This window comes from Talpa occidentalis, unplaced genomic scaffold (assembly GCF_014898055.3).
Source record: "Talpa occidentalis isolate TD23 unplaced genomic scaffold, MPIMG_talOcc4v2.1 talOcc4.11, whole genome shotgun sequence".
Taxonomy (NCBI): Eukaryota; Metazoa; Chordata; class Mammalia; order Eulipotyphla; family Talpidae; genus Talpa; species Talpa occidentalis.
Genome location: NW_023601104.1, coordinates 10,208,121 through 10,328,654, shown reverse-complemented (window position 1 = coordinate 10,328,654; position 120,534 = coordinate 10,208,121). Strand labels below are relative to the sequence as shown.

Here is a 120,534-nt window from a genome sequence, read left to right as displayed (position 1 = left end):
AGGACGCAACTGAGCCGAGGGCATGCCATACTGAGGGGGTGCCGGAGTGAAGATGCCAGAGACTTTTAGCATAGTGGGAGAATGGAGCTGCCACTGATGATATGGATTCGGAAGTGAGAGATTGTGAGGGATAAGAGGAAGCCAGAGTATAACAGGGTGGTCCCCAAGAAAAGTGGAGGTTTCAGGTTCCCCGCCCCACGGAAGAAAGGTGGAGCTGAGCAAGGAGAAGCTGCAGAGGAGACTGGGGAAGGAACTAAAAAAGATGGGGAGCCAGAAGACCTGGAGGCACATGGAGCAGAGACCTATAAAGAACGTGCACTTGCCTCTTGGTCTTGGACGGGGTGAGAGAGACATGGGGGAGACCCGTGGGGAGGTGACAATGGCAGCTTTTATCTTGATTTTGCTCTTTCTGCTCCACTTGTGCTGAGCCCTTCCCAGGGATCTCCACTAGGAAGTGCCTTAGACTTGTGGCAGGCTGTTGGGGTTCAGTGGCCCTGCTTTGGGCCAACCCTGTTTGGCTGGGCATTTACCACAAGGGATGGGTCACTTGGGGTGCCTGATTTGGAAACTTTAGTCTTTCCCTTTTCTGTATTGCACACTAATTGTATTAAAGTTCCATTCCATTAAAGGTCTTACGTACTAGAGCGTGTTTTGTCTTGATAAGGCAGATGGCAGAACCTATTCAGAGTGGGCAGGTCTGGGGGTCCTGGGGTGCCCCTTACCCCGCCCTATAACAAGTGGACTCTGGGACAGTCCCCCAATCCTAACAACAGGAGAGCACACAGGATGAGTGAGGGCAGGGACAGGCAGCCTGGTGGCCTTCCAGCTTCTCAGAGCAGGCTCCCCATATCCAGGCTGTGCAACAACACTGAGCTTTCACTCAACTCTTCTTGCTTCCACGAGCACTGAAGGTGGATTTCTGGTGGTGGAAATCTTGTTTTCCCCTCTTAAATAAACACCCCTCCTTTATACTGAGAGGACAAAAACAAGCTTTGGAATTTTGATAATTTGACCACACAGGCTCACTTCTGAGTGCTCCTGAGTGAGCAGCCACAGTGAGGGACTAGCCACTTGCTCTCAGGGAGGGGTGTTGTTGGGCAAATTATCCCTGTCTCTACCCCAGTGTAAAGTGTAAGATACCAACCATGCCACGGGAATCCTGATGGCTGTGCTATAGAATAGACATCAGCAGCCTCACTGGAGAAGCACCTGTCCAGATTTCCTTACCAAAATGCAGAAGAGGGCTGGGTAGTCACACTCTGCCTCCGAGAACCCCCACGGCCTTAAAACCACTTCACCTTGCACACTGTCAACACTAGGGCTTCTGGGACAAACCAGAGGTCTAGACAGTCACAAACCACTGACCCCCCTGGTGTGGCCTTCATCAGCTAGGAGTGCCAGTTGCTAGACATTGAGGCCCTGAAACAGTCTCTGCGGGCCAGGTCTTTACTAAGAGCATGGCCCACGGGGATGAGATTGCGGCATCTTCTCCATGCACCTGCTTGGGACCAGTTCCCAGGTCACCGGTCAGGCAAGGGCAAGCCAAGGATTTCACACAGCCCAAGCAGGTGGCCACAGAGACGACAAGAAGTCAACCCCAAGTTTCCCTTCCCTTTGTGTCCTCTTCTTCTGCGTCCCCCCTACTTTCCTGACCTCTTTGCTCACTCACCTTAGTGAGCTTCTGCGCTGCAAGGTTTAAGGACTCTTTGCCCACACTTAAAAAGATGACAGGACACAGAAAATGATCCTTTTCTAAATCAATACAATTTCTCAAATTTATTTTTTTTCTTAAAGAAGTATTTCTAATCTCTGTCAAAAGGGAGGTGAGGAAAGGTCCCCCCTCCCTTGTAAACACTGAAATACAGATCTCAGAAACCAGGGTTGACACACACAAAAAGTGCATTTTACAAAATATCAACTAAAATATATTTTACATGAATTATGTTTCCATTGAAATTCTACCGGCTGCATTTTCAGATTCGAAAAAATATTTCCACATCTAAGAGATTTCAAAAGCGTTTAAGTTCTGGGCAGCCTACCCTGCCTCCTGGACAGTGGGGCCTTGATCTCTCCTGCTGGGTGAGGCTGGGCTCCTTGGCAGCAAGGGTCTGGCACCTGGGGATGAGCAGGCACCAAGGCTGGCCATCGAGAGCCCCCACTGCCACTCTGCCACCTCTCTCGCTGCCCCGCCCTCCTGAAGGATGCTTCCTCCCCACAGATTATCAATACAAGAGGGCCCGAAGTCCCTTCCCTTGGGTTTGAGATTGGGCTTCCCACCTATGAATTCACCTCTGAAACGTCCAGGTTTCCTCCAAGCACAAAGACCAATCAGGAGCAGCCACCTTCTCAGGGACAGGGCTAGTGGGGGTTGCTCGTAGTACCCTCAGGATTCACTTCCCCCTCCCTCTCTAGCCCCTGCAGGTCCTCACCCAGCGCTACTTCCTCAGCCTGCTGGGTTTGTCTGCCCCCTCCCTAGGGGAGGAGGACCCAGTGAAGCCCTCCTAGCTCCTGCCCTCAGGGGTTTGCCCTGTGCAAGTGCTCAGGAGCAGGTTCCCAGAGCCAGGCCCAAGCCGTACTGTGCTCCTCTCCCCCTCCCCACCATGTTCCTCTTTGGTACAAATAGGAAATAACTAGCTGCTCCAGCCCCTCACAGAGAGCCCCAGGGCCAGGGTGTAGTCCTGGCGAGGACAGGGGGTTGAGCCTCCTAATCTATTCTGGGGAGTAGCATGAGGTGAGAACAGGGACCCCTGGGCAACAAGAACAAACTGAAAATGCAGGTCCTTAGCTCCTAGAGTGAGTGGCTGCAGCTCAGCAGGTCTGTGGACGGATACAGTGTTGACAGTGTTGATTCTCGCTGGGATGTAAATTAGTGCAATCTACAAAAGACTAGGCTAAGGGGTGGCAGGGCCAGGGGAGCCACAGCACTCCTTTGGTTTGATTTCAGGTGGGTGTGGCTTGAAGAATCATGTGTGAAGTTCTGCAAGAGGTTTCCTAGAACCTCCAAGTATAAGGCAAGAGGAAAAGTTTTCAATAAATCAGGTAGCAATTTTCCTTGCCCCCTGCACCCCACCCCCTCCCGGCTCCCTTCTGCCCTCCCAGACATGACAAACCCCGTGCTGATCAGCTGACTTCTGGGAAGCCAGACCTGTTGGGTGGCCCTCACCAGGAGGTGGACAGGAAGTTGACTCCCACAAGTGGGCCACACCCATGACTGTGAGGGCCGGGTAACTTGTCCCAGCACCAGGGGGTACTACAGGGGCAAAGAGGAAAGCCAGGGGGAAGCCCCCGAGTCCAGGAAGAGTCAATGCTCTGGAAGCCAGATTCTGAATCTTTATGCCTCAAGGAATGAGCTCTGAGCTGTGCTAGAATCTGGGAGAGTCTGGTCCTGGGCTGATGGGGAAGCAGCGGGTCACAGTGGGTGAGGTAAAGCTGGCTCCCACTCCCCCTTGAAGGGCCCAGGGGAGGTTAAAGAAGGGCCCATTGGGTCTGGTTCCTGAAGGACCCCCACGTCCCCTCCAGGGTCCTACGCCCTCAGGCTTGGCCCAGACTCAGGGAAGACTGCTTCTCCAGGAGTCTCTGCCCAGGAGATCATAGAGTGGTCCCCTGGGCCAAGTTGAGGGCTCTGATGCTATTCTTATACCCTGGCCTCCCCTTCCCTCCCTTGGGGCCCACAGGAGTCCCCTGCCCATCCCCCCCCAGAGAACCACAGGCCAAGCAACTCAGGCCCCTGTGGCCCCTTAACCAAGTGCTGTGCTTCAAGCAGTGCCTCCTGCCCTGAGCCCTACTTGCCCACGGGCAGTCCCAGAGTGGGTGTAAGGAGGCTACTGGGGGTTCTTGAGGATGCGGCCATGGCGGAAGTCATAGACATGGCGGCAAAGAAACACCAGCTCAGGGTCCGTGTCTTCGGGCACCGTGCGGTGTGGCGGAGTGGAGTAGTCTGCAGAGGGGGGCACCAGTGCTGTCTTTCTGCTGGGGAGGCCCTCACCTCGGCGCTTGGCCATGGCACAGAATCTGCAGCGACACACCATTTGATATCTTTACCACAGCGTCCTTTGTGGGAAGACCAGTCCCCCCGCCCCCCACCCAGCCCAGAGAGCTGGGGCATCTCCTGTGGTCCCTGCAAAGGCTGGTGCTGCCTCTATCCCTCTCCTGGGAGGATACCCCCAACGCCAGCTGCCAGCCCATCTTCTCTGGGGTCTCTCCCTCCCCACCACCTGGCAGTTCTCCTTGATCTTATCTCAGAGTAGCATCACCCCCAACTCTGCTCCAACCACTCTGCCTCAGAGGGGCAACAAGTTTTCCTCTTCTAATAAACTGAGCTGGTGAAAGCAGCAGGCAGTGAGGAAGAAAAGTTCTGGGAGGTCAGGTCCAAAGACTGACACCCCTTTGGGGAATCACAGGCAGCCTCCAAACACCAGTGGGCAGTCTAAGGGCCGAGGCTAGTCGGCATATGGGGTGCCACCCACCTGCAGTACTCGGCAAAGGTCAGCACATAGCACTTCTCCTCGATGCAGGCCACGCTGTTCTGGTCCTGATGTTTTGATGCAAAGACTTCATTCTGCAAAGGCTCAAGGGGAGAGAGGAGGTGGTTGGTTGCCAGAGCTGGAAGCACCTAACTCCGGGAGCAGGGCAGACATTCAGCCCTCCTGACTAAACTCCAACTAGGACCCAGAGAGTCAGGAGGCTGCCCTGGAATTTCAGCCTAACTGCGCCTCACCTAGCACCCCAAGGCATTCTTTCCAGATCCCATCCTACTAGGAGTAGCCAGGGACCTGCTGCAGTCTCTATCACCAGCCTCCCGGCCCCCACCCCAGCCCAGCCCAGGGGAGGAGAGGGGAATTGGTCCCTACCTTCCTGGTGAGATGAAAAGTCCCACCACAGGAAACATGAGCTGGGGCTCAGTGAGGGACCACACCCCCACGGATGAGCTCTCTGAGCACACCATTTAGAGTGCGAGGGGGGTTGGAGTCTATCCCCCCCTTCCCTCCTCTGCTGCAGACAGTATCAAAGGGGCCTAGCAGTGCCAGTAAGACACACCTGCTTGCTCCCATCCTGTCATCCCCTGCCACGGAGGGCTTCTCTTTCTGCCCACCCTTTATGACAAAGGTTACCGTTGCCTTTGAGACAGCAACTAAGGAAGTTTTGGGGAAAGGGGTCCAAACCTGGGCCCTCCTCAGGTTCTCTAGCACCCAAAGTAACATGTCCAGGGACTGGACTGCCCATGGCTGCCCCTAGACATCATGTCCTCCGAGGCACCGCCTCGCCCCCTGCCACCCTGCCCTTCCCAACCTATCAAGCAGGCAGCTCACCTCGTGCATGCTGGGACTGCGGCCTCCCTGCAAGTGCTCTGGTCTGTAATACCACAGAAGGCTCATCATCAGCTCTCCTAGGAGGACAAGAGAAGCAACCATGGCTTGAGCTGGCAACCCCAGAGTTACTTAGAGAGACATGCGGGCTTCTACCTGCCCTTGGGGGCTCATCCAACTTGGATGCCTGGGCCAATCCTGCAGGTTTTGGCCGCCCACATCCACTGCCGAGGCCAAGCTGGCATTCAAGTGGCCGGGAATAGTGGTAGGCATGGACGGGAGTGGGGGAGTCACTGACAGGTGAGATATGGGGACAGGTGCTCAGGCCCTGCTGGCCGGGAAGATTAACGAGCTGATCCAACCCAATCATGAGGTCATCTTCCAGCCTCGGCAGCAGACAGCCTGGCTGAGTGAGAGGCAGACTGTGCAAGAACAAGGGGAAACAGGTGCCAGGTCAACCTCCAGGCAGGGGTACCTGATTCAGGGTTCTCCCAGAGGGCAGAGATCTTGGCCACATAGGGTGTGGATGTCTTTCGTGGGCCTGACTTGAGGAGGACAGTATCCCGGACTCGGATTGTCTCTCCATGTCGCTCCACCGCCTGGTAGCTCTTTCGGATGGCTGGTTCCGGTTCATCCTGAGCAACAAACCAAGGGCACAAACAGGCTGTGGGTCCACACTCAGAGCGAGGAGGGAGCGAGTGAATGACATCCTCCTACACTTGGTTCAAGGCAATCAAACCACTAAACTGTGAAAATGTTTTGCATGCGCGACCCTCTCCCCAAGCCTGACTTTCAGGGGTAGGAGAAAGGATGAAGGATGGGAATGGGACAGGAGAGTGGTCTGAAGCTTCTGGGGCTGTGCTCTGATCACCCCACCCCCAACTGCAGTCTCCCAAGTCCCACTCTCCCCGTCTTGCACTGGGTAGGTCTTCAAGCATCTTAACAGGACAGTCTGGGCTTGACCCTTGAATCACCCGCTGTAAGTGCTGCAGCACTGGGCAAATTACTAATCTATTGCTAGGCTTAAATTTCTTCATCTGTGAAATGAGGACAATGACAGGAACACGGGGTCCATACCCCTAGGTTTCCGTGAGGATCCAAGGGGCTAATATGCAAAAGTGCTTAGGTCAGTTCTGGCATCAAAGAAATGCTCAATGCACGTTAGCCAACAATTTTTTCCATCATCCAGATGTTCTTGCATCATTCATTTTCTCTGCCTCTCCCGAATGCCTACCTATACTTATCCGAATGCCTCCGTGCAAGTTCTCCACGTCAGAACCCAGGTTAGACGGCACAGCGTGAGCGGGGATGAGAGGTGAAGACACTGACAGGCTTTCCTGACAGAGAGGCCACCACCAGCTGTGCCTGCGCATCGCCTGACCCCCCCAGCGCTGGGTGTAGGAGCAGCAGGGCGGGGGAGCAGGCTGAGCAGGCGCGATCTAGCCCTGGGGCACAGGTGAGCCGGAACCTTGTCAACCTTGTCACCTCTCGGAGTAGTGTAGCGAGAGCCAGAGGCTCCTGGGACCCGCTCCACTGCAAGCCCCCTGTCCCTACCACTGGGCTGCCTTCTCCCCATCAGCTGAGAGCCACACTCACCAAAACATAGACGGCCTTCTCACAGGCGGCCCCAACGGGCACCCAGCCATTAGTGCGGCGGCGGCGGCGGCGGCGTGGGCGCGGGCGCTGGACACGCGGCTGCTTGGGGTGGCTGGGCCTGCGGGCAGCCTTGCTCCTCACAGTGTGCCTACAGCTGGAGCCCGTGCGCAGACCTGACTTGGAGCCACTGGGAGGCTTGGCACTCTGCGGGCAAGCGCGGGCTACAGTCTGGGGCTCCGAGGTGGGTGTCTGAAGATGGGGCACGGGCTCTGCAGCAGGTGGCACGCTGGGTACAGGGCATCCCAGCAGAGGGTGGGCAGGTGAGGCTGGGTGGCCAGCTTCCGGGAGAGGAAATTCCAGCTGGCCCAGGGACCTGCAGCCTTCTGGGAAAAGGAGAGAGGGGGAGTCGGGGCAGTTAAGGACAAGCAACGACACCCTGACCCCTCTGCTTTCAGAGCCCATTCCTGTCTTGAGTTTCAAGTGTGACCCCAAAGGCCAGTGAGGTGGCTGGCAGGGGTCAGGGGGACTGAAACTGGACCGTCAGAGTGACTGGCCCAGGGTGTTCCTCGACCTTGGAGAATGGCCCACAGACACATCCGTCTCCCCTTCCAGCCCGAAGGAGAGGGAACGGGAGCGGCTTCTCTAGCTGACTTAACTTTCTCTAAGGCCAATGTAGAGCGTGGGAGCAGGGGCTCTGGAGTCTGACAACCCTGGATATGAATCCCATACCTGTCACTCACTAGCTGTGTGGCCTCAAGCAAGTCACTTCGCCCCTCAGTGCTTTGCAACAGTAGTAGCTGCGAATGTCATCTAGCATGTCCTAGCTGCTCTTGCTAATGGATTGATTCATCTCACCCTTGCAATAACCCTGTTAGATACCATGACAGAGAGATACCACGACAATCAGGAAACAAGCACAGCAGTCACTGGCTTGTCCCAGTCACGTGGCTAAGGAAGTGGAGGGCATTTCACTCCAGGCAGTCTGACTCCGAAGTCTGTGCTCAATTGCAAGCCATGTGGCCTCTCGGATGCGAAGCACGCCGAACAGTGGCTGGCACAAGGCGCTCACTGGCATCCCAGGACAGGCGGGTGAGAGCCTGGGTCCCATGGGTTAGATGTCTAGACCGGAAGAGCGGCACAAGTGAAGGGAAGTCCAAGAAACTCGTTCGCATTTCTTGGAGCTCCAACTCAAGCCCAAACCTGAACCAACCAGTCTGGCGAGAGTCAGCTGGTCTATAAAGCTGTTTTATAGACTTTTGACAAGAAGGGGCATGGGGGAAAGGCGCGCACCCTGGAAAGGCCTGGCCCCTCACTTCAGCGGCAGGGCAAACTTCTGACCATGACGGTTCTGGTCACTGTATTTCCACCCAGGAGCCATAAAGGGAGCCTGGGAGGACTGTGAGGACACTCCTGAGGTCCCTGGGTCTTGCCAGGAAGGCAGACACCGAAGTCATGAGCTCTGGTATCACCCTGTTCACGCCAGCGAATGCCGCCTTCCTGTTCTCAAAGTGAGCCCACCTCACCCACACCCAGCAAGGTGATCCTAAATCTGGGTCCTACTTCTCTCTCAAGGCTCGTACGGCTAGGACAGAGCTGCCCCACTGTAGCTGGCACTACCTGTCTGGCCTGGTACCTACCACTCTTCCTATGAATGCTGAATTTGGCCAGTATGCAGATGGCCTGCGCTCAGAAAAAGCATGAAATGTAGCCTTCCTCAAGGAGGACAGAAGGCACATGGGACTAATTTAGCAAAAACCCTAATTCCACTATCTACCTTACTGAGGGCACTCCCTAATCCCCTCCACCCCCCACCCCCCAATGCCACCTAACTGCTAGGCCAAGACAGTTGGGACAGAGTAGCGAGGCTAAGAGCTAAACAAAGGCCTCTTTCCTGGGAATATTCCTAGGCTTGGGGCACAAAACTAGGGGAGTCTTCCCATCTCAAAGCTCCCCACATTCCATGCAGTTAGTTTGACCCCAACATGCCCCTGCCCCAAACTCTCCCAGGACATGATAGCTCAGAGATTCCCAGTGACATCCTACCCTGAGGAGGGCTTACCTGCTGCAAAAGGCATTTTGTAGGAGCAGCCACCACAGGTAGTGCCAATGTGGGTGAGAGACGAGGGTAACATTTCACAGATGCTGTAGCCATTCACTCCTGGGTCTTCACTGGCGAGGTAGCGAGAACCCCAGGGAAGGTGCTGAAAAGGGGTGCCTGCAGGCACTGAGCTCGGGGCCAAGAGGAGCCCCTCATTAGGTGCAGCCACTGGAGACAGTTTGCCCTCAGGGAGCATGGGACAGGGGGAGTAGCCCCCACACTGCAGCCCCTCTTGGCTGCAGTACAGGTAGAAGTTGCCTAGTGCCGTGAGCTCAGGCCGCCTACACAGGCCACTGTAGTCAGCATGGTTGCCGGTCATCGGCAGGGGGGACAGCTGGGGTGTGGGGAAAGAGGGCTGATGCAGTTCCTGTTTGGGGGCAGGTGACTCCTCGCCTGGGCGTCCAGGCTCTGGCTTGAGGGCTGCCTGCCCACCCATCAGCAGAGGCAGGTGGGGGCGCAGCCCCAAGGGGCTCTCCAGAGCCTTGCTCAGGGGCTGGTAAGGTGGCTGAACAGATGGCCCACGAGGAGTAGCCGATGGCCATGGATCCTCAGGGCGCCCTGGCCAGCCGGGTGTGCCTGCAACCTCCCCAGGGTCGGCTCCCTGCCGAGCCTTGGGATAGTTCTTGCCATTGACCTTGGCCCACTTTGGCCTTGGGGCCTTTGGGGCCGATGGCTCAGTGGAACGCCCCTCTGCTTCTGGGTGGGTACGAGGGGGCCGCAGGGGCATCTCCCGCTCCTGGCTCAGCTTTAGGAAGGCAGCTGCATTCAGGCTAGCCAGTCTCTTGGGAGCTGGGTCGCCATCTCGGCGGGCACCTTCATCTGGTGCTGGCTCTGGGGACAGGTCCCGACTTCCTTCTCCAAGGTCTCCAGGTCGAGGTCGCTTCTTAGAGGTGGGCCAGCCGGCAGCGGCCCGGTCCCGGCTGCGGTGAGGGTCCCCCCCTCGACTGCGGCGAGTGCCCACCAGGCTGCTGGTATCCTCCCGCTCCAGCAGCAGGTTGTTAAGGGCCTCAGCATTGAGGGAGGCCAGGCGCCGCTTTCGAGGCTGGGCAAGACCAGTGTCCTCACTGGATGGGGCAGGGCTGGGGGGCTTGGGCAAGTCAGGTGGCAGCTCATCAGCCTCATCTGCACTCCGTGGACCGGCCACATTCTCCAGGCGTGTCAGCAGCACTTTGCAGGCTTTGGGCTTCTCAGGAACCAACGGACGCTTACGTAGCGGGTAGTTCTTGCGGCGGCCTGTGAGATGGCCGGGGCTCTCGGGCACGCCTGGTTCCATCCCCTCTGCCCCCTGCTCCATATTGCTGTCTTCCATTTGCAGGGGCTCCCTTCGGCCTGTGGGGCCCGAACTCAGCATGGGCAGGGACTTCCTCCGAGTGTGTGTCATGGAGTACCTCCTCCTGCAGGACAGAATGCTGGCAATGAGAGGCGCCTGGCCTGTCCCGCCTGCTTCCTGCCCCGACTGCAGCCCATCCAACCCCACCTGCAGTAACTCTGGCCCACCCCCACCCCATCTCCGCCTGGATTTTCACAGGACCCCTCTTTCAGAGCAAACAGGTCCAGTGGGGCAGGCTACCAGCAGCTGTGCAGGGACTACCCCCCAACCCCCCCCCTCCATTTAGCCTAGGGTGTCTTTGAACTAAGTCCTTAGAGAACCTACAGAGCAAAGCAAGACTCCAGGGTCCAGAGACAGACGAGCTGGGGGCAAAGCTCTATTCTCTACCTGTTCTCCCACTTGCTACTCAGTGCAGGAGAGAAGGAGGCTCTGAAGACACAGCGCCAGGATGAGAACTTGGGTGGTGGGAGCCCATGTATGAAGCGCTACTGACCACCTCCCCAACCTTGGTGCACCTGAGGTTGGCCACAGGAGGATAAGGAAAGACAGTGAGAAGCTAAGACACCTGTCTGCTGGTCTGCGGAGGAGGTAAAGCTGAGCCTGTGAGGACATCTCATTTGGCATGTAGGTAGGACGGTCATAACCTGCTGCCAGAAAGAACGCCTAAAGGGAAGGCCTGGTTTTGAGGAGCCCACGTTTAGGGAAAGTCTCCACCAGCACTAGGAGCCAGACACTAGTGGTTCAGACTGCAGGGACAGGTTGGCCCGCACAGTGCCAGCCCCGAGGAAGGGAGGTAGGAAACCCAGGGGCCACACAGCGACCCGCGATACAGCTTGAAACCCTTACTGACCACGAGCGCGCTCTGATGACCGCACCTCAGGGGAGAAACTCTATATTGTCAAAATATTAACACAGATGTAAAATGGTACTTCATTAATAAAAACAAAATAAAACTAACCATCACCAAGCACAGCAATTTGGTAAAAGAACGTATCAAAGAAGAGAAATAACTCGGGACAGACGGCTCAGGTCTCCCTCCTGGTAAGCCCCTCGGAGGCAGGAGCAGGATGGTGTGGGGGCGGGGAAGTCACAGGAACCCCAGAGCCCCAGACATAAAATAGCCACAGTAGGTATTATTCCCTAACTGTTTGGCAAACACTCCCCTCCCTTGCAATATACACCTGGGGGCATCCTGGACCCCTTTCGGAAAGCAAGAGGCCAGAGCTGGCGGCGCAGTGGAAGCTGGCTGGGCTGAAGCGATGAACAACTGCGGGGGAGCGGTGGTCAGAGATTACTGAGCTGTCGACTCCCCGCCTACTCCCCAACCCAAGGCAAGGGTCTGCCAAGTAAGGTGCCAGACAAGGCTCTGCCTTCCCCGGGCACCCTGTGACCCCCTCCCCACCCATCAGCCCCAGCCCTTTCAGTTTAATTTCCCGACTGCTATTGTTATTCACACTCACTGTACCAAAGGAGCTGGGAGCAATCCCCGCTGGGCCGGATTTAACCCTGAAAGTCCCAAATCTCAGGACTCCCAGGGCTTCCTAAATCCTTTCCAGCGAGAGGCTGAGGCCTTGGGTGAGTGGCTGGGGTCAGTGGGACTTTCTCTCTTAAAACACACTGCACTATTTGAGAAAGAAGACCGAGGAAACCAGCTGCGGCCAGCACAGACGGCCCTCATTCCCTGGAAAGGACTTGGAGCACTGGGAAAAGAAGGCAATGTGCCAGGTGTTACTTGGGCCATGTGTGGGGGACCTGCCACTGCTCCGAGACCAGGCCCCAGGCAAGACAGTCACAGAGGCAAATTCATTCATTCCAGATGCACATACAAGAGAGCTCCGAAAAAATCCCAGGCATCTGCTAGGCTCCCTAAAACTCTTTCCTGCTTCTAATCAGGGTGACCACCCATTCCTGTTTGCACTGCAAGCTTGTTAGAAATGCCTCCTTTCACTCTCAAAAGCATCCTGTGCTTACAATCCATTCTCTGAAAATGCAGGGAAGGCGAAGGCAGTAACCAGGAGACACGTCTGTATTTCCTAGGAAAACTCAGACCCAGCCGTCCTCCACCCCCAGAAGGCCTGGAGAGGAGGGTAAGTGAACAGACCACACGGCTGAGCAGGGGCCAAAGCCCCTCAACAGGCCCCATGTTACCAGAGAATCAGGCCTGGGAATGGCTGGGGGCCAAAGCTGAGGTCACCTGGGCTTGTGGCCTCTGAGGATATGGACACCAGAACAAGGAAGAGGCAGATGGGAAAGAGAAAGAGAAAGAGAGTACAAGAAGGCAAGGAGGTGCTTTCAGACAGGACACGTGAAAGAGCTCTGAGCTCTTAAGAGGACGAATGACTGGCCCGCCCTCCCCCCCACCCCCTCCCTCTGTTGGTGGTGGACTAGCTGAATGGGTGGGTCATCCAGGACTCTGGAACACTTGCTCCCCATTCAGTCTTCCCCTTTGAACATGCAAATGTTCCCAAGCAGGGAAAGGTTGGAAGGAGAGGCTTTCGCTTTCAGAAGCCTGTCTGTCCCTAGAACCTGGGAATGTGTTCCCCCTAGAGCAGCTCATTCTTTCACCTTCCATTCAGTCCCAGGGGACACCACTGTCCTCAGGACTGGGGACTGAGAATCCTGGGAAGACTAAATCATAGGGTGCGAGTCACATTTCCAAATCAAGCCTAAGTGCCTCCTGCTGGCCTCCCTTGAACCTGCCAGGTCCCCTATCACCTGCTGAAAACACCCAAGGCCAGCAAAAGCACATTGCAAAACAACTCGCTTTCATGTGGTGGTTAAAGCGGCAACGTCACTCATTCACCGTCCGGAGAGCTCAAAGCTGGAGTCGCTTACTCCTCTGAGGCACCTCGATGCGTGCGAGGAAAGCAAGAGTGAGTCATGCTTTGAAGGCGACTTGGAAGAACCTTGGAGGCAGCTTTCATGGGGGGTGGGGCTCAGTAGAGGGGGCTCCCAGACTGTCAAGACCTCTCGAATCAGCAGGAAGTGACCCAGCTTGTGGTTCCCATTCCAGCTCTTCCAATCTGTCTTCTATCCTGCCTCCCCTGCCTCCCTGCCTCCCTAATGCCCTCACTAACATACCAGTTCAACCAGTAACTTCCTGCCACCGCCAACAGACCTGATGCCTGGTTCCAGCACTCCCCGCCTCCTCCTTGGGAAGCCTTGTCCTCCCAGGCATAGGGAGTCCAGGCCCCTTTGGGAGATGGTTCCTAGGAGGGACTCCCCAGGGCGCACTACTGCTTGCCCAATCCATGTCAAGCAAGCTCTCGCTGAAGAAAAGCAGCCTGACTGCGCCCAGCTCTGAAGAGCAAGAGGCAGCTATCACGAGTGACAGTGACAGCATCAGTCGTCCTCCCAGTCAAAGACCCAGCGAACTGCAGGTTGAATCCAAAGTCACCAGCGCCCAGTAAGTTCCCACTTAATGTCATTAACTGGCTCTTGGAAATTGGCTTTAAGCGAAAGGATAGGGCATGTAACAAGAGCTGGTCCTGGAAAAACGTGGTTTCCTTCAGTATCAGTAAGGACATTTTTTTATATTAAAAAAACACGCAACGAAACCATGCTATTCCAAGGACCTGCTGCACTCTAGCAAACAGGCCATCTCAGCCCCAGCTGAAGTGTGTGTGTGGGGGGGGGATCTGAGCCTCAGTGCTGCCCCAAGCCTGTGCGAGGCTGGGAGAAGGGAGGGGTGTTTGCTCTCAAGCTGCTGCATCAGCACCATGCATCACCCCCCACCAGCGCAGGGGGGCATACCTAAGATGTAGGTGCAAGAGGAGGAGGCCTGCAGGAGTGCGGTTACGGGCATCACCAAGGGGGAAACCACGGTGGAGTCTAGATCTCTTCGGAAAGCAGAGGCTGCCCTGAGGCAGCCAGAGTACTCAGCCTTGGCTACAGCTCTCCCGGCTAGCTGCACGCCCCCACTGCCATCCTTAGGGATTCAAGCCAGGGCTCTGCCCCACAGCCCTTCCTGAAACCTCTCTTCCCCACTGTACTTAAAATCTTGCTTTTCAGGCCTTTTATTTTATTCTCAGTGGTAGGAGTACTCAGGAGGGCGTTTGGTAAGGGCACCGGAGGTCACCAGGGCTAGGGCCAGGAAGAGGCTTGACACAAGCCACCTCCCTCCAATTACACCTTAAACCAGACAATTGGTACTGGTTTAAGCACTGCCCTCCTCTGTAATCTCTCTTGGAATAACCTCCTCCCTCCTCCAAAGGAGTAACACCTTTTCAGAGCACCAAGTTTCCTGAATCTTCCATCAGAGAAGAAAAGCAGCAAGAGCACAAAGGTCGCCTTCTGTTCACCTAAATTTACTTGCTGTTTCTTCATGGAAAAACAGAGGTGAAGCACCAGAAATTCCTATGATAAGGACATGACTGGTATCTCTTGGAGCCTCAAGAGGTGGTAGAGCAGAGAGTACCAAAGCTCTGAGCCAGGCAGACCTGGATTCAAATGCCAGCTCTGCTCCTTCTGAGCGTTTGCTTCATTTTTCTGAACTTCAGATTCTTCATCTAAAACAGATGTCTCAGAACCTCACTTAAGAGTGATGGTGAGGACACTCGTCGCTGTGCGGGAGCCAGCAGAGTGGGCATCCAGCAGGTCAACCTCCTTGCGTCGCTCCCAGACCCACACAGGGCAGCCGGCCTTTGGCCTGGCCTATGCCTTGCCTTGCAGCAGGACCCTGGAGCTGCTGGGACACTGGCTCCGCTGTGAGAAATCTGCAAGCCCAGCCTGCACCTGAACTCTGCTCTGCTACTAGTCCACGGAGAGCACTCAAGTGTCAACCCCAGGGAGAGATGGCAAGCTGCTCCTTTCCCGTGCAGGACCCAGAGTGGGGTGAATTGTGGGGATTCAGTTTACAACACAGAGAGGGGAGGGGCGGAAACCGTATCCCAACAGACTGTGAACAACAGCTCCACACTCCGAGAAACACTCCACCTTGAAAGGTGAGGTCCTTGACTGCTAAAGGCCCAGGGGAGGGGATCAGAAGGCACTCAGGGGAGGGGGTCAGAGGGCATGCGTTCGGCCTGTTCCTGCCATCTGACTGCTGTTTCAGTGTGGGAACCCACAGAGCAGAAGTCTCAGCTCTGGTGCCCAAGCCCCGGGGTGCTGGCCCTAAAGAGAGAGCAGTGGGCTCAGCTGTCACCAGTTCCAGTTGCCGTGTGCTCTCCATTCACTCTGCAGTCAGGCTGAGATCCTCCAACACGTGGGCAGACAGCACTGTGCCCTGCCCATCCAAAGGGAGCTTGTTTTATAGACTGTCCTTGGGTCTGGAGGCCACCTGAGGCACTGGGCCCAATCCCCGAGAGACACCAGGTTCTTTATGGCCCGGGAACCATCTGCTCCCCACATTTTAAGCTGGGGCTCCATACCCAGGAACCCAGAGAAGCAGGCATGTGTCCTTCTCTCAGGTTGGGAGGAGAGTCTACACCTCAGATGTAGAGATTGATACATATACACAAATGCCTGAAAAAAGGGCAGTATAGCAGAGTACTGTATTTTAGTCACACCGTGCTCTGCTCCAAGAAACTCTTGGAAAGACGTATTAGAAAGTGACCGTGGGCCTCCCCGGTGGCGCAGCGGTTGAGCGCTGGGTTGCGAAGCTGCCCGCAGCCTCTGCAGCGCCGGTTCGATCCCCGGCTGCTCCCCGGCCACCGGAGGAGGGTCCCACATGGCGCGCAGACCTCTCCTGCCGCCCGCTGCTCCCCTCAGCAGTGTACTTCGGTCCTTCTGCCTGCTCTGCTCCCCGCTCTGGCTCTGGTGAATTCTCTCACCCTCCCGCGCTTCTGACTGTGCCCAGTGCTTATATAAATAAATAAATAAATCTTTAAAAAAAAAAAAAAAAAAAGTGACCGTGTGCCATCAAAACTAGTCTTTACAGATTCTCTTTAAAGGTACATGTCCTGGGCCTCCCTGGTGGCGTGAGGGGTTAAGGCTCAGCACTGTGAAGCTATCTGCAGCACAAGTTGGATCCCATGCCAGGGAGCTGACCCACATGACCAGCAGACCTCTCCTATCTCGCCCGCTGCTCCCCTCAGCAGTGTATTTCAGTAGATCTGCCTGTTCTGCTCCCCACTCTGTCTCTGGTGAATCCTCTCACCCACCACATCTCTGGCCTGCACCCCAGCTCTTGTATGCATAAAAAAAAAAAATCTTTAAAAAAAAGTAAAGGGCGGGCCTCCCTGGTGGCACAGCTGTTGAGCCCTGGGTTGCGAAGCTCTGCAGTGCTGGTTCGATCCCTTGCTGCCGGGCGAGGGTCCCACATGGCGCGCAAACCTCTCCTGCCGCCCGCTGCTCCCCTCAGCAGTGTACTTCGTCACTCTGCTTGTTTGGCTCCCCACTCTGGCTCTGGTGAATTCTCTCACCCTCCCACGCTTCTGACTGTACCCAGTGCTTATATAAATAAATAAATAAATCTTAAAAAAAAGTAAAGGGCCTCCCTGGTGGCACAAGGGGTTAAGACACAACCTATGAAGGGATCCACAGCCACTGAAGCACGAGTTCGATCCCCAGGTAGGGAGTAACGCACATGGCGCAGCAGACCTCTCCTTACTAGCCCGCTGCTCCCCTCAGCGGTGTATTTCAGTCAGTCTCAGTCTACCTGTTCTGTTCCCCACTCTGTGGTGAATCCTCTCACCACACCACCACCACCACCACCCCCACTTCTGGCCTGTACTGCGACTCTTGTATGCATAAATAAATAAATAAATCTTTTAAAAAAAATAAAGGTGCATGTCCCTAACTTTAGGTGATCTGCTTTCATCCAGCCTCTTCCTAGCACACAATTCCTCCGTATACGAGGTGACACACATATTCAGGTGTTAGTCCAACTAAGAGCATTCATGCTCACTCCTAGTCTCACGGCACTTCCTGGGACCTTTGCTGGTTCCTTGCCACAGCTCAACACAGTGAAGGCGAGACCCACATGTGGCTGGAAGCCACTTCTGGCCACTGCTAATCCTAAGTGGGCATGGTCAATGACTTGAACTTCTCTGAGCTTTGGTTTCTTGTCTACACAGCAAGGTCGTTATAAGGATCAAGTTAAATAAGAACGTGTGTCAAGTGCCTAGCAGAGTGCCTACTGTACAACAAGTGCTTCATACAAGGCCCTTCTTAACCCCAATACAGCAAGTAAGTGCTGGGGGGTGGGGAAGTACGAGAAAGCCTAAGAAACTGAAGCTTAGGACAGGACAGTGTGACAAGGGCTGGGATGGAGCGCTCAGAGCTGGTCAGTGGAGAGAGCTCTGGCTCCAAGGCAGCTTCGCAAGGGGCACATCTAAGTCGGGTCTTCAGACACTGATAAAGGGCCCACTAAAGGCTGCCAGGTAGTGGACAGCACTTTGAGAAATTTGTTTCATAAATATGGAGGCAGGGAGCGGTAACAGACAAAAGCTGAAATGTTGAGGCAAGAAACCAATCCAACTTCTCCCAGACTCAGCCTACTGGCTCCCTGTGGGGTTCCTACAGGCCGAGGGACAAGGGAGCGCTGTCCTATGGCTCCCTCACACACTCCCACCTGAATTCCACCATGCCTTGGCTAGGACAAGAGGTGAATCTATTCCTGAAGCAAGACCCACTTGCTCTGAGCTGTTAACAGTGTGTGAGAAATAAAACATGAAAAGGGACTGGGCACCCCAAAGCTGAGCAAGAGACCCTCAAGAAGCAGCAGGAGAAAACCTTGTGCTACCAATACACAATTCTTCAAGAACATGACAACAATCTACCAGCCTGCTCTGGGCACCTGTCCAGGAACGGCAAAGGATATGGGTTGGTTCAACCACCAGGACACTCCAGGAACCAACAACTTAGATTTCTAAGATGGCTTGCCAAGACTGGAGGTGCTATCTTGTCCTACATAGAAGAAACTGGCCAGCCCAGCCAAGATGGGAGCTCTGACCTCAGCCTCCCCAGCAGAGTGCTAACCTTCCAAATGAGTCAGTCACGAAGAACAAGACCCAAGATCAGGCCTTCCCAACACTTAACCAGAAGGAGCAGAACCACAAGGCAGATCCTACTGGAGTCACGGGCACCCACACCCAATTCACACCAAACTCATTAATAAAGCAATTAGAGCCATTCCCGTTAGGGGCAAGCTCTGTGGGGTGAGGCAGGCGCTCTCTTCCTTACTACTAAATCCCACCCATGGGGCTTACTAAGAGCCCTGTGGCTCTTAGATCTGAATGAACAGAGATCTGGCTGTCCATCTGCTCCACCCTATATAACATTTCTACCCTCAACTAATGGGCACTTGGAGCCCAGGATAAGAAACTTCCCCACCTCCAGGAGTCCACCATGCCTCCACAATTTAATTCACAGTTCAAAAGAGTTACTTCAGAAAATGTCTCACGTTTACAAAGCATAACCCTCTTTCATTACCATCCTCTTTCTTTTCTCTCTCCACTAGCCCAGCTATCTCAGGAAAATGTTCTTTTCATTCCATTTCTTTTTTTTTTTTTTTAAAAAAGATTTATTTATTCGTGCATACAAGAACTGGGGTACAGGCCAGATGTGCAGGAGGGTGACAGGATTCACCAGCAACAGAGCAGGAAAGAGAACAGGCAGACTGACGAAATACACTGCTGAGGGGAGCAGCGGGCGAGACAGGAGAGGTCTGCTCGCCATGTGGGTATCTCGCCGGCTGGCCTTCGCACTGCAGAGGCTGCGGACAGTGTCACAGCACCGTGCTCAACTGCCTGCGCCACCAGGGGAAGCCCCTCATTCCACTTCTTACCCCAATTAAGTGAGCAACTGTGGGAAGAGAGGCACTCTGGTATTAAGACAAAGAACGTCACAGATACTAAGATGAACTCAGTTGCAAAGAACCAGAGTTAGCATTATCTGTCCCCAAATCCCCTAAGTGTGCAGGGTAGGGAATTCCTGATTCCTGTGGAGGCTTCTAGTCTAACAGGATGGGCGAATGTTTGTCAAGTACTCACTATGTGCTCAGCACCACCCTAAGCACATCATACTATCTCATTCAGCCTCACAACCACCCTGGGAGGTAGCTGCAATCATCTCTTCCTAACAGGGAGAAAACAGAGGTAAAAGAAGTTGCCCACGCTCCCCTGCTTGTGAAGGCAGAGGCAGGGTATCTCAGGGTTTGGCCCGAAGTCCGCACTAGGACACAGGCTGCTGAGTCCACAACCAACATTCCAGAACAACTTGCACACTGGATTTTGGTTTTCTGTGTTAATTGTTGGCATGAACCAATGATTTGTTTCTCCTGATTTTTTTTTACCACCAAGGAATTGAAGATGTCCAATTAAAAGACATCTGTGGGCTGCCCAGGGAAAATAAACATAATTTTACAAATTGTTTCTACAGCAAAGTCTCTTCAGAGTTTCCAATAAACTCTTACATGCACTTTTGAAACAAACCCATTTTATATCCTAGAGAGAGGCAAGGGCTTCAAAGACTTATTGCCTCGACATTTCAGTCAATCCAGAAAAGGAGTCTGTGCCACATTTCTTGCCTCAGATGCAATCTCCTTTCTCTAGCCTGGACCTCAGTGGAGACGGAAATGTGGTCATCACACTCCAAGCAACCATCTTTCTATGCAAGGACACATTAACTGCTCCTTGGCTGCCTCTCTTTGGGCTGAATAAATCCAAGTCCTTTCAATTTTCTCTGAAGATCATATCTTAGAGTCATCTCATCAATTTTATAATTCTTTTCTACATTCTGTCCAAACTGTGAGCCCCTCCAAGCAGGAGGCAGAGGAGTCCTCACTACTGAGGAGGGTCCGCCAACGCTGACTATAGTGGACATGTGACTCCATCTTCCCTACTGACATACTTGTCAGCGTGTCTGAGCATCAGGGGTACCCTGACACTTGCCTATGACTTATACAAAGACCCTCTAAAAACTAGTAACTCTCCTCTAAACCACCTGGCCAGATGAGAATGGAATTAACAAACTGAATGATCCCCAAACCAACTAGGCATGTAGCCACAGTTGGAAAAGGGCCTAAGTGTGGGCCACCCCTCTCCTCTGCAGGCAGGAAATGGAAAGAGCTGCCTCTAGGGAGGCTGGGGGACACACAAAGGCACTGGAGAAGGAACTGAGCACCACTCCAGGTGAGATCCTGGGATCACGACAGGAGAGACACATCGGGTCCACTTCCCTTAACAGAGGGTGGGGGTCAAAGTGCCTTGCCCGCCAGACCCACGGGAAAAGAAACTGACAGGAGAAAAAAGCTGTAGACCCCCAACTGCTGCCTGGCATTGAACTGGTTAACAAAGTCATTTGTCATTTTTTCACTTAGGTAACCTGGTCATCCTGCCTCAGAAATACGTTCCCCTTTTCAAATCTCCAGAGAGGCTGAAAGATAAGCCCATTCTTTTATTCCTGGTAGATCAGGCCTGCAGAGGATCTCAAGGACAATGTTATTTTTTATTTTATTTTAATTTTTTGTGGGACGCTGAGTCGGGTGAATACCCAATCATCTCTGCAGGTGTTTTCCACAGGGAAAAATAGAATCTGGATGAAAATTCTTCCAGGACACAACACAAAATCCTCGATGTGCCTCTGCCCTGAAGCCTGCCCACCAAACCCACAGCTCCCCGGCCCAGTACCTAGGCCGTGTCTCCTCAGGCAGGACACGGATCCCTCCCTGCCCCTCACCCCACCCCAGGGCCCCGTTGGTGCTCAGCAGCTCTGCAAAGCTGGCTCAGTGGAGCCCAGGGCACTTGTGGGGCCATTTGGCCCCCAAAGCAGGCTAACTGCAGCCTCTCACTGCTGCAGCTCCTCCTCCTCCCTGTTAGCCGGTTTACTGCTCATTAGTGGCGCTATCAGGAGGTGGGCAGGGGAAACATAAAGAAGCTGAAATTCAAACCAGTTCATTTTACTCCAGTTAGGTGCCTCCATAAAACCAGGGAGGATTTCATCATCCAGGACCTCCCTGTGCCCTGTCCTGGGAAGTTCGAAGCAGCCCAAAGGGCGAGGAGCTTCAGAAATCTTAGGATCCCAGGCGTCAGGAGCATATACTTGTAATCGCTATGAGCATTTGCATATTCAGTCTTTTCAGGGATAACAGGCACTTCTAGACTTGAGCTGGCCAGTTAAGTCAAGGCCGGGGATCAGCCCCCAGCATCGAAGTACACTTTCCTTGTCCCTCCAAAGTCCCCAACACAATGGCAAGTTCACAAAGGAAGTGAGTCTTGCCAGACTATGCTAGCAAATTCCCATAAATACTTGGGCTGGGGTAGTACTGCTTATGTAAAATGCTTCCCCATTGAGAGATGCCGCTTTATTTACATTCTTCACAACCCATTCATAAAAAGGAGGCCCTTTAATGTTGGGGCTGTTCGTATAATGCTCCATAAACCCAGCAGCTTCGGCTGGCAGCCTTAGTTCAACACAGACTACTTCTCAACTCCAGGGACTTTTTTCCTTAAGTTTTTTTTCCCCCTCTTTAATGACTCACCTTGCGACAGGGCGCTGAGGCCAGATGTTGTCAGAGCAAGGCCAAGAGGAGTAAGAATAGATAAAATGAAAACACACCAGTCCTCCTGAGTGCTGGGGCAGGGAGTTGGGGACGGGAGAAAAGAAAGAAATTGAAAATCCCCACAGAACTCCAATGTGAAATATGCATGTTGGAGGTGGCATTCCTTCGAGATTTACTGAAACTTCCTTTATGGATGTCAAATGCTCCCCCAACTTATATCTCTAGCTACCACAGAAGGTGTGGAAGGTTTTTTTTTTTAACCTCAAAGGAAAAGATAGAACAGGGATTTTCTTGGTTTTTAATTTGTAATGCAGATAAATTTAAAAACAGGAAATTTCTCTGCTTCTATACAGAAGTGTTCCATGGGCTGTTGTATCTAAGAGGGGCACAATTTTGCTCACGGTGATGAAACTCAGGGAACCCTACAACCAGAGGAAGAACTGTGTTCTAGGCCACACAGCAACAACTGCCTGAGCAGCTGAGGCCAGAGCCAGGAGATGCATTCTGAGATGGTTTGTCTCCTGCTACACTGGAAGCAAGGAGAGAAGTAGTAGGGATTTTTTTTTTTTTAATTGACAGGGGAGCGGTCTGCATTACCATGGCAACTGTGAGGGGTGGCCTTCCAGCTTGGAAGGGAAATGTTGGTCCATTAATCATCAAACTGGGGCACAAAAGGGAGGTTTGGGGGGAAAGGGGATGGAAGCAGAATTTAGTTTTTCCCTGTCTACATTCAAACAGTCACCAGTACCCTTTGCCCGCTTCCCCCACGGGCCAGGACTGATGGCAAACAAGAGCGGAAGTTCCCAAGAGAGCGGGGACCACCACTGTTCTTTCCGGATGGGTCCAGTGTGAGGGATACCCCTCAGACACATCTCCTCCAACACTAGTGCCAAAAGTCCCATCCACAGGCCAGACCCAGGAGTTTTTTTCCTTTTCTGTTCCCAGAACTGTATTTTCTCCTTCATTCACACCCAGGATCGGGAAGAGATAAAACATATGGATTCATTTAGCATGGACAACAAGGAGAATTGCATAAGAGCAGCAAAGCCGGGTGGGGAGAATGGCTTGGTAGGGTAGGAGGAAAACAGGATTAACAACCCTTTTCCAGTTCATGTCTATATGGTATCAGGTGAGCAGCCCACAGGACAGTCTCTTCACTGGCCAGAACGTAAGCGGCGACAGCTAAATTTCATGTGTGCCCCATACTAAAGCACCCCCCAAAGGCCCTATCTACATGCCTCTGACAGAAAACGTCAGAAACCACCAAGGAACACATACTGAGCTTTTCTGGGGAAGCAGAAGGGAAGGTGGCCCCTAGTCCCATTCAGTTAAGCAGCCAAGCTGCATCTACCCATTCTACAAAAGACGATGTAAACGGCGCGGCAACAAAAATCCTGGAATATTCACCCACACACAGGCTTGACACTCATACTGTCCCTGTCCTTAGGAAACTTCCAACCTACAAAACCATTCACAAAGGCACCATTTTATAAAATCCAGGGTCACAATCTCCGAGAAAAGCAAAGGCGGCCTGAGTGACAGGGAGAGGAAGGGTGAACAGGGTGGAGCAAGGAGAGGGGACGGCAAGGGCCTCTGCACTGGGATGCCTGGGACGCCTGGGGAAAGCAGCAGGAGCAAAGATGCAGCAAGATGGGTGCGCATCGCACAGCTAAGGGGAGACCCTTGGGAGACACTGTCCAGAGTGGGACTGTAGGAAAAGGGGAGCCATTGCAAGCTTGTGGACAGGAGAGTGAGAGAGTGAAGGAGTGTTTTAGGAAGAAGGACCTGGGGGACAGACTGGATCAGAAGGGCCAGGGAAAGCAAGGGGGTATGGGAGATTGTGACAGCAACACAGACCTGAGGTGGAGACAGAAGGGCAAGAAGAGGGGGCCCGAAAGAGAAAGGGACAGCCTCTCCTCTGGGTAAACTTTCCAGAGCGAGTCCTCCCAACCACTTGCTCTGACCAAAATGAGTCTCCTGGCAGGTAAGAGCCTGACAGAGAAAAACCTTGCTTTAGTAATTCCCTTTAACAGTCTAGTAGCCAGACCAGGTCATCTCCTCACTGCCACCAACAGAAACCACACGTTGCACACCGCGCGAGAAGGAACTAAGTAATTGTGAGCCTTCATCATTCTCTAGATCTTACACATACAATTAAATTCTCTCAGAACAAACTTGAGTCTCCTGCAGGAGGTAATACCTCTCTTTCCCACCAGCCTCCAGTCCACCCAGGTTGGGGTCTAGATCTTCCTGGGGAGTGGGACAGGAGTGATGGTGACTTTACTCCACACCCACACCAAGCAAAGGCTGGCAGACAGCATTCCCTGAGGTGGAACTAGAACCCAGATTTTCAGCAAAGGTCCACATTCTAAACAGCCCGAGGCTCCTGTCTTTGTGGTCCCAACTCCGCCAAGCACGAGGACACACAGGAGCGCGGGATGGGATTTTACAAATGGCAGAACAGCACCCACCACGGAGCTGGTGACCGGTGGGGTCAGAGGCACTTACAGCTTAAGCCTATGGTTTCCAGCTGACCTCCACCTGGTCAAGGACAGCGGTGTCCCCAAAGACACGTGGTTTCTCTAGAGTCCTTTCCTCCTTTTTTCAGAAGACATAAGGGTGCTGAGAAAACTCTTGGGAGGCACAAAGGAAAAGGACTGGAACCCTTTTTAATCATTAAATTCCTGCCTAGATTTATAAACTCGGCTTCTCCTCGCCCAGGTGGGGAGCCTCTTTGGCGAAAGAGAAACGCTGAAGGCACGGCTGGAGTACACTGGGGGGCTATCTCCCAGCCCCCGAGCCGACTCGTCCTCTGCACCCTAAGTCTGTCGATGGGCCACGAGGAGCTGCCCCAGGTGGGACTGAACCTGTGCCTGTGGGGAGACCGTCCCTCATTCCCGGCAGGCTCTGGAGCGGCTCACCTGACTGCAGCCTCGGGGAGTCCTGCAACCCGGCCGCCACCCGCCGGGCCCACCCCGCGCGCGCACACCCCACCTCTCCCCTCAGCTTTGGCGGGGTCGACTCCACTCTTCCCAGAAGCGCCAGGCGGTCGGCGGCGGCGGGAGCCCGAGCCCGAGCCGCAGCTCCTCCCGGCGGGCGCCCCGGCCCCCGCAGTCCCCGGGGCAGAGTCCGGCCCCGCCGCCCGCCCCTCAGGGTGGGTGGCTCGGACCCGCTCCCCTCCCCGACGCCACCACCTGCGCCCGCTCCGGCGCCGCCTTTGTCCGGCGCTTCGCCGCCGAGCGGGCCCCTCGGGCCCGACCTCCCCGGCCCCGGCCCCGGCGGAGAGGCGGCGCGCGCCGGGCAGGGCAGGGCCAGGCCGGGCCGCGAGCTCGGGGTCCCGCTGTCACTTGGAGGCGGTCTGACAACTTCGATCCCCCCGCCCCACCTCGGACTCGGCCGCCGCTCCGCACGGTCCCCGCCGGGCCTCCCGCGGCCCACACGCGCGTCGCGACCCGGTTCCCTTCCGTCCTCGGCGCCTCCCTTCCTCCCAGCCGGCCGCGCCGGGTCTGCAGCACCCCGGGCCCGGCGGCCCCCCCGCCCCCACCCGGCGAGAGCCGCGCGGCCCGGCGCGGGCGGCGCCCCCGCCCCGGCGCGATCCCGCAGCGCGCCCCGGGCCGCGGCCCCAGCCGCGGGGACCGCGTGGGGGAGGGGGCGCGGGGGGGCGGGGGCCTCGCCGCCCGCGCGCTCGGGGGCGAGCCGGCTCCGCCGCGGCGAGCCAGCGGCCGGCGTCCTCCCGCCCCCCGCGGCCGGGACGCCCGCACCGCCGCCCGCCGGCCGCGCTCCCGCCCCCGGCCGCCTCCCACCCCGCCCCCGGCCTGCGGGCGCGCGGCCCCCGGGGGCTGTCACCTCGAGGCGCGCCGCGCGCTCCGATGGCGGGACCGCGGCGCCGGCCCCGGGGGAGGCGCGGGCGGCGGGCGCCGCACCTGCTCCGCGCCGCCCGTCGGTCCGTCCCTCCCGGGCTGGCGGGGGCGGCGGCGCTGCGCTCCGCGGGGCGCGCTGACGGGCGGCCGGCGCTCGCCCCGCGCCCGCCGCCGCCGCCCGCCCGCCCCCGGCCCCGCCGCGACCCCGGCTCCAGCTCACCGGGACGGCGGCGCGGACGGCGCGGCTCCGGGCGCCCGCAGGCCCCGGCCGGGCTGGAATCCGGCGGCTGGAACCCCCGGGGGCGCTCAATTCCCGGGCTCCACGCTGCTGCGTCAGCGCCTCCTCCTGGGGGCCGGGGCCGGGCGGGCGGAGCGGGGGCCGCGGCCGGGCGGGGCCGTCGGGGGGGCGGGCGCGCCGGGCCGGGGCGGGCGGGCGGGCGGCGGGGCCGGACGGGCGGGGCAGCGGCCGGACGGGCGGGCGGCGGGGGCCGGGCTCCGGGATCCGCTACGCCGCTCGCGGTTCCCCCACAAACTCCCCGAGAGCGGCGCCGCCGCCGCCCTCCTTCCTGCTTCCTCGTCCCCAGCCAATCCGCGGCGCGCCCCTCGGCCGGCTCCGCCAATCAGGCGCCCCGCCCCGCGCCGCCCCAGCCAGCCAATCCGGCCCGCGGCTCCCCCTCCCGGCCTGTGGCCAATCAGAGCCGCGGGTCGCTCGTCCCAACGCAGGGGGCAGCACGAGGCGGCCGGGGGAGGCGGCGCGGGAGGGGTGGGTCTGGGGGGAGGGGTGCGGTGCGGAGGGTGGCGGCGGGGGGGGGTGGGGTGGGGGGGGGTGGGGGGGGTGGGGGGGTTCTGTGCCGGCCACTTGGGTTTGCTCTCCGTCTCCAGAACCTGAGCCCGTATCCCTTGGTGACCCGACCCTGGTGCCCCGATCCCCCAGCTGCTACCGCCCCCCCCAGAAATCTTATCTCATCCCCGCCCTGGCCGTCACCCCTCAACATCCCTCTGCCCCCTTCCCCCCCGCGCCCACTGGAGACGATCGAGCTGAGAAACACCCCGCCCTTGCCGGAGACTGTTGCCCCCAGGGCAAACCTTCGGGAAGATCAGTGGAAAATCCAGCGAGGACAACCCCCCTTTCCTGCAGAAAGGGCCCCAGACTCCGGCGAAAGGGCCCCGACTGCTAAGAAGCCCCTCCCGCCCTTGCCTCATCTCTCCGACTTCCCTGCCTGCCACGTCTCCTTTCCTTTCAAGCAAGGTCGGTCCTGGCTCGGTAACCCCTCACCCGCATCTCTTTTTTTCTCTTTCTCCCCTGCACCTACCGTCCCCCGCTCCAGGTCCCAGTCCACCCTCCTCAGGAGCGCAGTGGGGCGCCCTCGTCCATTTCCAGCTGACAGCAGCGCCTGGCTTGTGAGTCCTTGACACCCACACACCCTCTCCCACCACCGCGGGGAACATCCAGCTCTCCGGGGGAGGGGCGGAGAGCCCGGCAGCCCGGGCTGGACTCCTTCCTCGGCGTCCCCAAGCCAGGACGGGGCCAGGCGTGGACACTCACCTGGCTTCCGCCGAGTCACGGCAGGCTGTGGCTCGTGTCGGTCTCACACCCGCAGTCGGGCCTCTCCAAGCTCGAGCACGCTCGCTCGCGGGGTCAGCCGGGTGGGTGGCCACAGCTGGGTGAGGGCAAACGGAGGTGTGGGAGGTCCACGTGAGGTGCGCCAAGGGGCTGTGTCTTGGGCACCTTGGAGGACCGAGCCGGCACCGGGCTTCGCTTCAGCAAGCACTGACTGTGCACATAGTAGGTTCTTGAGAAATGCTGAGGCCGCTCCAGCACAAAGCCTCATTCCCAATTCAGGCGGCGGAAGGGGGCTTTTAGGAGGTGAAAGGAGCAGCAGCAGAGGGTAGTGTCCAGTCACCGGAGAGCAGGGAGCAGCCCAGAGAGGGCTGGGTGGAGAGAAGCTTCAGGCTGAGAGAAGCACCCAGTGCTGGGGCTACCTAGGTGGGAGGGAAAAGTCAAGCTTGGAATGTGGTTGAGGAACTCCTGCACTACACTGGCCGCCTAGCCTTTCCTAGACCTGGTGTCTCAAGCCCTCACGCCGGCAGCCTTTACGACAACCAAGGCTGCTAGTCCTTATGGCTGGGAAATACGACCAAAAAAAAAAAAAAAAAAACCACCACCGAAAAACCAAAACCCCACAAGTTCCCCCCATCTGCTTCTAGAGCTGTCAAGGGGCCCAGATGATCTTAGCTGTGCTGGGTGACACGTTGAAAGGAGGAGGCCATCCAGCAGAGGAAGCGTAGTGTGGAAGCTAAGAGCCAAGACTGGCACAGAAATTTCTCAAAGGACCAAGCTGTCCTAGGACAACTGTCGATACTTCTCCCATCTCTCACCCTTAGGGAAAGCAAAGTTCCCAAACCTATGAGAGTAGAACACTAAAGGAATTCTCTTTCTGAACTTGCCAGAACAAAGATTCCTAGCAGCCTAGCAGCCCTCCTCCCCCACCACCAGGCCAGCCCTACCCCCACCTCACAAAATCCCCCCTTCCCTGTCCCAGTCTGTTCTATGGGCTGATGTCCCCTACCCCTCATTAGAAGCTCTTGGTAGAGGGTAACAGCAGCAGTGGCCGCTCGACCTGAGCCACGCCATCATGGTAGCCAGAAGCCATGGCGGAAGAGGGTAACAGCAGCAGTGGCCGCTCGACCTGAGCCATGCCATCATGGTAGCCAGAAGCCATAGCGGAAGAGGGCACGGGCTCCTGTCCGCAGCCCAGCCCGCACTGGCCTTGGCTTCATGCCCACTAATGGGCAGGGATTGAGGCCAAAGGGTCAGAAGACAAATGTACCTAGTCACAGGGAAGGAGACCCAAGTGGCAGGAAGCCCACACTTGGCCTAGGAAGTGGTTGCAGGGTGACAGAGGACTGGACTTTTCCCCAGCATCCAGGCCTGAAGATCCAGTGGCCCAGGGATGGGGTGAAAAGAGGTGTCTTTATCTGGGGCCCTGGTGGAGACTGCAGAGCCGGCAGGGTGGTCATGAAAACTCATTCCAGCCTACCCAGCCTGCCCAGCCTGCCAGGTAGCTGGAGGAATTCTGCCCTCAGAGCCTCCCCCATGTAGGTGGCTGTCTCCCTTGGCCCAGGAGGCTCTAATGGAGTGGACTGCTGTCTGATGGGAGACATGACTTGCAAAAGGCACATGGTGTTCCTTCTCTGCCGGCCCACTATCTGCCCCTGTTGCCCATCCCTTTGTTAAAGCTAGTCAGCAAGCCAGCAAAAGAAGAGGTCAGAGACTGGACACCCCGCCTCTTCCCCAAGGGACCCTTGAGCTTGTGCTCTCCACCCCAGAGAACAACGACTGGGTTGGGGTGAGGGGGTCCTTCTTCCTTCCAAGTCCAGAGTCCTTCCACACCTGGAGTGGGCTCCACCTCTTCCTCCTTCTCTCTACTCTTCTAACCTTTCCTGAGGGAAAACTGCCCCCGCCATACCCCACCGAGGCAGCCCTGCAGATGCCTGGGGTCCATCACCCTTCCTCATGCAGTCACACCCAGCAGCCCGGCGGTCCCCCACTGAAAAGCATTTGCTGCTGGATCTGGAAAGAGGAATGGATCCATTATGTGTCCAGGGCGACCCCCCACCTCCCCCCCTGCCATTCCCCCACCCCTCGCCTCCAGGCAGCGGGCTCTCTCTGCCCTGCTGCCTCCAGACCCATCAGGAAGGGTTAACTGCCTCAGAACAGGAAAGCCAGAGAGGGAGATGCATAGAGAAAAACAGCCAGGGCTGAGAGAAAACACGCCGCCCACCCCTCCCCCACCAAGTGCAACCAGACTGACAGCCGGGACAGACTGGCTGCTCCGTCATCTCCCGTCCAGCAGCCAGGCACCTCCCCCACCGCCCGCAGCAGGCCCTGCAGACCTCCTGCCCTCTGCTCCAGACACCTGGCACCGGGCAGGGTACCCCGGCGGGGTAGCACGGACCTTACAGTAGTGGCAGTAGCCACTTCCCCCTTCCTCCATTCCGCGCCCGGTCCCATCTTTCCGGGCAGCGGGGCAGCTGCTCCCTGCCCACTGGAGTGGCTGAACTCTGGGTCCCAGGGACACCCCGTGAGACACCTGGCCCCTCAGCCCCTCTGGACTCACTTAGGGGCATAGCTCCCGGGGGAGGGACACCGGTTAAGTCTGGCTGCAGCACGTGCCCCCCTCCACTACCTTATCAAGCAGGGTGGGGGGGGTAGTAAAGATGGACTTTTATAGTCCTTTTATCTGACCCACTCCCTCTTAAAGGGATCGGAACCCCCTCCTTAAAGGGATCTCCAGAAATTATTTGCCCCCAGGCAAATCCAAGTGCAAAAGCCAGTTTGGTGTTTACCTGCTGGGGCCCCTCTCCCTCAGGATAGGGGAGGCAGAAGAGCGCTCTCCAAGGCTCTGAGCTGGTGGGGCCAGGTCCCCTCCTGCCACCAAGGGTCAGCTGTCCAGTGCCCAGCACAGACGGGACCTCTCCTTCCTCTCCTGGCACCCGCTGCCCCAGCCTGGGGGGAGGTCAAGGTGAGGTGGGGGCCTGTGTGGATCCAGTCTCTGCCTAAGAAGGAACAAGGGGGGCTAAGTGCACTCAGACTTTGGGGAACACATGTCCCTGGTGCTGTGTCCAAAACCCCCATCTGTCCAGTGCTAGCCTCCAGATTGCTGGCCACGGAAAGTCTAGTCTTTGCAGGCTGCCTCTCCCCGAAGAGCTGTTCTGCATTCTCCTTCCCTCGCTCCCCAGCCCTCAGCCAACCCTCTTTCGGGTCCCGGGTCTTTCCCCGGCGGTGCCCTCTCTGCCCCTATCCAAGTCGCCTCCGCCGTCGCCCCCCAAACCGCAGACTACATCCCATTTCAGGATCTCGCCCGCCCTAGACGGCGTGTCCCTGGGGTGCGGCGCACACCCCTGCGCCCCCTCCCCGCCGAGAGGGTGGGGGAGGGGCGCGCCTCGGTTCCCCGGCGCCCAGCAGAGCCGCATCCTCCCGCCCCAGGGACTCCGCACCTAGTCCCGCCCGGCCCGAGCCGCGGGTTCGAGGGAGGGCGGCGCGAGGGGGAGGGGTCGAGGGTGCGGGCCGGGAAGGACGGAGTCGGAAGCGAGCACTCCCCGGAGCTCCCCCCCGCCCCTCCTCCTCCGCCCGCGGAGGGTCCTGGCCGCCGAGGGAGGGCTCCCCGGGCGCTGGGGAACTCGCTCGCCCCCCGCCGCCCCCCGCCGCGCCCTGGAGGGGAGGCGCCCCCAAGGACTGGCGCTCGGAGTCCTCTGCCCCCGCCCCCCCTCCGGCAGCTGCTGCAGCCTCCGGCTGAGGTCAGGCTCCACCTCCTTTCTCCGGAGGGAGAGCGCTGAGGGTTGTTTGTTGTTGGGGTGTGAGAGGGAGAAGGTTCGAGATCACCTGGCCGGGTGGGCGCGGGCGACGCGAGCCGGCGCGCGAGCGGGTGGGCCGGGGCGGGCGGGAGGCGCCGCGGAGGGCGCGGGGCTCCCCGCCCCCCCACACACCGCCACCCCGGACGAGCAGCCCCCGCGCGGGGGGCTCGCGTGCTGCCCCCGCCGGCCGGCGCCCCTCGCGGCCGCCACCCCTCGCGAGGGGCCGGGTTGCCCCAGACAAAGGGCCGGCCGTGGGGCGACCACGAGGACCGCGACTCCTCCTGCTCTCAAGAAGCTTCCAGTCGGGGGCTGGCGTGCGCGGGGAGCGAAGGAGCAGAAAAACAGTGTGAAAATACAACTTCTTGACCGCAGCCGTAATGGCTGCTGAGAAAGCAGAGGGTAGGGAGCCCGCTCTGCCCCCGGGGTGGGGCTGGGGCAAAGCGCCAGAATGTTCTGAGAAGGGGTTAAGCCATGAGCGGTTTAGGAAGGAGCAGACCTTCGCGCACACCCGCCCTCGGAAGGGGGACAGCTGAGGACGCCCCAGGCGGAGGGACCGACTTCAAAACCGCAAAGCTGTGGAATAGTTAGGAGGTGAGGCGGGAGGTGAGGCTGCAGAGATTGCCCCAGCCACCCAGGCTTTGAAAGCCCTGTCAAGTTGCTTTACCCCAAAGGTGTGTGTATGGGGGTGGGGGGTCGCTGGAGGATTTAAGGGGAGGAAGGTCCTGGTCACGTCTGTGTGTGGCAGTCCTAGGGAGGTGAATTGGAGGCGCATTGGGGTGTGACTCCTGCCCAAGGGGTGTTGCGTCTTGGTTTTCACCCAGCACTGACTGGCTTCCCTGAGGGACGTTTGACTTTGGTTTTCTGTGCGCCCTCCCAGGTGGGGATTGTGCAGAAAGGGTCTCTCCTTGGGGAAGAGTCCTCTCCGCGCAGCTCCAGTGGCCAAACGGGCTCTGCCTTCTATCTCTCAGATGGGAAGGGCCCAATGCCTGCATCGCCCTCTTCACCCCTTCTGGGCAGTCCTGCCCTTCCAGAATCAGTGCTGTTTCCTAGAACAGAGACAAAGGGGGGCACACATGGGACCAGCTTTGCCTTCCAAGTCCTCTTTCCGCGAGTGACTTGGGACTGGAATTCTCAGAGAGTGGATGTTGTTAACAAGAAAGAAAGAAACATAGGCAGACGTCCCTCACTGGGACCTGGAGCAGGCATCAGACTCAATGCTTGGTTTTCGGAAGCTGGTTTCCATTTTCACCCCCAGCCTCCACAGGTAGGCACCATTACTGTTGCCATTCACAGGTTAGGAAACCAAGGCTTAAGAGCCCTCCCTTAATGCCTGTCCCAAGTCACACACATGAGACAAACCTCAGCCTGCCTGACTCTTCAGAGTGAGGGGTGGGGCCCCTGCCTTGGTCAGCCGGTAGCACACTTTCTAAGTGCCCAGAGAGCCTGCTTTCCTGCCCGCCCATTCCTGCTGCGACCATGACTGGGAGTGCCAGATTGAACAGGACAGGGAGTGAGGATGTCAGAGAAGCCACATCCTATAGTCCTGCCCTTTCCAGCATACTTTTTCTGCAATATCTGGAACTTACTCTCCAGGGCATTTTTTGGGGTCTCCAGCAAAAGTTATACCCATTCATATTTGTCCCTGGAGCTCCCTGGACTCTCCTTCCAGAATACTCATCCTCAGACTCTCAAACCTGAATTTCTGGAAAGGTCTCCTAAAAGTCAGGTCCACCTTGCTCCCTGATGCCCTGAATTCCCAGGGGCTGCAGTTTCCTGCTATGCCTTCTGACCATCGCCTGTTTTGCCTGGGTCACTGGGATGAGACAATACACCCCTGGAGGGCAGGAGTGTGACTTCAGCACCCTCTTTATGGTTTCCTGTGTATCTAGAACATCCTTGGACCCAAGGAAGGACTGCATTCTGGGTCCCTCAGAACCTGGCTCCAGGAAACAGCTCTCTGCCTCTCTCCTTCCGCAGACCCACTCAGGCCCCAAACTGGCAACCTTTGAGCAGAATTCAGCAGGCCTCCAAGTTCTCCCTAAGTTCTTGCTTCACAGGACTTTCAAAAAGAGGAAATTAGGAGCCCATGCTGAGATTTTTTGAGATACAAAATAAAAATCCAGTTATCCTCAGGGTCTTGATGCATTTGGGTACAGTTGGTACAGAAGCCCAGATAGATGTCAGGTTTTGAATTGCTTGTTATATACAACTAAATTATAATACAGTCCTGGTTTTGCTTAAGCTAAAAAAAAAAAAATCAAATTTCTAATTTATCTTGAAAAATCAGGTCTGGCTGCCTTTGGCCCACATTTCCACTCTCAACAATTGACTGGTGCCAAGTTGCAAATGCCGTCTTTATGGGGCAGGCATGATGCACTCTACCATTGTCCCATGCCTTCTTCAGGCATTTATAGATCTGCTTGACCCCCGAAGGTTTTCAGTTTGTGATCCCTGCATTCTGGCCACAGAGGCACAGATGCATGTCATGGAACTGGCCTTTGGAGTGTCCACCCCCCTTGCACCTCTTTGGAGAGGCTCACTACAGCCTCACAGCCTGGGTGCTAACAGCAGCAGTCACTGGCTCAGGTGCAGATGTTTTCCCAGCACCCTTCAAGACCCAGGACCAGCAGGAGATGAAAGAGGCGTGAAACATGGCCCAGGGTCTGTGGGTTCCCCTAGGTGACTGCTCCCAAGAAAGTGGCATAATGCCCGGCAAACAGTAGCTACCTAGTCATGTTTGATGAGCTGAATAGTAAATGATTGGCAAGTAGCAACTGAATAAATAAACTAGTGAAGGGTGGCCTGTTTCAAGAAGCATGAAATATCTGTGCTGATATGGGGATGGGTTGCTTGGGATCTCAGCTTCTTCAGGCTCACTGCCATCATCACACTTGCCTGTTCAGAGGCGGGGGTCCTTTGTAGCAGGAGTATGTTAAGGGGGACCCTTCCTCTGAGGAACCCTGGAGGCTGTAAACTGGAAGTCAAGGGGTGCACCGTCCTAATTCCTCAAATCCAGACCTGCAGACACCTGGGGTGATGAAGAAACCTAAATGAGCAATGCCTTGAGAGCCTCCCAGACCAGCTGTCTTAAGGCATTTGTGGCACTCAACACACATTTCTTTATTTAATCCTATAAAATACTAAATTTACAAATGACTAAAGACATGTGGACCTGGAGAGCCTACGTAACTGCTAAGATTGCACCCACATGGGGTGGCCCCAAACCTTTGCTTTTTTAAATATGGCCCTTAGCATAAAGGTTAAGCAGAGGTCCAACCCCGTGCAGGTCTAAAATCCTTACTCTTTCTACACTTCACACAGGGTAGTGATTAAAAATGCAAACCCTGAAGCCAGGTTTCCTAAACAGGAGTCCTGGCTCTGCATCTTCTTGAAACAAGCAAAATGCTTAGAACAGTGCCTGACCCAAAGCAATTGCCCCCAAAGCATTAGTAATTATGAACCTACTTCATCACGCGCCTGTCCTGCCATGCCTGCAGCCAGCCCTCTTTCTGTGTTGGAATCCAGTCCTGCAACCCCTCTTTGTACCCCTGTCTCCCATCTGGAGCCCCCATTATGTAGTGCTCCCCAGCTGCAGCAGGTCCCACTCTGGCCCTAAGCTGCCTGCCTCCCTTTGCTTGACCAAGAGGAGGGGCCAGAGTCCTTCCCCTTGTATTCCACCCTCAGCACCAAGACTGTTGCCCTGGCCGCAGCCATCTTCCTCTGTATTTGAAAAGATTTTTGGTGGCCTCCCTAATTATATCCCTTGACATGAGGTGGCTTCACCTCCTTCAGGCTTCCAGCCACAGCTCATGAGCTCTTTTATCTGTCTTCTGAAAACAAGAGTTGTGGCCCTTTTGCCATCTCCCCTCAACCTCAATGAACCCACGGAGAGAGCAGGAGCAGCCTCTCCTAGCAGAGACACCCCCCGAAAGGTCCCCAACCACATCACCACACGTCCCCGGATCTGTTCTGGCATCCATGAGAGCTGGGAGGTGATGCAGAGAGCATTGTCCTAACCTTGGAAAGCTTCCACTCCACCCGGCAGAGAACACACCCTCTGAAACTGCAGGACCCAGCCAAGAGTGTATGAGCCAAGCCAGCCCAGATCCCACAATAAATAACAGGGCAGGTGACACCAAGACTCAGACACAAAACCTAATATCCCCCCGTACCTCCCCATTTGTGATTATTATTCTATTTTTAAAAATCTTACAAAGGGATATGTTCAAATCAAGCTTGGTTCTATAGGCAACTCTTCTTTATTGAAATGCATGTTTCCATTTATTTCCCCCTGAATGTGTGTTGTAACGATAGGAAACATAGCTGGAGAGATTCCACGAGCTAAGCTCTGTGCTAAATTTTCTGTACTTCCAACCTTCAAGTAGTCTAATGAGATCGGCAGTTATTTCCATTTTACTGTTGAGGCACAGAGAGGTTCTGTAACTCGCCCAGAGTCGAACAGCTGAGAAGTAGTGGAGCTGGGGTTCACATCCCTGCCGGGTCACCTCATTGTTCCTCCTTCCCTTCTTCCTGAATGAGCGCCCTCCAACAATTCTCTAGTCTGCTGTTGTCTGTGAACAACTCATTTGGATTTTACACATGAAGCTGCTGTGACAGGCATTCATCTCTTAGATTGGGGGCAAAATGTTGCGAGCGTATTGTCATATTTCTTTATAAGAACAATATTCCTTTTGCAAAACCTCACGGAAAGCACGCTTTCCCTGCCCTCTGCACTCATTTTGACACTGAAATAACAATGTGGTCTTTCAGGAACATCAGCTACACTGCAACCAACTTCCAACTGCAGGCAAACCCAGTGTGCTCTCCCAATGTTTCGATTTGGGGGTAAAGGCACCACCTCCCACCCAGTTTTGAAAGCTGCGAGTCATCCTTGGCACCTCCCCCTCCACAGCCACCACCCATAGCTAATCCCACACCGCCGTCTACTGCCACTTACCTCCACTCCTGGCACCTCCTCCCCACACGGGCAACCGCAGCCCCAGCTTTCCGACCGCTCTGCCCCACCCCATCCCTCCAGCCTGTTCTTCAGGCAGCAGCCAGAGGGATCTTTCCAAAACAGATCGCATCCTATCCACCTCCTGCTCCAACCCTGCTGGCTCCAGCTGGCAGTCAGGATAAAGAATCAAGTCTGGAACTGACCACTGAGGTTGCCCCAACGAGGAGGCTTCCAGACCCCTCTCCCCTCCCCCAATCACACTCCTGAGCCGCCAGGCTCGCTCCCTCCCTCCCAAACCGGGCAGGGCTAGCCTCTGGTCCTAGGTAAGGTGGGTCTCCCGCTTAGGCTGGGTTGGAACCAAGTCTTCCATAGCGCCTATTGTTTTCCACTGCCTGGCAGGCAACCTGCCCAAGGTAAGTCCTCAGGAACAATTGCTGAATGATGCATGAATGAATGAATGAGTGGCAGAGGAATCTAGCCTTTGCCTGTGCCACGGCAGCTTTGTGGTCTCACTGCTTTGCCAGGTGGTCATGAAGCTGGACTTTCATGTTAGTTCAGAAAACTTCCTGTAGCCACACTTTGCGCCAGATCCCGCCTGCGCCTGCTGCTCCTCGACCCCCTCCCCTCCGCCCAGTTGGCCTGTTTTTAGGAGTAATCAGCCTCGGAATCCAACGTTTGTGGGTTCTGTGATATTTTTCCTATAAAATTTACTGACTTGATTCATTCAGGGACTGCATTATAACAATTCTAGTTATAAAGTTCAATAGGGCAAACTCTTTGAAATCTGGAGACATAGAAGTTCTGGCTTTGGCAGCCAAGAAGTTAGACCTGGTCCCAGAACCCTGATCTTTTAGTTGTTATTAAATAGATTGGAGATTTTAGTACAAGACAAACTTTTAGGATTTCCCCTGCCCACCTCTACCTCCCCCACTCCCCCCTGCAAGGCTGCCCTTGATGCTTCAGTTAAATCTGATTTTATTAAGATTAGCTTGGGTGGCAGGCAGCAGGAAGAGAGGTGGTCTCCTCCCGCAGCCTCCATTCCACCCCCCCACACCCACCAGGTATTCATTATGCAAGTATTTATTGGCTGGGCACCTCCATTAAACCAGGTTTAAAGCTGGGAATACAGCAGCAAAAAAAGGGACTTGTTAGGGTGAGCAGTACTCACGCTGGGTCCTAAAGAATGGATAACATTAGAATTGAGTGGGGGGATGGAAATGACCTGCTTTTGGTCTATCTCCCCAGCTGAATTGTAAACTCCTTTGCCCCTATAATTGTTACTTTCCTTTGAATCCCCAGACTCTGGCACACAGTGACTAGTCACTAATGTTGACTGTTCTTAGCTGGGGGTTGGTGCATGGGGGGGTAGGTTACTCATGTGGACCAATCCTGTGCCTGCTGCAGGGTAGGAGGCTGGACAAGCAGGTCCATCCACTGACTGGGGACTGAGTGTCTAGTCCTGGGGAGCCCTTGAAAACTCAGGTGCAGATCCATGAAGTCAAGGAGGCAGCAGGGAAATAAGGTGGGTGACTGCTCCTAGTCAGAGGGATAGACTTGGGGGAAGGAGAAAGAGAGGGTGGCACGAAGGGGCCCTCGGAACCTACAAGAAGGACCACTGGGAACTCCCAGCCTTGGGGCAGAAAGTTTTAGGGGTGCAGAGCATGGGATAGGGAAGGGTACCCTTTAGTGAGGGAGGTGTCTCTGAGCCAACACCCAGTCGCCTGGAAACCCTGGCCTGTCTTTGGAGAGGGCTAGCAACCTCAGCATGGATCATCTTATCATCTATTGAGGACAGACTCCACACTCTGATGCACCCCCAGGACTCTTGTCCCACCCCCACAGCCTCTCTCCAGGGCTCTTGTGAAGACATGAGGCTCTAGGCCCCTTGCAGGCATGGGTGAGTCAACAGAAAAGTGATGGGGCCTGATGTATGGCAGTGTTCCCAACACCTGCACATCCCGCACAAGGGGGTGGAGACCAGGAGGCCCTCGTCCTTTCCCCAGAGGACTTCACCTTCCTTGACTCTGGAGCCAGGCAACCTTCCAGGGATGGGGGTTCCCCAAGGGAGATGGAGGTGCTAAAGGCCAACCTGCTTTCCACCTTCCACCCACCACCCTTCTCAGCTTTGAAGAATGGCAGGGTGTACCCTGCCCAGGGGCACCTGGGAGGTGGAGGCAGGGAGAGAACAGCGAGAGGTGCTGGCACATGCTGAGTATGAATATCTTGAGACCAATCATTGCCAGCTCTGGACTGTGGAAGCAGCTTCAGTATTGGGGAGTGGATCCTGGCTCTCCCAGGCAACTGTGGTCATATAAATTCACATACCTCCAGCCTTAATTAGCAGCCTTATAGGGCCCAGCCCTACCCCTCACTATGGGCCAACAGCTGGAATCTGGGAAAAAAAGAGGGACCAGACAGGCTGCAGGCAATTATAGAGGACCTCGTCTCACCTCCTGAGTATTTCCTCATTTCAGATTCCCCCTTACTGTATTTTAAATCTTAATTCATCTTATAATAAATTTAATTAAACAATTTTACTTTAACAACTCAAGGGATCGACTGCATACCCAGCCCTGCATCAGACAGAGTTCAAGTATGGACTAAGAGACTTTGCCACCCAGTTCCTATACAAAGAACAAGCATTTGGGTACCCCAACCCCTGCTTTGGAGAGTCTTCCTCTCCCGAGCCAAAGCAGAGGCACCAGGGATACTCCCAGGCAGGCCAGGCAGGTGCCCTAGGCCAGGCTTATCTCCCTCAGGCAGCTGTGGGCTCCCCTCTTTGCTGCTACTCGTGGGGTGTATGACATGCTATCTGTGTGCGGTTGTGTACATCTGTGTGTGTGCACACCCGTCGGTGTTTGCCCTCAGACAGGCACAAGGGCACAGGTGTGTTTGGCTGGAGACATGTCTATTTCTGTGGCTTGGGCATAACCCTAGTCTCCTCCCTTCCCTCTGCTGCTGGCAGGGACAGCCCTCTCTACTTTCACTGAGCTGCTGTCCTCTGAGATCCCTGGGCTGGGAATATCATTCCTCTCTTCAAGAAAACTCCATGTACCCATCTACCCTTTGTCTCTCAATCTTCCAGGGCAAAACAGTGTGGGGCTGCCAGGCAGAGTAAGTGGAAATCTAATTGTCCCTCGCTGAGGCTACTGTGCGCTAACTCAGTGCTGTCTCCCCAGGTCTTGGCCCAGAGCGTGGCTTTTAGTTTGTCTACAAGGTTTGTGGGACCTTGGCAGGGGAGCAATGATGCGCTCTCTTTTGCTAGCTGAGCCCCCCCCCTTCCCCCAAGCTGAAAATAAACTCAAGAATTAGCCCTGGGCTGGCATGTCATCTCTGCCTCGGGTCATATGTGATGGCATAGTTCTAAAAAAAAAAAAAAAAATAGAGGTACACAACCACTTTGGGGAAAAAAAGTTGGGAATTACCTACTAAAGTTAACCGGGCATATACCCTACAACACAGAAAATGCGCTCCCGGGAAAGCACCTGGAGAAACTTGTATACATATACCAGATGATGCTTTCAGAGTGTTTTAGAGGAATCCCAAACCGTAAACAACCCAAATGTCCATCAGCTAGAATGGATAATTCAACGGTAGTATCTTCACACAGTGGAATACAAGAAATCTGACCAAATTACACCTCTACTCACTCACAAGAACAAATCTTTAAAAATGAAACAGCAATGAGCCAAAGGAGCAAGACATAGAAGACTATAGCAAGGGGGGAAACAGGAGGATGGGTGGGGGGGGGAGCACAACGGACTACAGGGGGGAGGCCTATGGTGACCACACCTGGGTGGGGGAATCCTATACTGTCAAGACACTAGCAAGGATGTAAAATAATGGCACTTCAATGACAATTAGAAAAATATATACTTAATATAAGCCCGAGTGTAGAAAGCTTTAAAATAGGCAATCTATTTTTTTTTTTTTAGGATTTATCCATCAATGTATGCAAGAGCTGGGGTACAGGCCAGAGGTGTAGGGTGGGGTGAGAGGATTCACCAGACACAGAGTGGGAAACAGAACAGGCAGACTGACTGAAGTGCACTGCTGAGGGGAGCAGTGGGCAAGGCAGGCTGCTGTGCCATGTGGGTTGTTCCCTGGCTGGGGTCAAACTCGTGCTGCAGTGGCTGTGAACAGCTTCATAGGTTGCGTCTTAATCCCTTGCGCCACCAGGGAGGCCCTAAAATAGGCAATCTAAACAGCACTGTTTAGGCTATACACAGAGGTACAGAACCATAAAGAAAAGGGAGGGAGGGGGTAGTTGGTAGGAAATTGGGGATAGTGATTCTTCTGGGGAGGAGGCGTCGGGGAGGGGTGCCCAGGCTTCTAAGTTAATGAGAATATTCTCTTCATGAACTTGGGTGCTGGGTGCAGAGGAGTTGGTTTTATTACTATTTTTTATACTGCATGAATGCATGTTACATACTCTTTTGCATATATTACACATTTTATACAAGAAAAAAAAGGGTGGAGTGTGCCCCAACTCTGCCCCTTATCTCCCATTCAGTCCCTATCCTTGTCTTCAGCTGGCAGAGGGCGGTCATTTCTGTATCTGAGTGGGTCTGAGAAATATGGGGGGTGAGGGCCTCCCCTCTGCAGCTGGGCCCTGGCTGTGCAGGGTGAGAAGGCCGGGGAAAGCATGCCCCTGTTGTTTCTGCCAACTCTGGGGATTAGGCTGGGTTTCTGGCCCACCTGTTGTTTCACTCATTCAGCAGGAACTTAGCCGATGAATGCGCTGAATGCGCACTGTGAGCACTGGGGGGTGGGGTGGGGTTGGTTATTCAGATAAGTGAGAAATGCTCTTTGACCTCAAAGATCTTATGTTATACTCAGAGGTGATCACATGCACAAATAACTGTAGTACCAGCAAAAAATGTGAGCTATGTGTCACATGACCACCCATCTACTCTTTCAAGTAGTATTTGTTGAGCACCTATTATGTGCCAGGAACTGTGCTGCCCAGTGAGCCTATGCATGGCAGTTAAATCACAGCCCTGGACCCTCAAGTTCTTAATCTAACACAGAGGAAACAGACACAAGGGAGATAAACACAAGGTGTGGCAAGCCAATCCATGTAGCTATGTCCAGGGAGAAGCAAAAAGGGCTGCCACTCAGAATGAGTGAAATGGGGACAGAGTAGGGAAACAGAGAAAGGAAGTCTGGGGCAAAGGCATAACAGCGCCCTGACTACTCTTTGTAAGCAGAGCACACGACTCAGCTGGGATGGGTAGAGGAGAGTTCAAGGGGAAGCAGAGGCAGATCAATGTCATATTCGCCTTGCAAAACCTTAGCTCTTATAGGTGCTGGGAGCCACTGGAATTTTAGCTGGGGATTTGACAATTCAGCCTGGTTCTATGTAGAGAAAGGGTTGAGGATTGGAAGAAGGGTGACAAGTTGTCAGGTTGTCCTGGATCCAAGATGTAATGAACAGATACCAGTCTGGGTGGTGGATGAGAGGCCAGTTTTAGGAACAGCGCCCTGCTAGAGTGACCAGGTGGAGCATGCAGGGAGAAACGGGCTCACACCTGGGGTTAGTGTGTTTCTGGAGAACAGGTTCTAAGATGCATTTAAGTGTGGGCAGAGGCAGGGCACAGCCAGGAATGTGGTCTGGGCTCTCTACCCTCTGCTCCAAGGAATCCCAGATGCTGGTCTACCAACTGGATTGGTCTGAGGAAGTGAGAAAAATATGGGCATGTAGTGAGCTCCTAAGTCAAGTGTATGCACTTTAAAGAACTATCCTTCAGCCAAATCAGTAAGTAAGCATATCATTTAGAAGCATGAAGTGAATTACCAAGAAATCTTAGTTTCAAAAGCGGTTTTGTCCGGGATTGGGGAGGGACAGGGGAAGTTTGTCGTTGTTTTTTTTTTTTAATAAGCCTTATATATTTCAAAAACCCTGAGCATAAAACATACAAAATTGAAAAATTACTTGGCCTTTGTTCTGAATTTGTTGTGTTTTTTATTTTTTTAAAGATGTGTTTATTTATGCACGCAAGAGCTGGGGCACAGGCCAGAGGTGTGTGTGTGTGTGTGTGTGCGGGGGTGAGACGACTCACCAGCGACAGAGTGGGGAGCAGAACAGGCAGATTGACTGAAATACACTGCTGAGGGGAGCAGCAGTTGAGACAGAAGAGGTCTGCTGTGTCATGTGGGTTGCTCCCTGGCCAGGGATCGAACTCGTGCCGCAGTGACTGCGCACAGCTTCATCTTAACTGGTTGTGCCACCAGCGAGGCCCTGTCCTATTTTTAAAAAAAATGTTAAAAGTGGTGCCTTGGGGCCTCCCTGGTGGCGCAAGGGGTAAGATGCAACCTATGAAGCTGTCTGCAGCCACTGCAGCATAAGTTCGATCCCCGGCCAGGGAGCTACCCCCATGGCACAGCAGACCTCTCCGGACTCGCTGCTGCTCCCCTCAGCAGTGTGTTTCAGTCAGTCTGCCTGTTCTGTTCCCTGCTCTGTCTCTGGTGGATCCTCCCACACCCCCCCCCCACGCCTCTGGCCTGTACCCCAATTTTTGTATACATAAATAAATCTTTAAAAAAAAAAAACGGGTGCCTTGTATGACACGACGCAAGGGAGAAGACAGTGAGAGGATATCCAGCTTCCCACCGCCCCTGGCCGGACCTCATTTGGCAAAGAAAACGTTGCGCTCTGCGCCTCCTGCAATCAGAGACCCCGGGCGCCACCAGCCCCGACCGAGCGGAGGCACGAGCCTCGGGTTCTGCGCGCCTGCGAAGCCGCGGGAGGCCGGCAGGGGTCAGGCGCGCTCCACTCAGGGCCCGCGGAGCCGCTCCCGAGCCGCGTCCCGCCAGCCGCAGCAGCGCCGGGCTGCGCTCCGCCGCGTTCGCCGCTTAGAGAAGGGGGAGGGGAGGGGCAGGGCGAGGACCCGGGACGCGGGATCGCGGTGCTCGGCCGCTAGAGCCCTGGATCCCGACTCCGTGGGGTGGGGCATGGCCTGAGCGCCCGCCCCTGCATCAAAGAGGGCGTCCTCTCCGGCCCCCCCAGAGCTGACCCCAGTCCAGGCTCCACCCGGCGTCAGGGCGTGGCTGGCTCCCGGGCCATTGGGTCCGGCACCGAGGAGACTCACCTTACCAGTCCTCGGGAAGGAGCCCGGCAGCAGGCTTGGGTTCCAGCACCCGCTGTCGCGAAGATCAAGGCTAGTAAGTCAGAATGAGACTTGAAAGGGCTACACAGATAAGGGATTGTCATACTCGATTCTGTGGGTTTAGAATTAGGACTGCGGCCTCTGGGCAAGTGCCCCCCAGACCCTAGATCAGTTGCTCTAAAAGGTTGCCAGTGCTACAGAAATACCCTTGGAGATGTGATTAGGTCTGGGGCAAATCCAGGAAACTGAATTTTTTTAAAAAGTTGTCAGATTCTTGGCCCTCCCCGGTGGCGCAGCGGTTGAGCGCTGGGTTGCAAAGCTGCCCGCAGCCTCTGCGGCGCCGGTTCGATCCCCGGCTGCTCCCCGGCCACCGGAGGAGGGTCCCGCATGGCGCGCAGACGTCTCCTGCCGCCTGCTGCTCCCCTCAGCAGTGTACTTCGGTCCTTCTGCCTGCTCTGCTCCCCGCTCTGGCTCTGGCTCATTCTCTCACCCTCCAGCGCTTCTGACTGTACCCAGTGCATGTATAAACAAACAAACAAACAAACAAATAAACAAAACATGCCTCTATTAAAAAAAAAAAAAAGTTGTCAGATTCTGGGCCTCCCTGGTGAAGGTTAAGGTGCAACCTATGAAGCTATCCACAGCCACTGCAGCAGGAGTTCAATCCTCAGCCAGGCAGCTACCCACATGGCGCAGCAGACCTCTCCTGATTCCCCCTGCTCCCCTCAGCAGCGTACTTCGGTCAATCTGCCTGTTCTGCTACCCCCTCTGTCTCTGGTGAATCCTCTCACCCCCCACACCTCTGGCCTGTACCCCAGTTCTTGAATGAATAAATTTTTAAAAAATCTTAAAAAAAAAAAAAGTCAGATTCTAACAGGGATGTGTCCAAACCACACCTGGAGAACCATCCCCTTAACTTCCTTATTGCTTATCCTGGGGGATGGCAACCGACAACAAGAATGGGATGGTTGTCAAGTTTCAGGCTGATGAGGTGCCCACCTAAAATTGGAATGGACTCAGAGGCAGAGCCAGGGTGTTGTGCTGGCGGCTGATGTTGTAGTTACACAGTGCAATATAAATTCCCACAACAACCCAAGTAAAAGTGTTCCTCTGCTCTTCCATTCACAACTCAGGCTACCCCCCCTCTTTTTTTAAATATTTATTTATTTATACAAGAACTGGGGTGCAGTCTAGATGCATGGGAGGGTGAGAGGATTCACCAGACAGAACAGGCAGACTGACAAAATACACTGCTGAGGGGAGCAGCGGGCGAGACAGGAGAGGTCTGCCGCGCCATGTGGGACCCTCGCCAGCTGGCGGGGATGGAACCCGCACTGCAGAGGCTGCAGATAGCTTCACAGTGTGGCATTCAACTGCCTGCGCCACCAGGGGAGCCCCCCCCCCTTTTTTAAGCTTTATTTTTAAACATTTTTATTTCACATATAACAAGAGAACAATCATATGCTCCCTGAGTTGGTGGGAGGGCTCTATAATCCATACTGTTTTGACAAAACATCCCATTTGTCACATTCTGAGCATCTCCAGGCTGGTCATTCCAATGACATGTTAAAACCCAAGGCCATCATTTTGGCCACATTCATCTGGAACATAGTAGTGAAGGGCGGCTGGGTGGGTAAAGGGACACAGGCCCTGGCTTCTCCCCTCAGGATGGACCTGGGCTGAAGTTGGTAAGGAGCTAACTCCACCTGTCTTAGGCCTCAGGCTGGGAATAGCACTTGGCTACAGGCCAGGATGGAAAGCCAGAACACTCACTGCTGGGCTGAAGACCAAGAAGACCAGTCTTCTTTGGGAACTTGGGTAGAACAACCTATAGCTGTTCCACTCTATTCTACTCTCCTGTCTCGCACACTGCTTCCCTCAGCAGTGTATTTCAGTGCATCTGCCTATTCTACTCTCCACTCTGGTGAATCCTCTCACCTGCCCCAGCACCGGCACCCCCCCAGCTCTTGTATGCATAAATACAAGAGCCCACACCCCAGCTCTTGCATGCATAAATAAATCTTAAAAAAAAAAAAGTCCCGGGCCTCCCAGGTGGCGCAGCGGTTGAGCGCTGGGTTGCGAAGCTGCCTCCGCGGCGCCGGTTCAATCCCCGGCTGCTTCCCGGCCATGGGAGGAGGGTCCCACATGGCGCGCAGACCTTCCTGCCGCCCGCTGCTCCCCTCAGCAGTGTACTTCGGTCCTTCTGCCTGCTCTGCTCCCCTCTCTGGCTCTGGTGAATTCTCTCACCCTCCCGCACTTCTGACTGTACCCAGTGCATGTATAAACAAAAAAACAAACAAACAAACAAATAAAAATAAATAAACATGCCTCTATAAAAAAAAAATTCAAAAAAAAAATTAAAAAAAAAAAAAAAGTCCCTGTGAGATCTGGGAAAGGGGTGTTGAGAATGCCTCTGTCCTGAGGACAGTTTCCACTCCTTGTCTCCATTACTAGCCACTTTCTCTTTTTTTTTTTGAAGATTTATTTATTTATGCATACAAGAACTGGGGTACAGGCCAGAGATGCAGGGAGAGGGGTGAGAGGATTCATCAGAGACAGAGTGGGGAGCAGAACAGGCAGACCGACTGAAATACACTGCTGAGGGGAGCAGCAGGCGAGACAGGACAGGTCTGCTGTGCCATGTGGGTTGCTCCCTAGCTGGACGGTGATCGAACTTGTGCTGCAGAGGCTGCGGATTGCCTCATAGTGAGGTGCTCAACCCCTGAGCCACCAGGGAGGCACTACTAGCCATTTTAAGGACATAGGGCGGGAGCCAGGCAGGAGGCAGTAGCAAGTAGATTGCTTCTCCCCAAAAAACACCAGTTCAGAAGCAGATGGGTTTGCTTCATAATATGTTTAATACAAAATGGCAGCAGCCGCTGTGCAGTTCTAACAAAATTAGCTATAGGGCGTCCAGAGAAATGTACACAGGCAGCTTGGCTGGAGTGAAGCCAACAACCCAGGCCTGCTGCCCAGTCAGCTGTGCATGGTCACATGATCAGCACTGGAGGGGTGGGGAAGCAGAGCAGGGCTGAAGGGCTCCAAAGTTCTGCTGTGAGGGCCGGTATCTGGCCAGTCCTTCACAGGCGGCTGACCTCTGTCCCACTGGGGACTCTGGGTGGCACAGATGTTCTGAGATGCCTCTCTCCAGAGCTCCACCCTAACCTGGAGGGCCTCCAGGTCTCAAGGATGAACTCCTGGAGTGGTGGAAGGGCTGCTGCACAGTGAGTGCCTGTTCACAAGTGGCTGGGAACGGAGGCCTCTGGAAATCGGCAGAAACAAAGACTAGGCTTGGGGTTTTTTTCCCCCAGAAAGAGGCTACCACGTGAAGAGAAATGGAGAAGGGAAATACTTCTGGTGTACTTGAGCAGAGGGCTCCCTCCCGGAGGGTCACCCAAGAGAAAGGCTGGCTCCAGGTGCTCACCCCAGGAGGTGGGGGCCACAGGCTTAGAAGTTAGAGTCAACAAAAGCCCTCCCAGTGAACCCCAGAAAAGCCAGAATGCTTCCTGCTGCGTCGTTCTAAGTTTTGAGCACTTTTCCCCGGCAGGCCAGCCCAGTGGAGGCCCGTGGAGCTGGGCAGCTGTCGAGAATGCAATGTTATGTAGAGGCCAGAGGGCTGACCTGCGGACAGCTGAAGAGCAGGACCTGCTTCAGGCAGTGGAAGAGAGTGGCCACATGTCTCCTTCCAAAGAAAGGCCTCCAGAATCCGGGCAAAGGGGCTGAGGAGCCATCTTGGGGTTAGTGGAAGTCGGCGTTGAAGGCTCTGCCGATGACCAGCCGCCTCACCTCGCTGGTCCCGGCGCCGATCTCATACAGTTTGGCATCTCGCAGGAAGCGGCCCATGGGAAAGTCATTGATGTAGCCATTGCCACCTGCAGCCAGGGTTTGGCAGAGAAGAAAGTCAACAGGAAGCGTCATGGGCCGCAGGTAAAGCAAGGAAGACACAACCAGGTGCAGGAGAGAGCAACTGCAGCCCAACAGCGTGGTGGTCAGGAGGGTGAGGGGGATACCGAGTGGGAGACAAGGGGCTGGCAGGTCACCCAGAATTCTGAGGATACCGGGCAAAGCGAGGGGAGAACCACTGGCAGATACACAGATGGGGAGGAGGTGAGACTGCGTAGCAGCTACCGGGGGCTGCTCCAGAGAGATTAAATAATTTTACAAGGCACAAAGCCACTCAGGGGTAGAGCCAGGATTCAAACGTAGGCCATCCGAGGCTTCTCTCTTTCTCCATTTCCCAGACTACAGGGCCAGGCCGGGAGGATGCCGAGGGTGGTGAGGACTTGTGCCTCCAGCATTTTTTCGCTTGTTTTTCCATGTCCTTGTAGGACTTGGGTCAGAAAGAACTTAAAGGTGCTAGCTCGGCAGCAGCTAGCTGAAGCAGAGAGAGAGGAGTAAAGAGGAAACTTTCCTGGAGGCAGTCGCAGGCTTTGGGAGTGAGGGCAGCCCTGGAAGTGGGGAGCGGGGGCCACTCACCTAAACACTGAATGCCGTCCAGGGCTACCTGTGTGGCACACTCAGCTGAGTAAAGAATCACACCCGCACAGTCCTGTTGGGGGGAGGCTCTGGGTCAGCAGGACCCCACCAGGGCCAGACAGAGATTGAGTCCCGGCATCTAGCCCACTGCCCAGCTCTCCCTCCTCTGGGGCCAGCCCTTACCTTGGGGGTGCAGTGGCCCTCATCGCAGGCCTTGGCGACATTGTAGACGTACTGCCGACATGCCATGAGGCGGGTGTACATGTCAGCCATCTTCCCCTGCATTAACTGGGCATAAATGGAGATCATGAGTCAACACGCTGGCGTCATGTTCCTTTGAGAACCTTCTTTCTAGTTGCCATAGCCAGGAATGGAGGCACCAGGGCACACAGAAGAGACGAGACTTGTCTTTGATAACAGAGGTGGGTGTGAGTCTGGCATAAGACTGAAGAGCCGCCAATGCACTATGGACACTGTGTCCTGAGATGGCCCCGCACACCACAGCCCGTGCTGACTTCCCACGGCCTCTGGCCGACATAGTCTGACTAGAATGCCACTCCCTTTACCACTGGGCCTCCGCCCAGTCTCATGCTTCCCCCTTCAGCCTCACAGACTGCTTTCATTTAACTCGAACAGGAATTGAGGTGATGCATGAGGAACTTCCAGAGCATCTGAAGAAGCCTGCATTTGAACTCATTTTGCTGGTGAAAGGCTGCAAATGCCCACAGCACATGCCCCACTTATTCATTTATTAAAGAAAGCTTGAGCAGTGAAAGCATTCCACAAAAGTGTTCCACTCACCTGGAAGTGGCCAATCTTCTGGCCAAAGGCTTCCCTCACGTGCAGGTAGGGAATGGTGTGGTCAAGAACGGCCTGCATGATCCTGTCAGAAGGAGAAAAACACTGGGGAGGCACCTCACTGACACCCTACAGCCAGTTGGGGTGAGATGCCAGCGTTGAAAGGCTTACAAAGACAGCTTGGAGTTCCAGAGAAGTGAAAGGGTGCGTGTGGCTGCTTGTCTCCCTGCTCAGCCACTGCACTGACTGCCCAGGACTGTACCTCTCCTCTGAGACCAGATGGAGCGGCAGGACCTGTGTTGAGGATTAGAGCCCCGGCATCGTTTTACATCTTGAGTAGCTAAGGAGGATGGCTCCCCAGGCCTTTTGTCACCTGATTATGTTTGCCTTCAGTGTGAAGACAGTGCATGGTTCTATTGGTGTCCACGAGAGAGTGGTGGCGGCCAGGAGGCAGCCCCATTAACCCCCAAGGTGAAGCTGCAGTGGCACCACTTGCCAAGGAGGCCAAAATAACTGTTTCCCCTGGTACCTCATACTCACCCAAGGGGTCCACCAGCCAGCACCAGCCGCTCCAGGTCTAGCCCACTCATCAGAACGTAGACGCCCTTACTCAAATGGCCTAGGATGTTGGTGGCTGTGGAGAGAAGTGCTGGTCAGGGGAGGAGGGCTTTTATAAAGGTTATTATTTTGGCATGGCCGCTCTCTCACATCACTAAACTGCGTCACCTGACCTGCAGCTAGGATTCTGGTGAGCAAAAGGAGGAGTTTGCAACTGCCAGCTAGAGGTGGCATTTGCTAGAGGAATCACACCCCGCTCCCCCCAACACATTACCATACACAAGACCATATACAAGGTCCCAGATCTTCCCCATCTCTTCTTAGGTTACCTTGGATGGGAAGGAAGAAAAGCAAGTTTGGTTTAGAAGTCATTCATCCCTTCCCTAGTCCTTTTTATACCTGCAGCCATGAAGGAATCAGAGGATGACCCTTTGCCCAGGTTGCGTCTGCTCTGGTCACGTGTCATCCCCTCCCCCAGGGTGGCCGTGGAAGAGTCTCCGTCCTGGACATGGGCTATTCAGTTTTGTTCTTTTTTAAAAGATTTTATTCATTTATTTTTTTGCATAGAAGAACTGGGGTGTAGGCCATAGGTGTGTGTGGGGGGGGGTGTGAGAGGATTCACCAGAGACAAGTGGGGTGCAGAACAGGCAGATCTACTGAATACACTGCTGAGGGGAGCAGTGGGCGAGACAGGAGAAGTCTGCTGTGCCATGTGTGGGTTAACTCCATGGCTAAGGATTGAACTCAAGCCATACCGGTGTTAGCACTGAGATTTAACTCCTAGTCTACTGGGGAGGTGACATGGGCCACTCAGTGCCAGTGACAGACACTGCTGCACACCTCCCTCTTGTCCCCTGTACCCCAAAGAAGCCGGGACACTTTGTGGCCTTCAGAAGTGTGGCCAGGAAACTGAGGACAGAGTTAACACCACTGATCTACCTTCAATGCTGACAGGATCCGCTCCAATGCCCCCTCCCTAGATGCTCCTTGTAACCAAGGATGTAACCAGCATCCCCTTTCTCAGATGGGAGCTAGTGGGGGGTGTCTATGGCTGAGGCGCAAAGCAAACCTAAGTGGAATCAAATCTATGTCTCTCAGCACGTGTCACATTTTCAGTTGTATTTCAGGAGAGAAAATACTCATACTCAAAGTGGAAGTGAGAGCCTTCCCTTCACTGAGTCTGGCTTCCATCAGTTTATTCAGATGTTTTTTTGTGTCATTAATGAAAACGTCAGACAGGCTACACAGGCAAATGTACAAATGGGGGAGACTGAAGGACATCAGGAGAGGGCAGCACCTCCCTGGTGGTGCAAGGGGTTAGGCACAGTACTGTGAAGCTATCCGCAGCCTCTGCAGCACGAGTTCGATCCCCGGTCGGCCAGGGAGATACCCACATGGTGCAGCAGACCTCTCCTGTCTCGCCCGCTGCTCCCCTCAGCAGTGTATTTCAGTCAGTCTGCCCGTTCTGTTCCCCACTCTGTCTCTGGTGAATCCTCTCACCCCCCGCACCTCTGGCCTGTACCCCAGTTCTTGTAGGCATAAATAAATCTTAAAAAAAAAAAAAAAAAGGAGAGGGCAAATCTTGTCTTTCTACTTCAGATACTAGAATATCAACCCCAGCACAGTGTTCCCCACACAGGGAATACCGCACTTTGTGCCCAGTCAGACATGTGGCTGCGGGGCTCTGGCTGGAGGGACAGCTGTCAGACTCCTCATCCAGCCCACATCACTGCTGTCAATGGCGAGTGTCTCTAACAGAGGGACGGGCTTTCTCAGCTTGTGAGGAGCTGGCACAGGGATTCCCTCGTTCTCAGAGACTCACCAGGGACCTTGCAGTCTTCAAAGATCAGCTCACAGGTATTAGAGCCCCTCATCCCCAGCTTGTCCAGCTTCTTGGCAGTGCTGAAGCCAGGCATACCCTTTAGAGGAACAAAAGGTGACCCCAACTACAGACCAGCCCCCAAAGGGGCCAAGTAAAGGGAAGACACCTGAAAAGTACTCATCTTCCTATCAAATCCCTATGCTCACGTGGCGTCCTGGCATCCTGCTTCTGGGGCCCACATTCTGCATACAGCTAGGAGCTCCAGCCCCAACACCCCACCTGAACCCCAGCCTCCTGCTCTGCTGCTTGTGTTCTCCCCAATTCTCTCTTAAGGAAACACCTAATCCCTGGTGGCCAAGACCATCTTTCTGGCTTTGTTTTCTTTCCTCGGGGGGGGGGGGGGGGAAATTCCATTCAAGACACTCCTTCAGCCAACTCAATCCCTTTGCCGGCTATCACCTGACCCAGCTGAATCCACCTGGGATCAAACTGACCATCAGCCTGCTTTACCCCAGGCCAAATCAGTTGTGATCCACATTGGCAGTGCCCCATGGAGTGCTGGCAGGTGCTGCTCCCCTTCTTCCTGCACAGACAGTGGTGCTGCATGACCTTGAGGTTCTCCCACTCAGCCAGGCCCTGCGGGGACTTACCTTTCTTTTCCTTCAATGTCAGCTACTCTTGCCCTCTCTCTAAGGAGGGTATTGCAAACTAGTAGAGTACTCATTCATGAAATTCCCCACTTCCTCCACACCCCCATGCCCTCCCCCACCCCCAGCCTGCACAGGAGCCCTGTCTCATGCTTCAAAGGTCACCTGTTTTGCAACCTTACTTCTTCTCCCTCAACTCACTAAAGTGTTTTGCTTGCTCACTTCCCACATATTTTGTTTCTCCCTCCCCTATCTTCCTTTCTCTTTATCAACAAATTTGCTCAGTACTCTACCATGCTTAAAAACAAACCCAGACCCCCAACTTTTTATTCTAACTCCTGCTCTAGCTCTCTCTGGCTTTGACCAAGATTTGGATGGTGCGGTCATCAGCCTCTACTTGAAAACCTGCTCACATAGGAATTCCTCCTCCGTCTCCCACAGCTGCCCTCACAGAGTCCATCGACACCCTGATTCTCAAATCCACTGGTCTCCTTTCACTTCTCATCTTCCTGGTTCTCTCTGGATGGCTGGCTCTGTGGACAGCCCCACCATCCTCAGACTTGACCCTTCTTTCCTGGACTCTGCTTTCTGGCCACCCTCCTTTCAATCTGCTGGTCTGCCTGAGCCCTACCCCAGGGAACCTTGGCACACAATATTAATGGTGTCTGTGATTAGCTGGAAGAAGTCATCTCTGGTACCACTTTCAGGAGACAAAAGCCACCTTCCATGTATCCCTCTATGCTCACCTTCTCTACAATGAAGGCTGTGATGCCCCGAGAAGCTGGCACCGCAGCCAGGTCTGTCTTGGCATAGACAATAAGGACATCAGCATCAGGGCCATTGGTGATCCAGAATTTGTTGCCATTCAGGACATAATGATCTCCTAAGAACAAAAGTTGGCTACTTGCTCAAGCAGTCTTGACCTGTCTCAGTGAGTCAACAGACTTCTGTTGAGCAAGAAGCTGCACAGCTGGCAAACAGTTCTGAAAACCCAGCAAAGGCCACCCCCAATTACAGCTCCCTCACCCTCAGAAGGTCTGTCCTTTCCCTCACTTTAGCTCCCAAGTCGAGAGGAGCATACCTTTCTTCTCTGCTTTCAGCTTCATGGAGACAACATCAGAGCCAGCATTGGGCTCGCTCATGGCCAGGGCTCCAATGTATTCCCCGCTGATAAGCTGCAAAGAAAACCCCAAAGGGCTCATTGTGAATTTATAAGTACCCTGCATAAGTTCAGTGATACTGCTTCTTGCCTGTCCTTCTTGCCACGTGACACCTTTTTAAACTTCTCTCAGGTCAATGTACTGATGAAGTCCTAGAAAAGAAGCCCAGTATCTATGAGGCCGAACACATCTCTTCTTTCCTGCTCTCTTTGCAAGGGAAGCTAATCCTATTCTTTCATTTCTTAAAATGCTTTGCAAATGTTTTCCAGTGACCAACTGGGGAGTTCTGGACCTATTTTTAATTCTTTTGACTGAAGTATTTTAAGCAAATCCCTGAACCCTTGCTAACCGTAACTCAGTCAGGGTAGCACGCTACAGAAAGCAAAGTGGATCAGCGTCGGCCAAAGGGGAAGGGCAGTGGTTGTGCCATGAGATCAGTGTGGGCTTCTCCATCCCATTTCCTCACCTTGGGGAGGTATTTCTCCTTCTGGGCCTCATTCCCATTGCGCACAAGCTGGTTGATACAGAGGTTGGAGTGAGCACCATAACTGAGTCCCACTGCTGCAGAAGCTCGGGATATCTCCTCCACCACCAGCACATGTTCCAGGTAGCCAAGGCCGGAGCCTCCATACTGAACTGGGAGCAGAGATGCCAGATAGTGGAAAAGGCCCAAAGTAAATCAGGTCACTGACAGGAATCTTGTATTTACTGGCAGCAAAGGAACCAGTGTTCTTGCTCATGTTACATGTGTTCAAGTTCTTCCCAGCAAAGGGAGCTAATAGGTTGATGTCATGAACTCTGCTTACTAGATCATGGAACTGGTTTTGCCAAACTCTGGTCAGTTGAAGTGTGGTCACTGCACAGTCACTGCAACTCCTGCTTTAGCCCAAACAGACCTCTTAATGAAGACAAGGGAACCTGAGCACCCACTGTACAAAAAGGTTCAGAGGTGCTGAGGCAGTTGAATAAATGAAGAAAGAAGACCTGGAGTTTAATAGGGGAACACGCACTAAGGAGGACAGGGAACAAAAGGCCTGGGAAGGTGAGATTTTTTTCATAGCATAGGTTTGGACTTAAAGAAGCAGAGCTATTATAGGGGCAGGAGAGCCATAGGCCGAGAGAAACCTAGAAGGCATTGCAGCTGAGGGCAGAAGAGATGCTGGTAGGGAATTTCAGAATTCATGAAAAATGTGTTTTTTCCTTGGGAGCAGATTCAAAATCAAAGTGTCTGGATCAACTGGAATCTTTCCTCCCTTTGCTGTTTGGGTAAACTCTTGCAAGACCCTCTGGCACACATTTACTCTCAAGTCAGTCTTGTCCCAGGCTTGAGGCAAACCTTGCCAGACCCCACAATTCCAAGAAGGAAAGCCCACAGGCGGGCAACACTAGAAACAGTCCCCAGGAAACCAGAAATCAATGAAAAAGAGTCTTTATCTTTTTCTTTCCTTATTACCACATGATTCAGAAGTATGTTCCCTATGGGGGCTCGTAAACCCCCAAGTCACAATGGAAGAGTCTTGTTTAGGAGTTCCTAGCAGCCTTCCCACCCTACCATCTTATATTAAAGTGATCTAAATTAAATGGTTTCATTTAATCGTTACTCATGGTGCAACTTTCCATGACCAGCTTAATTTCCAGTGGTGAGGAGAGAATGTGAAGAGAAGTACATGATGTTTCCAGCTTTATCCCCAAGTATTGAGAAGGGAATGTAAAGAGAAGTATATGATGTTCCACCTCTCTTGTAATGCCCCAGGGGGTACAGGCTTCAGCAGGGTGGTGGTTCCTGCTTTCACTGATGAGGTGACAGATACATCTCTTTACTGGGCACTGCAAGCCGGGCTGGGCCTCTCCTTCAGAGGCCAACATCCTAACCAGAGCCTACAGCTTCCTGCCTGCTCCCCCTGAAAACAGTAAGACCCACAACAGACACTGGACAGGTCCAGGGATAGCCTATGGAACATACCACCCGGCCTCCTCACATAGAAGCTCCGAGAGCCATCCTCTCCCCCACATGACTGTCTGCTCCCAAATCAACCCCAGGACCCAGCTGTGGCAAAGGACACAGGCTGTTACCACAGGAACACACTTGTCCTGCCTACACATTAGTAGTAGGGTGGAGCTTAGAGATTAGGTGAAGCAATACAGCTGAGGTGACAACTGCCTAATATGGACAGTTTCTAAACACCCCAAGTCACCTGGGAAATCTTACTGAAGAAGTTGAGTTCAAACATCAGCATGAGTCTGATCCAAGTGAACCATGCTGACCTAGCTCCTTTGTCTTTTCGACATCATTAGCTAAAACAATGGAGGCATGCATGCGTCTCTGGGCTCACAGTCAGCCCATGCTCTCTGGGGTCTAAGAGGGAAAGAAGTTCTAGGTTTCTTTGATCATGATCTTTCTCTTCTTTTTCTGCTTCCTTTTCTTAAAAGGCAGCAAAAAAAAAAAACAAACAAAAAAAAACTCTCTTTAGGAAAAGAAACGACACTCACCAGGAGCCGTGATGCCCAAGACTCCCAGGCTCCCCAGCTGCTTCCAAAACTCCTGCCAACAGAATGGAGTGAGTGCAATGAGTTGTGAGAAGAAAGCAGTCAGCTACAGGTGCCTGACACATCTAGAAGAAAGAACCCCTAACACTTCACAGAAAGGGGCTGCATCCTTCGGGAAGTTTCATTTACCAGAAGACACTGTATGAGCCTTCCAGGCAGCAGTGCCATCCCCAAACCATTCCAGCCTAGGTCTCAGACAGACCCTTATCCTTTATTCCCACCCTCTACCCCCCTCCCCCATAGGCCTCAGGACTCACTCGTAGGTTCTTAAACTCGTTACTGTGATCAATCTCCTGGGCGTAGGGGGTGAGGTGCTCCTGAAGGAACTTAGCCATGGTGTGACGAAGCTAAAGGGGAGAGATGGACAGATGCTGCTGAAACAGCACACAATTACCACTGAGGACAGCATCTCCACTACAGAGGACACAGGCCACAAGTAACCTGACCAAACGGCAAGGAACCAAAGCTCAGAGGCCCCACTGGTTTATGCTTCAAATCATTCCATGGCTTTCCATTACTTAGAAGACAAATTCCTTAACGAGGCCTAAAGACCCTGCAGGAGCTGACCCCTGCTGACCCTTCCACCCTTCCCCGCACCTTCGCCCCTCTCCCCTCCTCACTGTGCTCAGCCACATCCCCTTCAGTTCCTGGCAGTGTAAACCTCTTTCCTGCCCTTATACCTAAGGCTAAAAAGATTACTCACACCTCTCGTGGCAGTGTCTAAATCTTGAGGTGACTGGGGAAAAACAAACACAGCAAAACAAGAACTACCCAAACTCTGCTAACTGTGAACACCAAGAAACTTCGGAACTTGGCAGAGGCTTGGGCGCTCGCTGAGACCGGGGAATCAGGTTTCAGGGGCCTCCGAGCCGCGCCTGAGCGCAGAAGGCCCCTTTCCTCCCGGCAGGCACCCGGCCCAGCTGTCTGCTAACTGCATCTTTCAAGTTTCTGCTCAACCTTGTGCTTTTCCTTAACGGGCTGAAGCATCACAGCAGATTACACTGTGCACGCCACAGCCTCCGGCGAGTACTCAGGAAGGTGGCCCGGGGCGATGCTGCTCTTCGGGCCCGGGGAACCCCGGCTTTGGACGGGTCTCAGGGGTTCGGAGACTCCAGGCGGACGGACGGCGGCCCCGGCAGTCCGCAGCGTCTGTCCACACTTCACCAAACCCCCGCCGTGCCCCAGAAGCCGTCCTGCCCTTGAGTCTTCCTGGGCTACCTCGGGCCGCCAGGCCCGTGCAGGTGGGGCCGGGGCCCGCGCCCCCGCGGTCCCCCCACGCCGCGCGGCCCAGGGCCCGGGCACAGGGCGCGGAGGCGACCCCCGGGGCGCGGGTCCGGGCGGCGGGCCAGGCTCCCTACCTGCTTCTGCTCCTCGCTGAGCCTGTTGATTGCATCGTCCACCGGCAACAGCGAGTGGGCCCGCTGGGGAACCAGGCCGGCGAGGGGCTGCAGCGGGGGCCGCAGCCTCCAGCTCGCCACCCGCCGCGCCAGCAGCTGAGCCGCAGTCGCCATCTCTGCTCGCAGCGCCGAGCCCGGGGGCAGCGCTTATGGAGCAGCCTCGCGCGCTCCACCAATCGCGGGCTTCGCCGTTCCCTCATCCCCGCCCCCGCCCAATCGGCCAAGGGGTGGGTCTCCAGCAGCCAATCACACTCCGCCGCCCGCTGAAGGCCGCCCTGCCCTTGGCCGCTGCACGAGCCAATCAGCGGCGACCGCGGGGCGGTGAGTGTGCACGTGACGGGCTGGCCGGCCGGCGTCCTGCCCAGGTTGGGGCTTTCTGAAGCAGAAGGGCAGGGAAAGTGTTTTCCTGCTGAATCGAGCGTGAGGTAGCGTTAAGACGGCAAGCAGAAGGGCGTCCCTGGTGGCGCAAGGGGTTAAGACTTCAGTCTGTGAAGCTGTCCACAGCCTCTGCAGCGCAAGTTCGATCCCCCGGTCTGGCCAGGGAGCTACCCACATGGCGCAGCAGACCTCTCCTCACTCGCCCGCTGCTCCCCTCAGCAGTGTATTTCATCAGTCTGCCTGTTCTGTTCCCCGCTCTGTCTCTGATGAATCCTCTCACCCCCCCCACTCTGGCCTGTACCCCCATTCTTGTATGCATAAATAAATCTTAAAGACAGCAAACAGAAAACTCCAAATACCCAGTCGTGGGAAGAAATTGTTAATGCAAAGCTGGGGTTAATGAAAATCTACCTGGGATAGCAGTGCTTGCTCTGGTGGGCGCTCTGATTCTAATTTAGTAAATCTCACTTTCTGGGAAACCACACAAATTTGCTTCAGCGGGACTCTGTACTTTATTATTATGTAGGTAACAAATTGTTTATTTTTATTGGAGTTTAATAGGTAAGAATTGTTATTGAGTTGCTGTCTTCCGAATTATTTAATGTACAATAAGAACAGCAGGATTTTTTTTTTTTTATGGGGTGGATTGGGAGATTAGGAAAGAGTGGTATTTGACAAGAAAGAGGAGAGTTGATGGAATTCAGCCCCTATCCCCTCCCTCTTTGGGCTCTTTATCTCCTCTGTGGTGGGCCAACGCCCTTGAGCAGGAATGCACCCTGAGTCCAGGGATGGAGCTTCAGAGCCCATATTTCCCATAAATTTCTTGCACCTCTTCTTTATTTTTATCTTCTGTAGAATGAAAGCAATATCACCCACAGCAAGGCTGTTAGGAAGAATAGATTGTATATTTAATGACAACACTTATTGTTCCTTCCTACAATACTCCCCAAAGTCCCAAACACAGTTAAGATAAAAGCCAGGCTATGTAAGCTTGTCCAGATCAAAAGTCTTTCTCCTTCACTTCCCTGCCTCTCATACATGGGTCTGTCCTAGATGAAGATGCCACGGACAGGACAGCCGATGGATGAACTTCTCTGCCATTACCGAAGACTGGGAGTGTAAATGAATTTGCAGTAGGGGTAAGCTGGGGAGAGCCATCTAGAGCACTCTGCCTTTCACTCTCTCAGCCCAAGATTTTATTAAAGATATGAACAAAAGAACAAGAAAATAGCACGCAATTGTGGTTTTGCTTATACAGATAAGTACATTACTGCTGGAGCAAGTTTTCCTGGTTAGTAGGGAATATGCGCGCAGCCAGCACGTCCTCGAACAGGAGTCAATTCTGGGAAAGTTCTGTTTGCAGAACTTCTAACATCCTGGAACTCCATATGCAGAGTAAACAGGTACTCTCCAAAAACTCCTGCTCCCTTTAAGGCAGCAGGCTCCCAACATGAAGAGGAACAGTTTCCCCTCTAAACCCCAAATAGACAGTTCTCCCTCTAGACCCCAAGCAGGATCTTGGCCCTCATGTCACCCTGATTTCAAAGGCTACAGTTCAGCTCAAGGGATAGCATGCCTCTCCCGACACACTCCACACCACCAACCAGCAGCACGGGGGGGAGCTCAACAGTAAGAGCTGAAACTTCAGCTGATGAAACTTCAAAGAGCTACTTACAAGTGTCTTCAGCTGCTGTCAGAATAATGCTCATCTTTGGAGAGGGACAGTAATTTATTGACATGTGTGCTTAAGGTTATTATACTTTATACTTTATTAAGTCTCATTACGTTTTATTAAAAATTGTACTAAAATAGACATAACAGCATTTGCCAAGAGATCTTTTTTTTTTCAATTGGGTCACTTTTTAAAAAAGATTTATTAATGCATACAAGCACTGGGGTACAGGCCAGAAGTGTGGGGGTGAGAGGATTCACCAGAGACAGAGTGGGGAGCAGAACAGGCAGATTGACTGAAATACACTGCTGAGGGGAGCAGCGGGCGAGTCAGGAGAGGTCTGCTGCACCATATGGGTAGCTCCCTGGCCGGGGATCAAACTCGTGCTGCAGTGGCTGCAGATAGCTTTATCGGTTGTATCTTAACCCCTTGCGCCAGCAGGGAGGTCCCAAAAGACCTTTTTTTTTTTTTTTTTTTAGATTTATTTATTTATTTATACAAGCACTAGGTACAGTCAGAAGCGCGGGAGGGTGAGAGAATTCACCAGAGCCAGAGTGGGGAGCAGAGCAGGCAGAAGGACCCAAGTACACTGCTGAGGGGAGCAGCGGGCGGCAGGAGAGGTCTGCACGCCATGTGGGACCCTCCTCCGGTGGCCGGGGAGCAGCCGGGGATCGAATCGGCACTGTAGAGGCTGCGGGCAGCTTCGCAACCCAGCGCTCAACCGCTGCGCCACCGGGGAGGCCCCCAAGAGACCATTTTTAAGTATACAGTTAAGTATATTCACAATGAATTGTTATTCACCAATCCATTTCTAGAACTTTTTCATTATGGCAAACAGAAACTGTTAAACAATAACTTCCCTTTCCTCTTCCTCCTCCCTGCTCCTGGTAACCTCTAATCTTTCGGTCTCTCTGAATTGGCTTATTCTAGGTACCTCAAGTGTTTTTAAGCCAGCTTGTAAGGGGAAAAAGACAGTAAATAGAAGCACTTCCTGAGAAAATGGGTGTGAGTAGGAGACAGGTGGTAGCTGAGTGAGTGAATGCTTTGCGTGAAGATGGTTAAGAGCCTAAACTCAAGGGCCTCCCCGGTGGCGCAGCGGTTGAGTGCTGGGTTGCAAAGCTGCCCGCGGCCTCTGCGGCGCCAGTTTGATCCTCTGCGGCGCCGGTTCGATCCCCGGCTGCTCCCCAGCCACCGGAGGAGGGTCCCACATGGCGCGCAGACCTCTCCTGGCGCCCGCTGCTCCCCTCAGCAGTGTACTTGGGTCCTTCTGCCTGCTCTGCTCCCCACTCTGGCTCTGGTGAATTCTCTCGCCCTCCAGCGCTTCTGACTGTACCCAGTGCATGTATAAACAAAACAAACAAACAAACAAATAAATAAAAACCATGCCTCTATAAAATAAAAGATATTTCTGTTAAGAAAAAAAAAGAGCCTAAACTCAAAATTGAGAAGTTTGGTTGAGAGGGGGTAGTATCCCAAGCTTGCAAAGTCATGGTATTAAAATCAGGGCATTAAGGGGCCTCCCTGGTGGCACAAGGGGTTATGAAGCTGTCCGCAGCCTCTGCAGCATGAGTTTGATCCCCTGCCAGGGAGCTACCCACATAGTGCAGCAGACCTCTGTCTCTCTCGCTGCTCCCCTCTGCAGTGTGTTTCAGTCAGTCTGCCTGTTCTGTCCCCCACTCTGTCTCTGGTGAATCCTCTCAACCCCACACTTCTGGCCTGTATCCCAGCGCTTGCATACATCAATAAAAAAATCCTTAAAAAAAATATCAGGGCAGGGCCTCCCAGGTGGTGCAGTGGTTTCAGCGCTGGGTTACGAAGCTGCCCGCAGCCTCTGCAGCGCTGGTTAGATCCCCGGCCACCAGGTGAGGGTCCCACATGGCACGCAGACCTGCCGCCCGCTGCTCCCCTCAGCAGTGTACTTCATCAGTCTGCCTGCTTTGCTCTCCGCTCTGACTTTGGTGAATTCTCTCACCCTCCTGCACTTCTGACTATACCCAGTGCTTGTATAAATAAATAAATAACTCTTAAAAAAAATCAGGGCATTAAGGAGCGAAAAAGACAAAAGAGCAAGCACTACCGGGCCTCCCTGGTGGCACAAGGGGTTAAGATGCAACCTATCAAGCTGTACACAGCCTCTGCAGCACGAGTTCAATTTCCCTGCCGGCCAGGGAGCAACCCACATGGCTAAGCAGACCTCTGAGTTGCCCATTGCTCCCCTCAGCAGTGTACTTCAATCTGCCTGTTCCATTCCTCACTCTGTCTCTGGTGAATCCTCTCACCCCCCACACCTCTGGCCTGTACCCCAGCTCTTGTATGCATGGATAATCTTAAAAAAAAACCCAACAAAACAAAGAGCACTATCTAGGAGCACGAGGGCAAGATTCATGAAAGGAATCCTTTGCCAAGATAAAGTTTAAAGTGTAATAATCAACATCAGAATTTGCCAGGGATTTAGGGACTGAATGTAACTCTCAGGAACACGAGGGCAAGATTCATGAAAGGAATCCTTTGCCAAGATAAAAGTTTAAAGTGTAATAATCAGGCCTCCCCGGTGGCGCAGTGATTGAGCGCTGGGTTGCAAAGCTGCCCACAGCCTCTGCGGCACCGATTTGATCCCCGGCCACTGGAGGAGGGTCCCACATGGTGGGCAGACCTCTCCTGCCGCCCGCTGCTCCCCTCAGCAGTGTACTTCGGTCCTTCTGCCTGCTCTGCTCCCTGCTCTGGCTCTGGTGAATTCTCTCACCCTCCCGCGCTTCTGACTGTACCCAGTGCGTGTATAAATAAATAAATAAATCTTCAAAAAAAAAAAAAAAAATTCTGTTGGCATTGTTAATGCCAATGCCAGGTTAACTTTTCTAAAATACTAAGGTGGTTGCTCAAAAATCTGTTTCTGTCTGGATCTGTGGTTTCCAGGCTGTAGATCAAGGCACCTTTGAACAGCAAACTCACAAGGATGCCAGGGGGTGTTTTAAATTTGGGGAATCACGATGATCAACTTGACGTTAGACATGTAAACTACTAGCTACAGGTAAGTCAGTTTCAACACTAGATTGTTCAGCTCTTTCAATATCAACCAGAATATGAGAGTAGTGTCCAATTTATTCCAGTGTTTGAGAAGTTGAAAAGTGCCCAACATTCCATTAGTAAATAATTGTAATTTAAAAATGGAAAAAAGGGGGCTTCCCCGAAGGCACAAGTGGTTAAGACTCAGCGCTATGAAGCTATCTGCAGCCACTGCAGCACAAGTTCGATCCCCAGCCACGCACAGCAGACCTCTCCTGTCTTGCCCGCTGCTCCCCTCAGCAGTGTATTTCAGTACATCTGCCTGTTCTGCTCCCCACTTTCTCTGGTGAGTCCCTTCACCCCCTACCCACCGCACCTCTGGTCTACACCCCAGTTCTACACAAAATACCCCAGTTCTACACAAAATAAAATAAAAATCTTTTTGATTTTTAAAGATGTATGCGTTTAAGAGCTGGAGTAGCTACATGGAACTACTAGGTATTTTGGTGTCATAAAATATTGCTGAGACACTGGGAACACTGATCTAGATGACAAAAATCCATACTTCTCAGCTTGATATTCAAGGTTCTTCAAATCTCTGATGTAACTATGTATCATCCATCCCCAGTATTCCCTGGTTCAAATCTTTCTCCAGTACTTGCTTGTTTGACCTTGGGCAAATCAGCTTCTCCAGGTCTATTACTCCAGCTATAAAGGGGAGAATAGTGCTCATCTTGTATGACTGTAGTGAGGATTACACAAGACCATAAACAGCACCTTTCTAGGGTAATGTGTAATGAAGTGTCAGACACAATACCCTCTTTATCTTAAACCCTCTGAAAAAGCCCAACTAGTGTTCATACTCAGTTTCCCAAAACTCATGTGGCTAGCCCTCAACTTTTTTTTTTCCCCCCCAGTCTTTTGCCTAATGATCCCCTCCTTGGGTTTGATTAATTAGCTAGGAGCAGCTCACAACTCAGAGAAACATTTTATTTACTAAATCACAGGTTTAAGATAAAAGGCTATAACTCGAAGAGCCAGATGGAAGAGATGCATAGGGGAAACTGTGGGGAAAGGGGGTGGAGCTTCCACTTTTCTAAGCACACCACTTTCCCCTTCTGTGCGCTTGTCCAATTTTCTAGTGCAATTTTCTAGCGAGGTGGTTCAAATGTTACTCTTTTTTTGATCCCTGGTCTACCTCCTCCATCAAGCCTCCCAACCAAACAAGCCCAGTTAACTGCTATAGTACTAACTATATCACACATCCCAATTGTAAAGCACTGTCATTTGTTACTGAACTTATGTATCACCTGCATATTGTTTCACCAGACTGTACATATCTTTGTGGTTAAGAATGTCATATTATATTAAAGTTCCCTAGAGCATTTAAGGAAGTGCAGGGGCAGATCACTGTTTGCTGAATTTATACAATATATGGATTCAAGTTTCAGATCAGATTAAGCACCCAGAACAGCCCCATGGGTAAAAAAGGCAGCTGGAACAACAGAGGGTAGTGGAACAAGAGAAAAGACAAGAGCTACAGGCTGGAGGTGCAAGGTGCAACCGAGAGGCAAAGGCCCCCCCCCTTAGACCAGGCCGCAAGTGAGACCTGGGAAGGATGCGTGACTTACAGCACTCAGACAGGTGCAGTCCTAGGAGTAGGAACTGGAGAGGCATGACAAGGAGGTGAGGATCCCAAAACAGTTTTCCACTCTCTCCTTCCAAGAAACACTACTTTTTTTTTCCTGGTGGAGAGGTCAGAAATGCCTATAAAAATTTCATTCAGTAAACAATCTTTTAAATGATAAATATCCTGAGACTGGGTAGAAGAAAATACTCAGTTCGCCCAAGGGACAATTATTTAACTGGACTTTACTCTCAAACATTTGGGATATAACTGCATGAAGGTTTGTGTGCGCGAGCAAAGCATTTTAGCCTTCTAAGTTAGGATGGGAGTGCTCCTTGGCTTGATTATGTGGCTCTGGGCAGCCTCAAAAATATTAATGGGAGAGGAGGCTGAAGAAATTGGGAGATGCCGCAAAAATGGGATAGCGAAAGCCTCCTAGTTTGACTAAAAATTAAATAAGACTGTTCTTTAGTAAACCAATGGGGAAGCCTGTTAGGGACTTCAGGTGACTCTGGATTTATGGGGCCAGACCCAGGACTGGCTGTGCAAAGAGCAGGTATATGGCCATGTTTAGGAATATAGGGAGAACACAGGTAGGTAGTCTGGCACCTATGGTTACAAATAGAGCATACCCTGAGAACAGCCAGTGACATAAAACTACTGGACCAAGTCTGGCACCTGCTGCTTCAAAAAGGGAATATCTAAGATTAATGTTTCTGGAAGACAAAGGGGCTAGCCACAGAGCACTTAATGAGTGGAAGAAAAATATTCTGGGTTACATCAGTCTTGAATTTTAACCAGATTAGTTCAATAGTCTTCATGGGCAGATTTAGGTTAAATAGCTATTTTCATTCCTCGACCCAAATAGCTGCAGTCCAAATCGGTACAGAAATACTTTAAAAGTAGCGCTTAATGAAAAAAACCAAGCAGAAGTGATTAAAGCTCCAAGGTATGTTTCAGGTAGGTGTTACTGCCCTCTGTACCTTCGCCCATTTATTAAGCCATGTTAAGTTACTTCTGCTTCATAAATTTAGAATTGAGACGGCGAACCCAACCAGAATGGGACAGAACGTGTTCCAAGTTAGCAGGGGACAGCATGGCGCCTCAGTGAGGTCTCCTATGGAGAACCCACGTGCCACTGTACAATTTAGGTTTTCTCACTGCACACCCGCATGTGATCCTTTGGCTCGTGTTTGTGGCTGGTTTCATCTCCAGGTTCCAATGGTGTGCCGCTTTGTTACCTCAGAGGTCGCTCCAAGCTTCCAGGTGCCCCTCTTGTAAGCCTTAGTTATCCGCATGTGAAGTTCAGGAGAGCTGACCAATCTGAAGACTGGAAATACTTGCTTCAAGGAGGAACTGCCATCCCAGCATAAACTGTCCATCTAATGAAGAAACTACTGTCATTCTGGGGATGGTGAGTCCCAGAAGATCATGCCAAGAAGCAGATGTCCTAAGTGGCTTCCTCTGAGAGTTTACCCCCAAGAGGAGCCATCTAGCCACTTGCTTTTTATCACATTTCTAATAGCTGCTCCATTTCTTCAAGGGCTGTTGTAAAATCATTCACTTGACTGTTGCATAATGTCTGCTGTTCTAGGAACCGCACCCTCTCCTCTTCTTTCACCTTCAACTTTACTTTTAAGGCCTGCAGTGAAAGAAAAAAAAAGAACAAACCCCACACAACCTTAACTCCGAGGAAAGACTACCCCAGAGCAGCACATTATGCTTCTGACTCTACTGGAATCCTGACATTGCATTTTTCTATCTTAGGTTTGTTTAACTATGCTGGTTTTAGGAATTGTTTCTCTCTACTACATATTCCAGTTTCTAAGCTGAAAGAATGAATCCTCTAAGATTCAGCGCAATTCCATGAGTCATCCATGCAATCCAGATGCAGTCCAAAACCAGGAATCTGAGTCTCCTACTACAGATCACCTTGAAATAGCAAGTTTTGTTTGGTTTTGTTTTAAATATACAAGAATTGGGGTAGAGACCAGAGGTGTGGGAGGGTGAGAGCATTCACCAGAGACAGAGAGGACAGCAGAACTGGCAGATGGGAGGGACTGCTGAGGGGAGCAGTGGATGAGACAGGAGAGGTCTGCCGTGCCATGTGGGTATCTCCCTGGCTGGCCGGGAATTGAACCCGCACTGCAAAGGCTGTGGACAGCTTCATAGTGCTGTGCTCAACCCACTATGCCACTGAGGAGGCTCAAAATATCAAGTTTCCTCAGCGTAGATTACACATAGGTTTTGACCCCCTATTTTGAACAACCTGTTGTGTTGCCACATGCCCTGCAAATGTGCCCAGTTCTAAGAGGCTTGAGAACAAAGAAAATCAGCACACAAACTTGGTGAAATCATGGCCTCCCCGGTGGTGCAGCGGTAAAGCGCTGGGTTGCGGAGCTGCCCGCAGCCTCTGCAGCGCTGGTTAGATCCCCGGCCACCAGGTGAGGGTCCCACATGGCACGCAGACCTGCCGCCCGCTGCTCCCCTCAGCAGTGTACTTCATCAGTCTGCCTGCTTTGCTCTCCGCTCTGACTTTGGTGAATTCTCTCACCCTCCTGCACTTCTGACTATACCCAGTGCTTGTATAAATAAATAAATAACTCTTAAAAAAAATCAGGGCATTAAGGAGCGAAAAAGACAAAAGAGCAAGCACTACCGGGCCTCCCTGGTGGCACAAGGGGTTAAGATGCAACCTATCAAGCTGTACACAGCCTCTGCAGCACGAGTTCAATTTCCCTGCCGGCCAGGGAGCAACCCACATGGCTAAGCAGACCTCTACTGAGTTGCCCATTGCTCCCCTCAGCAGTGTACTTCAATCTGCCTGTTCCATTCCTCACTCTGTCTCTGGTGAATCCTCTCACCCCCCACACCTCTGGCCTGTACCCAGTTCTTGTATGCATGGATAAATAAATCTTAAAAAAAAAACCAAAAAAACAAAGAGCACTATCTAGGAACACTATCATGAAAGGAATCCTTTGCCAAGATAAAAGTTTAAAGTGTAATAATCGGGCCTCCCCGGTGGCGCAGTGGTTGAGCGCTGGGTTGCGAAGCTGCCCACAGCCTCTGCGGCGCCGATTTGATCCCCGGCTGCTCCCCGGCCACCAGAGGAGGGTCCCACATGGCGCGCAGACCTCTCCTGCCGCCCGCTGCTCCCCTCAGCAGTGTACTTCGGTCCTTCTGCCTGCTCTGCTCCCGGCTCTGGCTCTGGTGAATTCTCTCACCCTCCTGCACTTCTGACTGTACCCAGTGCTTGTATAAATAAATAAAAAAAACCAAAACAAATGTTTAAAAAAAAAAAACTTGGTGAAATCAAATGAAACTTGGAACTTATTTACTAACAACGCATGAATGTTAGCTTCTTTGTTCTGACAAAAGTACGGTGGTATGTTAGTATTAGACCCAGATATAAAGCCACACAAATATGGACAACTAATCTTTGATAAAGGAGCAAAGAACAATGCAATGTAACAGGACAGTTTATTCAATAAATGGTGCTGGGAAAACTGGACCACCACATGCAAAAGAAAGAAACCAGACTACTACCTCACACCATGCGCAAAAATCAACTCAAAATGGATAAAAGAGGGCCTCCCTGGTGGCACAGGGGGTTAAGACACAGCCTATGAGGCTGTCCACAGCCACTGCAGCAAGAGTTCGATCCCCGGCCAGGGAGCAACCTACATGACACAGCAGACTTCTCCTGACTCACCTGCTGCTCCCCTCAGCAGTATATTTCAGTCAATTTGCCTGTTCTGTTCCCCACTCTGTCTCTGGTGAATCCTCTCACCCTCCCGCGCATCGGGCCTGTACCCCAGTTCTTGCATAAATAAATAAATCTTAAAAAAAAAAAATTTAAAAAAAATACATAAATATGAAAGAGTTCGCAACAAATGCACCTATTATGGTAGGAAATGAGAATCTTCCCTCAGGGTAATGTCTCTCACCTGTAACTCCTCCATCTGCTTTCTGGCTGTTTCATTAAAAAGCTTCAGCTCATCTTGCAAAGTTTCTAACAGCAACTAAGAGGAGAGTACAAAGTGGTAACAAATCTTTACTGAAATGTGAAAGAGTTGATTTAGATGATCACTAATGCCCCCTCCATTCATTCAATCCAGAGAACAGATAACCCCACTTGCACGTGCTCTGTGCTAGACAGGCACTTTGAAACCCCAGCAGCCATAGGAGGGGTGACTAACAGTTTGGGAGAATTGACAAAAGCGTCCATATTTACTGTTAAATGATCCTAAGTCAAGATAATTAATGTTCCAGGGGAAGAGATCATAGAAGCTCAAAAGACTTTAATCCCAATTACCTTCCTACTTCAGGGAAGACTAACAAGCTGAATTTAATTCAGCTGGATCTTTGCATCACATAGTTCTCAGCAAAGGAACAGGGAGAAATTCGGTATAGACTAATCAGAAAGTTCCTCCTACAGGTCCATCCTATTATGTGTTTTAAAGCAGTGTATTTTCAATTCAGACGCACTCATATTTCAAAGCAAAACGTCATCTTCCAAGTAAAATGTTATTTTGAGTATTTATCTGCCACTCCCTTTCACTAGGAACTAGATAACCAAAGGCTGCTTCTTGGGATTTGGGGATTATATGGCAGCGACCCTCCTAGATTTGCAAGTCCATCACTTGGCCCAAGTCCTCACCATAGAGTCCACGTGATCCACGCTGGATTCTCGCTGTGATGCCAGGGTCTCACTGCCTAAAACTGATGGAACAACAAAGCAATTCTAGTAAGGGAGCTGCACCTTAACAAAATCCCCCCACCTCCACCCTACCGTGGACTAGTGTGGGAGTATTTACTAGGGAAACTTCTCTAAGCATCCGGTCCCTAACTTTACTCAAGAGTTTCCACCTTGATGGGGTCACCCACACCTGACCCCCAGATTATATTTTACTTCCTTCCTTTTTAGGTTTGGAAATGATCAAAAATTTATTCTACTTTCTCAACTCAGCAGAAAATGTGTCCAAAGGAGAGGCATAGGCTGAATTTTCTTGTTTCAATTTAAAAAGCTTTTCATGGCCTCCCTGGTGGCATAGGGGTTAAAGTCTCAGCACTATCAAACTATCAGCAGTCACTGCAGCATGAGTTTGATCCCAGACCAGGGAGCTGACCCCATGGCAAAGCAGACCTCTCCTGGCTGGCCCACTGCTCAGCAGTATATTTCAGTCTGCCTGTTCTGTTCCCCACTCTGTCTCTGGTGAATCCGCTCACCAAACCTCTCCTCCACCTCCCCCCACTGGCACACACACACACACACACACACACACCCCTCTGGACTAGACACCAGTTCTTGTATGTGTAAATAAAAAAATAAACCTTAAAAGAAATCATACAAAAAGGTACACGGTAACTATAAAGAATATATCCTAAAATGCTCAGGATAACTAGTAGCATTCGAAGCCAGCATTCCTTAATTCAAAGCAGCCTGGGCCCCTTCCCTGGGCATTCTGAAACTCAATTCAGTCTGAAGCCCTTTTAGGTCTGTATTTGCTTCTTCTATTCTCTTCTTTGCCAGACATTGCTTTCTATGTACAGGGTCAGAACAGGATCACATTTTAACCAGTATGATGATTCTGTTGATTAGCCAGGTTTAGAACCCCTTGAAAAAGTATTATCTCACACTCTCTCCACTTGAGGAAGTTAGATGATTAGAGTTATCTCCCTTGAAAGAATGAAAATATTATTTCTGGTCTACCTGCAAACTTGTACCTGCACCAAATGAATGTCACAAGTGTTCAGGTAAGAAAAATAATTTTCTCTCCATAAATATATGAAATTCTGTCAGTCAGGCAAAGTAAACATCATGAGAACACAGTAGACAAACATCATGAGAAGGGAGTAGTTGCTTGGCAACCCCTGTACAGACTGGCCCAGATGATACCACGCTGGATTTGACATACAGTCCAGAAACTTCCACAAGGGGCATGTACACCACAAAGGCAGCTGCGCACTCTCTCACCTGGGTTGAGGCCCTTGCTCTCCAAAACTGCCAAACAGTTGTCCTGAAACTTCTCTAGCAGCTCCACCTTTTGGGTCAGGTCCTTCAGTTCTCCCTGTTGGGGTGTCATGCACATAGATCAGGCCTGCCCAACTCCCCAGGGGTGATCTTTCCTGCCCTTGCTTTTTGACAGCCTATAGCACAAGCCTGGCATCCTCTCTCTGCCCTCAGGAAATGGGCATCACAAGCTTGCTCCCTCCAGGGGGTCCCTCAGTTTCCACCCGCATGGCAGAGGTCAGCAGATCTCTTACCTGAGTTTCAGTCAACTTCTGGTGCAACTGTTTGTTGACCGCCTCTAAGAGCTGGTTCTTATCCTTGAGATCTTCCTCTGATTTCTGCTTACTCAATGGTTTATAACTGTAATAATTGCACGTGTCACTAGAGGGGTTAAGAGTATGGGCAATGGGACCTCCCTAGTGGCACAGGGGTTAAAGTCTCAGAGCTATCCACAGCCACTGCAGCATGAGTTCAATCCCAGGCCAGGGAGCTGACCCACATGGTGCAGCAGACCTCTCCTGCCTTCCCAGCTGCTCCCCTCAGCAGTGTATTTAGGTCCATCTGCTGTTCTGCTCCCCACTCTGTCTATGGTGAATCCTCTCACCCCTTGCACCTCTGGCCTGTACCCCAGGTCTTGTATGAATAAATACATAAAATAGGAAAAAAAAAGCTCTGTGTGACTCCATTTCCCAAACTCTGTTTTTTTTGTTAAAGATTTATTTATGCTACAGTGGCTGCGGATAGCCTCACAACTTAACCCCTTGTGCCACCAGGGAGGCCCTACACTCAGGGCTTAAATCCTGGCTTCATCACACAGTGAGTAATGTCTTGAGTTGCCCAACCTGAGGCTGATTCCTCATTTCTAGAATTAAGATAATATCTACATCTCATATTATTGGTGTCAAAAGTAAAAGAGAATAATGTACAATTCTTAGCACAGCTACTGAAACATAGTAAATGTTTGGCCTTTATGAAAACAGTAACCATTATCATCACTAATATTAAATCTTCCTGTGGAGTTCTGAGTCCTTTTTGATAGTATTTTACTTTCAGAACTTTTAAAACACACCCAAATAGTAGATTTGGATTTAGAACTATTTCTACAAACTTTTAGCTTTTATTTTTTCTGCCTTCAGCACTACAAAATGTTCAAGCTAACTTCAAATTAAGAAGGGTTCTTCTTCAGCATTTCACTGCTACCACCAGAACATCCATCTCCAACTCACTAACAACATGCAGCCTCTGCTATCCCGAGGCATCATACTCCTGTTGATGAACCATAGCTTGATTCCTGGTCCTGACCCTGACAATCAGTGCTTATCTGGTACTCAAGATGGTGGCATCACTGATGCTTCTTGCCCTGACAGCAGTTCTCAAACCTGGCTGTGTCTCAGCTCTGAAAATTCCATTCAGGTGACACCCAGACTGTAACACGTTAAATAAGTTACATGAGTGATTTTGGTGTACAACCAGGATTGAGATCCACTTTCCTAATGTGGTGACCAAGTTTTATTTACCCTGATGCTCACTTCTTTCTGAGGTTCTTCCTGATGGCATTATCTGCAGCTTTCACCTGCCTAGATAAGCAAAAAAGAAAAAGAAAAAAATCAATCATAGTACTGTTGTTAATGAGGCAGAACAAAGCCTGGTTTCTGAGGAAAGAACAGTTCATCCAATGCAAATAGCACAGGCTTAAGAAGCTCTGAAAGGGGAGTTCCCTGGTGACACAAGGGGTAAAGAGTCATTTATGAAGCTTCTGCAGCCACTGCAGCCCGAGTTCCACTCCCCGTCAGGGAGCTACCCATATGGCGCAGCAGACCTCTCCTGTCTCGCCCACTGTTCCCCTCAGCAGTATATTTCGGTCGGCCTGCCTGTTCTGTTCCCCATTCTGTCTCAGGTGAATCCTCTCATACCCCGCACCTCTGGCCTATACCCCAGTTCTTGTATGTATAAATAAATAAATCTTTTTTTTTTTTTAAAGCAGCTCTGAAGGCTCAGGCACTTTTGTTTCACCCCACACTATTATAATGGGCTCCCTCCCCCCCACCTTAACAACATGACATACCGGGTTCCTGTAGCAACCTCATGTCAACCTTATTTACGTAGGAAATAAGCACTAGGTAGACAGATACCCAAACACGCTACACTGGGCTAGATCCTGTCAGATCAACAAGCTAGGCTAAAACTAACCCCCAACCACAATGACTGACACTTAGGGCTACTGTTTATTTTTTTAAAGATTTTTTTTTTTAATAGAGGCATGTTTTATTTATTTATTTGTTTGTTTGTTTTGTTTATACATGCACTGGGTACAGTCAGAAGTGCGGGAGGGTGAGAGGATTCACCAGAGCCAGAGCCAGAGAGGGGAGCAGAGCAGGCAGAAGGACCGAAGTACACTGCTGAGGGGAGCAGCGGGCGGCAGGAGAGATCTGCGCGCCATGCGGGACCCTCCTCCGGTGACCGGGGAGCAGCCGGGGATTGAACGCGCTGCAGAGGCTGCGGGCAGCTTCGCAACCCAGCGCTCAACCGCTGCGCCACCGGGGAGGCCCAGGGCTACTGTTTAACCTCAGATCTGCCATTTGTATGTTCAGAGCAAGTGGTGAGAGGGGAGAGAGAACACCTCTTATCAGAACCCTTGTTGTGTTTCCTCAGAACTGATAAGAGATTTCTGACCCGTGGCTCAGGGGGCTGTGCTCACCAAAACCCTGCTTTCTTGGTACAGGGCAAAATTCCAGGCAGATGTCCTAATTGGACACCAATTATCTGACTCTCACCCATTCTCTCGTCTTGGTTTGGTGATTTTTGGAACGTCATTCTCTGAATCTCCTGAATGAAGAAGTCTGGAAACACTGGCTTCTTTGGACTTAACAGGTATCAGGCTCTTAGAAGTGGCTCGAGTTTGTGAGTCTATGAAGGAAAACAAGAGGGTGAAACCACAAGCGTTGTGACCCAACATTTGCCAGCCACAATAGAGGTCATAATCCTCTGAATTTTCATTCTGAACAATGTCAATTAAAAAAAATATATTTTATTTATGCATACAAGAACTGGGGTACAGGCCAGAGGTATGGGGGGTGAGAGGATTCACCAGAGACATAGTGGGGAACAAAACAGGTAGACTGACTAAAATACACTGCTGAGGGGAGCAGCGGGAGATGTAGGAGAGGTGTGCTGTGCCATGTGGGTAGCTCCCTGGCCAGCTGGGGATCAAACTCATGCTGCAGAGGCTATTAATTGCTTAATAGCGCTGTCTTTAACCCCTGCCCGACCAGGGAGGCCCAACAATGTCAATTTGTAAGGATTAATTCAGGCAACTTCTAGGCTAATTGGGGGTAGAAACCAAAATTCCTTTAATGTGACAGTATAGTATGTTTGAGAATAGCCAAAGTTCTATGATACATCATCTAACTGTCCAGAGGATTAAATGTCAAAGTGGAGACTGACACACACACACACACACACACAAAAACTAACATTAAGAGGCATTGTGGGGGTTAGCAGGGCAAAATACAGTTGAATCCTTCATTATACGCAAGTGATGGAATTGAGCCATCTTACCAGGATCCAAAGAACCCTGCCTGGTCTCAGGCTATATGCAAGCTGCTTTAGAGGTCTTTTAATTGCTTCTTAGTTGTTTTGACGAGACTGTGTTCCTAACTACTCTAAGGAGACTTCATTGTTCGTTAAGCCTAGTAGAGCATCTGATATGTTAACAGTGGTTCAATACTTTTCTGACTAATTAAACAGAACAAGTTACAAAGTGATATACAGTGAGAAATAAATTACAACTTTGAGTTCTTTTTGTGCATGTTACCAATTCAAAAAAACTAAAAAACAACTAACCCATGTCCCCAAAACAACACACCTGGGAGAAAGCCTAAAAATGTTAAAACTATTGAGATGACATATAACCATCAAACTGGGTTAGGGACAGAAAGCAGAGATGAGAACTTTCAATTTGGCTGAAAGTCAGTCACTCCCCACCGGAGGGGCACTGCTGGTCTCAGGGAATGGCAGCATAAGACCTGGCTGCAGCGCCTCCCTGGTGGCGTGTCTGCAGCCATTTGAGTTTGATCCCCCAGCCAGGAAGGGGCTCCACATGGTGCAGCAAACCTCTTCTGTCTTGTCTGCTGCTCCCCTCAGCAGTGTATTTCAGTACATCTGCCTGCTCTGCTCCCCACTCTGTCTCTGGTGAATCCTCTCACCCTGCCCCTCCCACCAAATCTCTGGCTTGAACTCCAGATCTTATATGCACAAATAAATATATCTTTTTTTTTTTTTAAGATTTATTTATTTATTCATACAGCACTGGGTACAGTCAGAAGTGCAGGAGGGTGAGAGAATTCACCAGAGCCAGAGCGGGGAACAGAACAAACAGACCTACGAAATACACTGCTGAGGGGAGCAGCAGGCGGCAGGAGAGGTCTGTCACGCCATGTGGGACCCTTGCCAATGGCCAGGGATCGAACTGTCGCTGCAGAGGCCGCGGGCAGCTTCGCAGCCCAGGGCTCAACTGCTGCGCCACTAGGGGAGGCCCACAAATAAATATATCTTAAAAAAAAAAAAAAAAAAGACCTGGCTGCAGATCCTCCAGTAATTTGTAAGACCTGTGCTACCAGGAATTCCATTAAGGTGTTCTGAGGCAACTAAGACAAACAGAACAAGCCTTTGGAGAAGAGCCTATTTACCTCACAGATCAATCTTGCTAATACTGACCAACAAGCTGCAGCAGTCACCTGGAAAACGGTCATCCACAGCTGCTTCAAAAATGACTCCTCACGGGCTTCCCCGGTGGCGCAGCGGTTGAGCGCTGGGTTGCGAGGCTGCCCGCAGCCTCTGCAGCGCCGGTTCGATCCCCGGCTGTTCCCCGGCCACCGGAGGAGGGTCCCACATGGCGTGCAGACCTCTCCTGCCGCCCGCTGCTCCCCTCAGCAGTGTACTTCGCTCCTTCTGCCTGCCCTGCTCTGGCTCTGGTGAATTCTCTCACCCTCCCGCGCCTCTGACTGTACCCAGTGCTTGTATAAATAAATAAATAAACCTTTAAAAAAAAAACAAAAACAAAAATGACTCCTCAGGTTCTGATGTATGAAGGTAACTCTGATCCCTATTCTGTGTTATGATCTCTAGGCAACTCAACAACGGCAGACCCTAGGAGATTACGTTCAACTACAAGCCAGTAACACAAAGCAAGATGGCCAAGCAATAAAAAAATTATTTTCTTTTTTTTTTTTTTTAAAAGATTTATTTATTTATTTATACAAGCACTGGGTACAGTCAGAAGCGTGGGAGGGTGAGAGAATTCACCAGAGCCAGAGCGGGGAGCAGAGCAGGCGGCAGGAGAGGTCTGCGAGCCAAGTGAGACCCTCCTCCGGTGGCCGGGGAGCAGCCGGGGATCGAACCGGCACTGCAGAGGCTGCGGGCAACTTCACAACCCAGCGCTCAACCGCTGCGCCACCGGGGAGGCCCTAAAAAAATTATTTTCAATCTTATCTCTTCTCTCAGGGTTCTCAAACACTCTAGGGCTGGGCCAGACCCCTCACTCTTCCCATTTACTGAAAACAGGTACTACACGAGCGACACTGGTTCGCAGATACAAACGCGAACCAGACACTGCGTGAACCCTATTACTGCCCTCTAAATATCCCGGCTTCTCTCTCTTGGGAGTCCCTCCACAGAGCCCAAGCCTAGAAATAAAACGGGCAATTGTTTAAAAAGTTGTTTACATCCTGCAGGGGAGGAGGGAGAGTGAACAGAGGGAGGGAGGGAGAAGCACAGCAGACTGAGGTGTGGTGCACGGGTGCATTGGGGAAGGAAATTCTATGGGGACTCAATCTGAGGGGGTGGCGGGAAGCAAATATTGTTTAAAAAATTTAAAAAAGGATAAATGTTACAATAGAAAATGGGGGGGGGAGTCCCAGTTTAGTGGAAATAACAGCTGGACAATCAGCAATTTGAACTTTTGAATTTAAGTGATGACTGCAGCACGGTTAGGGGTGTGGGTTCGGGGTGCGGGTCACAGGGTCCATCTAAACCTCCCCAAGGGCGCTTCCCCTCACTTCCACCAGAAACCTGGACAGCCTGCCCAAGGGGAGTCAGCAGGTAGGTGGTCAGCGGCGACGAACGCCCTCCCCCCCTTTCCCAGGTCCCCCATATTCGCCCCCGCCCCCCGACCGGCTGCCCGTCTAAGGGCTGAGGCGCGGGCAGCCGAGGGGACGCGGACGGGGTGTGCACCCACCTGCGGGCAGGCCGCCGCCCGGCACACTGGGGGGCTGCAGCGCGCACAGAGTCCTGCCCAGGCCGGCCATGGTGACGGGGCGCACGCCTGGGCCCTGCAAGGTGCGAGGCGGACGTTACTCGGCGTCGGGCCTGGGCGCCCCCGGAGGCGGAGGGCAGCGTGGGGGAACCCTCTATTCCCAGCCCACCACGACCGCTCCCCACACCCAGCCGCGAGCTTCGCCCCGGAGAGCCGAACCCGAGCGCCCGCCGCTCCAGACCGCCGCTCTCGCAGCTCCGGGTCAAACGCTGCTGGGAAGCAACCGCCGCCTCGCCAGCCGGATCTGCCGCCGCGCTTTCAAACCGAAACTTCCGGTGACAGGGCCGGAGGTGGGGCGGGGCGTCCTCTGTGGGAGGCCATGTTGTACGGATAACGCTGAGGCGGGCGCCGTCGCTGGGGACTACCATGCTGTACGGAAGAGCCTAGCAAGGGGTGAGTTTGAGCTTCCCTGCTTAGGGTGAATGAGCCCCGGGTCCGGGTGAGGGCAGGGAGTGGTGCGCTCTTCCCGCCGGGATGGAGCCATGAGCCACCAGTGTCATATTCCGGACTTGGGACGCAAACCTATCATCTTTAGAACACGTGTCACAATCCTCTTTATTTGGTCTGTTAGGAATGTGCGTGATGCCAGCAGCATAGGGTATTTATTTATTTATTTTTAAAGATTTATTTATTTATGCATACAAGAACTGGAGCACAGGCCAGAGGTGTGGGGGGTGAGAGGATTCACCAGAGAGAGTGGGGAACAGAGCAGGCAGACTGATTGAAATGCACTGCTGAGGGGAGCAGCGGGCCGGTCAGGAGAGGTCTACTGTGCCAGGTGGGTAGCTCCCTGAGTGGGGAGGTAGGTGGGGGGTTTGAAATCGAACTTAAGCTGCAGTGGCTGGAGATGGCTAGATAGCTTGATAGCGCTGAGACAACCCCTGCACCACCAGGGAGGCCAAGTAGGTGAAATTTGAAGAGGACAGGTGAACTGAAATACCTGAGGCAGTTACCCCAAGTCTTAACTTTTGTAACAGGTATCTCCATAAAAAGGGGAGGTCCCATATTCCCTCCCCCACACAATGAGGCAGTGGAGCTCTGTGGCCAGGTGAAGCTTTGTTTGGGGGAAATGATGTCCTGAGCTAATCCCATACAGGCTTTGTGGACTCCACCCCCACTCCAGACTAAAGCCATCAAGACATTGGGAAAGACAAATCCCGTCACCACCAAAGGGAAGGTGGCTGGGACCTGAGGGTGGAGTTAAGCAGCCAGGTTAGGTATAAAAACCAAACACGTGGGTCTTGGGCTGGCTCACTATCGCTAGCCTCCTGGCTTCACGGCTCCTGGCTTGCGACCAGCTCTCAGAGTGCCATTTGGGATTCCAGATCGGCGGATCGGGTAGGATGCATTTAAAACTTTGTCTCCCACTTTTCTCCCTGAGCTGTACATTTCCTCATTTCCCCTTCCCTTGTAAATAAACCTTTTATTAACCTTTCACGTGTGCCTGCAGTAGAGCATTGATAAGTCCTTTTAAGCATGCGGGTGAGGACCCACAGTCAGGCACCCCGTTTTGTATTGGGGCTGCCCTGTAACAGCTTGAGACTTGAAAGTGACAGGGAAGGAGAGACAAGTGGAGCAGAGAGACATACCAGGAAAAGGGCTAGCTTGCTTCTCAGCTTTGGAATTTTGCCAGAGACTTGAGGGGCATGGAAGAGACATGTGGAGTCTAGACACATAGAGACACTGGAAAGAGACATGTGGATGAGAGGCCCAAGAGGAGGCTGACGATGGCAGCCATTATCTTGATTTGTACTTAATTTTGCTTCTTTTTGTCTTGACTTGTCTGGCCCCTTTTGCCGCTTCTTGTGCTTTCTTGACAGAAGGTGCCTTAGACTTGTGACAAGCTTTTGTGTCTCAGTGGCTCTCCTTTGGGACAACCCTGTTTGGCTGGGAATTTACCTGTGAGGGAATGGGTTATTTGGGGTTTTTCATTGGGAAACTATCCTTTTCCCCCCCTATATGCACAATCATTCTATTAAAGATTTTTCACAGTAAGTGTATGTTTTGTCTTTATGTGGTGGATCACAGAATCCTTGTAGAAAGTGTAAATTTGGGGATCCTGAGGACCCCCTCAGTCTGCCCGCTAACACTGATAACACTCAGATTTTAGGCAGAGATTCAAAGCTACTCCTAACAAAGAGGGCAGAGTTCTCAAGTGATTAATGCACTCATTTACTTCACTCAATAATTAATTTATTGAGCACTTACTATGTGCCAGGCTATTATTCTAAGTGGGTGGATATTGGGGGAGGGAGTAGGCAGCAGATATCAAACTCCCCTTGGCTCTGCCCTCCTAGAGTTTACAATCTTGGAAACAGTAAACAATCAAGCAAATTTATGATTATATTTCAATTAAATTGGAAAAAGACCCAAATAAATATATCTTTACTAACTGTAGTAAAACAGGAATGAGCTTTTCTCCAAGAAGGGATTGAAAGATGGGAGGAGAGTGGTACAGATAAAGTTGGAGTGAGAAGTCAAAAGGAAGGCTGTGTAGGTCAAAGGTAAAAGATTAGATTTTATTTTAAGAGTAATGGGAAGTGATTGAAGTATAGAGCAGAAGAATTTTATTCAATTTACATTTTTGAAAGTTCAGTTTGGCTACTACATGGAGAATGAATTAATGAGTTGAAGGCAGGGTGTTAAAAAATCACAAATTAAGAAATCTAATTGACTTGATTAAATTCATGAATTGGGTAACATCCTGGTTAGATTCTGCAATTGCTTACACAATTATAGACAGGAAGAGGATGGGAATGATAGTGGCTAGGGAGGGGAAGGAGAGCAGGTAAGACACTAAGTATGGTATAGTAGGAAATCTGCGCATACACATTGTTTATGGCCTGTCTGCTCTAAAAAAATTTTTTTAAAGTAACTTTTTATTCTTTTTTTTTTTAAAGATATAGTTATTTATGCATACAAGAGCTGGGGTGCCAGAGATGGGGGGCCGGGGGTGGGATGGCGGGGGGGTGGTGAGAGGATCCACGGAGACAGAGTGGGGAACAGAACAGGCAGACTGACCGAAACGCACTGCTGAGGGGAGCAGCGGGTGAGACAGGAGAGGTCTGCCACACCATGTGGGTTTCTCCCTGGGTGGATGGGGATCAAACTTGTGCTGCAGAGGCTGCAGTCTGCCTCACAGTGCAGTGCTTAACCCCTTGGCCACCAGGGAGGACCCTGCTCTAAAAAATTTTTAAGCTGGAAAATTAACTCCAGCACGTCTGGGGGAGTGCAGGAGCCAGTGTTATCTGAAGACCAACCCCAGCACATTGGGACCAGCATGAGGCCAGGGGTCCAGGAGCACAATAAAGAATTCTGGGGGCTGGACATCACAGCTCCTGGCAGCACTGAAGGCCTGCTCACGGCTGAAGTGACTATCCTTATTTTCAGCCTTTATTCAACTCACTATAAAAACCCAGGGCCTCCCTAGTGGCACAGCGGTTGAGCGCTGGGTTGCGAAGCTGCCCGCAGCCTCTGCAGCGCTGGTTCGATTCCCGGCTGCTCCCGGCCACTGGAGGAGGGTCCCACATGGTGCGCAGACCCCTCCTGCCGCCCCCTGCTCCCCTCAGCAGTGTGCTTCTGTCCTTCTGCCTGCTCTGCTCCCCGCTCTGGCTCTGGTGAATTCTCTCACCCTCCCACACTTCTGACTGTACCCAGTGCTTGTATAAATAAATAAATAAATAAATAAATAAATAAATAAATAAATAAATCTAAAAAACCCCAAAAAACAAAAAACCCAGCTGGACTGTTAACCCTCCCCATCCCTTCCAGATTGCTGCCCGTCTGATTAAAGTGTACCTTAAAGATTCAATTCCTGTCTCTCCTTTATTGGCATTCAGTGGTGACAAATCGCCCCAACTCCCATCTTTGGGTTACAGGACAAGGTTGGCAAAAGGAAGGATTATTTCAGGTAAAGCCAAACTCCTCAGTGGAGTGAGGGTGTGTTCCGATGCTGTTTTCCTCACTCGAGTTAACTGGGAAATTCCATATTGTTACTGTGGGAGAGGCTAAAGCTGTAACAGGTGATACATCTATGTGGGGTCTCACAGGAAGACTCTATTTTGGGCCTGTTTTTCAAGTTTTAAGAGGCAATAACAAATCTAGAGAGACACTTGGGAGACTACACTAATCATTCAGGTGAGCAGATGATTGTAACTTGGCCATGATGGTGGAGGTGGTGAGTGGAGACAGAGAAGCAGACACATTTTAAAGATTTATTTATGTATACAAGAGCTGGGGTACAGGCCAGATGCATGGGAGGGTGAGAGGACTCACCAGAGACAGAGTGGGGAGCAGAACATGCAGACTGAAGAAATGCACTGCTGAGGGGCGCAGTGGGTGAGACAGGAAAGGTCTGCCGCGCCATGTGGGATTCTTGCGGGCTGGCCAGCTGAGATAGAACCCGCGCTGCAGAGGCTATGGACAGCTTCACAGTGTGGCACTCAACCACCTGCGCCACCAGGGGAGGCCCAGAGAGTGAGATCTTAAGGGTGACTTCCAGGCTTAAGTAAGTGTGTGGACAGAGTCACTGCTTTGTGTTGGGGCAAGATTGAAAGTTCAGTTTTGAATGTAGTAAATGTGGAATGAGAGCGTTGGGAATCAGCCTTTGTGCCCAGAGAAGTATGGATTAAAGAGATCCCCTTGGGAGTCATATTGAATGAGGGCATCTCCGGTGGTCTAGGGTTGTCTCAGCTCTATCACCACTGCACCTGAGTTCCATCCCTGGCCAGAGAGCTGACCCACATATGGCACAGCAGACCTCTCCTGTCTCACCTGCTGCTCCCCTCAGCAGTGTATTTCAGTATATCCGCCTGTTCTGCTCCCCACTCTCTGGTGAATGCTCTCACCCCCTTTCCCCCGGACTTCTGACCTACACCCTCGTCTTCTATGCAAAAAAAAAAAAAAACAAATTTTGAAATCACCCAGGGAAGTACTGTATCAAGAACCTCAAGGCCAAAGATAGGGACAGCAGTGCAGCAGGCTGCGCCTCCCATGCTGTCTCTTGACCTGGTCCAGGCATTGGGGGAGACTCCTGAGAAGTGGGGAGTTCGCCTAAGAGGGAAAGTTGTACTTCCCAGAAGAGGGGAGTTCTTGCACTTCCCAAAGAAGATCTGAACTAGGGAGTCTCCATGGCAAAGCCTGCTAAAGCTCTCCTTTTTGTTCTTGGTTAATGCAAAAGTAGGTTAGTTATTAAATGGCTTGTGAAAACCTAATTCAGACCAGGTGACAATTGGCTTATTGTTCTTACGCATGAACTATCACAAAAGAAGTAAAAATTGTTAAAGATATAGTTAGGAAAGAAATGTTTCGGCCCTGAGAACTATGGAGAACAAGCTGCTCTGAACCACCTGTGCTTGGAAACCATGGCCTAACCTGGGGGGGTACCTGTTTGCGGCAACAATACATCTCCTGGTGTATGCAAAAGGCCAACAGTTAGCAGGTTATGTGGAGGTTAGGAATTTCTAGTTAAAAGTTAGATTTCTGTAGAACTAAAACAGTATTGATGAGTTACTTTAGATCACTTTGAAATAATTGATAATAGGCTAGATTAATTGAGTACTAGGGAATGGGTTGATTTTAGTAATATAGCATAACAATGGACTTTCATGTCCACTCTGAAATTAGGAAGGCTTGACAGGATGATTGATTGTTACTGAACATTGTACTGTCTTAGACAATTGATTATGTTAGAAAAAGAGTTGTACCTAGGAGAGTAATTGTCCCTGTTGATTATCTTAATCAGATTTAAGAAGTGTCCTTTTGTAGTATGAGATCAAGAGGGTCTTTGTATATTCAGGAGAAAATATGTAATGATTGTCTCTGTTCTGCTTTGATGCTTATGCTGATGTAACCTCGCCTTAAGGTATAAATAAAGACCTGCTGAGACCCTCAGTAGGAGATACTTGCACCTGAGAGAGTGTCTGTGTCTGCCTCACTTCTACCTCCCTCCACTTCCCCTCAGCCCTCTGAAAAAACTTCACCAACTCTGTCCTCTCCTTTCTGAAATCCCTGACACGACTTCTAGCTGGAGCTGGTCTCCAGCACAGCAACATTTAGAAGATGCAATAAAAAGAAGGTGTCAGCCAAGAAAACTGATAAAGAGGTGCCAGATGTTATAAATGCAAATGTTAACTTCAATAAGAAACAAAACACAATAGAGGTGTCAGAGAGGTGAGAAGAAAACAAACAAACAAAAAAAAGGATGGTGTCCTAGAAGCCAGGGAGGAGGAAGTGGTAGCTCCTGAAGAAGGCAGTGGTATAGTCTTGAAAATAACTGAATGTTTAAGCAAGATGAGAATAGCAACCAAGAAATCATAGAGGGGTATAACAAGAGGAATTCTGGTGGACCGGTTTGGGTGGAAGCCACATACTCAAGCCACAGGTTGAGTATGCAAGAGATAAGTCAAGATGACAGCTTTGTGACTGGAGTAGATCAGTTGGGCAGTAGCTGGAGATGAATTGTGGGAGTTAAGGAAAGTTTTTTTTGAAGGTGGACACACCTGCGGATGGGGAACAAGCCAGCTGAGAGGAAGAAAAGGATGCTCCAGGAGGGAGAGGAGAGGATCAAAGGAGCATGTATGCAAGTTCACTTATCTTTTTGTTCCTGTGTTGTCTAAACTATCTTTTTTTAAAGATTGATTTATTTATGCATACAAGAACTGGGGTATAGGCCAGAGGTGTGGGAGGGTGAGAGGATTCACCAGAGACAGAGTGGGGAGCAGAACAGGCAGACTGACTGAAACACACTGCTGAGGGGAGCAGCGGGCAAGACAGGAGAGGTCTGCTGAGCCATGCAGGTCACTTCCCTGGCTGGGGATCGAACTTGTGCTGCAGTGGCTGCGGATAGCTTCATAGTGCTGTGCTTAAATACTTGCCCCACCAAGGAGGCCCCTAAACTATTAATTCCATGTAGTTATTTTTCATCTCAGACATTTTGGTTTTCATCTCTACATGTTCAATTTGACTGTCTATCTATTCTCCCAAGGCTCTTCTTAGCTAATGAATATGGAATACTGTTATAACCATTTTGAGGGCCTAGTCTGCTAATTCTTACATAAGTGTGAATTCAGAGTTGGTTTCTATTGAGTTTTCTCCTCATTATGGGTCATATTTTTCTGCTTCTTTGCATGACTAATAATCTTTTCTTATTAGATTCCAGACATTGACATTTTACATTTTTGGGTGTTGGGTATTTTTGTATTCCTATAAATATTCTCGAGTTTTGGTCTGGGATGTAGTTATATTACTTAGAAACAAGTCTTGTTTTTGACATTTATTAGATGGGGACAAGCAGTGTTTAAATTAGTAGGGCTAACAAGTTGCCACTACTGAGGCAAAACCCTTTTGGTAACTCTAACTAATGTTCCACGAACCATGAGGTTTTCCAGTTGTGCAATGTGAACTGGTACCATTCCAGTCACTATTGGCTACCGTTCCCTCTTATCTTTTGGGGTGTTTTTTTTTCCTTGGTCTCAAGTACTTTCCACACATTTGCACAATGAGCAATGCTCTGGTAAATAACAAGGGCCATTGTTACTTATTTAGAAGTATTTAGAAATACTCCTACGAGTATTTCTCCAACCCACACTGTTCTCTGGGCGCAAAGCCTGTATTTCCAAATTCCTGCTAGAGAGCTCCTTTAGAATGTCTCAGAAAAACTTCAAGTGTGTCATTTTCAAAACTCTCAGTGTCCTCCCAACACATAATAGTGACTCTATCCACACAGTTATGTACTCCACAATTCTCTTTAGCACATTTCTTCTCTCCAGTACTCAGTCCCATGAACAGGCATGGCCGTAAAAAGGAAAGAGTCCACGTTCCCTGAACCACTTAATGAGGAGCAGAAGTTCAATTTCTCCACCGGCAAAATACAGCCTGTGACTAAGCAGGTGTTTCTTTTTTTAAAGATTTATTTGTTTTTATACAAGAACCGGGGTACAGGCCAGACGCATGGGAGGGTGAGAGGATTCACCAGAGACAGAGTGGGGAACAGAACAGGCAGACTGACTGAAATACACTGCTGAGGGGAGCAGCGGGCGAGACAGGAGAGGTCTGCTTCGCAATGTGGGATTCCCGGCCTGCCGGGATCGAACCCGTGCTGCAGAGGGTGCGGACAGCTTCACAGTGCAGTGCTCAACCGCCTGCGCCACCAGGGAGGCCCTAAGGAGGTGTTTCTTTTCCCTTTCTGCCTGCTGTGTCTGTGCAAGTGTCTTTTTCTTTCCTTTTCCTAATATCCCTGTCTTTTTAAAAAGTAAAAAAGGAAAGAAAGGAAAGGAAGGGAAGGGAAGGGAAGGGAAGGGAAGGGAAGGGAAGGGAAGGGAAGGGAAGGGAAGGGAAAGGGAAGGGAAGGGAAGGGAGGGAAGGGAAGGGAAGGGAAGGGAAAGGAAGAAAGAAGTGAGGAGCTGAGCTGAACAAAGAGCCGGGTGAAGCAAAGGAAAGAAAGAAAGAAAGGAGAGAGAGAGAGAGAGAGAGAGAGAGAGAGAAAGAGAGAAAGAGAGAAAGAGAGAAAGAGAGAAAGAGAGAAAGAGAAAGAGAGAAAGAGAGAAAGAGAGAAAGAGAGAAAGAGAGAAAGAGAGAAAGAGAGAAAGAGAGAAAGAGAGAAAGAGAGAAAGAGAGAAAGAGAGAAAGAGAGAAAGAAAGAAAGAAAGAAAGAAAGAAAGAAAGAAAGAAAGAAAGAAAGAAAGAAAGAAAGAAAGAAAGAAAGAAAGAAAGAAAGAAAGAAAGAAAGAAAGAAAGAAAGAAAGAAAGAAAGAAAGAAGTGAGGAGCTGAGCTGAACAAAGAGCCGGGTGAAGCTATGTAACACAGCAGGCAGGTGGGCTCAGCAAAGACAGGGAGAGATCAGTGGAGAAGGGCCCGCTTCCTTCTTGGCTTTGGACTTGCCCCAGGGACTTGGGGGGCACGGAATGACTCTTGTGGTGGAGATGCACGCAGAGACGCTTGAGAGTGACATGAGTGACAAACGTGAGGGGAGGCTGACACCTGGCAGTTGTTATCTGGATTTGTACTTTGCTTTTGCTTCTTTTGTCCCAGATGTGCCTGACCCCTCCCCCCACCTTCCTATGGTTCCCTGTCAGAAGGTGCCTTAGACTTGTGGAGAGCTTTTGGGCCTCAGCAGCCCTGCTTCAGGACAACCTTGTTTGGCTGGGCGTTTACCCACAAGGGTCTGGTTAACTTCACTTCAGTATTCTATTGGGAAATTATTATCCTTTCTTCTCTCCTCTCTCTATGCACATTAATCATATTAAAGTTGTTTTACACTAAGTCTCCCTTGTCTTTGTGCACACGGATGGCCGGACCCCTTTGGAGTATACAAGATTGGGGGTCTGGGGTAGCCCTCCTTCTGTCCGCTAACACTATTTCCTTAGCTCAGGAATTGCTAAGGCAGAGGCATTGCTCTGCCTCTGGGCTCCCTCTCTGGATAATGTCCTGGAAATGCTCTCAAGCAGTAAACTAGAACAATTGCAGGGTTCATCCCACTTGTTTCTCTCCTCTCTGGGGTCATTGTCCCTTGCCCTCTAATGTCCATTGTCATGCAATTGGTTTTATGCATTTTTTTTTTTTTTTTGCCCTGTTGGGCTGATTATTTCAGGAAGGAGCATTAATCTGGGACTTGCTACTCCATCTTGGCTGGAAGGGGAAGGTGTATATGTACTTTAAATATACTTTTTTGTTCAAATCATGGAATTGAAGGTTTCAATAATTCCAGTTTTGGAATCACCCACCACATATTCCATTTGCAAAGCCATTCCTTGCTGTCAAACCCATGAGGCAAAGCAGACTGTCTTTCTCAGAAGAAGTTGGATTTTGTTTTTCAATTTCAAATAAACGCGATTAATAGGCATACTACATCAACCTCACATTTTTGAATTTTAATTATTAGGTGGGGAATGTGCAGAATTGAGCCTGAGGGCCGCACCCTTCAAAATATCTCCTAGAAGCTCTGTAGGTATTGTCCTCACAAGGATTTCCTTAAGCAGTGCATTCTCAAGTAGACCTTTTTTTTTTTTTTTTTTTTTTTTTTTTTTTTTATAGAGGCATGCTTTATTTATTTGTTTGCTGGTTTGTTTGTTTGTTTTGTTTATACATGCACTGGGTACAGTCAGAAGCGCGGGAGGGTGGGAGAATTCACCAGAGCCAGAGCGGGGAGCAGAGCAGGCAGAAGGACCGAAGTACACTGCTGAGGGGAGCAGCGGGCGGCAGGAGAGGTCTGCGCGCCATGCGGGACCCTCCTCCGGTGGCCGGGGAGCAGCCGGGGATCGAGCCGGCGCCATAGAGGCCGCGGGCAGCTTCGCAACCCAGCGCTCAACCGCTGGGCCACCGGGGAGGCCCTCAAGTAGACCTTTTATTTATTTTTTATAAAGCAGACTGCAGGATTTAGAAGGGTGGGGGTCAGCTGGGGAAGGGGAGTGCAGGCAGATGCAAGACTCCTTCTTAGTCTGATCAATAGGAGAACACACAAAGACGGAAGCTCTGGAAATTGATTTCCTTCAAACTATCTGTTGTAGCTACTGCCTAGAAAATCTTCATGTCCCTGTAGGAATGCAAGCCCTAGTTGAAGGCCTTTGATGCCAACTGTTTGAAGTCATTGGAGCCATTACTGCTTCCTTCAATGTAATGGAAGGGATGGAAAAAGAAGCAGGCAGGAGAAGGGGAAAGTAAGTTGGGGACTTGATGCCTTGGAGGTGAGGAGATTTCTTTCTGATACTGCCAGTTTTCTTTACTGAAGAATGACTTTTTTTTTGTCTACTGAAAGTGTGGGTGTGAGGAGAGAATGATCAAGTATGAAATGGACATTGCAAAGAATGGAAACTAATAATTAGAATGGAAACTACAATAGCTAGACAGGGTCAAGGGGTCAGCTGAGGTTGGTGGTCATGAGCACAAAACAACATCCATCTGCCCAGTTACGTGATTTCCAGTAGCAACACTAAAGCTTTGATGTTAGTGAATTTGGTAAAATGCTGCTCTTTTCCCTATGTTGAGGTAGAAGGTGAATATTCACACAGAAGCCTCATAGTAATTATAAATTTATCAAGGTCCTTCCAGCATTCTCAGCACTCTATGACTTGGACAGCCAGACATTTACATAATGCGTAGTGGCTTTCTTTTGTTTGTCATCTTCCCAGCGAAGTGGGTGACAATTTCTTCTCTTAAGCATAAACACCCCCAGTCCTTGAGTTACAGTCATCCCTGTGAATAAGGGTGAGAGTAGCAAGGGTGAGGAATGACTGTTTTTCCTATCCACAGGTAAATGGGATCGTGACACAAAGCATGGGGTGCCAGAGAGCTAGCTGATCATTGCCCACATGTATTGTGAAATTCTGGGACAAAGGCACCATGAGGAGAGATTGGAAACTCTCAGGTGATGAGAGGTGACAACAGGTGATGACTATTAACCAATGTCTCCTCTCTCCTTATCCCTTTACCTGCCTCCCTGGCCCAGCATGCACAGGGAGAAGAGTGGAATGAACTGGAGGGGGTGAGGAAGTTTAGCTTATCTATTTCATGTGAGATGTCTCCTTCAGAATCGGGCTCCGCTGGGATATTGCCTGAATATCATGGTGTGGGATATGCCATGTGCCAGAAAAATCTAAGATTCTACCAGTCAAATCTATTTCTGTCTAATACCGTCTCCCTCGAAGTCCCCAAAGTGCCACAATCACAGAGGGATGTTTTTTTCCATAGTAGCAAACTACACCAAGTTATATTTAATAATATACAGTTCACATACCTATAATACTCTGAGGGTGAGGGCCTCCCCGGTGGCGCAGTGGTTGAGCGTTGGGTTGCGAAGCTGCCCGCGGCCTCTGCAGCGCTGGTTCGATCCCGGCTGCTCCCCGGCCACCGGAGGAGGATCCCATATGGCACGCAGACCTCTCCTGCCGCCCGCTGCTCCCTTCAGCAGTGTACTTCCGTCCTTCTGCCTGCTCTGGTCCCTGCTCTGCCTCTGGTGAATTCTCTCACCCTCCCGCGCCTCTGACTGTACCCAGTGCTTGTATAAATAAATAAATAAATCTTTAAAAAAAAAAAAAATACTCTGAGGGTGAGTTCAAGGATCTGTTAGCACAAATAAGAGAAATGACCTGAAGACCCAAATGAATGTCAATGTAATTCTCTCTCAAAGTGTCTCAGTGGGAAGAAACCATTTCTTAGGTTTTCCAGAACAAACATGGATGCTTTAACTGGTTTTCCCCTGCTTTCAAAGCATGCTTCTAAGGCTCTCCAAGGCCACACACTCATTGTAACCACCCATACTAACAATAAAGTGAATAGTTCTGAGATGCAAAGGAAATTGAAAATGTTTTAATCCCACTCTCCAAAACTGGGGCTACAGAGGTGGGCTGGATTATCCACTGATGTGGGCTGGGCCACCCCGCGCATGAGGTGATGTTTTAGTTTACCTCTAGTCCTTCAATTTGCTTCTAGCCCTCTGGGGCCAGCCGTATAAAGAACAAATCCAGTTCGTACCTCAGCTGCTCTGGCACGTCTCTCTTCCTGCAGAGTTGCGTAGCCCTGGCCTGTAAGAGTGGGGCCCAGAAATCCCAGAGTAGGGCCCTCGGCTGTGCCTGAATTCCCCCACCCCCATCCCTCTGTACTCAAACATTTGTTTTCAGGCAAAGTTTTTGAAGCTCCGGTGCTTGACACAATGTCCCTTTGCAAGACATATAAGAGGGCACAGAGGAACAGGTTCTTTTTGGCCCTGCCATAACATGGAACAGAAGGGCCTCTGGGACTGGCCAAGAAGCAACTCATATGCTGGACTCTCTTTTGAGTCAAGAACAGACTGCTACTTATGCTCAGGCGGAAGGGCTCACCTCATCCCTCTGACTCATTGTCCCAGACGAGACCAGAGCTCTCTTGGCTTGGCTGTGTGACAACAGAGGAACACAGTCCACGCTGGGAGAAGCCAGGACCCTGAGGAACAGCCGGAGGCCCGGGCAGCTGAATTCCACTTGGCCAGGAAGAGAGAAAAGTTGCTTCAGACAGATTCACAGGGGGGGGCGAGGGGAGGGGAGGAGGGGAGATCCAACTTAGGTCCTAGTCACTCCCCTCTCCTCCCCAGTGTCAGGAGTCACATGGTTTAATCAGCAACTTATCCTGTCACTCCTGCCATGGTCTTCTGCCTCTTCCACGCTCCTGTGTCTCATTTGGGTTTCTGCCCCATTTTTCATGGGCTAATTGGGGTGGGAGTGAGGGCTCGACTGTATAGGGAAAAAGCAAAACAAAACCCCTGGGTTTGCCTCCAGTTCTGCCTCAGACTGGCTCTAGAAAAATCCCCTCCCTTTGTGATATTCATCTGCAAAACAGCTTTTTCATACCACATTCTATGGAGATGCCTGGAATTTGAGGGTTCTGTGGAGACCCTAAGGAGCTGCACTAGAAAGGGAAACTGAGCTGCTCTAAACTCCCCCAGCCAGCACCTACCAAAGGAGGTGCTCTGCTTTTCAAAATCTGTTTTATATAGTGTGTTGCCACACAAGGATTCTTTGGAGAAAGGGTCCTGAGGCCACACAGTTTGAAAACTGCCAGAATGGATGATGGTTTGAGATACTTGGACTTCTGAAACCCAGCTCAAGTCATTCCTCCTCCAGGAAGCCTTCCTGGTTATCAAGTCCCAGATATGTGAGCTCCAGCAATACTGACGACTCTCAATACTGACCGGCATCCGGCTCTCAGCACACACTGCATGGTGCCATTGATGACTGATGCCTGCAGGTATGTATGAGCTGTTTGCCCAGCTAGAGGGTGAGTTCCTTGAAGACAGGTGGTCCATGTTCCTCTCGTGCTTCTGTTCTCTAGTGCCATATGCACAGCAGATAGTCAGTAAACTTGTGGATGCTCCAAGGGTCCCCTATTCCCCATTGGATAAAACCTTCCATGGAGACTCTGCTTGGGGGAGGGCGAATGAGTCTTTGGTCTGCTGAGTACTCCAGGAAAGACCCATTGTCAGGGCAGGACAAGTCCCCGTGACTTGGGGAACAGCTTAAGACCCACACTCCTCAAAAGGGCCTCAGGCCCTAATTGGCCCGAACCCCTGCCTTCACTGAACTCTGGCCAACCTCTACTGCCTTCAGTTCCTCTCCTGGCATAGGTTGTCCATAGCCTGTGGCCATGCTTGACCTTCAACCTGGGAATCAGTCCCAGCCCCACCAGACTTCCCCATGGATGGTATGTGAATCAGCTGGATCTGGAGGGCAGCACGAAGGAACGCCAGGGTTTGCTCAGAGTAGCTCTCTCTGGAGCTGGAGGCCTAACAGGAGGAGGCAGGGGACTTTCCTCAGGCACCTGAGAAGGCAGGTTGCAGGAGAATGCAGAGGTGAAAGCTCAAGACCTCTACAGGCCATGTCCTCTAGGCAGGTAGCCGGGAGGAGGTGTGAGATAGAAATCCTGCTCTGCTATGTGCAAGCTATGTGACTTTGCGCAAGTCACTTAATCTTCACTTACTCTCAACTCTTTTGCCTATAAATTGGGGGCAAAAGCACCTGGCCAGCTACAGGCTATCCCACAAGGAAGTAGTGAGATTCGAAGGAGATAATGTGTATGGAAGGGTCCTGTAAACTAAAAGATGCAGGGAGGTAAAAGGTTCTTATTGTTTGTGAATGAGGAGAGCACCAGAGCCTGCTTCCTACAAGGCCCTATCCTGCAATTTGGGGATGCTCCGAGGCTGACCATCCCTTCTTCTGCTTCACTCCCAGCAACCATTCTGCCTGCCCTTGAGTTCCTGGTCAGACTGAAGAGTGTGAGGGGGGCAGGGCAGCTCAGGACGGGGGAACAGGCCCAATTCTGACCCACAGACATTCCCTAAAGAGAAATGTTCTGATAAGAGCCCCTGAAGGGTGTGAGGCCCAGGAGGCTGCTGAGATTCCTGGGGGGCTCTGGTGGTTTGTGAGGTATCCTGGCAGGGTCCCAAGGACTGGGGCCCTCAGTTCGACTGAGCTTCTTGTCACTTGGGGTGGGGGCCAGGTCAGCCTCTTCTGATGCCTGGAGCTACACATGTGGGCTCTCCCCTTCCAGAAGTGGGTTCTGGTTGGCACTGTAGGGGTTGAGGAGCCCTCAGCAGGTCACATGGAGAGTTACCTTCCTCACTAAATCCTCCAGATATAGACAGTAAGTAGCAGCCTGCATTGAGGCTAGAACATCTGGCAGGGTTTAAAATCCACAGCTGAAGAGTGAGACCCTGCCATGCTGTTATGGGGAAACAGGAGCCAGCCTGGCACTGCACCTGCCATGTCACCCATGACGGGCTTCTGCGCCGAGGTCTGGCCTCCCTGGCCTTCCTCAGCTACTGTAGCCTGAAGTGTGGGTGCTGGGCCTGCGCAGCCAAACATCTGGTAGATCTGGTTGACTGTTGGGCAGCACCACGGGGCTGCCATCTGCCGGCCCCCCACGGCCCTTCCAGGATGAGCTGCTCTGGTGGGAGGCAGGCAGTGATGGATCATACACGGTCTCCTTCAGCGCCAGCCACAGGGTGTCCCGCTTCCCATTCAGCAGGCCGCGCTCAGGTACAGTTTGCTCAGTTTCGTCCAGGTCCTCTGGGGAGGCACCCATGGAATCCGGCACACGGGCACTGGGCTCAGAAGTGCTCAGGCAGGTTTCATCGGAGACGCTGAGCCCTTCCAGGGTGCTGGCAGAGGAGCAGAGGCATTCAGGAGGCACTGAAGCCTTGGGCTTGGGGGAGTTGGCTGGGGCTTCAGGTGAGGCCTGTATGGGCTCAGCCTTCTGCCCTTGGGAGTCCTGCCTGGCCCGGGTTTTGGGGCTGGGGCCAGCCTGCTTATAGGGCGAGGAGGTCTGCAGGGCTGGGCACTGGCTGAAGACTGCCTGGTGGTCCAGGAACAGCTCTCTTGGGGAGGCAGGGGCCAGTGGAGGCCGGGAGCAGTAGGGGCCGTCATGGAGCTGCAGATCCTCAGAGAGCACAGAGGGCCGGTGGGACAGCTTGCTGGTGGCTGTGCTGGTGTCAAAGCTGGGGCTCCGGCGCCGTGCCAGGGGCTGTAGCTCATATTGCTCTGAGCAGGACCCAGGCACCCCTCCCCCCGGCCCTGGTCGTGGGCGGCCTACCTTCTCCCCACTGGGCTCCCTGTTTCCAGCATCCCACGGTAGGTGGGCACAAGGCCAGAGGATTTGCCCACAGTTCTTCTCTGGCCCAAAGAAGCAGCATAGAGACTGGAAGAAGAAGCTGGCGAAGCCGCAGCTGACACACTTGACCATCATGAGGACGATGCCCAGCTTGCGATACAGCAGCACGGTGGCAGGCAGCATGAGCACGCCAGCCGCAAATAGCGCTGCAGCCGCCACCGCCGTAGCGCAACTGGTTTGGCGCAGCGAGAAGGCCACACGACTCAGGCGGTCGGGGTGTGGGCACAGGTGATAGGAGATGCAGTAGTTGACAGTGAAGTCCACGGAGAGTCCCACCGAGGCAGAGAGAAAGAGGGCCTCGGCAGTGTTGAGCTGCCATTCCAGGAGCACCAGGAGCCCCACTGTGAGCAGCACGGTGCCTGCCACAGCTGCCACGGAGAACAGGCTCAGTGGGACGTTCCAAGTGCCCAGTAAGAGTGTGGCAAAGGCCAACGCCAGAGCCAGGCCCAGCACCACAGCAGGTTCTGTGCTCAGGCTGTGCTGCAGGCTGTAAAGCTCCAGTTTGCTGGTGAACCAACCTCTGCGGAGGCCCAGAGGGGCCCGCCCCAGCTCTGCCGCCAGCCAGTGGCTGATCTCAGTGTAGAAGTGGTGGGCCTGGCTGTAGTCAGGACTGTACAGGAAGCTGGTCTGGAATTGTAGGACCAGGGCAGCCAGGTTGCCCTGGGTATTGAAGCGGGGTCCCACGTCACGGGTGCTATCTGGGCCTTGTTCCAGTGCCATCATCTTGAGGCAATGCAGGAAGAGCTGGGGTGCCCAGGGGAAGTCCGAGTGCCTACAGCAGAGGCCTGGCCCTAGGCGGGCACAACCTGGGCTCTCCATCCAGAGCTGGAGGGCCTCCACGAAGCATAGTGTGGGCCAACCCTCCGGCTGGACGCCAAAGAAGCTCTGATTACGGGCTCCGTGGCAGAGGGCCAACAGCCAGCGCTGCGCCTCGGGACTGCTGGCTGAGAAGGCAGGGTCACTCACTAGGGAGGTGTTGCTGCGAGGATCCAGGGGGTCACCAGTGTCCACGGGCAGGATGCCCCACACCAAAACCACAGGCATATGGCTGCCCTCGCCCTGAGGCAGACGCTCGAACAGGAACTGCTGGCGGTACTCTGCATCGAAGCGCTCGAAGGGGTGGCTGGGCCTGAAGACCTGGCCGCTGCGCGGGGGCAGCGTGGGCAGCCGGAGGCGGGGGCTGACGCCCGCGATGTAGGCGCCCCCTGCAGCCAGTGCCGCGAACCAGCAGATCCAGATGTAGCGGAACTTGATGACGCCGCAGGGCAGCAGGCGCTGGAAGAGCAGGCGGGAGGTGCTGGCAGCCGCCCTGCGGAGGCTGCGGAGCCGCCGGTGCAGCGCCAGCGCCAGCCGCCGGGGCGCGCTGCCCCCCCAAGCGCCCTGCACCCCGGGCGCGCAGCCTCGCGCCAGGTAGCGCTCGTGGAGCACGGCGGAGGAGGGCAGCCAGGCCAGCGTGAGCGCCAAGTGCGCCAGCACAGACGTGCCCATGTAGAGGGCGAAGCAGCGCACGGCTGGCAGGCGGCTCAGGTAGCTGGCGTAGAAAGCCGCCCCCGTGGTGAGGCCGGACACCAGCAGCAGGTAGCCAAAATGGTGCATGGTGCGGCCCACGCGCTGCTCCAGGCCCCCGGAGGGCAGCTGGCTCTTGCTGAGGCGCCACAGATCGAAAAAGATGAGCGTGTGGTTGGCGCAGACGCTGCTGAGCAGGACAAGGGCTGCCAGATTGACAAAGGGGAAGTAGGCCATGCGGAAAGCCACGTGGTAAAGAAAGAAGGCAACCAGCAGGGAGCCCAGCACCCCCAGCAGCACCATGAGCGTGAGGAAGAGTGACCGCAAGTAGAGGGCAATGCTGAGGAAGATGGCAGCCAGGGCCAGCAAGGGGTAGACCGTGTCCTGGGCTAGGTAGTGCTTCAGCAGCTCCTGCTTGAGGCCCAGGTCCATGCCCGTGATGGATGTGTAGTTGTCAGACAGCCCCCAAGGGGCCGCCAAGCGGTCCAGGTAGATGCCCATCATGGAGGCACCCTTTGGGGTGGGCAGGAAGAGCAGGCTGTACTTGAGGGAGGGTACCTGGTAGTCAGCAGTCTGGGGACTCAGAAAGTCCCGGTCAAGCAGAAAGTGAAGGAGCTGGTAGACGGCGCTACTCCGAGAGCACTTGATGGGGACCTGGGCACAGCTTGGAGGCTTGTCTTGCCCAGGTCCTAGACAAGAGGGCACCAGGGCACCACGGTGGTAGTAGAGGGCACAGGCCCGAAGCAGGGCGAGTGTGCGGGCTGCATCTGCTTGGGTGGTCTCCAGGCAGGAGGAGCGGTTGGAGAGCACGGCCACATAGTTGCCCAGGGACCAGCTGGGGCAGCACTCGTTGGCTGCTGTACGTTGGCACAGCACCCCAAAGTGGGCATGGGAGCGGATCTGTAAGGCACACACAGAAGGAGAGAGCTCAGGGGCAGCCCAGGGGTGCAGATTGCCCAGATGTCTGAGTTCCTCTCACCTTTCGAGTTGCAGGGCAGAGGCAGATATTTTGACAGCGCGGCAGAACTGGCTTGTCTAAGAGCTGCCTTTGGTTCCTGGCTTGGGTGCCAGCAGCTACATCTTGACTCCATCAAAGAGGAAACTCAGGGATGCTTCCCAAGGCCTCAGCCTAAGAGGTCCTGACTTAAGGGTCCTAGAGCACACCCCAATTCTGCACTGTCTCAACCAGCAGTGGGAGTGGAGGCGGCAGCCATACGGGTCCAGGAACTTGTGGGGAAAGTGGAAGCCAGGACTGGGGTCACTGCCAAACCCTAACCACCTATGTCTGTTCACTGGGCTGCTTAAACCCTCGGAAGGAGAGGACAGTTTCATGACTCCTGTTCTCCCCTCCTGTTGCTGACACCATAGCAGCTGGGGTAGCGCAGAGGGCACTGGAATGGGAATCAGAGTCACCACATGGCTGTATGGCCTTGGACCTGAGATTATGGTGACAATGGTAACATTGATCGAGAAATGACTCTTTCCAGTCATCATGCTCTGTTTTTTAGAAATTCTGTTTTTAATTGTCACAACATCCCAATGAGGAAAGTATCATCATTATCCCCATTTTATATATACAAAGACCAAGGCACTGACAGGTTAAGAAAGGTGCCTGAAGTCACACAGCTCGGGCGCATGAGAGCTGGTCTGGAATTCAGGCATCTGACTCCACAGCACATACCCTTTGATACTTGGAACACCCTTGTGTGAAGTGAGCAGCTGGGGCTGCTTTGTGGCATCCACAGTGCTTTTAGCAGCAAACCTGTCTTCAGATGCTATTGTATGTGATTCGTCAGTAAGCACGAGTGCACTGGCTTCATAGGGTTTTGGGGGCCTTGGACCAGGACCTCCTCAATAGCTTTTGAGGTTCTTTTTTCAGGACCTTTTGAAAATCCTTGGGCTTTCTGCCAATACCTGTGTCTTGGCTGATCTGCAAATGGCTGGCTCTTCTTTCCCCACCCCAACTGAGGGCTTCTTAGGTAGGTCAGAATTATTCCCTAAGCAGGGAATGCTCTCCCCTGTCCACCCTGCAGCCCTAGCTCAGCTGCATTTCCTTGGGATCAGTTCCGGCTATCCCTGGCTCACTGCCTGCCCCCCCAGACCCTGACACCCACCAGCCAGCTCACCTGGTCCTGTTCCATGCGGCACATGGAGTGGATGGCGTGCAGGTTCCACAGGCTGCCGGCTGAGGTGGACATGAACACCAGCTGTGCATAGCTCTTCTCTGCAACACACCCCCAGAGCTCAGCCCTTTGGCCCCGGGTACTGGGCTCACCAAAGGGAAGATGCTAACCCAGGGCCAAGGTTCAGCTTCTCTGGAGCCCGAAATCTGTGCTTGGCTGCCTGAACCTGGGCCGGCATCCCTCCCCTGTGCTCCCACCCAGCTTGGCCCAACCTGACTGGAGCACCTGCCACAGGCACCATCATCCAGCTGTAAACCACCTTCTATGGCTTCAACATAGCCAGCTAGCCACCTTCTCTTTCTGCCTGTCCAAATTTGTTCTGTGTGTTCTAGGAGTGGGTCAGGAACTGGCTGGGCTTCCACTCACCAGGAGGGCCACAGAAGAAGTTCTCCTGCCCTCTGTCTTCCAGGGGCTCCACCATTCTCCGAGGCCGGATCACACCCTCCTGGGCACTGCTCCAGGGTACGGGGTTCACAGTGGTGTGGGGGTTTGAGCTGAGGTAGAGAGATGTGTGCCAGGCACCATCAAGGGGTGGAGGGCTTAGGGGCCACAACATGTTCAGGGGAAACACAGCAAGCCCTTCTGACCCACCTTTGGGGAGGTGACCTCATGTCCCCGTCTGAAGACCTCATTCCTCCCCCCTTTTCCCCATCAGTGGAAAGATGGATCCCCGTTACCTGTTCAACTCGAGATCTGGGGAAAGGGACAGCAGCTTTCTGGGGCCAGTGAGGGCCTGCAGTGCTCTCCAGACCACTAACTTGCGTCCAATGTCCGTGTCCCGTGGCTCAAAGCCCTGCAGGGAGAGGGCAGAGAAGAGCAGACAGACAGGGAGCGTCCCCCCGGCCCTTCTCACGCTTGCCCCTTGGGCTCCTGGAGCAGGAGGGCCAGCCCACCTGTCTAGTTTGTTGCATGAGGGTATCAACTCTATCCTACTCTCTGGAGACTGAGAGCCCACCGTTGCCATCCCACCCTGGCTCGGTCTGCTCCAACTTTCTGCCCCAGACCGAGCACAGTTGCCCATATGGGCCTGGGGTTCCCCTCTCCATCCCTCTCTACCCTTGGCCCCTCACCAGCAAGGGCTTGGAGAAGTCGGGCAGCTGGCTCCCCAAGAGTCCAGCCAGGGTGCAGAGGAGGATGACAGCCAGACACAGGAGCAGCGTGGCCACTGGCCACTCGGCAATCAGCTGGGAATAGCTGGGAAAGAGGAAGAGAACCCACCTGATTTGGTGTTGGGGGGTGACAGGGGGTCGCTGAGCTTAGGAGTCACCAATAGGGATGGTGGGACTAAACAGGGCACCAGCCTGGTCACCCCTGGGGTTCCAGAGAATGCCCAGTCTCACCTTTTTGGCATCCGAAAGGCCCGTTCCTGTCTGGGGAAGAAAAGAGACACTTGCTTGTCAAAGTCCTCTTGGGGGTGGGGAGAGAGAGAAGGTGGTAAGAATTCTTTTAGGCTTTCCAGCTCCTAAGCGCCACCCTTACTTCCTCCTCCGTTCTGGCTGCCTCTTCCAGCAGAGGCAGAGGACATCCGGGCTGCTTTCTGATGAAGGATTGCAGAGCCCTGGATGGCAGGCCTCACTTTTAAGCTCTGTCCCACCTCCTAGCGGCCACTGGCAGGCTGCTGGGCCCTCCTTACCTGACGCTGACCACATGGTGCTGCACAGATGGTGGCTTCCAGGCCCCATCACGCTGTGAGGGGGCTGGGGAAGGACTGAGGCTGGAGCCATGGGAGCACAGAGCTGCCCGGTCCCCAAGTCCTGGGAGGGAACTGCCTCCCCGGTATTCTTGTGGTGCCCGGGGATAGGTGAAGTTGGTAGGGGCCAAGGGGCTGGAAGGGCCCACAGGCTGGAGGGTGGAAGTTGCTGGTGGGGGTCCTGAAGAACTGGATGGGTCCTCAAGGGGGCAGCTGTGGAGGGAGCAGCTTTTCTCTGGGCTGGCCTCAGGTACCACGGCCTTTTTTTGAGACCTGGGGAGAGAGGAGGCAGGGAAGACGGGGGTGAGGATGATGGTGGGCCACCCATGCCCTGGCATTGTTCAGTGAGCAGAGACAGGGAGAAGGGAGCTCAAGGGGGTTCTAGTATTAGTCCCAGGGGAGAGGCGAGTTGGGTGGGCCCTCAGGGGCTAACCTTCTTCTAGGGGACCATTTTCTCATTCACTTAACTGTCCATACACCTTATGTGCTTTTACATATATGATCTTGTCTACTCCTCAACAGTAAGCACTTTCCTTATTTTATAGACATGAAAACTGAGGTTTGGCGAGACGTGAACGCACCCAGAGTAGGTGGGCAATATGCTGTAAGAGAGGAAACCACAGAGGGATGGACAACCCTACAGGAGGCCCAGCTTTGACGAGGTTGGGAGAGTCATGAAAAGGTTGGCAGAAGCAGCTGCTGCCTTTACACCATCCTTGGACCAAGAGGCAGGAGATTTGCTTAGCAAGTGTGTGCACAATTGGGAGAGGGCGTTGGGACCCCAAGGAACTTGCCCAGGGAGAGTCTGAAATAAGCCTCTTTTTTTCAGAATGACTCATGAGGGCCTCCCTGGTGGTGCAGGGGTTAAAGACAGCGCTATCAAACAAGTGGCAGCCACTGCAGCATGAGTTCGATCCCCAGCAGGCCAGGGAGCTACCCACATGGCGCAGCAGACCTCTCCTGTCTCTCCCGCTGCTCCCCTCAGCAGTGTATTTCAGTAGATCCTCCTGTTCTGCTCCCCACTCTCTGGTGAATCCTCTCATCCCCCACCCCTCTAGCCTGTACCCCATTTCTTGTATGCATAAACAAAATAAATCTTTTTTTTTAAATGAAATAAATCTTAAAAAACAAACAAAATGACTCATGAGGGTGCCTGTCTTTTTTTCCCCCCAGTTCCTCTACTTGGTCTCTGCATGGGCCCAGCCTCACTCTTTGGGCGTAGGGGGAGGTGGAGTCTCACCCCAGTGGCAGGATTGCCAGACCAAAGATAGGAGAAGATGGTCACAGAACAGAGTGCCTGAGGGCCGTGGGGGTTCCCAGAGGGGTTGTGGGCAGGGCAGCCTTGGCAGAGTCTGTCTCCTTCCTCCCATCTGCCTGGCTTGTCTGGCCTGCCAGAGCTGGCATAGCTGCCATGGGAGAGCCAGACCTACGCTGAGCCAACCCTGGCTGCTGCACTGCTGAAGGGGCTGTGGGCCAGAGTCCCTGCTATGGTGGCAAGTATAGTTGCCCATGGACGCTGGGTTCTGCCCAGAGACCAAGTAGAGGAATTGGAAAAAGTAAGGCAAGCTCTTCCTCTTCCTCCCAGAAGGCTGTCTGGATGGCACAGCAATCTGGGGGTTAATGCCCCTCATGCTGAGAGTAAAATGGGGGGTAGTGGGGGTGGGCTCCAGGCTCCAACATGCTTTAGATCTGGGGACTTGGGAAAGTCACAGTTCTTGGAGTGTTGGCATCCTGGTCTGTTGAGTGAGGGTATGGTGATAATGCCCCCCACCCCCTGCAGTTTGGGCATGAGAATGAACTGATGTGACATATGTGAGGTGCCTGGCTTGGAGCCTGGTGTGTGGAAGACACATTTGCTTTCCTGTCCCTTCCCACACTCAGTGCTGCAGGGAGTAGGTAACTTAAGAGGCATATTTATACTCACACTTCGACCTCTTCAGGCAACTCAGGTAATATATTTCCATTTTAGAACTTCTCACACCTTGAGAATCTCACTACATACACAATTATACTTTCCTCTTATTGAAAAGCTGCAGCAGAATTTAATTTCATGATTTAAATCAATGATACTTATTTTTTTTTACTCACTCAATGCTTGGAAAAATAAAAAAATGATCAAGGTTGTTTTAAATCAAGTCTTTAGTGAACACAAAGTTAATAACATAAGCAACCAGTGTCCTGGCAGATAAAAGATCCTATGGGACCATCACCTGGGCCACAGGGAAGCTAGGTAAGTGCGGACATCTTCTTTAATACTTTTATTCTGTGGGTATTTTTAGGGTTTCTGCCATTTGCTGAGCACTGTACTTGGTCTGAGTTGGGTCCTAAAGGCATGAAGATTCTCCATTAGTCTTGATCTCCCTCTTTAGGACAGGACTTGCCTTTGAGGTTGAGGCAGCTGGGCTACCTAAGCCAGCTGCGCATGGCCTAAAAGCACTCCCTGAGCATTGACTTGTCCTAGGAGTCAGACTTCCACTCGGAGGGAGTGTCCGCTTCCTTTTCATTAAGGGCAGCCCAAGCTCTGGGGATGCATGTTGCTGAGACAGGGAGCACTCTCCCTTAACTAGTCTGCTAAAGCTCACAAGTGCACCCTTCCTGAAGTGGCTCCCGTGCAAGTGGGATTCCAGTCTTCACACCCCGTTGGGGTCTCCCTAGTCCCAGGTTCTCCCTTCCACCCCTGTCCTGGGTCCTGGGGTCAGCTGTTCCCAAACCTCACTGTGCCCACCCTTGTCAATGGGGAAGGAATTGAAACTCTCCTCATTGCCACAGCTGTTGAGACCCATACCTTCCCTGCTTTCTCAGGATACTTACTGAGTTAAACACCCTAAGCCTCATGTGCATTAATTGTGAGCCTGGGCCCCTAGGCACATAACCATGTGCGATCTATGTGATCTCACACAGTGGCCAGGGCAGATGGGGGGAGCAGTTCATGCACCTAGAAAAGTAAAAAGGTAATTTTAAAAACACAAAAGGTGAGCTATTTCAAATTGCTCTATAACCCATGCATTCGTAACAGCTCTGTGGACGTGTGTATCAGTGCTGTCTTATTCATTGTGTGTCTATCTCCAGTGTGCTGCTTAGATCAGCAGGAGTAGATTTGTGCTGCTTGGGCTGAACTGAATCGAGTCCCTTTGCCTGTGCAGGGTCTCTGGAGAAATGTAGAGAGGATCCAGAAGTCTCAGGGAATTTCTGGAAGACAGCAAGTGGTTTCTGTGCCCAAGACTGACCCTCCTGTTCAGGAGAAGAGAGCTGACCAGATAGGGCTGACCCTTGGCAAAATATCCAAAGCAGCAAACAACTCTCCATTTCCTTCTAAGGATGCTTCTGGCCCCAGGCCCCTATCCTGGCCCTTCACTGTCCCTGCCCTGTCCATCCCCAACTCTTTGGTGAGGCCATAGTCCCAGGCAGTCCCCTGGTCCGGGGAACACTTCTATCCTCTGAAGCATCTTCCTTGAAAAAAAAAAATCTCTGTGACTTTTAATCTGAAAGATGGCTAAATCTATCTAGGCTCTGTGTTAACCATAGAGGGAAGAAAATATTTCTCTCTGCTTGTGGGGCCTCCTCTTTACTCTGAGGTAGAAAGGTATATTTTAATTGGGGCAGTCTGGAGCAATGTGTCCACCTTTGCCTTTCCCTCCCTCCACCCCATGCCTCTTATTTCAGTCCAGGCAGGAGAGAAAGGCAGTGTCATGTAAGGGGAGGGAGAATGGGGGCGGCAGACAAGGCAGGGCACAGAAATTACGCCATATTGCTACCTGGTTGGGCTGTTCCCTCATAAGTATGGTGGAGGCAGGGAGAGGAGAGGCAGAGACCTGGACCCTAGCAGGAAGGTGTCCTCCTGTCCCAGCAGTCTGTGGCTCCTTCCGGGACTATATTGACCACGGACTGACCCTCAGAACCTGCCCACCCGAGCGCCTCCAGCGAGTGCAGGTAGTTGCCACTCGCGGGACTCAGCCCACAAGTGCGCAGCCAGCCATGGGAGACAGGCTGGAGACTGACAGTGACGGACAAAGGCAGTTCCTGGTGTGGCGACCTGGTGCCTGTCCTCCCAGGACACACACCTTGGAGAGTCTTCTGCCCGCGACACACACGCGCCCTCAGCACACTGGCACGCTGGAAACGCGGGCTGAGGCTGCTGCGGGCCTGGGGCTGACTGGGAAGACGCAGGGGCAGGGCCTAGAGGGAGGGGCTCGGGAGGCCGGGGCCGTGGGGGAGGGGTGGGAACCCGGGGCCTTAGGGTTAAGGTAGAAATAGTGGGTGGGGCAGGTCTCTGGGGCAGTGAGGCTGTTGGGGGTTCCCAGTAAGGGGTACCTGGGAGAAAGAAAATTGATTCTGCAGGGTGAGGGCGTGGCCAGTGGAGCTGGGAGCGTGGAGGCTCGGGCGGGGACTCTGGGAGGGGCTGGGGAATCAATGGGAAAACATATGGCGGCTACTGGGGCTACCTGGGGCGGGGGTGCTGGGAGGTCCAGGAGCTGGGTGTGAGGAGCGTTCCTCCCTACCTGTCCGGGTTGCTGCCGTCTGGGGCCGCGGGCTCCCCCTCGGGCCGCTGCTCCCCTTCCGGACCCCGGCCGGGAGCCGGACCGCCGCCGCCGGGGCTGCCGCTGGCAGCGTCCATGCCCGTGGGCGGCGCCGCTGTCCGGGCGCTGGTGCTGAAGCGGCAGAGGCGGCAGCGGCGGCTGCTCCTGCGCATGCGCCAGTGCCGGGCGGGCCGTCGCTGGGCGGGGCCGGCGAGGAGCCCAGCCAATGGGCGCGGCGCCGATGGGCGGGGCCTGGCTTCCCGCGGCGCCGCTGCACGGCCGGGGAGGTTCGCGGTGGCTCAGACCCCTGGGCACGGGGGCGCGGTCCCCCTGCCCCGGATCCGAGGCTGCTGTTAGGGCGGGCAGGGGACCGGCGCTCGCGCACCGGCCTTTCGGGGGGCAGCGCTGTTCTCGCAAGGAAGCAGGAAGCGTGACCCAACGCGCGTGCAGAGCCTCACAACTTGCACCAGACTCCTCGGCCAGATGGGGGGACAGCTCCGCGCCGCTCTCCACCGCTGGGGACGCCGAGGGGGTGGGGAAGTCGGGCCACTTTAGCCCCACGTTTCTCTCGGCTCTGCTCAGAGCCCCCTTCTGCCCAGCGGAGCTCAGCGCCTGCTCACACTGGGTCTTTCTTCAGGTTCATCGGGACCTCCACCTGGACCTGGGTCGTGGAGCCCCGATTCTGTTATCAAGTGTGGGGTGCGGGGGAGAGGAGAGGGAGCTGTGACCCCAGATTCCTTATAGTCACCCCACTTCAGCTTGGGAGGTGCCCAAATAGCCCCTCTAGGGAACTTGCTAACTCGCCCATGAGGAGACGGCTGTGAGGCAGGGAGGTGGACAGGCCTGACTGGAGGACTGTGGCAGAACTAGAATAAATATGGGCAGAGCGAGAAACCTGGCAGTTGGTGAGGAAAGGTTCCCAAGTGTGGGCAGAAGGGGGTTGGCAGCAAGGAGGCTGGGTTAATGTGCAGAGAGTGGCTGAAAAATGGGGGTAGGGAGGGAGTCAGGGCCCAGGAGGCTTTAGAGCACAGGCATCTCTAAAAATGTGTGCAAATGTTACGCTGAGCCAGACATAGGTCAGTAGAGGATGGGAATGAGAGAATCTAGAGGTGTAGAAGTGATGGACCTTACCTAAGCAGTTTATGGTTTGGTTGGCGAGATAAAAAGGCCAGCCTGTAAACTGGCACTGGTCCAGGTGTGATCAGGCCAATGTAATAGTTGATAAAAGTTGAGGAGAGGGAAGTGTGCAAAGAGAGAGGCTCTCTCCCTTCCAGTGAGCCTTAGGGAAGGCTCCAGGGAGATGGTAGAGACTCAGCTGGCTTCTGGAAGGAAGGCGCTCCTGACCTGGGGGTGGTGCCAGGGTGTGTGGAACTATGCGAAGTTGAGGAAACTGGGAGATTTTAAGTATTTTCAGGGAATGGTGAGAAAGACATCTGGACAGCAGGGATGCAAGGTGAGGCAGCATGCGGCATACAAAATAGAACTTTGAAGGCCCACAGGAGCGTATGTGCTGGGGGAGAGGTGATGAGGCCACAGTGGCAGCACTTTGATGGCCTGGAGCAAAAGTGCAAGGGAAAGGAGTTATGACCTTATATGACCATATGTTGTTGGCATCGCGGAGCCACGTTTCTGAGGATGCCTGGCTGCTGCCCCATTTTCACAACTAGGGAACTCAGAGACCACTGGGCCCCCGAGTGCCAGGTTGGATGTGAAGGAAGATGCTCTTTTAAGGGTAGCGTATGGCCTCCAGCAGACTGTTTTATTAGGAAAGATGATTTTTTTTTTTTTTTTGTGGGACCCTCACCGGCGGCTGGGGAACGAACCGGCGCTGAAGAGGCTGCGGGCAGCCTCGCAGCCCAGTGCTCAACCGCTGAGCCAGCAGGGGAGGCCCAGGAAAGATGATTTTGATTCAGACAATTTTGTCAGGTCAACAGGGGAACCCACTCGGGCTCCTCATTCTTGTGTCCTATTTCTTTTGCTTCCTCAGTGAAGTGGACCAGGGGGCCGCCCACAGGGGTGAGCCCTTGGGGATAGCTCCTCCAGGGACAGTATCCAAGACTGTGGTCAAAGGGGCACCTACAGTGACCTGGAGGGTGGTCTTCGTGGCCAGGGGGTGCCCTCCCTCCTGGTAGTACCCTTGTAGAAAACCAAATGAATAACATCAGAGTCAGAACTCAGTGTCAATCATACCCAACCCCAACCCGCCCTGCCCCGACTACCATAGAGGACTCGGGATTTTGGGGCACTAGCAGACACCGTGGTGGGGGCTGGAGGCAGGGGTCCAAGTGACTGGCTGCTCCCAGCGCTGTGTCTTTTCCCTTGACAAAGCCAGAGCACTGAGAAAAGGGGAGGGGCCTTGGTTTAATGGGTTCTAGTCCCTGAGCTGACAAATGACTCCCACTCCCGGAGCCTCTGTTTATCTGTAACTAACGCAGACTTATCTCATCGGCTCCCTTTTCTCTCCCAGGGACCCCGTACAGAGTGAGTGATGAGCGAACGCGCCAGGCTAGGAACTGCAGGCTGCTCGTACTTAGAAATGAGGGGAGCAGGTGCAGAGCAAGCTCACTGAGGGCGAGGGGCAAGGGGCGAGGAGGACACAGGACGCAGGGGAGGAGGGAAGTGGGAGCACAATCCTAGAGGAAGAAGGGGAGGAGGAAGGGGCGGGAGGCAGCAGTGGCGAGGTGAGCGTGTGCTCTCCGCACAGGTGGTGAGTGCCTGAGTGTATGTGGAAGGGCACTGCGGTGTTTACAGATAAAGAGCTGCCTGTGTGCAGGTGTAGGGTGGGGCATTATGCCTACTAGGCACACAACCTGCACAGGGGCTGCGTGTGAGTGGTTGTGTGTATCTGACAGTGAGAGTGTGTGTGAGTCCAGACCTTGCCTGACCAGGTGCCAGACTCAAGACATCAGAGAGAATAGAAAGTAAAATCAATGCTTTACTGCCTCAGCCAGAAGAGGCCTGGACGGAGCCTTGGTTGGAACCAATCCTGGTTCCAAAAACAGAGGTTTTTTTTTTTTTTTTTTGCCTCTTGTCACAGGCCTAGGGAAGAGGAGACGCACTGCCTTGCTTCTGGTGCCTGGCACAGGGGGACACAGGTGGCCTGTGCCCCTACTCTAGGTATTGGATAACTGTTGTCTGCTTCTGCCTCCTAGGGCCTGAGAAGGTTTGGTTTGGATGCGAAGAGAGATTCCAGGGCTTAGAGCAGCCCATCCAGGTTCCATGATGCCTGGAAACAGCCATTTCCACACACACCCCCATGCCCCCCCTCCTCCTGCCTCTCCTTCTAGGATTCTTTTTCAGTGGGGCTAGTTCCAGGCTTAGGCGCTCGGTCTTCTCTGGCCATAGCCAGAGAGGAGGGTGGGCAATTTCCCTTCTCTGGCAGACAGGTCATGGGGCCCTGCAGTTTGGTTGGGGCTTGGGAGCAAGCCAGCCACCCAGGGAGACTGTGAAGGTAGCCAGGAAAACAGAGAAGCTCGGAACAGGCGGGGAAGCAGCAGGAGAGAGGATGGGCTGCTAGGGCAGGGAGGGGATGTGAGGAAAGGAGAGAGACAGATGGGAAAACAGGAGAGGAGATGAGAAGGCTGCAGCCCGCAGGGGGTGGGGAGTGGAAGAGCTCTGCGCTGCCGGTTGGTGTGCTCCATGCCTGAGCCTGCTCCCAGCTCGTCATTGGAGGGAAATGGTGGCTGCTCCCTGCAGATCTGGGAAGGAGGCCGGAGGCCTGGAGGACATGGCAGCAGAAAGGAAAGAGGGGAGATCACTGAGGAACTTTCCTACCTTTGGATCTGTGGGAGAGGAAAGGGAAAAAGCAGTAGCTTCAGTTATTTGGTTCTGTAGCGAGAAACCGTATTTTCCCTGGGGCTGGTTTTGTACCTCTCACCCCCACCCCTCCAGGCTCTTCAGACTTGGTCACTTGCCTGATGTCATTCCTCATTCATTCCCTCACTCACAGAAATAGACTGAAAGTCAAAACAAAGTTCCTTTGTGCATCCCTGTTTGATAAAGAGCTGGCTGAGTGCTCCAGGGCAGTTGTCAGCCCTCCCAAACTCCATGACACGAAAGGAAACACTCTGCAGTGGCAAATCCTGACTCCCAAGCTTCTATCTCAAGCAGACTCCACCTAGCCTCCCTATTGACCCCCAACCCCAAATCCCACTTATGTCAGCCTACACTTCTGCCTAGTCCCCCTGGACAGGAGAAGGCGGTGCTTATGACCTTCTGGTCCCAGTTCTCAGACTTTGTCTCCTACCACTTGGAAATCTCTCTTGATCCTATCCTGTGTTGCTTTCCTACAGGAAGTCCACTTAGGTTGGGCCATTTTGCTTACAGAGCTGTGGGTCCAGTGGGCTCATTTTGTAGTAACCAAACTGAGTGGTTCTGGGTGTTCTGAAGTGTTGCATCTGTAGGAATCACCTACTTAATAAGATTTCTATTTCCGGAGCATTAGGATGGTCTTTTGTTCTCTTTTTCGGGGGGGACCAATGGCATAGCTGCCACGAGCTGAGTTCTGGGCTCCAGATCCAAACACACATCCATGGCCTCCCCCTAAGCATGATCTCTAACTTCCCTGGGCCTCATGTCTACTCTTGGGCAAGCACCTGTCTATTTTACTCCTGAGATTAAAAATATAATGAGATGAAAAATGTGTGAGCATGTTTCTTAAACTGTAAAGTGTTCTATAAAATATGAGGGTTTGTTTTCATTTTGGAACCTTTTACCACCTGCACACAAACGTACTCTTGGATGCAGGAAATCTGGCTGAGTGGTTGTCCCTGCCTTCACCACTACCCTCTCAGCTACGGTGCCTACCTGGCTCCATCTTTGTGGGGCCAGTCCAGGCAGTGACAAGAGCAACAGCTGTGGTTCCACAGGTGTTTTTTTTAATCTTACTTTGATCTAACTTTCAATCTCTCCTTCTCTCCTAGGGATGTACACACACGTAACCCCTTCAGGGTGTCAAGGGATAAAACTGCTCCCTCTGGCTAAGCTTGGTTCCCAGCGTGGAAATGGGCACTGAGTAGGTCCAGCGCATGGGTCATGAATGGACACAAAAGTTTCCCTCACCTGCAGGGTACAGGTAGACTGTGACATGAAAGCACCATGCACTGGTCCCTGACCTCCACCCCTGGACTCATAATGGCATATTAATTCATTTCTACTTGGTTGAGTTTCACTTCTGTTAATTACTCACACTGTGTGCCGACATGTGGCAGGCCGTGGCACCTCATCCCTACAGTCTAGTGCCTCTCTAGATGACTGGCATAAAGGTGGGAGAGGGAGGCTCCGTGAGATCGGTGCACCCAGAGCAGGGAAGGACAGGATGGGGTTGGTGGATAAGGACTTCTCGGGGATCCAGGGAACCCAAAGATCTTTGCCCTTGTAGCACAAGTAAATGGAGAGATTTCCCGGGTCCTAGCTACTTGTTCCCGTCTCAGCCCATCAGGATGGAAGAGTGGGGGAGGTTTGGGGACTGAGCCAATTTTTTTTTAAAGATATATTTATTTATGCATACAAGAACTGGGGGACAGGCCAGAGGTGCAGGGGGGTGAAAAGGTTCACCAGAGACAGAGTCACCAGAGACAGAGTGGGCAACAGAACAGACAGACTGACCGAAACACACTGCTGAGGGGAGCAGTAGGCGAGTCAGGAGACATGTGGATAGCTTCCTGGGTGCAGGGGGGAGGGTGAGGGGGGAATCAACTCAGCTGCAGAGCCTTCAGATGGCTTCACAGCACTGTGCTTAACCCCTTGCACCACCAGGGAGGCCCATGACCCAATTTTTCATTCACCAACTAGTGTGCTCTCATTGGGTGGAGGGACTGAGGTATTAGGAAACCAAGGCTGACTTCTGCACACGGTTTCACAGGACCCTGGAATGAGCCCAGCATACCACAGCACATTCACCTTTCCTCACCCCCAAATTGAAATATAGTAGGTTACATAAAGACCAAATATTTGATGTCAGGGTTCTCTGGGCTCATGGTTCTGACCAGAAATAATGTACATGTACACACACACACACACACACACACACACACACACACACCTGTAATACAGTAGCCCCAGCTTCTTGCAAGACAGGCCCTCTGCACCTATTGGGCAATCTCCCTTCCTCTTTCCCTCCCTCCCATTTGGAACATAAATATTTAGCTGAGGTCAGCTCCTGAGTTATGCCATGTTCCTTCCTGCAACCTCATCCTTCATAAATGATGAGTCTGAAAGAGATCCATGGGGCTGGACTTGGGGGACAGAGCAGTAAAGGAAACCTTAGGACCAATCTGGATCTGGCTTGGAAGGAGGGGAAAGGCAGGCCTTAGACTATCTCACCCCATCTTAGTTCACTGTGCTCGAGGGACTGGAGTTGGTGGCTCTGTAAAGGATTGGATGCAATCCCTTCTATCCTCTGGCTGGCATGTCAGAGACTGTAAATTCATTCATAACTCAAGTAGAGATTGGGGGTGCAAGAGTAGAGGCAGGGCAGACATGCAGGCAGATATACAGACACATAGCACACAGCCCCACACTGCTCTGAGACACAGACCAACACACACAGATGCACGACACCCACACAGAGAGACACAGTGGCACAGATGCCCGTTTGGTACTCACACCCCCCCCCCCCACAAAAGGACCACAACCACACAGCCCCAGGCATTCCCGCTCCTGACCCCTGCCCAGTCAGTAGAGCCAGGGCCTTATCTGAGAGTGGGGAGCACAGGACAGGAGGCCATCTGAGGCTCTGTCTGTCCTTGGGTGTATTTGTACAGGCGCTGGGATGGGGCAGATAGGATCATGAGCAGAGGGTGTGGGGGAGTAAAGGGGGGTGGGAAAAGAAAAGCAGGGTGTGTGTGTGTGTGTAAAGGGGAGCAGCAAGGGGAGTAGAAAACATCCCATTACCTGGTAACAGGATGCCATAAAACCCAGGCAGGGTTCCCAAAACCTGGTGAGGTTGTTCAGGGTCTAAACATTTATGCAGCTTGGTCAGGAGGGGCTTCAAGACTCTAGCTAAGTCAGCGGCTGTTCCAGACTGGGAGCAGCCTCCTCTCCTAGCAGTAGAGGAGGAAATAGTGGCCCCAGCGGAAGGACCTGGTAGAATCTTTGCCCAGGTCACCAAGTCCCAGGCCTGAGTTCTCAAATGCACTGCGCTGGCACCAGGAGCCTGGATAGAACCCCCATGAGCTAGGAAAGAGCACTTTCAGGATGGGCGGTGGATGAGTTGGGAAGGGAATGTAGAATTCTGAAGCCAAGGCTGCCAGCTTGCTCTGCGTGCCCCTGTGGGCTGGCCCTCGCCAGCCCCCCAGGCCTCTGCGGTGGCCACCACCCGTTGCTGTGTGTTCCCACCACACTGGCCTATGCTCCCTCCCTGCAGATGGAGCAGGTGTCCCTGTGCCAAGTTCTCCTATGCTCCTGCGTCCCTTTCTCTAGTTCCACTGGGCTGCGCGGCCTGTTCTCTGCCTTCCTCAAGACTAGCCCTGAGCAGTTCTCCTGGCACTTAGTGGGCCCCATATGGTGTATGCATGCAAGGTTAGGAGATAGTTATCGCTGGGCAATAATAAAAAGATAATACTGTTATAGATAATTAGTTAGGGACCCAGAAAAGGAGGCTATTTCTGTGGTTTATATTTTGTCATTTTTTCCCTCTTTTTTCCATATTTTTTTAAATTATTTTTTTCCCCTGGAAAAAGGAGGAGGAGGAGTTGCTCTTCCATGACTGGATGACCACCCTCGGGCTCACAGCACTGGGCACCACTGGCATTAGCTAAGACTCACACCCTCAGAGAGGCACAGGGCTGGGGGGGTCCCTCTTCAGCCAAGGAGAACAAGAACTATAGAGAATGGAAGACATGTAGACAAGTAGACAAGTTAAGAATCTGATGTTTCCAGGTTTTCTTGTGAAAAGCATGGATGAACTAGTTGCAAGTGCACTAAGATGATTTTTTTAAAAGTAACATACTTGGGCCTCCCTGGTGGCACAGGGGTTAAAGTCACAGTGCTATCAAGCTATCGCCAGCCTCTGCAGCACGAGTTCCATCCCCGGCCAGCCAGGGAGCTACCCACATGGTGCAGCAGCCCTCTCCTGTCTCTCCCGCTGCTCCCCTCAGCAGTGTATTTCAGTCAGTCTGCCTGTTCTGCTCCCCACTCTGTCTCTGGTGAATCTTCTCACCCCCCTGCACCTCTGGCCTGGACCCCAGTTCTTATATGCATACATAAATAAATCTGCATAAAAAAACAAAAATGTACTTGAGAGAAATGGGAATAAAGGTCCTTACAAAGACTTATCCTGGAATGTTCATAGTTGCTTTGCCTGGAATAACTGAATGTTGGAACTTCTCAATTGTCTATCGATGGCAAAGGACTAAGCAACTAACAATAAAATCCTACTGAGACCCACAAAAATGACCGAATTTCAAAATACCTTCTGAATGAAAGAAGCAAGACGTGGAGAATACATCTGACATAACTGGCTGCAAAATTCTAGAATTTTCTATGATTCTAGAACTTGTGAACTAATAAATAATGATAGATCACGTGTTGCCAGGGGACAGGGGTGGCAACTAGGGAGGGAGGCAGAGGAGACATTAGAAAGGGACCTGAGGAATCTTTGGGGTTTGATGGATATGTTCATTATTTTGACTGTGGTGATGGCTTCGTGGGGTCTAGACATGGTAAAACTAACAGAATCATTCAGTTCGTGCAATTTATAGTACACCATTTTGACCCCAACTGGAGCTATGAAAACAAAACCACATCAGAAATGCTTTGAAAAATGGAGGAGGAAATAGAGCGGTGCTCCTTGATTTCCAGGGTGGGCAGGAATGGGAGGTACTTCGTGTACCAGGTTCTTTCACAGTCAATTATAAAGGTGTTATTATCTTCTCCTCTTTTATAGATAAAAAGAGCCAGGATTCAAAGACATTAAGCAATTTGCCTGAGGTCACGCAGCCAGCATGTAGTTAGCCCCATAAAGAGGGCTGGGTCTGGAGCCTGCCTGTCTCCATCTCGTCTCTCCTTTCAGGAATGTGCTTCTGAAAAATTCCAGCCTGCTTTGGTAACATATGGGTGAAGGACTTTGGTCCATGGCTATGTGGGAATTATTAATCCATTTTGCACACATTTGCCACAAGCCTTGGGGAGCCAGGGAACAGAGCAGAGGTGTGAGGGCCAGTTTACAAAGGTGAGTGTCCTGCAGTCAGTCTCCCACGCTCCAGCCACACCACCTGTTGCACCCAGGCCCAGTCCTTGCTCCCCTCTTGTAGAAATCCTGCTCTTCTTTGGGGATCCTGACAGCATGGCTTCCTGAGACCCACACCCAACCTTTCGTCTTTAGCTGAAAGGAGTGGCCTATGTCCTCGGACCCCCAAAGGGAAAAGCAGGGGCTCAGGGCTGGGGGCCTGCAGGGGTTGGGATGGGCACACTGGACTCAGTATACAGTGAAGGTGGTGGTGGTGGATTCCACACTACCTGATCCTAAGATGTTGCTGGCCAACTCAGCCTCAACCACGTGTGGGTCTTCTACCCTTCCCACTGCGCCTGACAGATGATAAGCGCTCACCAAGAGACGTGGCACTTCCCTTCTGGAAAGCCAGCAAGTGGAGAAGAAAGGAACTCTAGGAGGTGAGAAGAGACATATCAGGGGTGAGGGCCTAGGCTCTAGGAGAGAAAAGCCTGAAGGGAGCCGTAGAGGTTGAGGGTGGGGGTCTCAGAGAGGGTGCAAACTGACAGTGAAGGCCACCAAGCAGGATGTTTACCTGCTTTGAGACCCCCAATCCATTTCAGCAGAGACAGTGAGCCCCAGGCTGCCCTATGTGGTGGGGAAGGAAGGGGCACAGCCAGGTGTCTCTTTATCTCTTTACTTGGTTTGGGTGAACAGGTTTCTCACCACAGGGGGCAGAGGCGGCCATCCCTGGCATGGGCTAGGGAGACTGCAAGGAGAAGCACTGGACTCAGTGATTCAGGACAGGTTCTGGGGTGGGGGGTGCGGGGGGTGGTGCCTACCTCACCAAGGAGACTCCTGGTCATGTCACTGCTCTTGATCTTCAAAGAGAAGCTAATAGCCCCTGCCCTGGTTAATTCACAGATGGCAAAGCTTGATGAGATCAAATGGCATCACGTGTGTGAGACTTTGGCTGGGGTAGATACGAGGGCAAGGTGTTATTATTACTAGTATTGGCAGTGATGACCTATTTGTCTTCCTAGCTTCATCATTCCTCCCCTTGCTCACGCCAGGATTTCCTGCCAGACTGGTCACCACCCTTGGCCTCTGGCATCACCCAGAATATTTCACCGAGAGTGTCCTGAGAGGCTTCCTTTCCCCCAGCCTCCTACAACACCCTCCGTCCCCAGCTAGCCTGTCGGCCCCCCTCCCCCCCCCCCAGAGGTAGGAGCATTCCAGCACAAGCAGGCAAGCCTGTTTTGTGCCTCTCATCCAGGGGAGTTCCCGGACCTGAGAATTTGGGAGCCTTGGCTGCCCCCTCCCTGTGCCTACCTGACTTCAGAGCTAAGGCTCTAGGCTTGCTAAGGCTCTCTTGCCCACTCCTTCCTAGACCCTTCCTCCCTCCCCCACTGCTCTGCCTGGCTGAGCCCCTCCCTCCAGGATCTGGACACAGCCTCCCACCTGTGCCTTCTTCTCTCCATCTGCCCAACACCCCCACCCCACACCCGAATCTGGCTTTTGCTTCCTAAATCTGTGTGTGGCCTCATCAATCCCTGCTGTGCAGTCTTTACCATGCCCCTCTGGACTACCTGACCTCCTCAACTGCCCTTCGGTGACCCCCAAATCTGGCCTGCACCTTCCTAACCTGATCTCCTCTTGCCAGTAAAAGCCACAGCCACTGCCCATGCTGCTCTCTCGTGCACCCATCTATCTGTCCACCAGCCCCTTGCCCTTCCCTGGAAGCTCAGACTCAGGCTAATATGGCCTGGCCTTGGCAAGTACCTCTGGGTCTTATTTCACCTCCCTGCTGCCTCATCGCCAAGTGAGGTACATTGTGGTGCCCTGTTAGGGCAGCATTTAGCACCTCTGGGCTAGGGGGCCTTGTCAGGGGCTCCCAGAGAACATTGTGTGTTCCCTTTGTACCCACCATGAGAAGAGAGCCTCAAACAAGGGACACCCCAGGGGTTCAGTTCCATACCAAGGTTCACTGTCTTCTGATGGGCCTGGAGCTGGAAAGATGGTGCTGTCTTAGCCCTGGGCGTGCCCTGGAGAGCAGACAGGGTGGGGGTCAGGGAGGGGCCAGATAAACTTCCTTCTGCCTCCAGAGGCCTCAGAGGGCTTCTGTCCCGCCCTGCTCTGGCATTTGTGTTCTTGGGAGAGGTGGGGATCAGACTGTCCCTAGTGGCTGGAATCTGTTCAGTGCTGGTCCCTGTGGCCTTATGTCATATACTCTGAGTCCTCCCCAAGCAAGGTGAGGCCTGGTCTGATGCAAGAGGCCTACACATAGCTATCCTGTCAGTAGGTATTTCGTGAGCCAGGAATGAGTATGATGGGAGCCAGGACGGGTGGGTGTGTAGGAAAGGAGCACTATGCTTTAAGCCACCTTGTCCCTTCCCATGTGGACTTGCCTAACAGCTGGGCTCTCGTGCAATCCAACCTTGCCTGCCCTCTTCCTCAAAACTCTTCCACCCACCCAGACTTGGCAAGTGAAACTACTGATCTCCAAGGGCTAGGCGTGAGCCCTGGAATGTGAGTCTGGAACTGGGCCCAGGGAGGTCTAGAGCAGGTAAAGCACAGGACTACTTCCCAAGCACCCCTACTGGCTGGAGAGAGATGGCAGCCCTCGCCTAAGACCGTAGAGAGGAAAGGGCAGGGTATAGGGGAGCTGGCCAAGATTCCCTGGAGGGGGTTGAAGATGAGCTTGGCCTTGCAGGATTTGCTAGGCAGGGGACAGCAGAGAGGATGTGGAGGGGGAGCTTCTGAATCTCTCCTACCAGGTCACAAATGGTCCCCATACCACAGAGCCACAGAGGCCTTCAATTCCAGCAGGCTGGCACGAGGCAGACTTTGGGATTCCTCAAAGGATGCTGTGGTGGTAGCTTCTGGAAGGTGGCTATCACAGTAACCTGAGGCAAGAAGAAAACTAGTTTGAACTTTACTGCAGGCTACATGTTGTTTCAGATACAAATATTACTGTGATAAAACAAATGTTACTTTAATTAAAAAAAATTAAAACTTGGGCCTCCCCGGTGGCGCAGCGGTTGAGTGCTGGGTTGCGAAGCTCCCCGCGACCTCCACGGCGCTGGTTCAATCCCCGGCTGCTCCCCGGCCACCGGAGGAGGGTCCCACATGGCGCGCAGACCTCTCCTGCCGCCCGCTGCTCCCCTCAGCAGTGTGCTTCGGTCCTTCTGCCTGCTCTGCTCCCGGCTCTGGCTCTGGTGAATTCTCTCACCCTCCCGCGCTTCTGACTGTACCCAGTGCTTGTATAAATAAATAAATAAAATACGTGCCTCTTAAAAAAAATTAAAACAAAAAAAGTGCATAGTCATTACATATATTTCTTAATTTATATAAAGGAAGTAATTTAAAAATATGATTAAAATGGGGCCTCCCTGGTGGCGCAAGGGGTTAATATGCAACCTATGAAGCTCTCCACAACCTCTGCAGCAAGAGTTTGATCCCCAGCTGGCCAGGGAGCAATCCACATGGCGCAGCAGACCTCTCCTGTCCCGCCCGCTGCTCCCCTCAGCAGTGTACTTCGATCAATCTGCCTGTTCCCCACTCTGGTGAATCCTCTCACCTCCCTCCCCCGCCACACCTCTGGCCTGTACCCCAGCTCTTGTATGCATAAATAAATAAATCTTTTTAAAAATATGATTAAAATGGAGGCATTTGTATGAAAAACAAAAACAAATGTTACTGTGACATTCTCTTTCATCTGCCAATGACTTGGGAAGGCAGGTTCACCTCATTTTACAGAGGATGACCAGAGAGATAAGGAATCTACCAAAAGTCACACAGCTAGTGAGAGATGAAGTTGATTGGGAATCCACCACGCACTCTGCCTCATCATAAGATGCGGGCATGGGCCTGAGTACTTACCCTTTAATGATCAATCAGCAGCAGGGGCAGCCATTCTGGAAACGGATGGAGGTCTGAGGAGCATGGACCCAATAGCAGGCCCTCTGTCTGGTCTGTGTTCCAGCCTCACGGTGGGGTACGAAGGGCTTCCTCTTCTCTTCAGTGAGAACCCCCAGTCCTGCAGTCATCTTGTCCTCAGGGCTGGTCCTAACATACTACAGAACGGGTCCCAATCTGGCCCACCCCACGTGTGGTGCTGTGGGCCCAGCTGGCAGGCCACTGAAAGGGTGGGGACCACACAAGGAAGAGACGAGTCCAAGGTGCTGGGGCAAGGGGCTCATGCCCAGGCAGAGAGGGAGGGTGCAGAGTGAATATGAAACAGCATTGGCACTGTCAGGGCATCCAGGGAAAAAAGCGCTGGGAAGCCGGGCAGGTGCCCAGACTTCTGGCCTCATCTGTGACGCAAACAGGCTGTGCAGCCAGAGCAGAAGATGCTACCTCTGAGCCCCTAGTCAATAAAATAAGGCTTGGCTAGCTTCTCTAGCCTGCTGGAGTTGGGAGGCGGGGATTACAAAGACTTGGAGGAAGAATGGCTAGGGAGCAGGAGCTGAGATGAGGCGCCCCCACCCCATAATCAGGCTTTGCTACTCTGCTGCCCCCTAGTGGTGACACAGAGTAACAGCGCCGTGGTCTCACCAGGTCATTCTCCAGCCTCTGACCTTTGGAATGAAAGGGGGTTCATTCACCCTTAGGGTCCTTTACCACCCACAACCTCTCTCAGGATTGAGTGAATTTTGGATGGAGAGAGAGGCTGCCACACCTAATACCTAATACCACAGCTGTGCACCGGAGAGCACAGGTTACTCAGTCAGGCATCAACTCGGCAGGTGCTTTGGAAGGGTCTGTAGTTTGCAAGGACACAGTGCCAGGTCCTGGGGATCCAGAGGCACTTTGCACACTATTCCTGCCCTCAGATAGGCCCTGTCGAATGAGGGAGCAGATAGGCAAACCCCAGACTTCAGAGAAAATAGGGGACAGCTCTGCGGTGTGCCAAAGTGTATGAGAGACACTTGGGAAGCTCAGGGCAGCTGCTCTGGGTCCCTGTCTGACTGCTCATTGTCCTGGGCATGTGGGTTTTGGTCAGGTGTGCCAGGAAGGTTTTGCCACTAGACTAGGGAAGTCTGTCCCTGCAGGCCTTCAGAAGAGCTGGTCATTCTCCCTTTAGGATGACTGGATTTCCATCTGGGTCTACAGCTTAGGCCCTATCCTGCTCTCACCCCAGCTGGGAACTGGGGCATGGGGGACAGCAGACCTTGCTTCATTCCTGCAGTCTCTTCTCAGTGCCTCCCCAGACCTAGTGTGCTGGTTGGGATCCACAGATGACAGAGACAGTAGGTCTCAGCTGCATCCTTCTCCGCCACCCCCCCTCCCACTGACTTCCACCCTCCAGCCTGTGTTCCATAGGCCTCCCAGCTCCTGGAACATGCTGTGGGCAGGCGATAGGAAGCATAAAGTCCCCTCAGCAGGGCTCCACCCCTGGCCTGTGGAGGCTAGGCTGGAAGTCAGCTGTCTGTGGTGCAGCACATGGAGAGGCTAGGAGAGGGAGCATGGGAGTGTGTGTGAGAGAGAGAGACGAAGCGAGAGGAGCCTGGGTGCGTCACTGTCACTGTTGCTGGGAAAGTTGATGAGTCTGACTCAGCGGGAACATCCGGCAGGAAAGGAAGACAGAGGGCTGTGGCATTTCCAAGCACGATGGGGACTCTGGGGCAGTGGAGATGGGGTGTGGGGTTAGGGGTGCCATATGATGCCCTTGTTAGGAAAGAGGCTAAGCTGTGGTGGGGAGGGCAGGCTGACAGGAAAGGGTGGTTCAAAGGGAGCAGAAATTGGACATTTGGCTGCCTCGAGCTGGTTTGCGTAGGAGAGAGGGGCAATAAGGCTTTCTACTTTGGAGACAACAGGGGACAAGTTGTGGCATGGGACTGGGGAAATTGAGGTCTGGCCACTCAGGGATGTGGGGAATGCAGGTGTTCTGAGTCTCCCCTCAAGGTCTAGAGGTCAGGGCCCTTTATCTACTGAAGCAGACAGCACATGCTCCTCATACAGAGACCACCTCTCCTCCCAGCACTCCCAAGGCCCAGATTCCAGAGGTTTCAAAGGTCACAGCCAGGCGAGCTGCTCCCCTGGGCACAGTGAGCTGCCTCAGCTGTACCGGAAAGACTTAGGGAGAGGCTTTCCTGAGAAAGGCTGCTTCCTTTCTCGGAGTGGGATAGATTCAAAGAACTAGCTCCAAAGAGCAAGGCTGAGAAGGGCACAGAATTGGGAGCTGAGGAGGGGAGGCTGTTGGCCAGCTATAAGCTAAGCTTGCAGGGCCCCTGAAGGAAGGCCGGGCTCCCCACACCAAGGGGCTAGAGACCAAACAGCTGAAGCTCCCAGGAATGGCTGTTTAAGATACAGAGCGGACAATGTTCACCCTAAAGGAATGAATGACTAATAGTTATTTTAGGTATGCAGTAGTATTCGGTGGCCTAAGGGAGGTGAGCTTCTTGATCCCATTAAATTCCTTAAACCAGCGCTGATGAACAGAATGAGGGGAGGCAGGTTCTTTCGAGGTGGGGATGCTCAGACCCAGGGGCCTGATGGGTTGAGTGGTGCCCTTCAGGTATGTCTTATAATGGGAGGGACAGGGCCTATCTTGTTTGCAGGCAGGCCCAGGCCAGGGTCCAGTTGGGGCACAGGGCCTGGGGGAAGGCAGGGCCTGGGGCAGCCAGGCCCCCTGTGTGGGCTCAACCTGCTTGGGAGTAGTCCCTGCCAGTCTGTCTGGGGACCCTAGGGCAGGGCAGGGAGAGGTGCTAGGCAGGGCCAGCTGGCTGCCAGTGCCCTGGTCCTCGCCCTCTGCCTCTGTGAGTGGATGGGTGGGGGCGGTGGCTGTGGCGTTCCTGGCTGGGAGCCCAGAGGAGTCTTTTGTAATCACAACATGATCTCGTGTGCTGAGCAGCGAAGCCGGCGGGGAGAGGCCAGCAGAGGCCCAGCTCTGGTAGCTCCAGCTTCCCTCCTGTTCTGGCTCCCCTGGGGCTGCTCTGGAATTCTCCCGGTGCCCGCTGTTGCCATGCACTCAGCTGTGAGTGGCACCTCGCCTTTGGCGGGGGGCTTCTTGGTGTTGGGAGGGGTCTGGGACACCAGGCAGTCACATTTTGGGGGCAGCTGGGAACAGTCGAGCCTGGAGGAAGAGGGCTGTGCCTAGGCGGGCGGGGAGAGGGGGCGCGCTGGGCACGGGCATTGGCCACAATGAAGACCCTGCAGCCAGACTGGGAGGGGCCTGGGAATCTTGGTACGGGGCACAGCTTCCTCAGGGTGGTTCCCCGGCTGGGCCTGTTCACAGGCTGACTCTCTCCTGCCCCAGCTGCCAGCAGCTCCTGCTGGAGAGGCTGGGCCCGTGGAAGCGATTCTTTCGATTCTTTCCTACCGGCTGAGCACAGACCTGGGGAATGGGGTTCAGGGCCTAGGAGCCTGGAATGAAGCAGGGGCCTTTCTTTCTTCTGTGGCTCTGGGCCTGGGAGTCAGACAGCTCCCCCCTCGACCTCCCGAATCCCCTGGCAACTTCCCAGTCACGGCAGGTTCCGCTGCCAGAGCCATTTATAACTCCCATTCCAGGCTCTGCTCAGCAGCGGGGCTCCCTGGAGAGCCGGGGGAGGGGCGGCCCATTACTGGGAGCTGCAGGCCTGGGTCTGAAGGCCTGACCTGAGCCCCTGAAGAGAGGTGGGCTGACAGGACGAGTAGGCTGGGGTCTTAGAGCCTTCCATATGCCATTTCCCCATGTAACCCTGGCTCTGGGGCTCGGATCGTGTTCACTGGTGGCAAGAACATGTGAATGTGAAAGTCAGGGAGCTGGTAAGGGGCTGGCATGGCAGTCAGGAGCTCGAGCCCCTTGTCCTCTGCAGGGGCCTCAGGGGGCGGAGTCCCCATGGAGCAGGCAGGAAGAGAAGGACGCAGAGCTGGACCGGAGGATAATTGCCCTTCGCAAGAAGAACCAGGCCTTGCTACGCAGGTACCAGGTGAGAGGGCTGTGATGGGCTGGGAGGACGGACTGGGTTGGCACTCCCTCTCAGACCTGCACACCTCTGCACGGGTGCCTCTCCCTACAGGCTCTGGTTTGGGGTCCGGGGTTAGGGAGGCTCTGTGAGGAGGGTCTTGCTGACTACATGATGCCTCTGCCCCCCGGGTGTCCCACTGTGTAGGCCTGTTGGCATCTATGTCTATGTGTCTGGGGGGCTGTGACCTTGCTGACCCCAGGCCGTCCCACAGGAGATCCAGGAAGACCGTCGGCAGGCGGAGCAGGGGGGCATGGCTGTAACCACACCAGAACTCCTTCGGCCCGACGGCCTCACTGTGACGATCAGCCAGGTTCCTGGTGTAAGCCCTACCCGGGAGAGAGTTAGGGCAGGGTGGCAACAAGGTGGAGGCCCAGCTCGTGTCAAGGGAGGACAACTTCCCCTGCCCCTCTGCCTCTCCCGCTTGCAATTCTGGGGCACCCCCACCGGCTCCCAACCTCACACAGCCCATGCCACTCCATCCTTTTCTCCCCAAAGGGCCAGAGCTGAAAGGCTCCTAAGTAGAAGTCTCCTCATACCCTTCTCCAGGCCTGAGGTCCCACTTCCTTGCCCCCAAGCACAGGCTACTCCTAAATCTAAACCCCAGGGGGACAGAGAAGTGGGGGCCAAATGTCACGAATAATCTGAGGGACAAAGCCCCATTGTCTGAGCACTTTGGATTTTCCCCACTCAGAAATGATGAGGCTTGGTGGCATCTTGGCTCTGGGTGGCCCCAAGCCACCTAATGCCACTGGCATGCGAATGCCCCACATAATCAGCTCCTCTGTGGGCACTGAGAGGGGCCAGGGCTAGAACCAGCCTCCAGCGCCTGCCCAGTGCTGCTTGTATGGCCTAAGGACACAGTACCTCATTCTGCAGGAGAAGCGGGTGGTCAGCCAGAACTGGACAAGGAACACCCTCGGACCGGGAGCAGGTAGTGAGATGCTGGAGGACGAGGAGGCAGATGCCCACACGGGTGCTTTCTGCATGGGGGAGCGGGTGGAGCTGGCCGTGACCATGGAAAACAAAGCCAAGGTGAGCCGGGTGGTGGGGGAAGCCCGCACGGGTGGGCAGCCTCTTTTTCCTGGCTCTGCCAAGCTGCCCATCCTCACCTCCCCCAGGCCAAGCGGATCGTAAGTGAGAAACCCAGCAAGGCAAGGAAGCAGGGGACAGAAGGGTCACCTGGAGGGGGATTGGGCCAGAGCCCCCCCAGGCAGATGGCCGTCAGCTCGGATTCTGTGCGGAAGGTACTTCAAGAGGAGACAGAAATGTGGTGGTCCCCCTTTGCAGGAGGCAGAGAAGCTGAGTCACATATGTCCCCCATCTGTGGAGACATGGCCCAGGCAGCCCTAGAATTTCCACCTCCCTTCCTTTCTCTGGCCCGTCTCCATGTTGGGTGGGCCTTGCAGTGAGAGACAGGGTAAGCCAGAGTGGGACCCAGCCCTGCACCCTATCTGGCCCTCAGGTGGCAAAGGGCGGAGGTTTTGGGGGAGCCGGGGCCCCGAGGGTGTCGGGGACTGGCCTTGAGCCAGGTGTGACCTCTAGGTGGCAGCAGGCCCTAGTCTTGCTCCCTGCCGCAGGGCTCCTCTCCACCCCAACCCACCACACTCCCCTGCACCCGCCCTGGGGACAGATGCTATTATCATGCTCCTCTCACAGCCCAGGAAATGATATTTGGAGAGGTTAAGTAACTTGCTCCAAAGACACAGCTAAAGAGTGGATGGAAACCGTGCCTGTGGCAAACAGCATGTTAGAGAAGGAGCGGATCTAATTCTTAGAAGGGGACACTGAAACCCCGAGAGAGGAAGGGGTTAGTGACAGATGGCCACCCCAAACCCGGGCTTCTTTCTGCTTCTACTTCATGGTGCTGAGTGTCTTCTTCTCGCAGGGTTCTCGGGAACCCCGGAATCCAGGCCGAGTCCCAGGTTCAGTTTC

General features: G+C 52.9%; 5 protein-coding genes across 11 annotated transcripts in view; 1 reads left to right on the top strand and 4 right to left on the bottom strand.

The window, feature by feature from the left end:
• Window positions 1-1,748: 1,748 nt before the first annotated feature.
• On the bottom strand, window positions 1,749-27,622 carry BAHD1 (bromo adjacent homology domain containing 1). Of its 6 annotated transcripts, none has more exons than XM_037502212.2 (7): window positions 27,180-27,622; window positions 8,962-10,394; window positions 6,903-7,285; window positions 5,782-5,941; window positions 5,310-5,386; window positions 4,467-4,567; window positions 1,749-4,011 (listed from the first exon to the last, which is right to left on the bottom strand). In XM_037502212.2, exons 2-7 carry the CDS (start codon window positions 10,379-10,381, stop codon window positions 3,822-3,824), a joined length of 2,331 nt encoding a protein of 776 aa, XP_037358109.1. In that variant the 5' UTR covers window positions 10,382-10,394; window positions 27,180-27,622; the 3' UTR covers window positions 1,749-3,821. The 6 variants fall into 6 exon arrangements, with proteins under 6 accessions (XP_037358109.1, XP_037358110.1, XP_037358108.1 ...); XM_037502213.2 differs by lacking the exon at window positions 27,180-27,622 and adding an exon at window positions 26,947-27,051; XM_037502211.1 differs by lacking the exon at window positions 27,180-27,622 and adding an exon at window positions 25,854-25,879.
• Window positions 10,691-56,576, bottom strand: IVD (isovaleryl-CoA dehydrogenase). Of its 2 annotated transcripts, XM_037502210.2 has the most exons (12): window positions 56,424-56,576; window positions 55,323-55,412; window positions 55,009-55,060; window positions 52,985-53,154; window positions 52,440-52,533; window positions 52,105-52,241; window positions 50,712-50,808; window positions 48,872-48,965; window positions 48,335-48,416; window positions 47,717-47,821; window positions 47,534-47,606; window positions 45,513-46,929 (listed from the first exon to the last, which is right to left on the bottom strand). In XM_037502210.2, the coding sequence occupies exons 1-12, from the start codon at window positions 56,574-56,576 to the stop codon at window positions 46,796-46,798; spliced, it is 1,281 nt and encodes a 426-aa protein (XP_037358107.1). In that variant the 3' UTR covers window positions 45,513-46,795. The 2 variants fall into 2 exon arrangements, with proteins under 2 accessions (XP_054556529.1, XP_037358107.1); XM_054700554.1 differs by lacking the exons at window positions 45,513-46,929; window positions 47,534-47,606 and adding an exon at window positions 10,691-11,103 and having other exon boundaries at window positions 47,716-47,821.
• A 4,759-nt stretch (window positions 56,577-61,335) lies between these two features.
• Window positions 61,336-75,703, bottom strand: KNSTRN (kinetochore localized astrin (SPAG5) binding protein). The gene is made up of 9 exons (XM_054700539.1): window positions 75,628-75,703; window positions 75,391-75,484; window positions 71,930-72,062; window positions 70,685-70,732; window positions 69,410-69,536; window positions 69,120-69,213; window positions 67,803-67,864; window positions 67,090-67,164; window positions 61,336-64,784 (listed from the first exon to the last, which is right to left on the bottom strand). The coding sequence occupies exons 2-9, from the start codon at window positions 75,458-75,460 to the stop codon at window positions 64,653-64,655; spliced, it is 741 nt and encodes a 246-aa protein (XP_054556514.1). The 5' UTR covers window positions 75,461-75,484; window positions 75,628-75,703; the 3' UTR covers window positions 61,336-64,652.
• Window positions 75,704-89,952: 14,249 nt separating this feature from the next.
• DISP2 (dispatched RND transporter family member 2) lies at window positions 89,953-101,662 on the bottom strand. Its single transcript, XM_037501742.2, has 8 exons — window positions 101,482-101,662; window positions 96,926-97,255; window positions 96,633-96,662; window positions 96,363-96,486; window positions 95,970-96,085; window positions 95,659-95,786; window positions 95,236-95,333; window positions 89,953-94,009 (listed from the first exon to the last, which is right to left on the bottom strand). Exons 1-8 carry the CDS (start codon window positions 101,595-101,597, stop codon window positions 90,749-90,751), a joined length of 4,203 nt encoding a protein of 1,400 aa, XP_037357639.1. The 5' UTR covers window positions 101,598-101,662; the 3' UTR covers window positions 89,953-90,748.
• A 15,822-nt stretch (window positions 101,663-117,484) lies between these two features.
• CCDC9B (coiled-coil domain containing 9B) overlaps window positions 117,485-120,534 on the top strand; it is a 7,132-nt gene continuing 4,082 nt past the window's right edge. The window contains exons 1-6 of the mRNA XM_037502209.2: window positions 117,485-117,629; window positions 118,450-118,563; window positions 118,814-118,921; window positions 119,479-119,634; window positions 119,721-119,846; window positions 120,488-120,534. The exon at window positions 120,488-120,534 is cut by the window's right edge and continues 135 nt beyond it. Of these exons, the coding sequence (XP_037358106.1) occupies window positions 117,486-117,629; window positions 118,450-118,563; window positions 118,814-118,921; window positions 119,479-119,634; window positions 119,721-119,846; window positions 120,488-120,534 (695 nt within the window). The 5' untranslated portion in view covers window position 117,485. The remainder of the gene's footprint in view (window positions 117,630-118,449; window positions 118,564-118,813; window positions 118,922-119,478; window positions 119,635-119,720; window positions 119,847-120,487) is intronic.

Bases quoted from the DNA above. Each gene is read 5' to 3' on its own strand.
- BAHD1 (XM_037502212.2), bottom strand. From the start codon at position 10,381: ATGACACACACTCGGAGGAAGTCCCTGCCCATGCTGAGTTCGGGCCCC. The intron at 7,286-8,961 runs GTAAGCCCTCCT...TCCTTTTCCCAG, and splicing joins CAAAATGCCTTTTGCAGCAG to AAGGCTGCAGGTCCCTGGGC. The intron at 4,568-5,309 runs GTGAGCTGCCTG...TCTCCCCTTGAG, and splicing joins GCAGTCCCAGCATGCACGAG to CCTTTGCAGAATGAAGTCTT.
- IVD (XM_037502210.2), bottom strand. From the start codon at position 56,576: ATGGCGACTGCGGCTCAGCTGCTGGCGCGGCGGGTGGCGAGCTGGAGG. The intron at 55,061-55,322 runs GTGAGTCCTGAG...TTCTGTTGGCAG, and splicing joins ACGAGTTTAAGAACCTACGA to GAGTTTTGGAAGCAGCTGGG. The intron at 52,242-52,439 runs GTATGCTCCTCT...TTTTGTTCTTAG, and splicing joins GCTGAAAGCAGAGAAGAAAG to GAGATCATTATGTCCTGAAT.
- KNSTRN (XM_054700539.1), bottom strand. From the start codon at position 75,460: ATGGCCGGCCTGGGCAGGACTCTGTGCGCGCTGCAGCCCCCCAGTGTG. The intron at 70,733-71,929 runs GTGAGAGTCAGA...TTGCTTATCTAG, and splicing joins AAACCAAGACGAGAGAATGG to GCAGGTGAAAGCTGCAGATA. The intron at 67,165-67,802 runs GTGAGGACTTGG...CTCTCCTCTTAG, and splicing joins TGGATCACGTGGACTCTATG to TTGCTGTTAGAAACTTTGCA.
- DISP2 (XM_037501742.2), bottom strand. From the start codon at position 101,597: ATGGACGCTGCCAGCGGCAGCCCCGGCGGCGGCGGTCCGGCTCCCGGC. The intron at 97,256-101,481 runs GTAGGGAGGAAC...CTCTCTCCCCAG, and splicing joins GACGGCAGCAACCCGGACAG to GTCTCAAAAAAAGGCCGTGG. The intron at 94,010-95,235 runs GTGAGCTGGCTG...TGTGCCTTACAG, and splicing joins GCCGCATGGAACAGGACCAG to ATCCGCTCCCATGCCCACTT.